This window comes from Anser cygnoides, chromosome 24, assembly GCF_040182565.1.
Source record: "Anser cygnoides isolate HZ-2024a breed goose chromosome 24, Taihu_goose_T2T_genome, whole genome shotgun sequence".
Classification (NCBI taxonomy): domain Eukaryota; kingdom Metazoa; phylum Chordata; class Aves; order Anseriformes; family Anatidae; genus Anser; species Anser cygnoides.
Genome location: NC_089896.1, coordinates 2,752,558 through 2,883,422, shown reverse-complemented (window position 1 = coordinate 2,883,422; position 130,865 = coordinate 2,752,558). Strand labels below are relative to the sequence as shown.

The 130,865-nt window shown below is 54.7% G+C and overlaps 1 protein-coding gene and 1 long non-coding RNA gene across 9 annotated transcripts; both read left to right on the top strand.

Moving 5' to 3' along the window:
* Positions 1-10,817: 10,817 nt before the first annotated feature.
* Positions 10,818-66,400, top strand: PTPRU (protein tyrosine phosphatase receptor type U). 7 transcript variants are annotated; one of them, XM_066982394.1, is made up of 32 exons: positions 10,818-10,934; positions 23,958-24,086; positions 29,595-29,866; positions 30,036-30,117; positions 31,112-31,227; positions 31,368-31,542; positions 32,132-32,425; positions 34,569-34,877; positions 38,005-38,114; positions 38,450-38,651; positions 39,551-39,653; positions 39,742-40,015; positions 41,616-41,652; positions 42,328-42,466; positions 44,699-44,728; positions 45,293-45,450; positions 46,982-47,172; positions 48,337-48,409; positions 48,967-49,043; positions 49,796-49,813; positions 50,215-50,251; positions 50,513-50,610; positions 50,701-50,817; positions 51,647-51,801; positions 52,968-53,103; positions 53,467-53,616; positions 53,728-53,901; positions 56,175-56,315; positions 58,317-58,442; positions 60,558-60,709; positions 61,293-61,428; positions 63,776-66,400. In XM_066982394.1, exons 1-32 carry the CDS (start codon positions 10,862-10,864, stop codon positions 63,836-63,838), a joined length of 4,347 nt encoding a protein of 1,448 aa, XP_066838495.1. In that variant the 5' UTR covers positions 10,818-10,861; the 3' UTR covers positions 63,839-66,400. The 7 variants fall into 7 exon arrangements, with proteins under 7 accessions (XP_066838495.1, XP_066838494.1, XP_066838497.1 ...); XM_066982393.1 differs by having other exon boundaries at positions 60,552-60,709; XM_066982396.1 differs by lacking the exon at positions 44,699-44,728.
* Positions 66,401-73,841: 7,441 nt separating this feature from the next.
* Positions 73,842-107,129, top strand: LOC106045155 (uncharacterized). 2 transcript variants are annotated; one of them, XR_007166697.2, is made up of 4 exons: positions 73,842-73,926; positions 89,865-89,985; positions 90,323-90,529; positions 102,524-107,129. It is a non-coding gene; the product is annotated as an uncharacterized lncRNA (long non-coding RNA). The 2 variants fall into 2 exon arrangements; XR_001212638.3 differs by having other exon boundaries at positions 90,189-90,529.
* The last annotated feature ends 23,736 nt before the right edge of the window (positions 107,130-130,865 follow it).

The following is a 130,865-nucleotide window of genomic DNA, read 5'->3' as shown; positions in this document are numbered from 1 at the left end:
GAGTGAGCCCTTTGCAAAGCCAAGCTCCCGCTCTGCTCATCACCCTCCTCGTCCACGTACAATTAGCACGTCCCTTCGTTAACACCAGCGTGGGAGCTTGCCCGTGGTCCCACACCAACAGCGACCAGAGCACCCAGAGCGTGCGGCTTGGTTAAAAACACAGCAGCCAGGTGGGAAATGCTCCAAAAAGCAGAAACCCAGGGCAGCTCGGTGGGTGTCAGCCTCGTGGGGAGCCTCGTGCTGGCCGCCAGCAAGTGCTGCACGCCGTACCCGCACCTGGGCACGCGGCTGCAGCCTGGGCCCAAACCAGCGGGCTGTACCGAACCCTGACCTGAAAGGCTGGCATCAACTTGCCTGACGCTTCAAGGTTGTTTTAGTAATAATAATAATAAAAGCAAGCCGGAAAATAACATTTGCGCGTGTGTGAATTCACGTGAGCTGAAAGCACGAGATGAAGAAAAGGACCGGTTTTAGAGAAGGCGCCTGTTCGAAGGTGCTGACGAGGATTTTTCCGCCCGTTTTGGTGTGAGATTTGTACAAAAAGCTGCTTCTGGAGGGGAGCGGCAGGGCTCAGCCCCGCCAACCGTTGCCGAAGGCTCTGCTAAACAGGCGAGGGGAGCAGAGAGAAAAATAACTTTTCTCGCCAGCCTCTTCCGTTATGAGACGGAGGTGTTGTTTGTAACAGGAGCGGGTGTAAACGTGCTCCGACACCCGGGGGATGTGCGAGCGGGTAGCTGCCGGCAAACACCCCCGCAAACACCCCGCACCCACGGAGCTGGTGGCCCCCATGAGCACGGACGGCGCTCGTGGCGCTGGTTCTTGCCACCAGGCTGGAGGGGCTGCGGGGACACAGCTCGGGCTGGCCCGAGGGGTGGCACAAAGGGGCAGGGGAAGAGCAGGGCTGGCTCCGGCGGGGCATCCAGGAGCCAAACCCACCATGGGAGCGGTTCGGCCAGATCCTGCCGCATGGCACTGCATCACCCCGTATCCCTGGGTCTCTCCATCGCGGGAGTTATCGGTTGCCTTTTGCAGGGTTGGCCGAGTGCTTGCAAAGGACACTGGTGACTTGGAAGTCCCAGGTGAGCCCGCAGTTTTGTATCCCCCCTCCTGCAGGTGACCCCATTCCTGCCGCCGGGAGAGGCAGTGGGAAGTTGCTGCCCTTTCCTTCCCCACCTTATTTTATTCCACGCTTTCGATAGCACTTGCTGTAGCCCAGCTTCCCATTTCCCCACCCAAACAGCGTCCCCTCCACCTCTCTACATGGCAATTAACTCAATATATGCATTTCTACTCTCCTAAATTCAACGTGGCATTCAGAAAGAGACGGGCAGGAGTGCTGGGACAAGTGAAGTCAGGCACAGCTGTGGGGGTCTCTCAGCCCATTTTCCTGCCCGAGCTGGCAGGACGCCCACAGCCCCATCTCCAGTGCCCCTGGTCCCTGTTCCCACAGAGCCACACAGGGCAAAATGGGCTTTTCCCACATCTGGTGGGATCCTGAGCACGGCCGTGTCCTTGAAGCATCCATACCGCTGGGATGCGGTGGTCCTCGGGCAGGCTGCCCAGCAGTCCCCATCCCCATCGCCTGCTTTAAATCAGCATTTTAATGCACAGCCGTAAACCGGCGGGGTTTTCACAGCACCGAAAGCTGCACCGTTCTGAGGAGGCTCACGGCTTTTCCTGGCGGGGCTGTGCGGGCGGTGGGTTTTCCTTTGCCATGGAGAAAATCGGGATTTGGGCCCAACAACTGTGCCGTGGCGCTCCTATGGCTGCAGTAACCCCGTGGCTTTGGGCACGGTGGCAGTGTGGAGGATGCTGCTGGGTTTAGGATGGAGCAACGTGGACGAGCCTGCGCACTGGGAGGCTCGGGTGCCCAAGCTCTGCACTGCATGGCAAAGGGTTAATAACTAATTACAGCAGCCAAATGAGATGCCTTTCTATAGCGTTAGAAACATATGCATTGGCAAATCAGGGCTGGCAGACTATTTATGATTATTTTGTTAATGTTTCTCCTGTAACAAGCACAATTTCCTGGTGATTAATGACTGCTTCATCTCCTGAAATTGCAATTTTTTTTAGGAGAAGCACACGGAGATTTGCATGCGAGGGCTTTGGGAGTGGGTGGGGAGAGGGGGAAGCGGGGACGGATCCTGAGGCAGAGGCACAGGCAGAGAGAGAGCTCAGGCCGGGGGAAGGAGCAATGACCCCGGCTCCCCTTTGCCTTTCCCTGCCTAAAACCCACTGCTGCCAACTGGCGAAGGTTTGTGGCAGCCATCGGCTGATTCGGGTCGGTCACATTGCTCGGGGCTGGAAAGCAAAATGCTGCCGGCCAGGGGGTGGGGTTGGTTCTGCACACCCGGGGAGCCCCTGGCCAGGAGCCCCAGGGGATGCTCACGAGAGCTGAGTGGCACCTGGGTGAGGATTGCTGTGATTTTGCGCCTAAAACCTAAAGTCTGTCTGAGGTTTTAGGGTGGGAGGAAGCTTTGAGGATGGGAGGGCTGGAGGGATCCCCTGGTCACCGAGGGGGAGCGGAGTGGCTTCGCCCCAAGCCTTGGAGCTCGTGAGTGCTGAGATACCCCCAGCTGTCATTGCTCTTCATCACCTCCATGTGGGATTATTAATTAACTGCTTACAAGATCGACACAATTTTAACTAAGGAAAATAACAATCTGTTGCCTTTTCGGTGGAGAGACTGAAGGTGGGCCTGAATAACTGAAAGCGGAGCCTGGGGGCTGGGTTTTGGAGGGTTTTTGTTTGGGGACAGGCTCGGTGTTGTGTCTCGGTGGCCTTCCTGCGGAGGGTGGGTGCAACGGAGCCATGCTGGACCTTGGAGACACCAGGACCCTTGCAGGGGTTTGGGCTTGCACAACGAGATCGGACCTGGGAAATCATCCGCAAAACAAGCCCCTGCTCCGTGCAGAGGAAGCGATGCTCTGACGAGGAGTCGAGGCCGGTGCATTGGCTGATTGCCTTTTTATTAAACATGCCTGGATCTTAAAATGCAAAATACATTGTGCTTAAAGAACCACTTTCCATAATCCTTGGCTTATCCCCGAATCCCTCATTTAACACCTCTGATGGCGCTGGACAATCCCATAGCCTCTATTGAATCCTTTACCTAAAGCCACCCTCGTGCCCCCCGCTCCCGGCTCTGCGCGGCAGCGAGGGAGGTGCGGCCGCCAGCCCGCGGATGCCCAGGATTAATTTTTTTAAGCACACCAATGGCTGATTCTTGTGCCTCCAGAACAGCCTCCAAAATTGTATTTCCTTTGAAATGTTTCATTGTCAGATAATAAAAAAAAAAGAAGAAGAAACACAGCGCTCGGCGGCTAACTGAGAATGGATGAGTTCTGATCCTCTGCCAATGAGATGAAAAAGGAGGCTCCGTCCCGAGCCAGAAATAAGGAGAGGAGCTGACAAAGGATCCAGCCGTGCCTGATAACTCTGCGGCGGGACCTCAGAAAGTCACCGCGGCGTCTCCCGAGGGAGGGCAGTGCCTGGCCCTTGGCAGGTGGGGAAACTGAGGCAGGGATGGCCGGGGTCTCACCGAGACGGTGCGACAGGTCCCTGGAAGCCGATGCACACACGGCGTGCACAGGCATCTCCACGCACACATGCCCTTGTCCATGCTCATAACAACGCATGATCGAGGAGATCTCAGGACAAATCCTTTATGGTGGGGCAAGCCAGAAAATTGGAGGGCAGGAGCCAGCCCCTTTTGGGACCATTTTTGGCATTGAGACCGATTCCATCAGAGCAGCGACCCCTCTGGGCAGGGGGGAGCTCTCAAAATAGCTTGGAAGGAAGCTCAGGTGAAGAGAGGGAACAAATAAGCACCTTTTCTGCTCTTTTTAACTGCCTTTAACTTTTCCTTCAAACTTTTTTCCTCCCTCCCCTGCTCCAGGTCCCGACATGTCTCCATTCCGCCCCCTGACCATGCAAGCTATCGATGGCAGACCTGACGCTTTTCCAGCCCCGCATTAAAGTGTGAGCACGAGCCATGCTACGTGGGACAAGAATCGATCGTTCTCTGGGTTTTGCCGCTTGTTTTAGTTCGCTCCTGTTCCGCTCAGATGCCTGACGAGCTCTTTTTGTTGCAAACTGCAGAGCGCATCCTTTCTCTGATGGCGTTTGGAAAAGCACCAAAGCGGAGCTGCGAGGAGGACAAACACAAGGGAGGAGGGCCGACACTCCCCGCATACATAAAAGCGAATAAAGCAGACTAAAACAAGCTGTAGAAGCAGTATCTCCCCCGGCATAAGGATAAATAAGAAAGGCCGGACGCGGCGATGCTCCCTCCTCTCCTCCGGGCTCGGGGCGGGCAGGAGAGGCAGCCTTACGCCCCTCGCCGTGCTCGGGCAGCACCAGAGGTGACGATGAGAAACCCGAGCGATATCCAAACCCGGGGCTGAAAACAAACAGCTCTTGTGATGCGGGATGTGATCAGGGACCCGAAGCGCCCCGGCTTATTTATGTTCCACTCCCCCTCTAAAAAAAAAAAAAAAAGCAACAAAATGGGAAAAGCGCTGAGTTTTGGTGCAGATCTGCTGGGTTTTAATGCCTTTATTCTTTTGTACCGAAGTCATTTTATTGCTGAATTTAGGGATGAGCAAATCCTTGCAGCTGGGATTGCAGCTGCTCTGTGGACCTGGGTTAAGTGCTGGCCAGCATCAGCGCGTGATGCCCTGGGATATTTCTGAGTTAGCGTGGGATGTCTGGGATATTTCTGAGTTAAATGGTTCACAAAGACCCTGGGAGATCCCGATGCAGAAGGAAGGGATGCTCCCGGGCAGCTCTGGGCTTTGGGCAGTGGGAAGGGCCCGGCGCTGCCTGCTGTGCCCTTGGTAATGGGATTTTTTAACGATTTCTGTGTTGGCAGGTGCTGGGCTGAGGACAGCAGAGAAGTGCATGGCTTCACCCCAGCCACCCTGGGGGGCTTGCCACAAGTCCAGGAGGAGAGCCAAAATAAGCGTGGCCCTAGCAGCAGCGTTGGGGTTTTGCATGTGAAAGCAGAGCTGCTGCTGGGGGCTGTTCCCTGTGGTCCTGAGGCACTGGATCCCACCAGAAGTGAGCACCCGGCTTTTTGCTCCATGAAACCCTCGAAAATGCCGCTGGGGGAATTTGTGGGGGCAGCACGGGGACAATCGCAGCTGGCTGGGGCTACCGGCATCCTGGGGAGCTGGGATGGAGCATGGGCTCTGCTGGTACTTTGGGGTGTCTGCATGCAGCTGTGCGTGGGAAATGCAGGGGTGGTTCGGGAAATCTCCTTCGGAGGTGGAGAGCAACTTTTCTCCTTGCACTCAGGAGCTGGGCTGGAAAAAGCAGCGGCTTGCTGCATGCGCCCGCTTCTCAACCTCAGCCACGCGCCGGGTTGGTGCCATCGGCTCCGAAACTGCACCGGGGCAGGATTCAGCTCTGGGGCTGGGGACGGATCCTTCCTCCTCCCAGTTCCCCACCGAGAAACCCCGGGGCCCTGGGAGCACAAAGCAGCGGGCGGGCAGGGAGTCGGGTCAGAAATAACACCACGTAGCTTGGCGTAACACCGTGTAACGCCGCGCAGCATCTTCCAGCTATTTCCTCCGGGAACTCTTGTTCACTCGTTGCCTCGAACAGGAATATGGGCGGCTCTGCGGGTTTATTTGGACGAAGACACAGAAGTTATTTCATCCTTTCAGGCGGTGATAACTCATCTAATAGCCCTATTACATCCGGCCACCGCACCGCGCCGGGCGCCTGACCGCTGGACGGGCGGGATGAGATAAGCTGTTTTGTCTGTTAAGAAAGAAAAGGATTTTTTGGCATTAGGAAAGGCAGGTGATTTGAGAAAATAGCGGAGACTTATTAGAGATAAAGAACTGGATGGTGGTGTAATAGGCGTAGATATAGAAAAAGAAAGAGGGAGGTGTGTGGGGAAGAGGGAGGGTGGCATGAAGGGAATGGAGGGGAGAAAAAAGCAGAGGGTAAAAGTTTGGGGTGTGAAGTGGCTGAAATCCCCCCGTAGCAGTGCTGATGGACATGTGGCCCCATCCTCACAGCTCTTGTGTCCTCGTGGGAAAAGTGGGAAATTATTCCACTGGCAGCAAAAAGAGGTGTTCTGAATATAAGCTAAAAACGAAAGGTTTTGGCACGGGGGCTGCGGTCACGCTCCTGCAGCCCACCCGGGTGCTGTGGCCCCGTCCCATGGGTGCTGGGGAGGGCTCGGGGCAGCCCCGCTCCATCGCTCTGCCCTTTTATGAGCAAGAGCAAGAAACCCTCCCCAAAGCGCTGCTGACTCCCAACAGGCCCCAGAGCCCCAAAACCCAGCGTTTTACCCCCAGCCTGGGGGAACCCGAGAGCGCGGACGTGCCCGCTGCGTTTCAGGCTGCTGTCACCGAACACCCTGGAGCTGAAAACATTTATCCTCCGAATGGGAGAGAGGGTTTCGGCTGAGACCATTTGCAATCACAGAGAGGCCTGTATTTTTCCTGCAAATGACTGTACTTGAAGAGTGATTACTTCATTTTAGCTCGATTGCTCCTGCAGGCGCTCGGGGGCTGATGGCAGCGGGAGACAGGGCAGGGACGGACGGGCAGGGGGCTGCGGTCCCAGGGGCTGATCCTGCGGGGTGCTGAGTGCTCGCTGAGATCGCCCCCCTGGCTCCTGCTGCCAGGAGGCGGTGGGGAGGGGTCGGGGTCACGGTTCTGCTGTGTTCTCCCCCCTTTCGGCCCTGTTATGCTGATGGGGTTTCACCTGGATGTGCTGGAGGGGAAACCCTCCTCAGCAGGGCCTGATCCTGCCACGATGGCAGCTGCGGGGCTGCCCTAATGGGCAACTCCTGCTTGTCCCCAGACCTGCTGGCAATAAAATGCATGCATGCATCCCCTCCGTCCATCCGTCCATCCATCCATCCATCCATCCATCCATCCATCCATCCATCCATCCATCCATCCATCCATCCACCCATCCATCCATCCTCACATTGCATCCCCCCCGTGCATCCCCTCCCTGCACACCCAGCCCCTCCACGCATGCCCCCACCTCAATAACCCCATAAAACCCCCATACATCCCCATACACCCCCATAAAACCCCCTATACACCCCCATACACCCCCACGACCCCCCTTGCAGCTGCCGGCCGCTGAACCCCCCCGCGGCAGGGGGGCAGCCCCCGAACACGGTGCCTTTGTGGCACCCCCGGCTCCGCTCGTGCCAAACTGGGGCTGCGTCCCCGCGGCAGCTCCCGGTGCGGGGGGCTCCCCAGCACCAGCGACGGGGACGCTGCAATTCCCCCCTCCCCGTGACCCCCAGAGTCACCCGAGGGTGCAGATTGCGAAGTGCTGGGGAGCCCGGATGAAGTTGCGCCACGCCGGCTGCAAAAGGAGCTTTTGGGACGGCTGCTCTGGTTCCCCCTTTCCGTTTTGGTTTTGAAACACAGCTTTTGGGTTTAAAAATGGGCCGTGTGGCTTAAACACTCCGTGGTCAGGTCGCTTGCCCCCAAATCCTGGCAGCATCCTGCTTCTGCTGGACCCCATCCAAATCCCCCCCATGCTGAGATGCTCGGCTGCTGGAAACAAATCCCAAATCCCGCCCCCCCCCCCCCATGCAGTGTCCCCCGCTTGTCCCCCGCACAGGCACACAGGACTCGTGTCCGCCAGGCAGGGTTTTAGCAGGATTTTAGTGCTGGGAGGGGATTTGCTCACTTTGCTCAGTGCTCGGTGCCATTTGGAGGCTGCTTTGGTTTGGAGGGAGGGAGCTGAGGTGTCCCTGGGCTCTCCTCGCCCCGTGCTCCCACCCCAAAATGTCCTCCCCTGGCTGGGGGGACACACGGGGCAGGATGCGACCGGGCCCTGTGCCCTACGGCGGCTTCGGTGCAGCCCTGCAAAGTGCCACCAGGGCCAGGAGAACGTCCTCGTCCCCGTGGCAGGGAACTGGCCTGGCCCCTGGCACCGTGCTCGCCAGGCTGGGAGCAACTGGCAGCAACTGGGGATGGAGGGAACTTGGTGCGCAGCCCCGTGGGGCCGTATCCCCGGGGCTGGGCAGTGTCCCTGGGGACTGGGCAGTGTCCCCAGTGCTGGGCATTGCCCCCAGGGCTGGGCATTGTCCCCAGGGCTGCCCGCAGGACCCTTTTTGCACCCATTGCATGCGGTGCCACGGCAGGGCCCCGCTCCCAGCCCACGCGCTGCTCCCTGGAAAGCAAGCCGGCCCGAACACCGCCACCCCCCAGCGCCTCCTCCTCCTCCTCCCAGCAGGGATGAAGGCCCCTGAACAACCCCAGCCCCAGCGCGCTGCAAGCTGCGGGCGGTGCAGGTGGATGAATCCTGCTCCACGCACGCATCCTGCACCGGGCTGAACCCCCCCGCCTGCTCCAGACCTTGGCAGTGCAGAACTGGGGGGGGGGATTTTTAGGTTTTTAGCCCCGATTTTGCTGCAGCATTCCCGGGGGGGGCTGCGCTGGGAGGGTGCCGGCGTCCGCACCTGGGCGGATTTCACCCTCCCGGGATAAAACAAAGAAGCTCGGGGTGCAGCAGCAGCAGGGGAGCCGGGCTGGGGGTGCATTGCAAAACTCACCCCCCCCCCCTCCAGCCGGAGGAAAAACATTTTCCTGCAGAGCCGGGGCCGGAGGCGGCGGGCGAACAAGGGCCCTTTCATCCCCTGGCAGCACCGCGTGTCCCCACGGGCACCCAGCGCCGCGTCCCGCGCCTGCGCCCGCCGCCCCGTGCACATTTTCCTCTTTTTGTGCCCCTTTGGTTTTGTTTTTATTTATTTTTATTTATTTATTTATTTTTTTCCCCCTTCCCTCGCTGCAAGCCACGGCTGTGCCTCGCGCTACCTGCCCCCCCCTGCTCGTCCAGGAGGGCCGGTGGCTTTGCTGAGTGTCACCCATGGGTGCCACCGCCACCCCACGCAGCGGCGCCGCGGTTTCCGTGTCACTGCCCCGCTGCAGGCAACGCCCACGCTCCCCGAGGACGTGGCCCATGGAGGGGGGGGCAGCCACGGCCCCCAGCCTCCTCCTGGCACCCTCCCTGCAGCTGGGGACCCCCCCCACCCCAAAGCTGGGGTCCCTCTAGAGGTAGGGGTGCCCCAGGGTCGCTCCAGGCTGGTGGTGGCCCCCTGCAGCTGTTCCCCCCCCCAAAAAAAAAACCACAGGGATCCTCTGTGCAGCTGGGTCCCCCCTGCAGCCACGCACCCCCCTGCAAACAGGGACCCCCCCCAAACTGCAACCGTGCCCCCCCAGCCTTGCAACCCCTCCATGAAACTGGGGACCCCCCAGTCTGCAACCATGCCTCCCAGCCTTGCAATGCCCCCTTGCAATCTTGCACCCCCCCAGCCCTGTGCCCCCCTGCACCTGGGGACCCCCCCAAATTGCAACCGTGCCCCTGAGCCTTCCCCCCCCCGCAACCTTGCTCCCCCCCAACTGAGCCCCCACCCCCAACTGCAACTGTACGCCCCCCAGCCTTGCAACCGCCTTCCAACCTTGCACGCGCTGCAGCTGGGGACCCCCCCTTTGCAACGGGTGACACCCCCTGCAACTGGGGACCCCCCAGGCTGCAACCGTGCCCCCCCCCCAGCCTTGCAACCCCTCCATGCAACTGGGGACCCCCCCTGCAATTGTCCGTGTGCTGCAACCGTGCAGCCCCAGCCTTGCAACCCCCCCCCGCGACCTCGCACCCCCTGCACCTGGGGACCCCCCAAACTGCAGCCGTGCCCCCTGAGCCTTCCCCCCCCCCCCTTGCAACCTCGCACTCCCAGCAACTGGGGACCCCCCCTTGAAACCTTGCACCCCCCCAGCCTTGCACCCCCTGCAACTGGCGACCCCCCCTTGAAACCTTGCACCCCCCCAGCCTTGCACCCCCAGCAACTGGGGACCCCCCCTTGAAACCTTGCACCCCCCCAGCCTTGCAACCCCTCCATGCAACTGGGGACCCCCCCTGCAATTGTCCGTGTGCTGCAACCGTGCAGCCCCAGCCTTGCAACACCCCCCCCCCGTGCGACCTCGCACCCCCTGCACCTGGGGACCCCCCAAACTGCAGCCGTGCCCCCTGAGCCTTCCCCCCCCCCTTGCAACCTCGCACCCCCTGCAACTGGCGACCCCCCCTTGCAACCTTGCACCCCCCCAGCCTTGCACGCCCTGCAACTGGCGACCCCCCCTTGCAACCCCCAGCCTTGCACCCCCTGCAACTGGGGACCCCCCTTGCAACCTTGCACCCCCCCAGCCTTGCACCCCCTGCAACTGGCGACCCCCCCTTGCAACCTTGCACCCCCCCAGCCTTGTGCCCCCTGCACCTGGGGACCCCCCCAAACTGCAACTCTGCACCCCCCGGCCCCTCTTCCAACCTCGCGCCCCCCGCGACCGTGACCCCCCCCTTGCAACCTTGCCCCCCCCCCCCCCCCCCAAGCCTCACACCCCCCCGCAACTCGGGACCCCCCAAACCACAACCGTGCCCCCCCCTCCCCTTTTCCCCTCCCTCCGCCCCCCCCCTTCCCCCCCCCCTTCCCCCTCCCCGCGGGGGCGGGGCCGCGCCCCCCCCTCCTGCCGCCAGGGGGCGCCCCCCCCCCTTGCCCGTAGGTCCCGGGGGCGGAACGGCGGAGCTGGGGGGGGGGGGGGGGGGAAGGCTTTGGGGGGGGGGGGGGGTGGCGAAGTGGGGGGGGCCCGCGGGTGACGTCAGCGCGGCGCGGGGCCGCCGCTATTTGAGGCGCGGGGCGGGCGCCGGGGCCCCGCTGCGCCGCCCGCAGCGACCGCGGGGCCCGCAGGCGGCGGTGGCCGCCCCCCCCCCGCCCCCACCCCCGCCCCCCCCCCTTCCCCGGGGGCCTCCCCCCCCCTTTCCTCCTCCAGCCTCCCCTTTACCCCCCCCCCTTCCCCTCCCCTTCCCCAAAGCCCGCACCATGCGCAGCGCCCGGGCGCTGCTGCTCGCCCTCGCCCTGCGGGTCTGCGCCCTGGACACCGAGACGCCCTCCGGTGAGGGGGTTTGGCGGGGGGGGGGGGGTCGCTTTCGGTCGCCCCCGGTCGCTTTCGGTCGCCCCCGGTTGTTTTCGGTCGCCCCCGGTTGCTTTCGGTCGCCCCGGGTCGCTCTCGGTTGCTTTCGCTCGCTGCCGGCTGCTTTGTGCGCGCTCCGCCGGAGCCCCGCGTTCCGCTGGGGGGTGGGAATTTGGGGGGGGGGGGGCTCCGGTCCCGGTGCACGGCTCTGTCCCCCCCCCCCCCCGGTCCCGTCCCGGTGCCCCCGCAGCCGCCGCTCCCGTCCCCGTCGGGGCTCCGCCGCGTTGCTCAGCCCGGCAGCGGGGCTCGGCGCCGCTTCGGGGACGGGGGGGGTCCCCGGGGTTTGGGGGGAGGGGGGGTCTTGGGGGGGGGGGGGTGAAGGGGTCCGGTGCTCCCCCCCCCCCTTTGTCCCCTCCGGTCCCCAGCACGGCTCCGGGAGCGGTGCGGGAACAGGTGGCGGCTGGCAGCGCGCTCCGCTCGCAGCCCGGCGCTGTGCTGCGGGGTTATCGTTAGAGCTTCCCCAAGGAAGGTGTTATTATTATTAATTTATTATTATTATTTTTTAATTTCGACATTTTCCCTCCGCCGGCTTCCCCTGCCTGGCCCCCAGCCGCTCTGCCGGGCCAGGAGCACAGCCCTGGGGTGCAGCAACCCCACTGCTCCTCCCCCCCACCACCCAAAATTGGGGTGCCCAGGGGGGTCTGTGGGTTTGGGGCCGTGCTGGGTGCGGGTCTGGGGAGGTGCGGGCACGGGGGAAACTGAGGCACGGGGCAGAAGGGACCCCGGTGCTGCAGCTGCCGGCTGCTGGGAGCCGCTCCCTGCTTCGGGGCTGGGTTTTGCCTCCTCCTTTCCTGTTTTCCTTTCACTTCGGGGCGCAGCGGCTCACCTGAGCGCAGCCCCGGCGCTGGCGCACGGAGGGGTTTGGTGGTGGCCCCGCTCCAAAAATTATAAATGGTGCCGGGGAGCTCCATGGGGCTCACCTGTGTGGCGGGTGCGATGGGGAAACTGAGGCACGGGGCTTTGCAGGGTCCACTGCTGGAGGAAAGGGGCTTCTGCCCCCACCCCTGGTGCTGGGGGGTCCGGGGCTGTGCTGCTCCCCAGCCCCGTGTGGGGTTTTTTTTCCCCTCATAGCATCCCGGTGTTGTCACATCTGGTCCGCAGCAGCCTGCGAGGGGTGGTGGTAGTGGGGTCCGTGTCCGGAGCGTCACGGCGCGTGGAGTGGGGTTTGTGCTGGGCGGTTTTGGGGGATCGTGGTGGTTTTCCCCAAAGGGGGGCTGCAGGGGACCACCCGCCCGCCTGGGGAGCGGGATGGGGCTGGGTTTGGATGGGGAAGGGGCTCGGGATGGGGTTTGCGTGCTCCCAGGCGAACCTCTTTCCTCCCGTGGGCCTCGGTGCCATGTCCACGAGCTGACATTTGCCGAGGACAGGCTCCAGCCCGAGCCATGGGCTGCTGTGAGCCGGAGCTGCGCAGCCCCAAGTGCCTCCGCTCAGCGCTTCCCCCGGTACAGGCAGCGCCCGACCTGCCTCCAGCCCGCTGGGCTCCCTCGCCCTCGCTGCAGCCGGTGCTTTTCCGTAAATCCCAGTGTAAATCCCAGTGTCTGGGGCTCGGTGGCCCGGCATCGTGAGCCGGGATGGGTGCCCGGTGCCCTGTCCCCCCGGGATGCTCCCTGCTCCGGGAGTGAACTTCAGTGATTTGTTAAAGATTTGTTAAAATTTCCCAGTGGCTGAGCTGTCGGCACCGTCTGTGTTGCGCACATCACAGCAGGGTTTTTTATAGGGGAGGGTCCCTTTGGTGGCGCCCTTGGGTGCTCCGGTGGGGGCTGCTCTCGAGGGGTGCCCCGGTTTGGGCTGCCTGTGCCCTCCAGCACCAGCTTGGGGTGCTTTCCAGCAGCACCTGGGGCGTGCGGCAGCAATTAGCAGCAATTACGCAAATAAAATATTAGGGTTTGTAGCTTTCCCTTAGGAGGAGGTTTCAGGTGGAGCCCAAATCTGAGGTTTGGGGCTCCTCTGGTGGCACCAGGATGATGGTTTCGGGGTGAGCAGTGGAGGGGTCAGCACGGGCAAACCTGGCCTCTCCCCTGACCCCGTGGCCGCGCTTTTGGGGCCGGGTGAGCGCGAGCGGCCGCATTCCCCTGGGTCAGGGATTGGGGTCGGGGAGCGGAACAAATCTGGCGGCGTCACCCCGGCCGTTAACGGCCGCGTCTTTGTCAGAGGAGGCTGTGGGGTCGCCGTGGGATGCTGGGGACAATGGGGGATGCTGGGGACAATGGGGGATGCTGCAGCTCAGCGTCCCCACGCAGGGGTCAGGACCCCAGGGGCCGGCGCAGATTTGGGGACTCGTGTCGCCAGCGTCCCCCTCGCTGGTGCTGGGCATGGGATGTTTTTTTTTCCCCTCCCTGCCTCTTCTGCTGTGTTGGGAAGAATCTTTGCTTGCTGTTTTTGCTGCATTTTGGGGCTTTTTAAGCTGTGCTCCGTGCTGCTGTCGGGCACTGGGGTGAGGGCTGGCTGTGGGGTGCCGCATCCTGCAGCACCTGGATGGTGTGGGCACGCTGTGTCCCTCCCGGGGTGCTCTGAAAAATCCTGCTCACATCAATGTCCCCGAGTGTGCCCTGGGTTGAGCTTTTCTGCTCCTGTGCTCCCTTATTTTTGGCGCTCTCGTGTGGTCCCCTCTTCCCAGGAGCAGGAGCGCGGTGGGCTTCGCTGTCCGTGGGGGTGAAGCAGAATTTGGGGATGCTCCGTGGTGTCAGAGCCCATGGACGGAGCCGGAGCTGTGGTCCCATGCCCGTGGCGGGGGGCTGCAGCGCTGCTTTTCTCCCCCAAAGGCTTGCAGTTGCGTTTGCTTTTCTTTTGCCCTTTTCTCCCCGCTCCGGAGCTGGTGCTGCTCTCCCCGGGTCGTGTTTTCCCCGGCCGCGGGCGGGTGCTTGGACCTGCCCTGGGATCCTGGTGAGTCACCTCTTGGCCCGCGCCGAGCATTTTTTCCTTTCTTATCCAAACGAAGACGAACCATCCAAATCCCAGCTTCCTGGGGAGTTTTCCCTGCATGAAGCCAGCGGGATCTGGCCCTGGAAGACAACGGCGGCCGCTCGCCGGTGGCTCCAACCCCTGCGTCCCCACTGCCAGCTGCTGGGGACGGTGTACCCCCGATTGCACTGGAAGGAAGCTTTTCTTTGCTCACAGCCACTTCTTGGCACGGTGCATGGAGCCCTGAGCCCCTCGGTGCTCTGCTCACCCTCTTCCTGCCAGGGGACGCCCCCCAAAAATCCCCTCCTGTCCGTGCCCCCCCCAGGCGTTTGCTGCTTCCCTGCCAGCAGCCGTGCAGGGGTTAAGCGTGCGGGGCTGGAGGCAGGGGCAGGTAAATCCCTTCCGCATGCTCAGAGCTGGGAGGTGGCAGGGCTCGGGAGAGCCTTATCAACAGCCCTGCCATCTGCCTGCTTAAACCTCCATAAATAAGCTTTTTAATAATCTATTATTAACATGCACTATAATTGTCTTATTAGACATGTCTGGGAACCTTTCGTTACTGCGTGATTAAATGTCACAAAGATTCCCAAACCTCCTTCTCTCCCCAATGGCAGCTGGGGGGGGGGGGTGGTGGTGCTTTGCAGCTGGCTTTGGGCACTGCTTTTATGTCCCTGGGGTCCCCACCGTGTCCCTGGGGTCCCCACCGTGTCCCTGGGGTCCCCACCGTGCCCCGTCCCCCTGGAGCAGGGGGAGCAGCAGCCTCGTGCAGGGCACGCTTCCACCCCGCGTGGATTTGGAGGGGGGACTCGTGCCGTGGCCCTTGCCCATCCCGAAGGCTCGCCGTGCCCTTCCAGGCTGCAGAGCCTGGGGAAACCGAGGTTTTTCCCTCCAGGCTGAAGCTGCGCCCCGGGGAGACCTGGGCGAGGAGGATTCCCAGCGCGTTTCCCCCCCCCCCCCACCCCGGGCTGATTGCCTCCTTGTTGGCAGCCTTAAAATAAATCCGTCCTGGAGACGGAGCGCTCTCTTTCCGCCGCAGATGGCCTCTTCAAACCCCGCTCCCTGGCTGCCTGGCAGAGGCCGCTGTTGATTTTTTAGCGTGGGGACGCATCCGGGTGGGTGCCCGGACCTGGCACGGCTGTGGGACATCCTGAGGACACCGGGACCTGCTCAGGACCTGCTCGTCCTTACTTTCACCCCCCCCACCAGGGCAGCCCTGGGGAGGAAGAGGAGGAGGAGGAGGGGTGGTGGGAGCTGGCAGGCGCCGCAGGGACTTCCCTCTCGCTGCCTGAGCTGCGCTGGGTGTTTGTCGAGCTCTTTTCCTTTCCCGGCGCTGGGAGCGGCTTCTGCTACACCCGCTGCGTGGATCCAAAGTCCAGCGCTGCTCCCGAGAGCTCAGGGACAGCCCTGTCCCCTCCCCAAGCTGGTGCTGGGGGGGGCACACAGGCCGGCTGGGGGTCCTGCAGTCACCAGCGCTGCCCTCACCTGCGTGCCGTGGGCTGCGAGGTGCTGGCAGAGCAGCCGTCGGCTGCCTCCTGTCCCCGGCAGCTCCCCGGCTTCACCCCAGGGCTGGGAGCGACGTCCTGGGGGCACCCACACAACACAGGTTTGGGGGGGGCTGCGGCTTTGCTGCGCCCCAGCTCCCCCTTCCCCAAAGCGGAGCCCGTGGGGCTGCACCCTGCTGGGGCCGTCCCCGTGCCTCTGACCCCAAATCTGGGGGTGCCCGTGGCTCTGCTGCGGCTCGGCGGCGGGGGCTGCGCCGTGCGGTGCCACCGCCGCCAGAGGGAGCGGGGACACGGAGCTGCTGCTGCATCAGCAGGGTCCCCACGTCTGGGGACACTGCGTGCACCCCTCGGTGCTGGAGGGACCCTGTCCTGGGGGGTGGGGGGGTACAGGGCTGCAGTGCTGCAGCTGGAGGGGGCCAATGTATTGTGGCCGGAGAAACACTGAGTTTATTTTAATTTTATTTTTTTTTTGTGGTTTGGCTCTAAAAATGTTGGGCAATCGCCCGTAGCAGGGTGGTTGCAGCGGTGCAAAATTCCACTGCGGGGAGCCTCTTGCTTTGGGAGCCCCCCCCAGCAACTGCTTTGATTGCTTGCCCCCCCCCACCCCGTGGATCAGCTCTCGCTTGGCTTCGTTAAGTTAACGAGGGCTGCGGCTCCCCGGACAGCACGAGGGGGCTGCGGTGACCTGATGTGCTGTAACGAGGCCGCTGTCCCCGCGGTCGTGTTCGGTGCTGGTGGCCTCGACTGGGGCAGCAGAGAGGAGCCCTGGCAGCCCCGGGGCGTCTGAGCTGTGCGTGCATCCCTGTGCATGAACAACCCCGCACAATTAGCCCAATTAGCCCAGCCGGGGAGCAAGCGTCGCTCCAGTCCAGTGCGCTTCGTCTGTGATGGCACCATGGGGACGATGGCACCGCAGGGACAAAAGGGCTGCTCCCACCCAGCTGCTCCCCGGTGAGGGGCTTTGTCTTTGGGGCACTGCCCGGGGTCTTCACGTCGTCGGGGGGAGCCAGCTTTCCTGGGATGAAGGCGGTGGAGCATCACAACTGCTTTCCTGGGGAGATGGAGGCAGGCTGGATGGACGGACGGACCACGGACAAACGGCGTTTCCTTGCTTGGATGCACCTGGAGGTGCCTGCGGAGCTGCTGCAGCTATAGGGGATGCTCTGCGGGGTGCAGCTGCCCCTGGCCATGCGCTCAGCCGCGACCTCCCTGCGTGGTGCTGGTGCCCCTGGTTGGATGTCCGAGGGTGTCCCACGTGTCTCGTGTGCCCTTACGCAGAGCTGGCAGAGCCTTTGGGGTCGCTGGGAACCTCTGAAGACTTTGCTTTGTGGGGCAATGAGCAGCCTGAGCTGTGACAGCAGGGATTCAACAGCAAACTGAAACGTGTGCCCGGTCCCGGGCTGATCCCAAGTCATGCAGAGAGCAAAGCCCCGCTCTGAGCCGGGCGGGTTGGCATCGGGTGGCACTGCGGGGCTGCGGCTATCGGTGGTGCTGCAGGGACCTGTTAGACTCATTAATGCCCCGTGTAATTAGCTGAATAAATGCTTCTCACATCATCGTCAGCTGCAATTTGCCTGATGGTGTTAGCGGAGCAGGGAGGGCTCCTGTTGACTTTGCACCGGTGGTGCTGCTGCACATGGGGGGGCTGCAGGGCTCCTGCCCAGCCCTGCCTCTTCCCAAGGACTCTCCCTGTGCTGTTCATTTTTTTTTTTGCTGTATTTTCAGCCTCGTGGTCGCTGTCTCACTCCTTGCTGAGTGATAAAGTCCCATCAATTTTTTTTTTCCTTTTTTTTTTCCACGGCCAACAACCGACCTGCTTTACTTTTGCATTAACAGCATCAAACTAAAGCAGCGCATCTCTGCACGGGGAGAAAGTATTTCTTTTTAATCACTCACTCGGTAACTTACCTGGGCTCTTGCCCGTTTGCTGCTGTTCGCCTGGAGGGGTGTGTGGGGCTGTATCCTGCCTGCTGGGTGCATCCCCAGGACACGCCAAAAACCCAGCCCCGATGAGCAGGTCCCTGCGTGGGAGAAGCTGGAGCGATGCAACGGACGGAGGAGAAAAGGGAGGAACGAAGCTGTGCAATGGCCAGGACACAGAGCAAACCCAGCACCCGATGCTGGGCTCGTGCGTTTATCCTGTTTGCAGCAGATCTTGGGGTTTTGAAAGCTCAGCGTTTTGCTTTCAAGGCACCGGGTTCACTGAACCTCGTGGTTCAGTGCAGCGAGTTGGCCAGACCTCAGCTCAGCACCCGGGCACCTCGCTGCTGTGTTTTCAGAGGGCTTGGAAACAAAGTGGGGGAGCTCCGAGGCCGGCAGAGCCCTCCCGGGAGCTTGTTTGTATTCCGGAGGAAAGGGAAATTCAATTTTTTGACAAATGACACAGGCCATTTGCAGAGCAAACCTGGCTTTGCAGACAGCGCTGCGAGCGACGGAGGGGAGGTATTAAAAGCAATAAATAAGCTGTTGAGGGAAGGCAGCGGAGGGCTCTCGCGGCTCTGGATTTACAATGTGCCGGCCCCCAGCAACGGCTGCTCTGGAGCCGACACCTGCACGGGGACCTGGAGCTGTTACCTGGTGTACGAAGGGGCACAGGGGTGTGGGGCTGGGGGCTTGCTGTCCACCCCTGGCAGCACAGAGGGGGTGTGGAGACCCCAAGAGCGCTCTGCAGGTGGATGGGGTCCTGCTGAATCCCCCCGCTGGTGTTTTTTTTTTGGCTAAGCTGTATTGTGCACCTCTTCCCAGTTTTCCCTGCCATGGGGGATTCTGCAGGGGGAGCAAGCAGGCAGGGGGCTTGCTCACATCAGCCCTGTTGCCACCTTTAAGCCTGCGCACCGCTCTCCCCTCCTTGTTTTTCACGGCTCACCCCAGCCAGGGAGGGTGATGCCGACCTGGATTTTGCAACGGGATGTGCTCCTGGTCTGCCCCGACCTTCCTCCCCTCTCCTCCTCCTCCTGCCCGCTTCACTTACAGGGGCAGGATGCTTTTTTCCCCTTTGGGGTTGCAGCACAGGGATGTTTTGGGACTGCTGCAGGGAACTGAGCTCCTCAAAGCCATCTCACGAGGGCTGTCCTCTTGCAGTCCCCGTCATGCTGCAGGTGCGCAGCTCTTCCAAACCACAGGTGGCCCCGCTCTGGGTGTTGTGAGGCCATAAATAATGGGGCTGAGCCCCCTGGCACCGCCCTATGGTCCATCACCAGAGGCTTTGCCCTCTGGCGTGCTGCTCCTTGCTGCAGCAAGGTGGTACCCAGAGGGTGAGAGGCTGCATCCCTCCCTCTAGAGGGGGATTTATTCCAGAAAACCTTTTTTTTTTTTTCCTTTATTTTCCCCGCATGTTTTCTGCAGCCCGGGCTGCTGTTGGAGCCCCGCAAGGGTGCCATGATGCTGCTGCCCCTGTGCCTGTCCCGGGGCTGCTTATTTCACTGCCCTGACCCATGCTGGTGAGCATCTCCATGTGCTGAGGGCTTTCCATGTGCTTGTTGCTTCCCTAAAATCAGCATTTTGCCCTCACGGAGCCTTCAACACAGCCATTGGCCCTTGGTGGTAATAACGGGGAGAAAAGAGACTCGAGTGCCTTTTTTTTTTTTTTTTTTTTCCATTTCCACCCCCCCCACCCCCAAGGCCAGGTGGATGAGAGCTGCCTGCACGTCAGCCCAAGGGCTGTAATTGCACCGTGAGCGATCGATAACTGCAGGACGGAGGTTTCCAAAAGCCTGCGTTTGTTTTTCTTCCGATGCTGTAGAAGAGGCAGCCCTGACTTTGTTAATTAAGCGATGGTTAATTATGAAAGCACTCGCATTGCAGCTTGGTGGCCTGCAGCCAGCCCCTTTTCTTGTTGCATTCTCCCGGCGTTGCGTTTCTCTGCGTTGCGTTTGCTCCCCGAAGGCTCCCGGTTGTCCGCAGGGGGTCCGGGTCTCCCCGTCCCCACCCGCGGCTCTGCGGGGCTCAAGAGTGGGGGCTTTGCAGGTGAAACCCGTAACGGGAGACTTCAACAGGCCCAAAAAATGGATTTATGACTTCTGTAGTTGCTGGTAGACGGATATTGTTCTCTTAGTCCTGCGCTTTCCAAACACCGAGGTTATCAGGCATAAGTGACTTATTATGCAAATCCTCTGTCTTAATATCTGGCTGTTCTCTCCCTGGAATTGCATTGGCTAAACCCCATGCGTTATTGGAGCTGCTAATGTTTACACATTAGCTTCTTTGGCTAATATACAAGGCTTCAAGTTGCAAATTGATGTTTCTTACAGCTGAGCAAATTATTTTTCTATTAAATGCAATATTTAAAATGATTTGGAGAAGCAAAACAAACTACTGGCAAGAATTTTAATGGAGCTGCTTTCCATATTCTTCTAATCAGCTTTTATCGGGTCCAGGAAATCAGTAATTTTTTTTTAAAACGTTTCTATTTCGCCGGAGTGGGGAGAGGAGGAGAGGCAGGGAGTGGGCTTGTTGTAATCTCTGGTGCGTGTAACGCAGGAGGTGACTTGCACGTGGCTGTTGTGCTTGTGTCCCAGGCCCTTCGAGCGTGCAAAATGCAGCTGGTTGGGTACTTAGCTCCCTTCTGCCTGGACTAAAGGGGCATTTAAGCTGTGGGGACTCAAATCAGCGGGATTTGGGGCTTTGAGGGGCTGTGGAGCCGTGGCGGTACGGGACGGAGGTGCCGGGATGCTGTGGCACGGCAGGTTTTTGGAGGAGCGGGGCTGCGGTGCCCAACTCCGCCGGGTGCTTGGCAGCGCCCGCGCTTGGCTGTTCGGGCAGGAGCACAGGCTGTGTCCCCCTGCCCAGGGACCGTGCCGAGGGAATCGCCTGGAAATAGTGGCAGGGGAAGGGCTGGCGTCCCATGGCCCTGCGTGTCCCTGGGGCTGGGCGTCGCTGCCTGCTGTTCCTGTCCCGGTGTGCGGCCCCATCGCTCTCGGTCCTGCTGGGGCTGGAGGGGCATCGTCCCCCAGGGGTCGGGGCTGGGCCCACGTTGTTCAACTTCTTCACCAAGGACCTGGACGAAGGAACGGGGTGCACCCTCAGCAAGGCTGCTGATGGCACGAAGCTGGGAGGAGCGGCTGGTAGCCCCGAAAGCCGCGCTGCGTTCGGAGGGGCCTCGACAGGCTGCAGGGTTGGGCCGAGAGGAGCCTCAGGAAGTTCAGCAAGGCCAAGTTGTGCCCAGGGACAGGACGAGAGGCAACGGGCACGAACCGAAGCACAGGCGGTGCCGGCTCAGCGTGAAGGGACACATCTGTGCCGTGAGGTGATGGAGCAGTGGGACAGGCTGCCCAGAGAGGCTGTGGAGTCTCCTTCTCTGGAGATATCCGAAACCCATCTGGATGCCATCCTGGGCAGCGCGCTCCAGGTGATCCTGCTCAGCAGGGGGGTTGGCCCAGATGATCTCCAGAGGTCCCAGATGATCTCCAGAGGTCCCAGATGATCTCCAGAGGTCCCAGATGATCTCCAGAGGTCCCTGCCAACCTCGGCCATCCCGGGGTTGTGTGATCGGAGCGGGGCACCCCATCGCAAGCACTCCGTGGGGATAGCAGGTTCCTGGGCCTGCAGCACCCTCGTTGGGGCTACAGGGTGGGGGGGGCTTTGCGTATGGGTGGGGATGGAAACGAGAGCATCTGGCACTTGAGAGAGGTCTTGGCCGATGGCCCGGGGTTGCTGCAGGGGTGCCTGATTCCCGTGGCTCTGGGGAGCAGTTCGGCTGCGGCCTCCCTTTTAAAGCCTCCCTTTTGAAGCCTCCCTCCCTCCAGCGGCCGAGCCCCGGAGGGCGTTGGGCGGCCCTGTTGGCGCGGGCGCCTTTTCGAGGCCGCTCCATAAAAGCGAGGGGAAGCCCGCGGAGCGCGTCCCGCGGCGCGGGAGGTTAAACAGCGAAGGTTTAAGTGTGTAATTAACTCCGAAACGAGAGCGGCACAGCCTCGGCGGATGAAAGAGCGCCGGGCAGGCTGGTGGGCAGGCGTCCACGCGGGGATTTAATGAGACGCCGTCAACTGCGCGCGCGCTTCTTCGTCCTTTCCCTCCCTCCTCTGCACGGATCTGTCGTGTCCCTGCAGTCCTCTGCTCCTTCCCTTGTGGCTTGGGGGGGGTTAGGCTAATTTGGGATGCTCGAGCATCGTCTGGGCTGCATCGAGCCGTCGGGACCAGGCAGTCACGCCCTCGGTGGTATTTTTATCCGCTCTTGCTGTTGGAACCGCTCCTCCCGTGGCGCTCGCTGCATTTAGCCCCGCACGGAGCTGCTTTTACCCTGGCGTCGAACCAAGGCAGGGGCCGGGGTGCGGGGCTCTGTGCTTCCACCTGGGGGATTTTAGGGAGCATCTGGGCCCGGAGTGACTCCTGCCAGCCACATCCCGCTGCCAGCAGGGTTGGGTAAAACCATCCCTGTGTGTGCAAAAGGGGATTTTTAGGTAGCGGGGAAGGCCTGTTTTGGTTTTAAGCATGTTGATAAAGCCTTAATTTTTGGGGAGCAGCTCAGCGTGGGAGCAGCCAGCTCTGTCCGTGCCCCGCTGGACTTGTCACAGCCGCTGGAGGATGCTTGGGACACTGGGGTGTTGGGGCTGGGTGCTCCTTTTGGGGAGGGAGAAGGGGCTGGGCAGAGCCCGGGGGTTTGCAAGCGCAGGAGGAGGCTGCCTCTGCCCCAGCGGTGGGAATGGTCCCGGGGAGCCTCGGGGAATCCTTTTTGTCTGGTACATGGGGCTCTGCAGCCCCAAATGCTTTGCAGGGTCCTGCTGCTTTCCCTCTGCTTCCTCGGGCAGGATAAAGCAACCCCATGAACGAATTTCTCCCTCCTACAATATCCCATCTCAACAGACTTTGGAAGGAAACACATGGGCTTTTTTTTTTTTTTTAACATCACTTGGCGCTTAGAAATTTCCAACACTTATTTTGCCTTTTTTTTCCCCTTTCCTTCATGGAAAATTTTGACAGATTTCTGCTTTTTTTTCCCTCCCATTAGGAAGCCAAGCCAAGCTTCAGGCTTTTTAAGCTCTGGCGGGGCTGGTGATGGGAACCAGCCGGGGCCGCATCCGCGCGTGGGCACGGCAGGCGCGGCAGCGGCAGGGTCGGCGTTGGGAGCTGAGCAGCACAAACGGCCCATTTAGAGAGGGATTTGAGAAAACCGTCAGGGCTCCGCTCCTTCGGTCCTATGAATAGGAGAGGATGTGCTTTTAGGCTTTGTGAAAGAAGTTTCCCGTTCGCGTGGTTCTGGGGAGGAAAAGAGCTCGACGCTGTAGTTGGTGCTTTAAAAAAACGAGTGTAAAAGGAGAAAAAGCCTCAAATCTGTTCTCATATATGAAAGTGTCGAGAGACATAATTTTTTTTTTAAGTCTTACAGGATTTTTTTGCAGGGGTTTGACTTGGCAACGTGGCTGTTTTGGGGCTGTTTGCAGCAAAAAGGCATCCCTAGGTCCTTGCTGTAGCCTTGTAGGGGAAGATCCCAGTCTGGTTTCATCCCATTGCCCCCAGGGGGGTGACACTGCCCCTGCCACGGTCCCACTGGTGTCCCCACCACGGGTGGCTTTGCACAAGAGATATTTGTCTGTGTGTCCCCTGCTTGCTAGGGCAGGGAGCACAACCTGCACCAGCACAAATCCCCCAGCAGCGGGGAGGATTAACCGATGTAATTTGGGGATAAAATACAAAAAAAGAGAACAAAACCCCAAAAAACACACCCTGGCCCGGGCTTTGCTTTCCTTCCGGCCCATCAGGGGATGTTTGTCTTTGTTCTTTCTGCTTGCTCAGGGCTTTCCTAACGTGCCTGCCCTCGCCAGCCTAGGGGCTCGTGTTAATTATCACTGGAGCCCCAGTGCTTGTAATCAGTGATTTTAGCAGAACAACGGGGCAGTGTTAATGAGCCGGCCTGGAGCAGCTCCCCAGAGCCCAGGGGCTGGCACACGGAGGGGAAGGATGCGGAGCCCCGCAGCCCGGGGATGCTCATCTTTCAGGTTTGCTCTTTGCAAGGGGAAAAAGCAAAAGCCCCCAGCTCACAAGTAAAGGGGCACGGGGGTGCCAGCCGCGGCTGGGGGCTCGGCAACGGGCTTGTGGGGTGGGATTGCTGCTTGGGGGTCTTGGCTGCGACCCGATGCTGGCGTGTCAGGCAGTGCAGAGCTCACAGTCTAAGGGTCAGAGAGGGATTTTTGCAGTCGCAAGTTCTGGCGCGATGGCTGCGGTGGAGCAGGGAAACCCCCGTTGCAGTACCCGGCCCCGGGTGGCAGAGTCGTGAGCTGTGTCCTGGCTCCCACGCTGCAGCTCAGCCGGGAGGGATGTAACCCCTCTGCCCCCCGAGCTGAGACCTGGCAGCTCGTTTCACTGCTGGGGGAACCCAATGGGAGGGGAGGGCAGAGGCAGCCGACGGGTCCTGTCCTCGCCCAACCCCTGGCAGCGTTTGCGGCTGCACGGGGCAGCTCTGCTCCTGCGTTGGCAGCAGTGAGAGCGGGGGGAGAGATGCCCACCACCCCCCCCTCTTTTGGGAGATGCAGCAGCATCCATCCCGGCTGGGATCTGGGGGAGGGAGCAGCTGGTTTGCGGGGGCACTGACGCGTCTGTCTGTCCGCAGCGGGCTGCACCTTCGAGGAGGACGACGACCTGACCCAGTGCGAGTACAGCCAGGGCGAGGATGACGACTTCGGGTGGGAGCTGGTCCGCAGCTACATGATGCCGCACCTGACGGCCGACCTGCCCCATGGTGAGTCCCGGCCCCGCGGGCGTCTGCCCCAAACCCATCCCCTGCCCCGGAGCCTGGGATGGGAAGCACCCCTTGGGGCGCTTGGATCGTGATTTATCCTCGGTTTTGGGGTCGGGGTGCTGCTGTGCCTGATGGCGAGGTGTGATGAGCTGTGTCGGTCCTTGGCATGGCACAAAAGGATGCTGCATGGCCCCAGGGGTGTCACAGCTTGGGGACGTGGGGCACGGGGCCCTGCTGCCGCTGCAGGGAGGTGTCCCCGCAGCCCTGGGCTCTCCCCGCTGTGGCGCTGGGATGGCAGCAGCTTGCCTGGGTCTCTGCAGCATCTCCTGCGACGTGCGCCCAAGCTCTTGGTGCCAAATTCTCCATCTGTTGTGGAGTGCTGCATCTGCAGCCCCTGCCCTGCCTTGCCAGCACGGGAACCCCAAAATCCTTCTTTGCAGGCACCTTCAGCAGCTCTCCCTGCTGGGGCACCCATCTGCTCGTTCCTTGGTGCTCGTGACAAGGTCCCATCTCCGGGAGTCGTGGCAAAGAGAGAAGTGTGTTTCTGGCTCTTGCAGTGTGGGGAGAGGCTTTTGGCTGTGAGCTGCGATTCAGTTCAATGCAAATTGAATTTCTTGTCTTTTTTAAAATCTCGTTGCTTTGGAGCCACTCTTTCTTATTTTGTGGGTCCAGCTCCTTGCTCTGATGGCCGAGCTGTCGGAGTGGATGTTTTGCTCGGGGGCTTTGTTCATCCCAGCCCCACGCTGCATCCCGGTGTGTCCCCACGGAGCTGTCCCCACGCCCAACGGCCCCGAGAGGCACCCAGAAGCCAGATCCCACCCTGAGGCTGGGCAGAAAGAGGGAAAATCCGGTTTGTAGCTGGAGAGTAAAAATGACTTGTCAGTCACTACTTCTTAGAAATCTCGTCACCGCTCCATCAGCCTGCCTCCAGCTGCTCTTGGGCTTGGCTTGCTTCTCCCCTCTGCTAATCCTCTCTTCGTTTATCTTCTCCTCTTCCCAACACCTTTTTGATCCAGGATTTCTCCCAGCATCCGTGGGGTGCATCCCCGAAGGCAGCAGCCTCCACCGGCTCGGAGGGCTGGGGATGTGCCATGGGGACCAGCACGTCCCAGGCACCGCAAACCAGCCTCGGCCACCCACCGGGGCTCTAGGGCTGCTGGCAGCTCCTCCCCGACGGTTGTCCAAATAATTGCTTTAAACCGAATTAACCTAATTTGTGCTCTGATGGGGCTCACCTGGGGGCAGCGAGATGGGGAGCGGAGCTGGGGAGGGGACGCTGGGGATGGATGATGGCGAGTCTCCAGCCCGTAATTGGGGTTTCTATTCGGTTTTCTGCTGTAATTTAAGAGCTGCGCTGAGCTGCTGCAGTTGAAAGCCTGGAGGCTTGTTGGGGGGCTGAAGGGGTCAGGTGGAGACCGCGCTTGGACACAAAGCTGGGGCTGCTTGCCTTGCTCGAGGATGTAACCGTGGATTAATGAGAAGTGGGGTCTTAAATGGAAGCAAAGAGTTGACCTGTTTATTCCGCTGAAAATCAGGGGCGCAACCGTCTGCGGTGCTGAGCTACGAGAGCGTGTGGCAGGGCAGGGTCCGGCCCTGGGAAGTGCCCCTGTCCCCGATGCTGATCAGGGAGAGACGGGTGGCACCCATGGGGGTGCTCGGCCCCTTACCAGGGGGTCCCCAAGCGCCCCCCCGGCTGTTTGCAGACAGGGGCACGAGGTGCAGGCAGCGCCGTGCCTCTCGGCCCCCTGGCAGCGCGGTAGATGAACGCTATTTCACAGCGCCGTGGCCTCTCCAGGGAGCACTTTACAAAGGAGTCTCGTGGTCCTGGATTAAAATGAGTTTTTATTGGAGATCAGCCAATTTCAAGGAGTGCAGGATTTATTTGAGCGGATGCTGGCTGCCGGCCACCCGCCTCTACCTTTTCTTCCCTCTTTCTTTTTGTTTTCTTGTTGTGTTTGTTTTTTTCCCCTCTCTTTCCGTCTTGACTCGTCTCCCTCTTTCACATAAAGAAGACGGATGGGTCTCTCCCACGTTGCAATCTTGCTTTTTCAGCTCGTTATTGTTCTTTTAAGGGAGAGCGGCGGAGAGCTGGGGCAGGCTGCGCCACCGCTGCCGTGGTGCTGCTGTGCCGGGCACGGGGGCTGCGATGTGGGTTGGAATTTGCTTAATGAGCACCCGAATAAAGCGGGTGCTTGGGTCAATCCCCGCATGAATCTGCTGGATGGGACAGGGGCAGGATGGAGCACGGGTCTGGTTTTTCGAGTGGCTTTCTTTTCTAGGTTTGCATTGCAAAACCATGAGAAAGTTTTCTGTCCACACTCAGTGATATTGGAAAAAATCCCTCCATGGACCCCTGCTTGTCTCTTTTGTATCTCCATGCATCAAACTGCTCCGTGCTCCCAACATCGTCCCCACATGCTGCCATCCCGGTGCCTCTCCTTCAGCTGCAGCCCTGCTTCCCCACCGGCTCCTGCTGCATATCTGTAAAAACCTTGGAAAAAATAACCTTGGTTTTGGCTCCTGGGCAGAGTTACTGTGACATTTCCAAGCGCCCCGTGGCGGTGGCTGGCCAGCCCTTGATGCCGGGGCTCCCTGGGGAGATGCTCGTCCTATGGCTCAGTGCAGAAATTGGGTGCTGGTGCATGCTTCACGTGCCTGCCTCGCTGCCTCTTAATGGCTCTCTCCTTTTATTTTTATTCCCCTTTCTGTGGTTTTGTACAATAAAATCTCAGTGAGATGTGAAAGTGCTGGGGGGGGGGGGGCACGGCAGCGCCTCCGACCTCCCCGCAGTTTGGAGCCAAGGCTGCCGGAGGTGCTGAGTTGTCCTTGAAGACCTGGTTTGAATCGCAAGGAAGGGATGATGTCCCCAAAATGGGAAAACAAGGCTGGGGACCTTGCACAAGGACTTTGCAGGGACAGGTCCAGGGCTTCCTGTGTGCAGCCCATGCAGGCAGAGCTGGTTTTGCAGCTCAGACCTTCAGATGCGTCTCGCCGACAACTTTAGCCTAACAAATTGATGTTTTTCCCGTTGGGAACATAGCTGGAAACTTATTTCTGTTTTCATTTGAAATATTATTTAGCGCTTTTGAGACTCCTCTGTTTCTCCACCGAGCAGTTGGACTTTTCCCTAAAAGCCCACCTGAAAACTAAATTAAATTAAATTGCCGGTGTCCTCCCAGCCGAGCAGAGGGGCTGCTTGTCTCCGGGGGGGGCTGGCTCATTACTTGCAGTGACGAAGCGGGGTGACAGCCCGCTGGGCCAGCATGTCAATTAAAACCAACCTTAGATTGGATTGAACGGCGGAGAAAGGATTTAACAAACGACGCGCGGCATCGATCGAGCCGCCTGCGTTAATGGACTCGGCGCGGCCGGGGAAAGGAGGGACACAGAGGGAAGGATGCTCGCAGGGCTGCCTCCATCCTCAGCCCAGCCACGTCCCCTTCCTGGGGCTGCTGAAGCTGCCTGTTTCGTGTGAGGTTTGCAAATAATTCCCCTACTGTGATTTTTGGAGGGGATTTTTGCTGTAATGCCGGCATATGGACAGGGCTCACGGAAACCCGGCTGCGATGCTGCGTTGTGCTCTGGCTGCTGGGAACCGTCCTGCCCGTCCCTGTGGCTCTGGGATGCTGCAGTGGCCTCTTTGCCTCCCCAGCTCTGCTGGCAGCCCTAGGATAATTCTTAATTTCAAGCCCCCCAAGGACTGCCCATAATGCTGGGACCGAGTGCTGCGGTCCCACCACCTCTTGGAGCTCCCCGCGTGCTGGTGCTGCTCCTTGGGGCACCCAGCCAGGGCCACGCTGCCTTTGTAATCGGGCTGCTTTAAAAAACAACCAGAAGCGGGCTGAAAATTGGAAAAATACCTGCAAACAAGCTCAGGGGAAGCCTCTCCTTGTTCCCTAGCATTTAAAATACCCAACCTGTATGCAGGGGCTTCAGGTGGAGGCAACACTGGGAGTCGGTGCTGGTCACTTTGGGGGAAAAGACATTGCAAGGATGCATCGTTACTGCCAGAATGAGCAGCGGCAGCCTGGTTTTTCCATTGCAGCAATACCAGGAAAGAAAATCAAGGAGGAAAATGTAGAGTGTGGGAAGCCTTGCCAGATGAGCTCTGCTGTCCTGCTGCAGTCGGAGCCAGGGGTGTCTAGTCCCAGCTGAGCTAATGGACGTTCTCTGTCTTTAAAATAACTTTTCAGGGGGTTAATTTTAGTCTCGGTCTTTTTATTATTATTTTTTTATGTCCTCTGGCTTTGTTTTGTTTGTGGGCAGGAGGAAGGGCCTCAGTTATCGATGAGAGCCCGGAAGATGGGGTGGGATGTCGGCTGTTTGTGCTGGCATCCCATGGCCTGAGTGGAGCCACTCTCATCGGTGCAGGAAGAATTTTTCAGGGGAGAAAGGAAAAAACAACCAAACAAAAACCAGAAGGAATAGCTGCGTACTGGCTTCCCCTCTGTCCATGAAACGTGTCTGTGTTATCTGAGAAAATAAATTTATTTCACACCGAGCACCTGTCTGGAGGGGCTGGGATGCCTGGTGGCAGTTTTGATCGGTGGATACGGCCCAAATTTTGCTTTTTGGTGATTTCTTTCCCCTTTTGGCCACCCCTCTGCTCCATCCCTCTGGTTCCTCGCTCTAAAGGATGTCGCGGTGTGGTGCCGGTGTTGCTTTTCCCCAGGTGAAGATGGGGCCCGTTGGGTGCTTCGGGGCCAGCCATGGGTGCAGCTCCCAAGTGCCGGGGGGGGCGGACGGATGTCCCCCGGCCTTCGTTAGGCTCTGTCGGTGCCCATGCCCGACACGGTTGAGCCTCTCGCCAGGGGTTGTTGGGAGAAAAGTGTGTGAATTCATGTAAATTAAACAGCGGTGAGAGCTATTAATAATTAAGGGGCTGCTGTCAGGAAAACAACGGTTGACTTGAATAAATGGCCTGGCTTCGTTACTTACAGCGCCTGCTGTTATTAAAGTGGAAGGAATATTAATAGTCCTGTCCTTGCTGTGGGGTGGGGGGGAGGACCAGCTGTGGGACCATGGGTGGCTCTGGGACTCCTGCAGGATTTTGGGGCATAGCCTAGGGGGCGGATGCTGCGTTTTGGGTCCCCTTTGGGCTTTTGGTCCTCATTGGGAATCCCGGGTGGCCCTGGGGCGTGCATTGGCACCTCTGGGCTCATTGCTGGTGGTTTTGGGTGCGGGGCGGAGTCTCTGGTGGCATCGAAGCCACTAAGGGGACCTGGTGTCCTGGGGGGACCAGGGCCACGAGCAGCTTGTCCTGGGGTCAGCGGGTCTGATCCTCCCCTCCTCCTCCAGCTGCTGGGTCCCATTTTGGCATCCTGCTGCTGCCTGGGGCTCCGGCATCCCTTTCTCCCTTGGGGTCCATCCTCGGGGTCCCCTCGCTCCCAGCTCCTTCCCGCGGGTGCCACCCTCCCTGTCCCCAAATCTAGGGGCGAGGCGGAGGAGAGAGGCACCGCTCCACGCTCTCTCTCCTCTCCCCCTTGCTTCCCCTCCCCACGACCACAGGCTCCTACCTGATGGTGAACGCCTCGCAGCACGCCGCGGGCCAGCGGGCTCACCTGCTCTTCCAGGCGCTGAGCGAGAACGACACCCACTGCCTGCAGTTCAGCTACTTCATGTACAGCCGCGACGGCCACAGCCCCGGCACCCTCAGCGCCTACGTGCGGGTGACGGGGGGCCCGGTGGGCAGCGCCGTCTGGAACGCCTCCGGCTCCCACGGCCGCCAGTGGCACCAAGCGGAGCTGGCAGTCAGCTTGTTCTGGCCCAACGAGTACCAGGTGAGCCCCCCCGAGACCCCCCCCGAGTGTTACAGACCCGGCTCTCCGTCACCTGCTGTCACTGTGCGTTGAAATCCCTTTGCTCAGGGGATGGGGTCTCCTCCAAAGGCTGGGTGCCGGGTTAGGGGACCCCACGGGCCAGGCGTGACCCCTCTGTTCGGTGCCGCAGGTCCTGTTCGAGGCGGTGATTTCCAGCGAGCGCCGCGGCTATCTCGGCTTGGATGACATCTTGCTCTTGAATTATCCGTGCTGTGAGTGTGGGGGTGGGATATGAGCGGGGGCTGTGGGGAGGCGGGTGGGTGGTGGGTGCTCCTGGGCTTGTGGCCTGTGGGCCAGTCCTAGGGACAGCGAGCACCAGGGTGTCCTGTTGTCACCGGGGTGGTGGGGCTCCCATCTCCTCGGGCACCTGCAGGGCTCCTTCTTCACCTCCAGCCTTGCTGGAACAGAATCACAGAGTCATTAAGGCTGGAAAAGCTCTCCAAGCTCATCTGGTCCAACCATCCCCCTACCACCACCATCACCCACTGACCATGTCCCCAGGCACCACGTCCAACCTCTCCTTGAACACCCCCAGGGACGGTGACGCCACCACCTCCCTGGGCAACCCGTCCCAACGCCTGACCGCTCCTTCTGAGGAGAAATGTCTCCTCATTTCCAGCCTGAGCCTCCCCTGGCACAACTTGAGGCCATTCCCTCTGGTCCTATCCCTGGTTACCTGTGAGAAGAGGCCGACCCCCAGCTCCCCACACCTCCCTTTCAGGCAGTTGCAGAGAGCAATGAGCTCTGCCCTGAGCCTCCTCTTCTCCAGACCAAACCCCCCCAGTTCCCTCAGCCGCTCCTCACAGGACTTGTGCTCCAGGCCCTTCTCCAGCTCTGTAGCCCTTCTCTGGACACGTTCCAGGGCCTCGATGTCCTTCTTGTAGTAAGGGGCCCAAAGTTGAACACAGCCCTTGAGGTGCAGCCTCACCAGAGCAGAGTACAGGGGGACAGTCACCTCCCTGGCCCTGCTGGCCACAAAACCCAGGCTCCTAAGGGGATGGGCACAAATCCCCAACCCCAGGCTGGAGGTCCTGCCCAGGAGATCACCGTGGGCTTACTGGGCCATGAAGATGCCCTCGAGCCCATCCAGTGCCCTCAGGAAGCTGCCTGCTCCAAGCTCGTCTCCCCCAGGCCGGGTTTGGGGGCTGCAGCAGGGATTTGGGGCAGACGAGAGCCTCCTGACTCCTCCCTTGTGTCCCTCGGCAGCCAAAGCCCCCCACTTCTCCCGCCTGGGCGACGTGGAGGTGAACGCGGGGCAGAATGCCACCTTCCAGTGCGTGGCCGCCGGCAAGGCCGCCGAGGCGGAGCGGTTCCTCATGCAGGTGAGCGGGGAGGATGCACGAGGCCGGAGGGGAGAAAGGCGGCCCCGTCCTTTCATCAGTGACATCCTTTGGGACCGCGTTCGGTGCCTCTGGGTGTCAGGCTGACTCCTCCTCACGCTTTTTGCCTCCCCGCCGGGCAGAGGCAGAGCGGCGAGGTGGTCCCCGCCGCCTCCGTGAAGCACATCAGCCACCGGCGCTTCCTGGCCACCTTCCAGCTGGACGAGGTGTCCAAGGGCGAGCAGGACCTGTACCGCTGCGTCACCCAGTCCAGCCGCGGCGCCGGCGTCTCCAACTTCGCCGAGCTCATCGTGAAAGGTGGGTGCTGCCCGCGGGCGTCCCTCTGCGTTGTGCCATGGCTCCTGATCGCCCCTGGTTGCAGAGGGGTTTTTGTCAGGGCACTGGGACTGCGTTTCTTCACTGCGACTGGCGTGAGCTAAACTGTGCTTCAGCATAAAACCTGGAAACTACCTTTCCCACTGGCCTTCATTTATTTTTCATTGCAGTCAGTGGGAATTACTTAATTCTGGTGAAACTTTGCAGTACCTTAGTGAAGGCTGGGCAGTGCATCTTCTAAAAATAGTTAAAGTTTGGTCAGGTGAAACCCTATTGCTGCCAGGACTGCTGAAGAGATGCAGGGCACATGGCACAGGCTGAAATTTAAAGATCAGCCTGTGCTTTCTGACATTTCGGTGTCAATCTCTTGTTGGCGTTTTGCTTGTCCTCTGGGCGTAAGATCAGATTTTGTCCCGTGACCTGACGGCGATGGGTTGGTTTGGGAGGAGACGTGAATGTGCTGCCTGCAGTCAGTTGTGGTGCCTGTGGCTTGGGGTGTCGGGATGGGAGATGCTCCAGCTTTGAGGAGGGATGTTCCAGCTTGGAGAGCCACTTCTCCTGTCTCTTCCAGAGCCCCCCACACCCATCGCGCCCCCCCAGCTGCTGCGGGCCGGCTCCACCTACCTCATCATCCAGCTCAACACCAACTCCATCATCGGCGACGGCCCCATCGTGCGCAAGGAGATCGAGTACCGCATGACCTCGGGGCCCTGGTCGGAGGTGCACGCCGTCAACATGCAGACCTACAAGCTGTGGCACCTGGATCCCGACACGGAGTACGAGATCAGCGTCCTGCTCACGCGCCCCGGCGAGGGGGGCACCGGCAAGCCGGGACCCCCGCTCATCAGCCGCACCAAGTGCGCAGGTGGGTTGGCGTCCGCGCAGCGTCCGTGGCCGTGAGCAGCCGATGTGGTCCAGGGGCTGTGACGTGGCTTGGAGCACTGCTCCTCTGGATGCACAGAGCTGCGTTTTGTTGACTTCTTAGGGGCAGCGCCTGGTTCCCATCCCTGGTGATGGGTGAAGGGGGCTGGGGACAGCTGCTCACCTGGGCTGCGGGGTCCCCAGGGCCACCTCTATCTCAGGGCATCCCTAAAATATCAGGACGGGAGACTTGGCCTTGGCTGGCTAGCGTCTGTCGGCCACCTTGCTGTGGTGGCCGAGGTTTGGGGATGTCCCTGTCTCCTGTTGCTGGGGCGTTGAGGCTGGTGGAGGCATCTCCACCGCCCCATGGCAGCTGTCTCTAGTGTGGGCTTCGCTGCTCTGGCTGAGCACAGGCAACAAGGTGAGGGGTTGCGATTGTCCCTGTGTTTTGGAGCACTTATCCTTTTTGGGAGCGAACTTATTTTGTTGTTTTTAATCAGCTCAGCCTTATTGCTGGTGGTGGAGGGTCCTTGTCCCTATGGATGCTCCCTTAGGGCGTGATGCAGGGATTGAGCAACTCAGGTACCAGCAGCATCCTTCCCTCAGAGCTCGAATCAGCTACCAGGGCACGGGGACGGGCTTGTCCCTATGTTGTCATCGTGCCAGTGACAGCGCTGTGAGCCGGGACCTCGTCACCCCTGGGTGCATCCTCCCCGTGCTGCTGCTGCAGGATGCAGCCCGTGGGGCTGGGACATCGTGGGGCTGGAGCACTGCAGCTCTGCCCATGCCTGTGACCCTGCGGGGTCAGCTTCTGGCATCAGTGGAGGAGAGGATCAGGAGATGCAAACCCTGACCCAGGGCCTGGCAGGAGCTTTTCTCCCAGATTAATTTTCACAAGTGTTCTGAGAAAGCCTGGCTTTCATTATTACCTTCAAGCCGATGACAGGCGCTGGTTGAAAGTGTCGGCGCCCTGTGTTGCGTTTCCGACGGTCCCTGCCTCCAGCCCAGGCTCCCTGTGCTCCTCCTCTGTGACACAGCCGTGGATTTCACTCCCGACTCAGCACGTGGTGGCTTTGCAAGGGATGAAGCAGCCGCTGCTCTTGCACCTGAAGGGCAGCAACGTGTTGGTCACCGGCCCCGCATCCTCCTTGCCGTGCCAGCCTGCGCCCCGCAGCGTCTCTGGACCAGCCCCTGGTGACAGTGGGCTTTGCAGGATCCAACCCATGAGGACTCTGGAAGAATCCACTTAAAGGATAAATGCGTCCTGCCCCGGGGCGAGGGGAGATGCCCGGTGCTGTCACCCGTGATCGACGCTGCCTGCATCCGTGCAGCTGCGTTAGTGACTGAGCGCTGGCTGCTTGTTGCTGGCACTAATTGCGTGGATATATTCGGTGGTATTGGTGCCTGTGGACGTCCTCGTTAGCTGAGCTCTTGCTGAATTGCTCTTTGGATCTGCACGTGTTGGCCCGGGGGAGGCTGCTCCCCACTGACCACTTAAGTACAGTGGAATGAGGAGGAGATGGGTTCTCCATGGGTGAAGGAGATGACGGGGAGTTTGGTGGTGGTGATGGGGGTGAAAATCATCGTTCTCCTAATGACGGTGCCAGAGCTGGGTTCCTGCCACCAGGCGTGGAGCAGACGCCAGGGCTGGGGGTGCTGGGGACACCAGCACCACCGGGTGCAGGCGGTGAGGGTGTCTTGTGAGGACATCTGGAGCTGCTGGAGCATCCACTGAGGATGGAAATGCCTCCTGCAACCCTGTGCTGCTCAAACTCCTCCGTGGTGCAAATCCCATGGGAATTTGCTCTGTGAACGCTGCTCGAGGATCTGCTGTGGGGTGAGGTGGGCAAAAGCATCTGGTCAAGCCCTGCTCCAGTAGGGCCACCCAGAGCAGGGTGCCTGTGACCATGTTCAGGTGCCTTTTGAAGATCTCCAAGGAGGAGGCTGCGCAGCCTCTCTGGGCAACCTAAGGCAGGCCTCGGGGCCACAAACTGGGACCAGTTTTGGGGCCAGGGTTGCTTTCTGTGCGCTGCTGCCTTGCTCCCACGCCATGAAAGGGCTTTCCCTCCGTGTGCTTGAAGCTAGGTGATTGAAACCTTGGTTTAAACCTTTGAGCCATGTGTTCTGACTCCTCTTTCCCCCGGCAGAGCCCATGAGGGCCCCCAAGGGCTTGGCCTTCTCCGAAATCCAGTCGAGGCAGCTGACGCTGCAGTGGGAGCCGCTGGGCTACAACCTGACCCGCTGCCACACCTACACCGTCTCGCTGTGCTACCGCTACCTGGTGGGCAGCGGCCACAACCAGACCTTCCGCGAGTGCGCCAAGATGGAGCGCAACGCCAACCGCTACACCATCAAAAACCTGCTGCCCTACAAGAACATCCACGTCAAGCTCATCCTCTCCAACCCCGAGGGCCGCAAGGAGGGCAAGGAGGTGACCTTCCAGACGGACGAGGACGGTAAGGGCACGTGGTGGGTTTGGGGAGCATCCCCGAGGCGTTCCCTTTGCTCCTCTCCGGGGGCACAATGGGAATATCTCCTGTGGGGAGGGGAGGGTGATGCAGTGATGGCAGAGGGGGGGAGAAATGCTGCGGGTGTCCCCGGGGGAGTCGGGTGGTGATGGGGCAGCACCGGTTGTTCCGGCAGAGCAATGTCCCGCATCGCCCCAGAAGCGTTGTCCTTGTGATGTTTTAGCCCGACTCGTCCCCACGTGAGGGGTCCTCCTTCACCCCTTGTTGTGGAGTTGGAGCCTCGCAGGAATAACAACTGATTAAAACAATTAATGCTTTGTGCTTCGGGAACTCCTTTCATCTGCAGAGCTCAGGCTGATCAGTTTGGCTTTGCTATGCTCCTTGGTGAGCGCCGGGAGCCAGAGGTCAGCGCGCTCCCGGCACAGCTGTGGTCGGCTTCCCCAGCACTTCTCCCTGATTAAGTTTGCTTTCGGGGGGATTTGGGTTGCACGAGCGTGCTCTCCTTGCCCAGCCGAACCATTTCTTCCTCTGGGACCCAGCACCCTGTCCGGAGGCACCGACAAGGGCTGATGTCCCCATTTTGGTGCGAGGAGCCGCGGTGTCCCTGAGTGGGTGCCAGGTGCCAAGCGTGCCCACAGCATCCCTCCCTCCACTGCCGCTGGCTCACGCCGACTCGCCCATCACGCACCATTAACTCTCCGCAGCGTGAACGGGGAATGGGCCACATAATTGGGAAGAAATTACCTGCTTGCTCCAGGGCAAAGCCTGTTTGTTCCCTATGCTTAAGCAACCCCTCGCATAGTCGTTGATCTCCGAGGCGCTTTTTACGATCAAGCATCAGAATTAAGGCAGAAGAGCTGCAAACTCAACCGGAGTCTTTGGGGTCCCACTTTAATCTCTAAGTGCTAAAATCAGAGCGATTTCTCCGTGCGTCCCATCAGCGCTTTGTGTGCCCCCAGACCTGAGCCTGCCTGCCCGTGGGCACCCAGCTCCACGCTTTATTTTCCGTCTCTAATTGCTTCAGCTGTTTGCACTGTGCTGTGACTGCTCCAGCTGCTTTCTCATTGTATATTAATACAGTAGCTCCAGATGTTTTTGTCCTACCCTGTAATCGCTCCAGCTGCTTCCCTCTATGTTGATGAGCCGGGGCTGGCTGCTTTCCCCTTGGATCGAGCACGGTGCAGCGAGCGCTTCCCGTCCCAGGAGGGATCGATACATCTCTGGGTGCATGGATATATTGCAAACATTACGCGTGGGTTTGGCCCAGCTACAGGACTCTTCAGTTTAGCTAAATTAGCTAATGACCGGGTGTGAAGCTCGGCTCCTACTACTCCCAAATTTCTGTGGCAGGCTTGCAGAGGAGCAGGGGCTGGTGCCTTGGCTGCGCTGGGGAGCCTGCAGCCACCTCGCTGTGTGACGGGAACATCCCCACCTTGTGTCCCTGAGCTCCATGGGACAGGGACATCCCCTGCTGATTTTCAAGGAGCTGAGCGGGGTGGGAATGGGCTGAATCGCTCCTCCTGTGCGCTCAGTGGCTGAGACTGGGTAATGATGATTTGAGTTGCCAGGACTGGGTAATGAGCAGCCACACGTGCAATTGTGAGAAGGTGGCGGAGGCTCGATAACAGAATCTTTGGTTGTGTTTTGCTTGGCTTTTTTGTGCTTTGTTTGTGAAGCGCTGGGGCTTTTCTTTGAGAGTCGTTGGAAAAAAAAAAGACCTGGCTGGGGAGGGCTTTGGTTCCCCTGGCTTTCCTTCTGCCCACCCTTCCCCTCACCTCTGCGCTGAGCAGAGCCGTGTGCGGGTGCTGCAGCGAGCCAGTTCTCTCCCTTGCAGGCAGGGTGCAGGCACTACAAGCCAGAATAAATACATACAAATACATAAATATAGGTGTAGGTGGGTGGCAGGGGGGTACACGCAGCTGGCAGCCGTTGTGCACCAGCGCTGGTCTCATCCCAGTGCACGCGCAAACGCGTGGTCCCCGCTGGCATGGGAACATCCCCGAGCAGTGGGATTTTCCCCAAAAAAGTAGAGAATAGTGCTGCGGGTGCGCTTAGCGCTCACGGGCACAGCAGAGCACATCAGCCAGTGCTGGAATCCGGAGTTGGGCACCTCCGTGTTGCTTTATTCCCCCTGGGGCCAAGGCTGAGGATGCAGTTTGCCGGATCTGTCCCTTTCCCCGAGCATCCCTCTGCCCTGCCCGTGTGGAGCGGAGCGGTGGCAGAGCACGGCACGCTTTGAGGCCGCAGGTGAGCGCCCCGCGTTTGTTTGCAGGAGCGATGTATATTTATACGTACACACTGCTCCTGCCCTAAAGGTTTCCGGAAATTTAATAAGCGTCTTGTGTACACGTGTAGGACATGGTGCCTGTGATTAAATTAACTTGTAAATCAAGTGGAAATTGTGTATTTGCACGGTGGGAAGCATGCGGAAGGCAATCCCTCTCCCTTGGCCGTGTAATTAGATCTGAACAAAAGCTGAAAAAGAAATAAAAATAAAGGGAAGATGGGGAGAGCTGGCACCCGGTCGGAAGGGGCTGCTTCCCCGCCTGTGAGGCTTGCGTGCCTCAACCTGCCCGCACCCGAAGCGCAGAGCTCAACAAGGCTGTGCCGAATATAAAGCCGTCGGCGATGCCTTGCCTGGAGCACATCCCACCAGGGGCTGGTCCCAAGCTGCTAACGCTGCCCTCCGTCTCTCCTGCGCCTCCAGCATCCCCGTGGAGCGTGGTATTTTTTTTGGTGAAGTGGGTTTAGTTGCTCCTGAAGCGAGGAGTTGCATTTTTCAGGCAGTGAAGCATTACTTGTGCTTGGGAATAATGGGAATACTGATCTGTGCCGAGCTCCTGTCCTCCTTAATAACCCCCCTGGGTCTGGGAAGGGGAAATGGCAGAAATCTACGGTAAATAAGGGAATATCGATCCCGGCACCTTCACGCGCTGTTATTGTCTGTGGGTGTTACTGGTGGTGATGTTAATAGTGGGGAGTGCTGGGGGGGTTATATCACGGTGGCAGCGCCAGCTCCGGCCTCAAGGATGCGTCCCTGGGGAGCACCAAAGCACCCGGAGCAGATCCCTGCAGGACTCGTCCTCACGTGGGCACCTTCCCTTTGCTTCCCCAGTGCCCGGTGGCATCGCCTCCGAGTCTCTCACCTTCACCCCGCTGGAGGACATGATATTTCTGAAGTGGGAGGAACCGGTGGAGCCCAACGGCCTCATCACGCAGTACGAGGTACGTCCCGAGCCCCGGTAGCCACGGATCTATCAGAGCTCAGCAGCTGCTGGCGGTTGCAGTGGGAGCACAGATCCAGCCTGCTGAAATCCTCCTGGCCACAGGGTTTGTGTCTCCTGGGTCAGCTTTCAGTGCCACTGTTACTATCCAGCGGTGGCTTTTCCAGTCATCTTCTGATTTACCCCAAAACGCAAACACAGACGCCTGCCTTTAGGGCTGCCCCTATGAGCAACCGCTCCTGCAGATGAATCCCTGTAATTAATCCCTGTAATTAATCCCTTTCCCCGCGCCGTCAGCCCTCACCCTCTCGGGATGCCCTGCCCTTGTCCCTCCAGATCAGCTACCAGAGCATCGAGTCCTCCGACCCGGCGGTCAATGTGCCCGGCCCGCGGCGCACGGTCTCCAAGCTGCGCAACGAGACCTACCACGTCTTCTCCAACCTGCACCCTGGCACCACCTACCTCTTCTCGGTGCGCGCCCGCACGGGCAAGGGCTTTGGGCAGACGGCGCTCACCGAGATCACCACCAACATATCGGGTACGTCCCCTGGGCTCTGGCGCCGAGTGCTGGGGCTTTGAGGAGCTTTCTGCTCTGGGCAGGTTGGTGGTGGTGGTGCCAGAGCGTCCGTAGCGGTCGCGTGGGCTTGTCTGTTGCTTTTGAAGGATGCTCGTGGTGCTGTGCCCACAGCCTGGGACTGCATTTGTGTTTCTGACCTATTGCAAGGTCAAAAAACGTCTTTGTAGTCTTTTGGCCGTCACTTCTTCTCCAAAGCAGTCCTGCTCGGCATCCTTTCTTCCTCCTCCTCCTCTTCCTCCGCCTCCCTGCTGTGGGTGCAGGGGACTGCGTAAGGGAGATGCTGGCACCGGGGCTGCTCCGCGGCGGTGGGGCTGGGCACGGGGGTGCGTGGCAGAGCTCGGTCAGACCAGGGGACACGTGGCAACCAGCAGGACAGAGGGGGCAGTCCCCTCCTGCTGGGGGTCAGGGTCACGAGCAGATCCCAAAGCAGATCCCAAGGAGATCCCATGGCTGAGATGTGTCCTGCTGGGGGGCACTGAAACTTCAAAGCAAGGCTAACGATGACCTGGGGCCCACGGGGCTGTGCTGGGCACGCGGGGGGTCCCCTCCTTGCCTTGGGGGTGCTGCTGCCCCTTGGGGCGATGCTTGTGCCATGCCAGAGGTTGTCCGTGGTGATGGGATGCGCTCAGTGTGCATGGGGGCAAAGCTGGAGCATCATCCCTGGTCGCATCCTGCTCCGTCTCCTCCCATCAGCCAGACCGGTGGTGTTACTTAACCCCCTCACCGCAACCCCCCCACGGTCCTCTCCAAAATGCAACACTCGCTCAAAACCTGGGGGGGGGAGGATTTTGCTCGTGCCTCAGTTTCCCTGTGCAGGCGGCCACGGGGCCGCAGCTCACTCCTGCCCGCTCCCTTTGCAGCTCCCACCTTCGACTACGGGGACATGCCGTCGCCGCTGGGCGAGTCGGAGAGCACGATCACGGTGCTGCTGCGGCCGGCGCAGGGCAGGGGGGCGCCCATCAGGTAGGCAGGGGGCTGCGGGGGGACGAGGGCACGGCGGGCAGGGCAGAGCCGTCCTCGCAAAGCTAACCTGCGCCCGCCGCCCGCCCAGCACCTACCAGGTCATCGTGGAAGAGGACCGGCCCAAGAAGATCAAGCGGGAGCTGGGCGGCCAGGAGTGCTTCCCGGTGCCGCTGACGTTCGATGACGCCGTGTCCCGCGGCTCTGTGCACTATTTCGGGGCCGAGCTGCCCGCCAGCAGCCTCACCGAAGCCAAACCCTTCACCGTGGGGGACAACCAGACCTACAGCGGCTACTGGAACCCGCCGCTGGAGCCCAAGAAGGCGTATCTCATCTACTTCCAGGCCATGAGCAACCTCAAAGGGGTGAGTAGCCGCGCGGCTCGCTGGGTCCCCGTGGGGACACGGGGACCACTGGTTTGCCACCAGCCCCGTGGGGTCCCAGGGGGTGTTGGAAAGCGGGGCTTGCTTTAGATCCTTTGCTTCAGGTTCTCCTGCTGGCTGCCTGCCCTCGGTTCCCGTCACTTGAGGCCACCTTGGGGTGCGTTGGGAGTGCAGCCCGGTGCTCCCCGTCCTACCCAGAGCCTGGGCACCCACTGGGGTGTGCGTGTCCCCCGCCTGGTCCTGGCCACCAGCGCTGGGCCTGGGGGGTCCAGCCTCAGCCCCGCTGCTGGGGGGCAGACCCATGTTCCCAGGGGCTGATCCTGGGGTGAGAAAGGACGATTTGGGAACCAAGAGATATCTGCACATTCCTCGGCTACCAGTTCCCTGGCTTCCCGGCAGCAGTACCCGGATCCGTCTGTCCCAAGCTCCGCTCCCCATCTGGGCTGATTTCTTCCAAGCTGCCATCAGGGCCCCTGGGAGACCTTCATCATCCTCACATGCTCCAGCAGCTCCTGGTCCACCCTGGGGACGAGCTGCCAAACGTGAAGCTGTGGCACCGTGGCAGCATCTCTGCTCCTCCGTGGCTCCGCACGCTGGCTGCAGCTCCCTTCTCGCAGGGAAGGAGCTGAATTTCGAATCCTCCTCCTCCGGGATCGTTCACACCTCGCTGGCTTGTAATTAGAGCTGAGACAGGCGGCAGCATCTCGGCTCCGGCTCGCTCAGGCACTGCTGGATGATAACTGGTGCTTCATAACCTTCCTGCTGGGAGGCAATGGGTTTGTCCTGGCTGCCGTCAGGCGTCGCAAAAAAGCTGCCTCCCAGCTTGGGTTTGTCCTGGCTCCGGGGCCAGCTGGACCACGAAGCAGGAGAAGCCAGACCTGGCACCTCCGGGAGAGCGGTGCCGTGCCAGCCACCCCGGGCACCTCGCGCGGGCAGATTTTGGCATCGGGCTGCGAGGACAGAGCGGGTTTGGCAGCGCTGGTGTCCCGAGGCGCTGGAGGAAGCTCAGAGAGGAGAGCCGCGAAAATGGTGGATTTTTTTTTTTCAACAGAAATCAGATACACGGAAAAATGGAATATTGGAGCTCAACCCGCAATGCAAATGTGAAAGTTATTGGACAGCTGAGCGTGAAGCCCTCACGGCAACGTTGGCAGCACGTGCAGAGCGCCAGGGATGGGGGTTGAAAGCTTTGATCGTAAATAAAAACCCCACAAAGCTCCAAATGGTGACTTGGGGTGTTTTAGCCATGGTTAGTGGCTTGCTGGTGACCTGGGGGTGGCTGGGACCGCTGGGGTCCCTCCAGGAGCTCGCTGGGGACCTTCACTTTGCACCTCCCTGAGCTTTGCTCGCCCTCTGTGCCAGCAGTGATGGCCTTGTTAAATCAAAGGATGTTGGTTTAGAAGATGCCGGGGATGGATAACTCAGCGGGACGGATAACTCTGTGTGCCCCACAGCTCCTAAGGCTCAGCAGCGGGTGCTTCAACACAAACCACATGGGAACTCCCCCGGTTTGGGGGGCAAAAGCATCAACAAAGCAGGTTTGCATCCAGCCAGCCTGACTCCTCATCTCTTTCCTCCGCAGGAAACCCGGCTGAACTGCATCCGCATCGCCCGCAAAGGTAAGCAAGATCCCTGCTCCAGCAGCTTGTCCTGCCGGGGCTGCAGACCCGGGGTGCTGCCGCGAGGTCGGGTGCTCGATGGCTTGGTACAGCTCAGCCCCACGCCGCTGGGAGGGTGCGCGGTTGTCGCTCGCTGTCTGGTGTATTTTGTTTTTTCCCTTGGCTGAGTTTTTTTCTAATGCTGTTATCGAGGTGGTGCTGGGGCTGGCTGTGCTGGATGCTGAGCGCAGGGGGGATTGTGTCTGGGGTGACAAAAGGTGGCCCAGAGGGACCGCATTGTCCCCCGGGGATCGAGAGGTGAAGGGATGCGCCCAAGGCACTGCGGCTCTCCAGGATTTTCCCCGCGTCTCGGCAGGGATAAAACATGCAGGGAGCTCAGAGCATCTCACGGGGAGGAACTGGGGAGAAGAGAGACTTCTGGGCTCTGTGTTGCGTCGTCCTTTGCCACCCCCTGCACGTAGAGGAGACGTTGCACAGCACATTATATGAACATCACATAGATGTTACGTAGGAGCTGGACGCAATGGTCCTCGTGGGTCACTTCCAGCTGGGGGGATTCTGTGAATTTCCTTTCCCCCCCCCCGGCCATGTGGGAGGCAGGGGACAGTGCCCGGCCCTGGCAGGGGCCAGGAGGGAGCTGAGCACTGAGCCCCCCGCCCCGCTTTCCCCTGGCAGCTGCCTGCAAAGAGAGCAAGCGGCCGCTGGAGGTGTCGCAGCACTCGGAGGAGATGGGGCTGATCCTGGGGATCTGTGCCGGCGGGCTCGTCGTCCTCATTATCCTCCTGGGAGCCATCATCGTCGTCATCCGGAAAGGGTAAGGGGAACCCGCGCCTCCCATCCGTCTGTCTGTCCTCCCCGCTCCAGCTTAAGGGGTGATGGCACTGACTGGGGGTGACTGGGGACTGGTGACCTCCTCCCAGCACAATAGAGGGGATTTTTGAGGTTTCCCGTTTGCTTCCCCTGCCCCATCCAACCTTCCCCTGCCTGCCGGGAGCCCGGGGAAGGGCTGGTGTCGATGGCTCGGTGGTGTTCAGCCCGCCTGGGTGGGAAGGAGATGCTGAGCACCTGGGGCATTGCACGGGTTGAGGACATGGAATAAACCCAGGCACAGCAGCAAAAAAAGGCTGCATCCTGCCTGCGACACGGGGGGACCAAAGGACAAAGTCCTGGGATGCCCCTTCACCCTCTGCAGCTTTGCTCCACCGCTCTCCCCCGTGTTTTCCAGTCTTTCACTGCTCCTTCTTGGCTTCGTGCTGCTCTGCCAGTTCTGTAGGGACTGAAATGCTGCAGCTCCAGGGGTCCTGGGGCAGCGCTCAGCCCCTCTGTCACCATCCCTGTGCTCGAGGGCACCAAGACGAACAGGGCTGCCCACTCCCAGGCCTGGGCAGGAGGACGTGGGTGCTCATTTTCATGCAGAAATACTGATTTTTTGAGTAGCCTCCAGTTTTTCCGGCTCTGAGACGTTCCAGTTCCTGCGCGTGCTGGAGGGGGGAGCCTCCCAGGGCTCTGCGCTCTGCTCCCTGGGGACCCCAAACTCCTCCCGGGGGGGGTCCCTGTGCTCCCCAGCTCGAGCATCCGCCTGGATGCGGCCGTGGCCGTTGCAGCCGGCCGATATTCGGGAAGCTCGGTGGGGTGGGAGGGAGGAGGACGAGGGCTTTCCAGGATACTCGTCCCCGGGAGCGCTGGGGCCGCGGCCGCTGCTTTTCGCTGGAGCGCAGCACCCTGGAAAGTGGCCTTTTAATGCGGGGGTCCTGAGGCGGCAGAGCCGGGGGGGTGGGGGGGAATTAAAAGCAGGGCTGGCACAATGGGGAGAAAAGGGCAGCAATTAAACGCCGTCCCTGTGCCGGGCTCGAGAGCAAAATAAGGGAAGTGTGCTAATGGCTGGGGGGGAGCAAAATAGCCGCAGCTGGTGCAGAGCTGCAGATCTCTTTATGGCTTTGTTCACCTGGAGGGGTTCTTGCTGATTTGTGCCAGCTTGAAAACAAGGCTGCGGTGTCCCATCGCCGCCGTGCTGCTGCGAGGCGAGCAGGATCGGCCCGTAGCTCCCTGCCTGCCTGTGCATGCGGCGTTGGACCTGTCCTGGACGGAGCAAACGCCGGTGGTGCTGCTGCATTTGAAGCCCTTTGGTTCTTACAAGCGATGCAGTTGGGTTAGCAGGTAGAAAACCGCTGCATTTCCACCGGTCTGGGGCAGGAGGAGGAGCTGCTTTGCTTCAGCATCCCGGTGTGAACCGGCGGCAGGGGCCGCAAATCAGATCCGGTGCCGAGGGCCCCGAATTGGGGGCTGTCGGGAAGCTGGGACTGGCTCGTAAATCTCCTCCGGAGCATTTTGCCGTTGGAAAAACGCTGACGTGGTGGAATGGAAATGTGCCCCCAGAATCCGCTCGTCCGTAATGAATGGCGACAGGCAGCGGAGGCTGGAAACGCGGCGCCCCCACCCCGCGTCCCCCGACGGGGGAACGAGCGGGCTGCCTCCTCAGCTCCCTGGGGAGGGCCTAAATTCATGGCGTGTTTGCTGCTCAGTCTCACGAAACGGGGAATATCCCCTCGGACACCTCTCTGCCCGCCCTGGGACCGTGGTGGCCACAAGAGCCGGTGCTTGGCCCCGCTGCCAGGATGCCCAGGCTCCTGCAGGTGCAAAATGGGAGCCAGGTTTCTGTTGGGAGCATTTAATTTCCTGAGCACCGAGGAGGGCTGAAGTCCCCAGGGCTTCGTCTGACAGCTCCGGGCTCCCCGGTAGTAACTCACAGGCTTTAGGGCACGTGCAGCCCGTTACCTGCCCTCCAAGGCTCGCTGCCAGAGGCAGGGAAGAGCCACCCTCGGCTTCCATCCCGTGGTTTGACGCTTTATGGAGCAAAAAGGGAACGGCTCCGTGGGGAAGGAGGGCTGGAGAGGAGGGAGAGCGCCCCGAGGTGCTTGGGGCTGGCTGCAGCGTGCAGATGCCCATCGCTTCCCTCCCGCACCGTGCCCCCGAGCCCCCCTTTGCTCCGCCGGAGAAAAGCTGCTTATGCAATTTCTGCCGTTCTCTTTGTTTGCACGCCTGCCAGGAGGAACTACTATTCCTATTCCTATTACCCGTAAGTAATTGTCATTCTCTCTCCTCCCTTCCTCCTGCCCCCCTTGCTCTGCCGCTCTCCACTCCAGCAAGTCCTTTTCCCTGTCAAGTACGTTTTAAGGGCCTCTTTGGCTTGGGAAAATAATGCTTCTGAGCTCGTTAGAGACCAAAGGAAGCGTAAGCAGGAAGGGCCAGAGACCCAGCACGGCTCTGCTCCTGCTGGGGTGGCCGGTGCCTGGTTGAATGCAGTGTTTTGGCAGTGTCCTGCAGGGTCCTGTCCCCACCGGGAGCTGTGAGGTCCCTCGGGTGATGTGGGTTTGGGTCTCCTGCTGCTTGTCCTCCCCCCTGGTGACAGAGGGGGACAGAGGATGGATGGTTTGGAACTGCTCCAGCCAGCGAGAGGTGCTCCATGCGGGGCTGCAGCTGGCTCGGGGCAGCAGAAAACCAAAGCAGCAGGGGAGAAAAATCCATCCTGGCGCCCAAAAGGATCCAAGCCCTGCAGCCCTGGGTCACTGGTTTGGGGACCTGGCAGCACGGCCAGTCCAGCTCTGCTCACCCCCGCTTCTCCCCTTCCATCCCTCTGCAGCAAACCCGTCAACATGACCAAAGCGACCATCAATTACCGCCACGAGAAGACGCACATGATGAGCGCCATCGACCGGAGCTTCACGGACCAGAGCACGCTGCAGGAGGACGAGAGGCTGGGGCTGTCCTTCATGGACACCCACAACTACAGCAACCGGGGTAAGGACGGGGAGCCACGGCATTCGGAGCTCTGGAGCAGCCAGCGGCGCGCCCCAGTCGGCTCCTGGGCTCCAGCAGGACGTGTTTTGTGTCGCCGTGCACAGCTGCGGGGTGTGGAGGGTTAAAGAGCCACAGCGTTCACATCAGAGGGAGACTGATAACTTCACACCCACTGGAGGATGCGTCTCGGCGCTGATTTAGTTGTAAAATAACTCGTTCAGTGCCCCAGTTTCAACCATATGCTAATAACATCTGTTACAGTAACTCCAAGATGCTGCTTACACGCGGCTCCTCTCCGCTGACTGCTGGATTAATATGATTCCTGGCATTGTCTTGCAGATAATAGAAGCCCAGAGGGCAAACTTTTCCTCCTTTTAATGCGTCCGTATAGGTGTATTATTTTTCAGTTACGCTCCTACTGGGGTTTCTCGAAACCCTCGTAACCAGGCTGCTTTGTACGGAGCTTTTCCTCCGTCTCGGAGCCGGGAGAGCACGCTGCGCTGGGTTTCTTTTGGGAAGGGGGCTGAGGGGCCAGATCCTGCTCCCAGCTGGGCTGGAGCTGCTTTTCTCCTTGTCTCCGGGCTACTCCCCATCCCTCTGCTCGGCTGAGGAGTGGAGAAGGAGATGTGGGAGGCTCAGTCTCTGCTGCAGCCACGCTGACCCCAAAACATCGCTACTTAATGGGGATAAATGCCCGGGCTGCTCCGTAACCCATTGTGGGCTGTTCCTCACCCTGCCTCAGTTTCCTTGCATTTAAACCAAGTCCCTAATGCATCTTGTAAAATACCTAGCGGGCTCCTCAGCATTTGGCTGTGCAGATCCCAGCCTGCACGGAGCTGCCGGCACATCGCAGTGCATTTCCTATTAACCCCAACGGAGAACTTCTCTGCTCGGGCTGCACGGGGAGCAGGGGAATGTCGGCACGAGCAAGGGGGCTGCACCTTGCATCCAAGCAGACCCCCAAAAAAAAGCCTGGCAGCTGTGTGAGCGAGCTGGCGCGGGCGGTTTTTAGAAGTGTTGTTAGGGAAACCGCATCCAGGGCTCACCGTCGCGGCAGAGCTGCGTGCCGGCATTGCGGGCTCCGCGCCGGCCGCCTCTCCTGGCAGCAGTGGGAAGCATCGGTTCTTGCCCAAACCCCAGTTTTGGGATTCCGTCTGCTGGCCAGGCACACGGCCGTGTGGGATGCTGGTAATTATATGGCAAAGGCACGAACTGGGTAAAACGCTGTATGAACTTGCCCATTAACCAGCAGCGAAGTCCATTGTGTCGCTGCTAGAAATAAGGCGGGGGGGTGCAGCAGCGAGGAGAATTAACCCTTAGGCTGGGCTGGAGACGTTGGCAGTGCGATTCTTCAAGGCGAGTCTTCAAGTGGATATTTGTGCACGTAGCTCCTGCTGCTCTAAGTGCTCCAGTCGATGGGAAATAAGCACGTGAGCCCCCTAAGACCTTGCCCACTGGTTTTTAAGATCTCTGCTGTGGTCCTAGAGGCGTTGCCCCCCTGACGGTCTTGTTTCTCCCTCCCTGCTTGCAGGTGACCAGCGCAGCAGCGTGGTCAACGAGTCCAGCAGCCTGCTCGGGGGCTCCCCCCGCCGCCAGTGCGGCCGCAAAGGGTCCCCGTACCACACCGGGCAGCTGCATCCCGCCGTGCGCGTGGCCGACCTCCTCCAGCACATCAACCAGATGAAGACGGCCGAAGGCTACGGCTTCAAGCAGGAGTACGAGGTGAGAGCCTCGCGTGCCGGTGTCAAGGGGGAGGGTGGGTTTTTGGATGGACATGTCCCCTGCGATGTGGCAGGGTGGCATGGGGAGGACCCACGTGCAAGAGGATGCTCCAGATCTGGAGCTGTGGTTCTCTGGAGAGGAGGAGGTGGGTCTCCGAGCTCTCTGGGCGTCCTGAATCGTTAGGTGTTGTCAGCACGTGGGGTGTCCCTGCTTTCTGGCTGGTCTTGCTTGGGTTTTTGGTGCTGACAGCTCAGGATTTAATCAGATGAGATGAGCCCAAACAGCTCTGCCAGCCATGCAGCGAGGCACCCAGCATCTCCTGCTGGGGCTAGGGATGCTTCTCCGTGCTCAGGTCCTCCCGGGCGAACACCCCTCGGTGTCACCTCCCTGCCACCTCCTCCCTCTCCACCGTGCTCTCCCCGTGACTGGGCACAGCCCGAGGACGAGCAATTCCTCCGAGCAATTCCACAGCAATCCAGCAGCTCCCGAGGCCGTGGCGAGGCTGCAGGGGATGGATGTCCCCCCAAGGGTCACCACTCGCATCGTGCCCGTCCCACCTCGTGGGGCTGCAGCTCTGGTAACGGAGCGCCGTGCTCGGTGCGGCTCTGCTGCAGCGCACCCAGCGGTGTTGATTTCCTGACTCCTCGGTGTCCCACAGATCCGGCGATTGAAATTTCCCAGGGAAATTACTGTTTAATGTTTAGTTGTTTCAAGTGCAGGAGCTTTTTTTCCCCCCTTTTCACGTATTGGACAAACCAGGGCTGGCTATAATCATTAGTGCTCCTTGAAAAGCTGCTGTATGTTCTTGGAACTAGTCATTTGAAAGCACTCAGATATTATGGGAGGGGAGAAAACATGTAATTTCCTTCCACTTTCCTCCTCTTATGCCAATCTATGAATGTTACTGTTATTACACACAAACCTGTTCTGTGCTGGGGAGAGAAAGGGTCTGGGGAGATTAAAAAAAAAAAAAAGCTGAAAAAAATAAAAAGCAGCATATAATTTGCTGGAAAATGGGGCATTTTGTGGATGCAACAGAAGCATGGAGCTGGCAGAGCTGCTATGGAGTTGGCGCGTCTGCCCCTGCTCCCTGGGGAGGGTTTTGGAACTGGGGGTGTCCCCAGAGCCCTGTCCTCGGGGTGTGACAGCCACCTCTCCTTGCAGAGTTTCTTTGAAGGCTGGGATGCTTCGAAGAAGAAAGACAAAACCAAAGGGAGACAGGACCATGTGTCGACATGTGAGTGCCTATAACAAAGGCTTGGGTACCCCAAAGGGTGTGAAAAGCCTCCTGAAGGGCTGGTTGGTTGGTTGGTTTGGGTTTTGGCAACTGTCTGGTCCGTGGCAAAGGATAAACTGATGGGGTTTGGCTGGTCGGGGGCAGCAGCAGGCTTTGCTCAGCAGGGTTTCAGCTCTGGAAGCTCCCGTTGGATCAGCACCAGCGCAAACAGGAGGGCTGGAACTGGGAGCAATTGAAAAGGGGACGTTTTGGGGTGCTTAATCAGTGGTAACACCCACAATATGGTCCTGGTGCGCCCCGGGGTGCTCCTGGTGCGGGAGTGCAGGTGGTTGGGGGTGACACAGGGGTTACACGATGCTCCCTGCACGTTGCTGCGGGGATGGGGACCCACCAGGTCCTTCAGGAGCCCTGCTGCCTTCCCCCTGCGGCGTGCTGCTCTCTGGAGCTTCGTCCCTCCCTCGCTGGCACTGCCCGGGGCCCTGTTTGACACCGAAGGTGGGCAGGTGACTCGCTGTCCCTGCCACCTCCTGATGCCACCTTCTGCCCTCGCCTTCCAGACGACCGCCACCGCGTGAAGCTCCATCCGCTGCTGGGCGATCCCAACTCGGATTACATCAACGCCAACTACATCGATGTAAGTGGGGACGGGGCCGAGGTCCCCTCCGGCGGGGGCTGAGCGTCCTGTGGGGCCGTCAGGGTCTGTGCCCTGCAGGGAGCTGAGCCAGGCTGGACTCTGACAAGCCTGGTTTATGTCCGTCAGCAATTTCTGCTCGTTTTTGTCCCTGTCCCATGCAGATGCTTCTCTCCTTCCTCCTCTGCTCCTCTCTCTCTCCTTCCTCATCCCCTTTTCTATGCTCTCCGTTCTCGCCGTGGTCCCAGGATCATTGTCTACCCAGGGTATAGGATGCAGAGGTTGGGGGGGACACGGGGACGGGCTGTTGTCTCACCCTGGGCTCGGGGGGCAGCAGTGCTTGAATTTGGGGCACCCCCAGTCACAGCAGTGCTTGAATTTGGGCGGAGCTCAGTCCCCAGAATGACATCCCAGTGCCTCCAGCAATGCCAAGCCCAGGGGAGACTGGTGTCTCTGGGCTCTGGTGGAGGCTTCGTTAGGCACTGAGTGAGGAACAGCTCAGGGGCTCTGTGGGCTCCTCACATCTTCTGGAAGCAGCAGCAGATCCCATTCTTCCCTCCTGTCCAGAGGACATCATCCAGCAAAGGGGGCCTGATGCCACTGTGATGGGCTCCCTGTGCCCGAGCGGTGTCCCTGTGCCTGTCCCCGTGTGTCCTTCCTGCCCTGTGGCTCTGTCCTGTCTCTCGAGCTCTGCCTCACTAATGTCTGTCTCTGATCTTTCTTTCTCAAACCTGTGTCCAAACGGGATTGTTCAGATTCGGATTAACCGAGAAGTAAGTAGATGGTTCCCTGCTCCCGGGCACGGGGCTGTTGCTCTGTGTAAAGGTGTGGGATAGTGCCCGTGAGTGTCAGGATTGGTTATACGTGTGGACAGAGTGGGGAAGGGGGGAGAAATGAAGTCCGGGGGGCGGCTGTGGGCTGGGCAATTCTCATCGGGCTCTCGTGATGGTGTGGCAGCGATGCTGGTGGAGCCTGGGACGTTTTGGAGGTGCTGGTGCAGAAGGAAGATGCGGGCTGGGGGGGGTCACACGAGCCTTTGCTGGGACAGGGGACGAGATCCGGGCCAGGACAGGGTGCTGGGGCAGCACTGGGCTGGTGGCAGAAGGGTTTGGTGGGGCAGCGCTCGAGTGCCCCACAGCCCCAGCTGGGCCTGACGCCTCCGCTTCCCTTGCAGGGTTACCACAGGTCCAACCACTTCATAGCCACCCAAGGTGAGTCGTCTCCCCCCCTCTTCACTCTCTGCCGGATTCAGCAGCTGGATTTTGTCCCTGGGGGATTTAACCTTGTGTTTGTGAGAAAAGGGAGGAAAGGGGCCGGTTTTTGGGCCAAATGGGGCAACAGCAAAGCCGGTCAGCTGTCCTAGCCACAGGATCCCCAGGACCACATTTTCCACCATCGGCTGTGCGGTGCTGGCCAGCTGAGGATCCCCCAGCACCCAGCCCACACAGCTGCCCCCTCCCTCCGTCCCGCAGGTCCCAAGCAGGAGATGGTGTACGACTTCTGGCGCATGGTGTGGCAGGAGCACTGTTCCAGCATCGTGATGATAACCAAGCTGGTGGAGGTGGGCCGGGTAAGGGTCTCCTTCGCTCCTTCCTACCCTGTGGCTCTGCGATCGGCTCCACAGGAGCTGAAAAGCCCATCCTGTCTCCCCTCCTTGCAGGTGAAATGCTCCAAATACTGGCCGGATGACTCCGAGATGTACGGGGACATCAAGATCACCCTGGTGCAGTCGGAGACGCTGGCGGAGTACGCCGTGCGCACCTTCGCTCTCGAGAGGGTACGCTTCCATCAGCCAGGAACCCGCCCGACCCAGCAGGCAAAGGACAGACCTCGGGCATCTTTAACCATTCTTTGTTAACATTGACCAATATCCTCTTTATTTACCCCAGCGTGGGGCTTTCTGCATCTTTGGAGGTGCCACCTCCAAGCCTGGAGACGCCGGTACCTCCTCCCTTTGTGCTTCTTGCTGTAAGCCCTGTCCTGGCCCTGCGCCCTCTGCCCGGGCGCACAGCTCAGCCCTGCTTTTGTTTCTGTGGTCAGCGGTGAGCATTGAATTTCAGGGTGAGCGCCGTGTAATTGCAAAGGAGGATGAATGATGCTTTTTCCCCTCCAGGCTGCGGCGTGCGTAATGTGGCAGTTATTTTCCAGCGTGGTACCTGGGGATGGAGCCGGTGTAATTCACCCCTTAATCTAAAGGAACATGAAATTACTGTCTAGTTAGGAGGCAGGTAGAAAAGATGCTCGTGGAACGGATCCAGATTGCCCCAGGGCTGCTGCTGCCTTCTCTGGTTGTTTTTAACCCTCTCGCAGCCGAGGAGGAGAGAGCTGTAGGGCTCCCGAAGTGACCGACCGTGGTGTGGCTGGGAAAATCCTCAGTTCCTAAGGAAATCGGGAGTTTGGGTGGCTGGGGCAGGACTGTGCCCTTCTCCGCTGTAAAGACCTTTGTAGCATCCCTGCTGCAGGGTTTTTTTCCCGAGGGTTTGCACAAAGCAGCTGAAGCAGGCTCAGGGGCTGCTTCTGCTGCTCTGCCCCGTGCAGCCCCCCCCAGCTTTGCACAGCATCCGTCTGTCCGTCCGTCCTCACGCCGTGTTGCCCTTCCCTTGCAGCGAGGTTACTCGGCCCGGCACGAGGTGAAGCAGTTCCACTTCACGTCCTGGCCCGAGCACGGCGTCCCCTACCACGCCACGGGGCTGCTGGCCTTCATCCGCCGCGTGAAGGCGTCCACGCCGCCCGACGCCGGCCCCATCGTCATCCACTGCAGGTGGGCGCGGGGACCGGCCCCATCCCACGTGGGTTTTTGGGATTTTGGGTTGCGCACGGGGCGGCGCCATGTGTCACGGGTGGGTGCTCAGCCTTTGAAAAGCTCGGAAATTGTACATTTTAGCAGAGAAATAGGAAATGTGTAACAAAAGGGAGGACTGAGGTAGGGAAGGAGCTGGGGTTTGCAGCTGGGCGTCCCCATATGAAGGCATCGAGCTGCAAGGAGTCATCCCCAGGGCTGCGGCTTGCTTGGGGTGGGTGGCAGGGAGCAGCGTGCCGTGGGTGCTGCCCCAGCTTTGTCCCCATGGGAGATGGTGGCACAGAAGGACGGGTGGCTGGGCCACCGGTGGTGGCTGTGTCGAGATGCTGGGTTTGCCCTGTGGGGCAGCGCCGTTCCCTGTCCCCACGGCGTGTCCCCGGGTCTGGCCGTGCGAAAGCAGAGCTGGGAGCAGCGGTTTTCCGTCCTCACGCTGGTGTCCCTGTGTGACAGGTTAATGGCTCTTCCTTAGCTGGGCAAACAAGGAGGAGCCGGTGAACGGGAGGGATTTTTTATTTGATTTCTCCCTGTCAATTGCCTCATCAGTATTCATTCACTGGCAAGAGCCACTGTGATTAGTTCCCATAGTCTGTAATCGCTGATAATCACGACGAATGATTCATCAGCCCCAGAAATTAGGATTTCACCGCGGAAGACTTTGTGGGAAAGGAGCAGGGGGGGGCGGCTCTGTTCTGGGGGGCTCAGCCTCAGTCGCTCTCTGTGGGGTCCGAAGCTGCCAGGATTTGGGCTGCTGCCTGCTCTGGCTGCTGGCATCGGGGCACGGTGCTGAGCATTGGGGCATGGTGCTGAGCGTCCTCCTGCAGCATCCTTTCGGGTGGGGTCCCGCAGGGCTGTCGGCACTCAGGGCTGCCGGGTTTGCTGCAAAAAGCGTAGATCGCAGCTGCGCGAAGGCGCTGATTCCCCTTTGCCGTGAGCGCCCACGCTGCCACGCACAGCCCCGGCCCTGCAGCAGCGTGTGGGTGTGCGGAGGGGGTGGATGAAGGGAAAGCCGGGCTGAGGAGGTGTGCGATGTCCTCTGGCACCGTGCAGACCTTGCTGGCACCCGGGGCTTCGTGCGGATGCCGTACAGACTGGGAACATCTCTGCTTTGTTTTCCCCTTCTTCTCCAGCGCTGGCACGGGGAGGACCGGCTGCTACATCGTCCTAGACGTCATGTTGGACATGGCCGAGTGCGAGGGCGTCGTGGACATCTACAACTGTGTGAAGACGCTGTGCTCGCGGAGGATCAACATGATACAGACGGAGGTGAGCGGGGATGGCTGGGGACCGGGGGCAGGTCGTGCTGCGGGTGCCAGCACCTCGTGGAGGGATTGCTCTCGCTCTGCTGTCCCCTTCCAGGCTGTAAAGTCCTTCCAGCCTGGTGCATCACCAAGATTGTGGCCCATGGAAAGCCAGCACCCATCTCGTTGCTTTTCAGCCTTTGCGGGGTGGTTTTTCTAGGGCTGGCAGAGCTGCAGCAGGAGTGTGAGGCTGTTTTGCTGCCCGCAAGCAGAAGCTGCCCTGGCCTTGCACAAATTCATCTGGCAGAGAAGGGGCTGGGCGATGGGGGAGGAGGAGGAGGAACCTCCTGTGTTTGCTGCCCAGCTCAGCCTCTTCCCTCCCCAAAAGGAGCAGTACGTCTTCATCCACGATGCCATCCTGGAAGCCTGCCTGTGCGGGGAGACCAGCATCCCCGCCAGCGAGTTCAAGCCCACCTACAAGGAGATGGTGAGGATAGAGCCGCAGAGCAACTCCTCGCAGCTGCGGGAGGAGTTCCAGGTGAGCGGCCCCAGAATCCCTGCCACCCCTCCCAAGCTCCAGAGGTGAGAGAGGGGATTTGGGGACCGGTCCCAGCAGGGATGGAGCTAAGGGGAGCGTGTTTGCCTGCAGACCCTGAACTCGGTCACTCCCCACCTGGACGTGGAGGAGTGCAGCATCGCCCTCCTGCCCCGCAACCGGGAGAGGAACCGCAGCATGGACGTCCTGCCGCCCGACCGATGCCTTCCTTTCCTCATCTCCGTGGACGGAGACAGCAACAACTACATCAACGCGGCCTTAACCGATGTACGTGTGCTCTGGGGGTGGGAAGGAAGGGGCTGCTTTGGGTTCAGGGTCCTCATGCCATGCCGCAAACCTCCCTGGATGGTGTGGGGGCTCGGAGGTGGGATGAGGCGAGCCTTGGTGTCCTTGTGGGTGGAAATGCTGGGTTTCTTGGGTATAACTGGTATAATTTCAAGGGTGTCCCCCTTGGATATGGGGGCCCTGGGCTTGCAGAGGGGATGTGGGGAAGCCTGGTGCGGTTTTGCAGCTCGCTGCTGATCTTGCAGAGCGGTCAGTGCCCGTGCAGCCCACAGCATGCAGCCTTGAGCCCCCCTTTCGATGCAGAAGTGGGCATGCTGTGGGTGGTGGGGTGGTCGCAGGCTGTGGGGTGGCTTTTCATGCCAAACCCTTGCTCAGTGTGCACTCACAATGCCTTGTTTCTCACAAATGCACAAAGGTGTGGGCCCGTGTCGGCCCCAGCCTGTGCAGGAAGGGCAGGAAGCAGCATAGTGGGGTCCCTCACCCCTTCTTTTGTGCGGTGGCATCTTGTTCGTCTCAGAAGAGCTTTTCATCGCTCACAAAAGAAAGTCAGGGCGTTATCTTCATTTATTTCATAGGGAAACTGGAGCATGGAAGGGAGACGGAGCTCTGGCAGGGGGTTGTTAGCACCAAGCCTCCCTGCGTGCTGCCAGCATCCCGCGGTGCGTGCTGCTTGCCCCTTCTGCTGCAGTTCAGGGGGCTCTGAAGTGGTCCCCAAGCCACCGTGCGTCCCCTTGTGCAATCAGAAAGGCCACCCGTCATGGAAAAGCTATTTCCTGCCTGCCAGCGATGGCAAAGCAGAGCAGAGAGGCTTGCTGCAAGCTCGGAGCGTGGAGTGATGGGTCATTTGTCACCGAAACCACTTTCTGGAAGCGAGCTGGGTGCTTTGGCTAAGCCTCGCAGCTCCGCGTGCCCCAGGCAGCCTCCTCTCCCCTGCCACCCCCCAACGCCTCCGAGCACCTGAGCACCAGCACCTCCTGGCTCAGCCCTGCGTTTTCTTTCCCCAGCTGCTGATTTATCACGCTGCGTCTCTGTACAGATCTTGTACCTGCATTTGCTTGCAGCAGGAGCAGTTCCCGTGCCTGTGCCGGAGGTGGCTGCTTGATGGCTCGGGAGTGGCAGCCGGCAAATGGAGGCTGTGGCTATCGTGTGCTGGCAGCTTTGTTTTCAGCTTGCTTGGGGTCTGCACATCCATTTTGTGTTTATACATCACTGAGCATCCCTTCCTTAATCGCTGCTACGGGGACTGCCCGGGTCAGAGAATACATTTCTATACAGACACAAAAAGCCCTTTGGATGAAATTCTTGCTGAAGGGCTAAAATCCATTTCCCTCTTTAGAAAACAAACAAACAAAAGTCTCATTTTCTTTTAGTGCCAAAGCCATTTGCTCAGTCAGTCTGTCCGCCTGTCAGATCCGTGGTCCGTGCTGCCCACTGCTGGTGCTGAGCACGGTGGTGGCACTGGCAGAGCCGCGGCACCGTCATTGGCATGGGTGCAAAATGACTGCGGGTGCTAGAGGCACATGTGGTTAATAGGGGAGGATGGAAACCTCATCGCTGCTCCTGTTGTGCTTGGGGAGGTTGTGATCGGGCACAGCCAGTCCTGCTGGGAGGGTGCTGGCACCCAACTGAGCTTCTCTGGGTCCCCACTGGGTTTGATGGGGAGGAAGGACCCCAGTTTCCTTTCTGGAAACCTCCGCTTTCTTTCTTTTGCCTCTTTCCCTTCCTCCGTCTTTAATTTGAGGGGCGATATTTTAAGGATCTGAAATGGTTTCTCTTGTCTCTAGAGGTCTTTCATTCTGGTTTCCTTTCCCCCCTGAAAATAAGCTGAGCCGGTTGTCTCTGCTGCTTGGGGTGCCCAAAGGTGCTGGGGCGCAGCGGTGGTGAGGCCGTGGGTGATGCGGAGGCACTTTTGCTCAGGGCTGGGGCCATCCAGCTGCGCTTGTTCTTGGATCCAGAGTGATTTTTCTTTCCTTGGATCCAGAGTGATTTCTCTTTCCTAGTTATGTGTGCAAGAAGCCTTTCCCTGCTAGAACCGAGAGCAGAAAGCTTATGCTTTCATCCTCACCAGTAGCCTGGGCCTGGTTTGATAGCATCTCCCAGCACCAAGACCGAGGTCAATGCCAGGGAGGCCAGTTATGCCCCAGCACAGAGAAAATGGCTTTACTGGCACTCAGCACTCTTTTTTTGGGTTGTGACAGCAATGGCTTCAGTGCTGCCACCGTATCCTTAATGGTGCCCATCTTCCCTCTCCGCAGAGCTACACCAAGAGCGCTGCCTTCATCGTCACCCTGCACCCGCTGCAGAACACTACGACCGACTTCTGGCGGCTGGTGTACGACTACGGCTGCACCTCCATCGTCATGCTCAACCAGCTCAACCAGTCCAACTCCGCCTGGGTGAGTGCTGCTGCTGGCCCTGCAGGCAGCCCTGTCCTGCTTGACGTTGCGTTGACGTTGCGTTGACGTTGCGTTACTGTACTCTAATCTTTGTGGATGCCCAGGGGAGATAAAGAGTTAACAGGAAACGGAAAGTTTGGGAGTAAAGAACTGATTTTATCCTCCTTTTACAAAGGGGAAACTGAGGCACGGGGGATTTGCCTGGTTCTTTGAGATGTTTTGGTTCAGCTTGGCACAAAACGGTACTCCCCTGGTTCTTCTTGCAGGGATACACCACCAGGACCTCGTTTCTCTAGCAAGGTGTGTCCTTCCCTCTCTCCCGCCATGAGAGGGTTTGTAGTTTCCTTGCACACTGTCAGCCCCTCCAGTGCTCTGCCCTGGCAGAGGTGATGTTTCGGTGCCAAGCCATCAGGTGTTTGTCTTCCGAATGAGTGGTGACTTGTGAATGCTGCTTTATAAATGAGCCTGCTGCAAAGTGGCTGTCCTGTGGCTTTACGGTGTGATGGGATGTGCAGATCTGCTGAGCTGGAGGGGAGTGTCCCCTGTCACCTGTCCCCTGTAGAGAGGGGACAGAAGCCCTCTCCCGAGGTGGCCAGGGAGCTGGAGTCACAGCCAGAGCAGATGTAAAAGTCCACTCCAGGTCTGCAACATTAAATCAGTGAGGAAACTTAGTGGATTTTACATAAAATTAGCATTATGGGCACTTAATCGATGTCTGGAGAAGACTTCATTAGCTGGCTTATTTGACGAGGTGAGATCAGATACGCGATGTAAATGACCCAGACTGGCAGTTGTACCATTCATCATGAGGACACGGATGCAGCGCTGGTCCTGAGTGGTGTAAATACAAGTGGTGTAAATACAATTACACTGGGGGTGCCATGCAGGAGCAGCGGGCAGGTCCAGCTGGGGTGGGTGCCCGGTGCGTTTTGCCCCTGGATTCACGCTTACCCTCCTGCAGGGGGGACAAAGTGCTCCTTCAAAGCCAGCCCTGTGGCTGTGCCACCATGTCACCGTCCTTCCACCGCGGCCGTGCATCACCTCTGCAGCAAAAGCATCAGCTGTTGGCTGAACCCGGCTGCAGGGAACCACGGCAAGGGATAAAAAAAGAAAAAAACACATATTTTTTCCCTGTCCACCTGTTCTTTCATCCCCCAGTTCAGAAATGCCCAGCAGGAGCTGCCTGTCCCCATCCCTGTCCCCATCCCCTGCAGGGTGGCAGGGCAGCTGCTGTCCCGCGGCGCTGTCCCGGCGGGGTCTCTGCCGTTTTTCTTCATTAGTCAGCCCTGTCTCTCTCTCTGGACATCTATTCTTCAGGGATGTCTGTGTTACAATATTTAGCTGGGTCTTAAATGTTTACCAGTTTAGGACCAACAGCTAATAAATCAGCCTTTACAGCAGGCAGCTTTGAAAGGTGACTTAGAGGGTATATCCCTCACTTGAACTATGTCTTGCCGAAGGAAGTTTTAATATCCAAATTATAGCTCTGAGTCTAGAAGGCTTAGAGATCTTGGAGATTTATAGCCCCTATTAATAACCAATTATTTCTCAAACACATTTGCCATGCAGTTAGGCCCAAGCCGTTAGATGGCCTGAAATGCTAAATGTTCTGTTAAAGTGCGGTGACAAACATCATATATTTTGTATCGCTGCTGGTTTCCCAGCTGTCAGGGTGTGAAAACAATCCCATCCATGACCCTTGGCCGGAGCCATCCATCAGTGCCCTGCAGGACACATGGGAGGGACACAACCCTCCCTGGGCTGTTGGCTGCCACCGGCGTGATTTTGGGGATGTCCTGGCCATGGGCTGAGGGTCCCTGTTGTCCCATTTGCTGCCGGTGGCAAAGCTGCTTATAAAGCCAGAGCGTCCAAGCCCTGCTCCATCCCAGCACAGGATCAGGCCTGGGGACCATCCTGCCCCCTCTGGGACCAGCTGCCCGTGGTGCGAGGTGGCCCTTGCCCGTGTCCCCGGTCACGGTGCTGTGCCTCTTCTCCCCTCAGCCCTGCCTGCAGTACTGGCCCGAGCCCGGGCTCCAGCACTACGGCCCCATGGAGGTGGAGTACGTTTCGGGAGCGGCGGATGAGGACATCGTGTCCCGACTCTTCCGAGTGCAGAACATCACGCGGGTGAGGCACGGGGTGGGTCGGGGGGCTCCACGTGTGGCTGTGCGCGACCAGGCTCCCCCGGTGCGGATCACTGGAGGAGCTTGTGGGCAGGGCTGGGTGGATCTGGGGAAGGGCTGGGGCACCTCAAAGAGCTTCTTTGTGAGAGTGAAGACCCTTGGAGAGCAGAAGGATGTACCTAGTGAGGCCACGCAGTCCTGGAGCTCAGCTGGGTAACTCACCCTGCAGACCACCCAGCCTGTAGGTGCTGCCGTGCTCTTCAGCCCAACCCGGCTCCTCCAGAGGGTGCAGCACCAGCTGCCTCCTGGCCGAGAGGGACCTTCAGTGCCGTTGGCTCCATCCAACTGTCCTCCAGTTCCCACATCCTTACAAGATCACAGAATCACAGAAATCACAGAATCACCTAGGTTGGAAGAGACCTCCAAGATCCCCTACTCCAACCTCTGACCTAACACTAACAAGTCCTCCACTAAACCATATCACTAGGCTCTACATCTAAACGTCTTTTAAAGACCTCCAGGGATGGTGACTCAACCACTTCTCTGGGCAGCCCATCCCAATGCCTAACAACCCTTTCGGTAAAGAATTTTTTCCTAATATCCAACCTAAACCTCCCCTGGCGCAACTTTAAATCTTAGACAACTCTACAGAAGACCTTTCCCATCCTCCTGGAGGTCCGTCTGTACCCTACTGTGCGTGCACCTTGGGACAGAAATGCCCCCCGTGGGTGCTGTGGGCTCTCTGGGACCCGCTGAGCAGTTTTCATTTGGGGTGAGACCTGCCCGGGGTTTCATGTCCTTGCTGCTGCGTTCACTGCAAGCCCGGCTTTCATGCTTGGTCAGTTTGGCTTGCCTTTAAATGAGGAGAAATGGAGTGAAATTGGGCAAGGACACAGATTGTGATGAGCAGCACGTGTGGGTGCAGAGTTTCATGCAGAGAAGAGCTGGTTTGACTGCAGAACCTGGCCAGGAAGAGGTGATGGCTCTGAAGGCTGTACATCTCCCAGGGGTTGCCGAAGGGCTTAGGGTGATGCTCTGATGATGGAGGTCATCGGGCAGAGGGAATCTGGGGAGAGTCTGGGCTCGGAGGAGACGGGTCCTGCCTGGTCTGGATTCAGAGGGTCTTGGTTTGTGCCCCCCATGGCAGCATCTGGTCTTTCCTGGGCGTCAGCCTGAAATCCTTCGCTGGCCGTGGCTGGTGGCAGAATATGCCCCTTGCTGAATTAAAATGCAGCGTGATCGCAGGCTCTGGATCCAAGCAGAGATCTCCCCAGGGAGCAGAGTGCCGGAGGAGCGCTGCTAAACGCAAGGAGCCGCTTCTCGCTGAGCCGTGCCCGCTGCTGGTGGCTGGAGGAGAGCCAGCTCCGTGAGCCAGAGCTTTCACCTAGAGCCACAGAACCAGAGCGTGTCCCGAGTTGGAAGGCACCCACAAGGGTCATCGAGTCCAACCCCTGGGTCCACACAGGACCACCCAAAAATCAGGAGCACTTAAGCTTCAAGATTTACCCTGCAGCTTTCTGTAGCGGGCTGTCAGAGGAGTTTCCTCCTGGTGCCCAGAGTATTTCTGAGCTAGAGCCCCACATCTGCCGGGCTGCAACCTGGCCTCGTTCAGCTCCCTGGGTGTAATCCTCCTCCCGCAGCCTGCTAACTAGATTAGGTTTCAAGGCTAACCAGCTTACCAGGGTATTAAGGCGCGCTGCCACCGCGCCCCAGTTCTGTGGGAGGCAGCTTTCGGTGAGCTCCTGGCTTCCAGCGAACACAACAAAACGCGTCCCCTGGGGATCCTCTGCCTGCGAGCTGAGGATGTGATGGAGAAGCCGTGGGGAGGCTGAGGTGGAAAGTTTTGTGAGATGCGTGGACAGCCTGAGATGCTGCTGGTTAGGGGAAACTATGTTTGTGGAGCTGCCTGGGTTGGTGGGACCGAAGGGTCGATGTGAGCAGAGAACCATCCGTCCTACTGCACCAGGAAAGGCTTTTCCTCTTTTCCTCTGCTATTAATACATGGCAAGAGCCCTCCGTGAAACCTCCAGTGGAGGAAAAGAGGGCAGCAGAAGGAAAAGAGAGAGCACATCCCATTAATGTGGGATCATGTTAATGAGGTTTACTTTTCTAGTTGCAGGAGGGGCACCTGATGGTCCGGCATTTCCAGTACCTGCGGTGGTCGGCGTACCGAGACACCCCAGACTCCAAGAAGTCCTTCCTGCACCTCCTGGCCCAAGTGGAGAGGTGGCAGAAGGAGAGTGGCGATGGCAGGACCGTGGTGCACTGCTTGTGAGTGTCTGCTGGAGAGGAGCGGGCTCTGGCATGGGGGGAGAAGCCACCAGCTCATTTGTCCTCAGTCCTGCCAGAAATTCTTCTGAAAATCCCTTTCCTGGCAATTTTTGTGCCCAAACCCCCGCACGCTCTGCTCAGATGGGACCCAGCACGTTCGCAGATTGGTAGAGACAGCAGGCGAGCCTTTAATCAAAAATTAATTACGGCCTCGTCTGTCTTCATTAGCCAAGGGATAATTTGAGAACATGCTTTATAAAACACCGGCATCATGCTCGCTCTTCCTCTCCCCAGTCCCCGTTGCAGTCAGGGATCAGACGTGACCGTGTCGGATGGTTTCACCCCAGGGTGAATGATTTTGCTGCGCCGCAGGTCTAGCCTTGATGGTCCAAAAAGGCATTTTCCTGCTCTGTTGTGGCTCTTATGAGGCCCAGTGGGGTCCAGTCTAGGTCCCCCGCTTTAGGGGGGCTCTGGGACATCTCCTGGGAGGGAGGAATGGGCAGAGAACGGGGGGAAGTGGATGGTGCAGGATGATGCTCAGGTGCCATCCTCCTGCCACCGCCACGCGTGCTTCTCCCACCAGGAACGGGGGCGGCCGGAGCGGCACCTACTGTGCCTCCACCATGATCCTGGAGATGCTCAAGTGTCACAACATGGCAGATGTCTTCTACGCTGCAAAGACCCTCCGCAACTACAAGCCAAACATGGTGGAGACCTTGGTAAGCATCAGGCACCGCCAGTGTCTGCACTGGCTGCTGCTCCCCGCGCATCTGCCTTCCTGCAAGCCTCTGGCAGAGGGGCGAGGTGCTGGGGGATGCATGCACCCCAAAACACCTCATTTCCCGTCCCAAACCCAACTAGTGTTTGGGGCATCCTGCAGGAGCATGTCTCAGTGAGTTCCCCAGCAGGCTGGGCTGGGTGGGTAGGTGAAAGCCTCTTGAAAGCCGCCTTGGTGCTGCCTTCATCTCGCTGTGCTGATGTGCCCTTGGCACTGGGCTTGCCAGAAATCCGTCCCTGGACTAATAGGGCAGGTTTGCAGGGGTGACAGAGCACTGGAGCAGGCTGCCCAGAGACGTGGTGGGGTCTTCTTGGAGATCTTCAAATGCCCTCTGGACATGGTCATGGGCACCCCGCTCTGGGTGGCCCTGCTGGAGCAGAGGTTGGACCAGATGGACCCAGAGGTCCCTTCCCACCACAGCCATCCTGTGCTGCTGTAATTGTGGCTTTTTTGAGGGTTGGGGGGCTGGGAACAGCCCTGGGTCACTTGCTGCCTGTCCGGCTCAGCCGAGCTGAGCACCCGGCAGCACCCGTGTGCCCAGGGGTGTCCCTGGGGAGGTGGCGCATGGCGCTGGCTCCCTGTCCCCACCCTCGGCCGGAGCAGGGGGTCTCCTTCCAGTGGATGTGATTTAGAGAAAACAGCCTGGAGTTAAATTCACCCAGCCAGCTCCACGGGATGGTTTCGTGCTGCCAGGAGGGGAGCTGAGGGCTGGAAGGTGAAGCCTGACAAATTCCTGTTGGAGATACAAAAGGGAACGGCATTTTGAGCAGGGTGACTTGGTGGGCAAGCTGCTGGGGGGGGCGATGGAGCCACGTTTCACGTGGGGAGGGCGAAAGTTTTGTGCCCTACTCCAGACCCCGATGGCAGGACCGGGGAAGGAGCAGGCATGTGGCTGTCCCCATGCGTCCCGTGCTGGGCGGGTGCCTCGTGGTGGTTCCAAAGCAAGCCAGCCAGAAATGTTTACCCTGCCCGGATTATAAAATCCCTAAATGGAGAAATGAAATGGTTTTGAGGGGGATGTGATTTGCATTAGGAATTAAAGTGGAGGAGAAGGTGAGGGAGGGGACCGGGGAGCGGAGGGAGAGCTGCAGCTAATGGAAAGATGATGTGACAAGCATGAGGCCACCAGCCCCGTTGGGCTAAATTGCCAAGGTATTAAAAAGGCGACATTTCGCATCGGGACACGAGCGTCCTCCAGCCTCAAATGAACCTGAAACAGCTATTCTGGGAATCCCAATCTACCGGAGCTGCTGGAGGCTGGATCCTCCTCCGGTGTAAGGAGCCGCAGCCCCGCAGAGAGCAGCCGGAGCAGAACGTTTCCCTCTGGATCCAGCTTGTGCTTTTTTCCCCCCTCTGCTCGCCTCTGGGGGGTTATTTTTCTATTAAAATAAATGGAAACAATCCCTTTTCTTAATCCAGAAGCTTTATGTGCTTTTAATCTAAGCTGCTGCAGCCTCCTCGCTTTGAAGCCCCTCTGCCCACTCCCACCTGGGGATAACGGGATTTGCACGCCGGTGCTCAAGCTGCCATCTCCATAATGCTGCCGAGGATTTGGGGAGATGAGGGGACCCAGGATGCTCCCACGCAGGGGCATCAGAAATCTTAATGGGTTTTGTTGTTTTTTTTTTTTCTCTTTCTTGTTGGATGCTTGAAGGAGCAACATCTCGTGGGGATGGACACTTCTGAGGTTCCCCGTAGTTTTGTGTGCTATAAATTGTATCAGGACAGGAGAGCACAAGAACAGGTCACATAAAGGAGGACGAGGATAGACAAAACAGCCTTCGTGAGCCCAATTTCAGTGATTTTTGCTATAAAAATAGGAGCGAGCTATGTTGGGCTTGCCCTCGTGCAGTCAGGGAGCCAGGTAATGGGAAGCAAAAAATGCCTTTGGTTTCAGGGAAGGCTCAGCCCTGGTGCAATTAATAAACCAGATCCTCACACTAAGGGGATGTTGCAGTCCTTGTTCTTCCTTCTGGGGGAGGTGAAGATGCCCTGTGCCCCCTAAATACAGGAAAATCAGTGCTGTTGGTGTGTTTGCATCCAACGGATGTTTCATCCATTTTCCCCAGCAATGGGCATTGTTTGCTAAAAGAGTTGTTTGTGGCAGTGTTGTTCTGGCAGGAGCTTTATAGGGGACAGGAGAGGGAGGAAGCCCCCAGCGAGGGTCATACTCCTGTCCCGTGGAGCTCAACAGCTTTTCCTTAGGGCTGCTGAAACTTATTTTGCCTTTAAGCTTTGGGAAACACTTAATTCGGGATCTTAACTCTCTCGTCTCTCTCCCCGAACAGGAGCAGTATCATTTCTGCTACGACATAGCACTGGAATATCTGGAGTCGCTGGAGACCAGATAGCACCTCGCCAGGAGGGCGAAGGCCGGGGGCTGCGTAGGCTTTGTGCCGAACGCGCAGTTTTGTGCTCAGACGTTGCATTAGTGCTGAAGGCAAGGAGGGGAAAAAACAGCAACGGAGCAGATGCAAACACAAATTGAGAGCAACGAAAGGATGTGGGGATGCGTTGGCCGTTCTCCATCTTCATCCTCTGCTTTCCAACTCCCCTCCCCTTGCTCCAAGCTCGTCTGGGTGGCCGTGGGTCGCTGCCACAGCTCGTCTTGTCCCGTCCCTGCGGTGGTATGGGGTTGGTGAGCATGAGAAGTTGCCCCGGAGCGCTGCCTGGTCCTGCTCGGACACATCTGGAGTAGCTGGAGAAGACCCCAAGGAGGGGAGGAAGAGGACAGAAGGATGTGAGCCTGTTTCCCAGCAGGGCAGGATAGATATTTGGGGAAGAGACATTGTTTTTAAATCGTATGTGGAGTCGAAGCTGCTCTTTGAGGAGCCCTGATGGCCACCGGTTGGTTTTGCCCTATGTGGGGACCTTTTGTGCTCTGTGCTGGAGCAAATCCCCTAAAGGCAGCTCGTGGATTTCTGCCCGCTCGCCACGAGACTGGTTTCCACTGTCGTATTTCTGTGAGCTGCGCCCCTTCGTGCATCCAGCCCTGGACAGAGCGGGGATGTGGGGTGGGAGGCAGGGGACAAAAAGTGTCCCTCTGTGGGGACCGGCCTGGAGCCTTCCCGGTGTCCTTGCAGAGCTTCAGAAGTGATGTTTCCCCCGTGGCTTGTCTGTCTCCATGCAGTTGTCTCCATCCATATCAATTATCCCCTCCTGGGGGGCTCTGAGTGCTGGTGACAAATTCCTGTTGCCACCCAGGCAAATGGCCTGGGGCTGGGGCTGAGGGCATCTGATGCTCTTTGGCTTCATCCTGCTACAGGCAGGCGTGAGATGTCATTTCTGCTGTCTGCTGTTGTAATAATTGCAGGGTTTCCTGCTTACTGGGGGAAGCCAGGTTGTCCCGGGGCTTGGGGAGCCAGCTGTGGTCAGGGTTTTCTCTCTGCATGTGGCCCCACAAAGGGGCAGTGAAGAGATACAGGTCTGGGGGCTGCCTCAGAGACTGGAGGAACTGGGGATCTTGCTTGTCTCAATGCCAGGCAAGACCCTTGACGGTCATTTTTGGTGGGTAGACAAGAGCAAATGAGAAACCGGCCTCCGTGTGCTGGAGGTTGCCCGTGGGCACCCGCATCCTTAATCCCCCTGCATCCTCCAGCCCCTCCTGCCCTGTACAGCAGGCCCTTTCCAGCCCTGGTGCATTCGCACCCCGACCATGATCCAAAGCCCAGGCAGATGCCATTTGGCTGGACCACTCCACAATATGAAGGTCTCAGAGCCAAAGGGGCTTCACCCCAGGTGAGCAAAGCCCAGAGGAACTTCCACCTGCTTTCCAAAGGCGGAGGGAGATGAGATGAATCTCTCCACCTTGGAGGATTTATGCTAGGGGAGCCAACACTTGCTACTCGGTGCTTAGCTGGGAATAAGCTGCGCTGCCCCGAGCTGGATCCTGCACCTCCTTCGAGGGGACTGCGGTGGCACCGGAGCGTGTCCGTGGGTTTGGCCCGGATCCTTGGCTTTCCCGTGCTCCCGCTGCCTAATTCGCACGGCTTGACGATACCTGATCCAAGGGCTATACAACGTGTTCCCTTTCGTTTCCATCCGTGCTGTGTGCCAGTGCTGTTTTGTGACCAAATAGTCTCCTTACCCTGACACGGGCTGGTTGTGGCAGGCCTTTGGGTAACGCCGGTACTCGCATGGAGCAAGTTGGTGGCCTCGTCCCATCGGGTGCTGCGCTGGGCGCTGCTCGCAGCTGACCTGTGGCCAGAAAAACAGGAGAAAAAAAAAAAAGAAAAAAAGGAAATTTGAACCCCCCTTTAGTCCCGATAAGGTAGAAGCTGGTGGAGTTGTATATATGTTTTAAAAGTGAGATTTTTTTCTTTCCCTTTTCTTTTTTGATATCTCCTTGCTGGATGTCTCTGGGTTTTTAGGGCATCTCTTCCAAAGGGCAGACTTTGACATCAAAATGCTATAAAAGCCGACCCATCTCCAACTCCTGCCAGGATGCTCACGTGACACAAGGCAAGGACAGCCTGTACATAGAAATATATATAGAAAAATATATATATATAAATATAAATACTGTTCTTAAGATGGATAATGTTTATTGGTATTACAGGTTGGAGTGGTGCTTTCTTTTTTCATTTCTAATAAAAAAAAAAGAAAAAAACAATGAAAAAAATTAGAACCCAAGAAAAACACCAAATTGGAATGGTTTTGACCCCGGAAAACTTTGGCAGCATCCAAGAGCTGTTGCCGAGGGGACTGGTGCCATGAAGCGGCTCCACCATGGAGGGGACGTCGGGGGCAGCGCGGTGGGGACTGAGGGGTGGCACAGGAGGGACACGTCCAATGTGGATTGTACCACACGCATCCAGCTGTTATCTGTTTAATTTTTATTTTTTTTAATTATTATTTTTGGCTTTCTTTCCTTTCAAGAAAATCAGTTGCATAAATAAATGTTCCAAATTCGTGATGGCCTCTAGGTTTCTTTTTGCTGGCCCTGGTCTGGGACCCATACTTTAGGGAGCCCTGGTGCAGCGTGTAGTTTAAAAAAAAACAACAAAAAAAAAAGGGAGAGGAAAATATAAAGACACAGCTGTATCATGCTTTGTTGAAGGATGGTATTTTGGGGGAACCCATTTGTAGGGCCAGATTCTGGGATTGCAAAACCCTCCTGGCACTGAGGACAGGGCTGCCTTGTGCTTGCAGAGCTTTAGGGGTTCCTTCTGCGAGCAGTATGGTGACATCTCAGATGAGGTCCCAAGGTTGAGAATTGCAACTCCCCCCTCCTCAGCCAGTGGAGGGTGAGTGCTCGCAACTTCATCTGGCACTTGTGATGGAGCAGTGTCCTCGTGGGTGGTAAAAGTGTCTGTCCTTGCCCGTTCCTCTGGCTGGCTGGTGAGGAGCGAGGTTTCCTTGCACGGGATGGGAAGGGGATTTCCCCTTGCCTGGTCTGTCCCGATTTCCTCCAGGAAACGTGGCCCTGGGAATTGCTGGTGGAGCCCCTGGAGGTGCAGAGAGCTCTCGGGATGGAGCAGGCAGCAGGGAGGATGCTCCCGTTTGGTGCCACCTCTGCAGCTCCTGCACGGCGTGCTTGGGAGCTGGGGCTGCAGCAGGGCTGGGGGTGGGCAATGCTCCATCCAACAGGGGCACCATCCTCTGGGATTTGATGATGGGATGTCCCCAGGGCTCTCACCCAACCTCAACCAGCTCAGCTGGGTCTGACCCAAACCTCAGCAGTGTCCCCTTCACTCAGGGCAGGGTCTGAATCTCCTGGGACAGCCCCTGGGGCGATGCTTTGGCTCCTTTTTGACTCTGGGCTGATTTTCCATCCCTCTGTTTTCCCAGAAAGCAAGCAGGGGGCTCCGTGGAGATGCTGGGAATAGCAAAGAGGGGGAGGGACCGGTCCTTGGACTCCCAGCGATGGGGTGGGCCAGTGCTGGGAAAGGTGCACAAAGCAAGAAGAAACTTCCCCTGCCCTTCCCAGCAGGGAAGTGAACAGCTATTGTAAGGAAAGCCTTCTGAAAAAGAAAGCTCCTGCATTGTCTTTGGTGATTTATTTATTGCAAAGCAGCCTTCAGTTTAATGTGTTGTGATATTAAACACTTCCAGTAACACTTGAGTCTTAATTTAATGGAGACCAAGGAAAAAAAAAAAGATCTAATTGACTTGTCAGGACTGTTTTTCATCTTTAATTAAGGTTTGTGAAGGATGTGGTAATTACATTTTACCAATAAATAATAAAAAAGGGGGCTAATGCAAATTAAAACCAAGAACCACACCTGGGAAGGGCTGGGGGTGTGCGCAGCACCCTCAGGCTTCGGGGTCTGTCCTTGGCCGGGTGTCCCCAGGAGCGGTGGCAGTGTCACCGTGCCCACCCCCTGGTCCCCTCCCTGCTGGTTTCGGGCTCTTCTCGAGCCGTATTTCAGCCACAGCTCGTTGGGCGCTCGCTGTCACCAGCCGCTAACGATGACAAAACCTTTCCCCTGGGTTTATGAAGGCCATCACTCGGTCGGCGGGTCCGTAATACAAACAGCAGCTGCTCCGCCAGGACCGACGTGTTGCCCTTCGCCGCCGTGCCCCGTGAAGGTAAAACAGGAGCTTTTCCCTGGGGACAAGGGGTGGCGGCAGGGTCTGGGTCCCAGCCTGGCCACGGGGCACAGCGGGGTGGCACTTGGTGGCCAGCTGGGGTGGGGATGGGATGGCCTCTGCGGGGTGATGGGGTGGTGGAGGAGGGCTCTTGGGGCCCGAGAAGAGCGGGGACGTGTTGCCTGCAGCTGGTGGCAGCGAGGACCTCACTTTCCTGCCTTGTTTTATCCCCACAACATCTCGAAGACGCGCCGAGAGCCCGGAGCACCAGGCGGCCCGCACCACCCTGCAGAGCCGGGGCAGGACCTGGAGTCTGGGTCCCTGTCCCGCGGAGAGGTCCCTTCTGTCCCAGCGCATCCCGGTGAGTGACGGGCTGGGGACGGGGTGGAGAGGAAAACCTCAGGCCCTGGGCACGGCCACACGTACCCGGGTCTTGTTGCCCCTGGATTAGAGCTACTTCAGTGGAGTGGTTTGGCTTTCAATACGGAATGCAAACGTGCCGCCTGATGCCCAAATTTTGGTTCCTAGGAACTGTTCCTCATCTCCTTTGTGCCTTTACCCGCAGCACAGCCGGCAGTGATTTCCCACAGCCGAAGCTGTGGTATTGCTGGAGGTGACCTGGATATTCCTGTTCCGTTCCCAGCCTCGTTCCCTAACCAGGGCTGGGTGTGCAGGAGGTGCCGACTCCATCCCCTGCTGGTGTCCAGCGGATTGCAGGCAGGGTCCCCCATGCCCCCCGTACCCCCCATGCCCCCTGTCCTCCCATCTACAGGGGCTAAAACACCCTGCAGACACTCAGCTCCATCCTCTCCATCCATGGTGAGCATCCTGCCATGGTGCCGGGGTGGCTGTTGTGGAACCACCCAGATGGCAAGGCTCCGGGCTTGCTCCTTCGTATGTGGCATTGTCGAAATTGCCTTGAGCAAGGGTGGAAGGAGGGCTGGGGGAAGGGCAAGTGTTGTGGTTTCGGCAGCTAAGCACCACACAGCCGTTCGCTCACCCTCCCCTCTCCCTCTCTGGGATGCGGGTGAGAAACGAGAAAGTGAAGCCGGTGAGTTGAGATAAAGACAGTTTATTAAGACAGGAAAATAATAATAACAACAATAATAATAATAATAATGGTAATAGTACTACTACTAATAATGTGTACGAAACAAGTGATGCACAATGCAATTGCTCACCACCCGCTGACCGATGCCCAGCCTATCCCCGAGCAGCCGGCCCCCCCCACCCCGGCCAGCCACCCCTATATATTGTTCAGCATGACGCCAGATGGTATGGAATACCCCTTTGGCCAGTTTGGGTCAGCTGTGCTGGGTCTGTCCCCTCCCAGCTCCTGCTGCACCCCCAGCCTGCTCGCTGGCAGGACAGAGCGAGAAGCCGAAAAGTCCTTGGCCTGGTGTAAGCACTGCTCTGCAACAATTAAAACATCGGCATGTTATCAGCGCTCTTCTCATCCTAATCCAAAACATAGCACCCTACCAGCTACTAAGAGAAAATTAACTCTGCCCTAACTGAAACCAGGACAGCAAGCTAACTCCCCCCTCCCCAAATTAACCTTGGCAGATTAATTCATGAAAGCGAAACCCAAATTCAATTAGCTAGAGCAGCTCATTTATCGCCTGTGATTTATCTGCTCGTGGCTCAGGTGGGGCCGTCACCTCCGTCCCCTCGCCATCGCCAGCCTCTGAGTGCTGGTGCCTTTCTGATGGGCCTGGGGGGGACAAACGTGTCACAGCTGTCCCCAGGGCAGAGCCACTCGCCCAGGACAGCCATCCCACCCGTCCTTGGAACAGGAATCCAGCTGGGAGCACGATCCTAACATCCAGGAAAGCCCCAAATCAGCCAAGGTTTCACCCCTCAGGAGACGTGAGAGGAAAGCTCCCTTCTGCTAGCGTCACTACGAGAAAAAAAAAAAGACCCCCCCACGTAATATTATTTCTGATTTAAACCCTGGGCTGTCCCCGGCCATCGGCAGCCAGGAATAGCGCCCCGTCTCCCAGATTTCAGCTTCACTGGGCAGTGGCCGCAGGAGCCAGAGCCTGCAGGAGGAGGAGGAGGAAGAGGAAGAGAGCGACACTTTGCTGTGATGTTTCCCCCTTTGGTTGTTAATTCGGGGCTGCCCTGACCCCACGCAGCCACGAGCTGGGGTTCCCCCCGGAGCAGCCCATTGCCGAAACCTCTTTGTTCACCTCTTGGCAGCTCAGAGCAGCGGAGCTTCAGACAAGCACAAAGCAGGAGCGTGCTGTGGCCACAGCTGCTTTTACAGCATCAGCTGCTGATAAAGATCCTGCAAGTCCTCCTGCTGAAATTTCCCTCACTTTTGACTTGTAAGAAAGAAAAAATTACACTTCTCAAACTGAGCCATTTCCATAAAAAAATCCAAATCCCTAGGGGAGGAAATATGAATTAGCACTGATGTTGGTCGGTTCATTTTTTTGGCGAGAGGAGTGGAGGGATGCTTGCAGCACCTCCGTGATGGGCACGGCGAGCGGAGGCTGCAGTGTCCGGCGAGCTGGCGGCGCAGGCACCGTGCACGGCTGGAGCCTTCCCATCTCCCCAGCGCTGCAAATACAGCCGGGTAATTTATTTAAGTAGCCTTAATGGTACTGCAATCTATATGCTGATGGTGTCACCTCTAAATGTGCCATCAAAAGGCTCAATGGGAAGAATTTGTATTTCGAAATAAATATTTCCTCACGGTGTGCAAAATATCTAATCATGTATTTATCCTTAAGTACTTCCAAAAGTCAACATAATTATTCTAGTCCCATTAAGTTTAATTTGCAGTAAATTATGCATTTAGCTTTAAGTTGAGGTTGCTGGTTAGAGTCAAGATAAAGCTCTTGCTATTTATAAAGCAGTATTTCAGCACGGATACCAAATACGAATGGCTGGGTGAGAAAATCCTGCCCGGGAAGTTTGGGGAGAATTTGAAACAGGGAGGCAAACACAGGTCTGCAGTGTCGAAAAGCACACGAGCTTTCTGCAGCCAGCTAGTGCGAGGTCCCAAACAGCAACAGGGGCTCCCGGGAGGATTTCACTCCAGCTAGAAAACGTGATAGTGTTCTCAGGACGTGGTTTTGCAAAAGAAATGAATCATTTACCTTTCTCCTAGTGTTGTGCCTTTGAGATTCATGGGACAGGGAAGGTGTTCCTGCTGGAACAGCTTTTATCGGGGATTTATCTGCAGTTTCTGGTCCCCTGCAGGTTAACAGCAGCGGATCATCGATCTTCCCCTCCCTGAGCAGCCTGAAGCCCTTTGAGTCCATAGAAAATCTCCCGTTCGTGGGCTCCTTGTTCCCTTCCTGATGCTATTGGAGCTGGTGCTCCAACCCACGTGTCCCTCTGCGTTTTGGGGCCAACAGCCAAGTGACATTTTTCTGTCCAGTCCCAAGAGGTGATGAAGCTTCCTGGGTGGGTTTCGGTGCCATATAGACGCGTTGGTGGTGCCGGTGGATTGAGAAACTGTCCCTTTCTGGTGGGCTGGGGGGTGGTCCCGTGGGTAAGGCAAGTGGAGGGGAGTGGGGTCGGCTGCTTGGTTTGGTCAACAGTCCTTTGGGGGACTTTCGGGACAGGATCTCTGAACGCTTCCCCTCTCCGAGGTGACCTCGTCCGAGGTGGAGCAGATGGGCAGCGACCCGGCATCGCTGGGGAAGGGCTCGGGGTGTCCCTGTGCCGGGCACAGCCTCTGAGCCTGTGCTGGCATCTCGCTGTCACCTTGGGGACAAAAACCCTGCTGTCCTCCTGCCTTCCCCCGAGCCAAAGCTCTGGGCTGAGCACTGCGCAGCGCCGAGCAAAGCGGGGCTGGCTCAGGGCACCTGGATGCTGCTGCTGCTGCCTATTAAGAAGGGCTCAGCTGGCTGGCGAAGCTGCCAGGTCTGTAAAGGGGAGGCACTCGGCCGTGGCTGAACCCCGGGCCTCCTAAGGGGAGATGAATGCACCCAAAATTCGCAGGGAGTTTGGGAAACGAGGGCTTGCAGCAGCCCCGCAGGGATGCGCGGGGCTGGAGGCAGGCCAGCAGCACGGTGAGGCTGTCCCCAGGATTTGGGAAGTGGTGATCTGCTGCGGGCCCAGCACAGCCCCCAGGGCATCTGGACATTCAGGTGACTTTGGGATTTTCTCTTCCCCTGATACTTTTCCACTGACCGGCTGCTCGTCCTCGCCGCTCGCAGCGGGGCAGCAATCCCGTAAGGAGCCAGCAGGCGAGCCCCCCCGGGCAGCCCGAGCTGGTCTCCTCTGATTGCTTTTCCCAGCCTTGCACGAAGGTGTTGGCAAGCTAATGTGCCACCTCTGGACCTGCCATCAGGCTGCCAGTCCCAGCACTGACAGGCTGCCCACCAGCCTCGCTTGTCCCCGCACGTGGGGTAAGGCTGCAGCACGCCGCGGGGGCAAACCCGTGCAGGGAGGTTTTCTTAGCAGAAGGTGCATGCCTGCAAATCTCTTTGGACCTGAATAGCACTCATGTATATTTGTTTTTCTTTTATTTCTTGCTTTTTGTTTTATTTCGTTTAATTTTTTGGAACGAGAACGTATTTTGCCACGTCAAACACTTTTGCTCAATAGACGCCAGAGACCGAACCACCTCTCGATATTTCTCCGTCCCCTGTTTCAGAGCTCCCTGGGCAGCTCTGTGCTCTGGAGCTCTCAGGGTTTGCCTCCACCCAAATCCCAGAGGTGCTGCTTAGTGCAGCCCCACCAAATCCAACAGGGAATCACTACGTTTTGGGGCGACAACACGTCTGCATCAGAGAGCAGCACCCACAGCCCAGTTTGCATCCTCAGCAGGATGCAGGGACAGAGGAGGGCTGGGGCAAAGCAGAGCTGAGGTGCTGCACCCAAGGCCAGGAGGCTGCTGAATGCAAAAGCCAAGAGCTGCACACCCAGCCCCTGGGCTTCAGGCGACCTTCAGACCCGGTCATGCCATCGTGCAATGCCGAGGCACGCGCCTGCAATCAAATTGTTCCCCTCCCTTTTTGCTTTCTCTTTCCCTAGAGCTTTTGGAGACCATCAAGGAAAACAAGAGGTGTTTGCAAGGTTAAGAGACTCAGTGTCTAAACGTGCCATAAAGGTTTGCAGTAATTTACAGCTGTAGGCAGCAGGCACTCCAGGTGGGGGGAAGGGAAATGCAATTTAAGAGAACAGAAATAAATAAGAAGCCGCAGCAGCTAACACTCTCTGATTTAATCCCCAGCCCATGAGAAAGATTTATTCTGTTATCTGACAGTTTGATCACTCCAGGAATCCCATAGGTCAGCCCATATCTGCTGTTGTTATCTCTGGGCTGTTTCCAGTGAGATGCGCAGGGAAGATTTGTTAAAGAAATGAGCCGAAGAGGGGTGCTGATAAGAGAGTTACAGATGGGACCCCCAGAGACCTTTGGCATGGAGGTTCCTCGACAAGAGAGAGCAATTTGCTCTCTGCTATGGGGCTGAGGCATCACCGGGAGAGTGTTGGTGGCTTGCATGGCTTGTGCTGGGGGAGCAAGTGAGTAGGAGCACACACAGTGCACACACGTGCAAAGAGCATCCAGGAAAGGGGAATGAGGTTGTGAGTGGAAGATGAGCCCACAATAGTGTGGAGGAACCATAGCAGACTGGCACTGGGCATACGAAGCAACCAGAAATCCTCTTGTAAGGCCGTTAGAACAAGGAAGAGCTGCCCAAGGACTTAGTGGGAGAGGAAGGTTCACGAGCAGGCTGAAGGATGGATGAAGCGCCAGTCACTGTCGTTAGTCTTCATCGGTGCTCAGGTGGTGCTCAGGTGTTCCACAGCTGACAGCGGTGAAGGTGGGCAGGACCTTGGGGCCGGGAAGGGGTCAAGTACGGACCCTGGGGAGCTGCAAAGCTTTTGGTTTGGTGGAACTTGCTGGTGGAACCTCGCCCCAGGGTGCTTGAACGGCTGCCCGGTGAGTGGTGGTGGTGCTGGGAGGTGCCGTCAAAGCAGGAGGAAGGTGCTTCTGGGCTGCAGTGTGGGTGCACCAAGGATACATCTCCTGGGGCTACTGCTGCACGTGGTGTGATGTCTTTGTCTCGTTGCAGTGCCTGCACTGCAGGGTTGGATGTTCAGCCTGTTTTTCTGGGAGGCTGCTGTGCCTGCTTGCTGCTGGGGGCTTGGAGTGCCCATCCATTGGGAAGAGCCCTGGGCTGCAATGGGGGTTACTGGTGGGACACCAGTAGCACTGGCACGGCACACCTGAGGGCCCTGCAGACGCTGCCCAGACAGGTCTGCTGCCTGTAATGCAGTGCTAAGATGTGCTCCTGTGATAAATCCTCCCTCTTGAATGCAGACACAGGCCCTAGCTTGCCTCGGCATTGCAAAAAGGCAGGGAGCACTTTTGTGGTTGAGATCTAAGGGGCTGTTGTTTTCTGCTCGTTAAAGTGGCAGTAGTCTACTGGAGATATCCCAACTTCTGCCCCTGGAGCACCCTCGAGATGTTTTATGGTCACCACCTGTCTCCTGTCCCTTTCTGGCTCGACTCTTCCAAGGTGTTAGTAGCGGTCCAAAAAGGATTTTCCATTTATTTTTTCCTTCAAATCCAGTAGGGGAAAAAAAACTTGTACAGATGCTGGGCTGGGGGGACTGGTTAGAGGAGAAGGATAAAATGGAGACCCGAGCACAAGCAGCTTTCTTGCACAGTGAGAAGGATCCAACCCCTGCTCCTGTGCGTGCCTGGGTACAGGAAAGCTTCGCTTCGGGCAGATCTTCTTTCGCATGCCAGAAAAGGTGGGTGGGAAACATCCTTTAAAACCATGAAGGAATGAGATGCAGGTTGAAAATTAACCATTTCTCAGTGCTTTCTCCCCTCTTCCATCGCTGTTTAATAATCTCCCGGCGCAATGCGTGCCTTTTGCTGTCAGAGCTGCCTGGGAATGGCACCAGAAAGCCACGGGAGCTCTCCTACGCAGTCAGGCACGTAGCCACAGAGACATATGTGGAGGGAAAGGCAGCCCGTACCAACAAACAGCCTGAGTGCAGACACACAAACAGACACAAATAAACAGGCTCACGCCCCCCAGTAAGCCTGAGGTGCGTGCACGCAGGCAGATGTGTTTGCAGCTCTCTGCAGAGCTGCTCAGGTGTGCAAAAACGCACGTGTGGGCATGGGTTTTCCCCTTCCCTGCAGCCAGAGCAGGAACGTGCACAAAAGTGGGGCACAAATGTCTTAAACGTGCACGGTTTAATAGATGCACTGTTTGGCATAGCCCTCGGTTTGAGGCTCTCTAGCCAAAATTAAACGTGTTGCCAAGACGCAGAAGCTGCAGTTTTTAGCAAGCCTGCCCTTGCCCGGTTTCGTGCCTTTCCTGGGCTTTTTTGGTTTTGTGATGTGCCGACTAATGACAGCACAAATAAAAAACCAAACCCTGTTGGTCAAGGAAAGGGTGCGAGGCCAGCCTGGGGAGCCCTAATTAACAGGAGGACTAATTGACTGGAGGAGGGGGGTGAGGGCTGTATTTTCCTGGGGATAGATGTTGGTTTTTCGGTTGATCCAAGGTTTCTCTGACATTAACCAAAGAGCCGTTGGCCTCCCAGCTGGCCTCTGTGTGCTGTGCCAGGAGGGGAAGGTGTTTGGCTTAGCTCCAGGGGCGATGGTTTCATGGGGGGAAACTTTGCCAGGGTCTTCTCCCCGGGATGCTGCCCTGGAGTGCAGCAGGTTTGGGCACTGCCCTGTCACCTGGAGCCGGGCTCTGCTCCACACTGAGACCCCAAAGCGTGACTTTGGTTCATAAGGAAAAGAGCAAAAAATGCTGAAAGTTGCCAGGAGGGAAAAAGGAAAAGCTGGGAAAGAGAAGGCAGTTTCTTTTTATTTTTTTCATTATGTAGTTTTAAATGTTTCCCTTTGAGGCGCTCGCAGAATTTCATGTTGACATTGGCTCTTCAGGCAAGAGTGAGGTTTGTGTCAGACCACAAAATATTTTTCAATAAAAACTAAAAACCAACATCAAAAGGGAAAACACACAATGCTGCAAGAGCGTTGAAACCCGATATTCTCCAGTGCTTTTCCTCGGCCTTCCCCCACCCGAAAAATACCCTTTAAAAACCCAATTGGATTTGGCAGAGCTCGGGGTGTGTTTCTAGCAGCAATGCCAGGGTTTGCAAGCTGCGCTGATCCCATATGGATGTGCTTTGCCACCGCCTTGTCCCCCAGCTGCTTGGTTTCACCCTAACTCAATATCTGTGCCATTTTCCAACAGATCCTGCAGTGGGTGCTGGGCAGGAGGCAGGTACGGGTACGCTGCGTGCCGTGCAGGGGCTCCGGCTGTTTCTGAGTGCTGAGCCGTGGCAGGAGGCCAGTACAGCCCAGAACTAGGCTGTAGCTCTGTCTGCTGGTTTTATTGCCCACTAACCCCAAACTATGGGTGACCAGCTACGGAGCCCAGACCATGTCCAGGCACGGGGCGATGGTGCAGGGATGCCTAAGGGGCTGGTCTGATCCAGCCAAGAGTGCAAAAATGGGGACAGTGCTCCAGGAGGATTATTTGTCTGCATGCATTACAGGATTTTGGCTGGGCAGCTTGGGTGTAAATGCGGATTAGTGCATGTAGGGCTTTAGGAGAAGCCCCTGAAGTTCTGAAAACCCACAGCTCCTGCTCCTGGTGGCATCTCCGAGCCCCGGCACGGGGGGCAGGCAGTGCAGGCGACGACAGAAGGGCTTAATGAGGGTTTGAAAGAAACATCTTGTAAACTTTGGAGCGAGGAAGCTCCGGTTTGATTCGAACATGTTTGCTTGGCAGGGGCTGCCTGGGCCCCTGCTGCTGCTGCTGCTTTTCCCGGCACTAATTAGGCAGGTTTCCATCCCGTCGAGCGCAGGCGCTTCTCCTAGTGGGGGCTGGAGGTGCTGAGCGCTGGGGGCAGCCCCCACCGAGCAGCCTGGGGAGGGGACGTGGCCCATGGGGAGCGCAGATCCCGGCTGGACGCGTGTCTTGGAGCAAAGCACCAGCGATGTGTGGGCTGGTGGGGTGCTCGATAGCTCCCAGACCCCCAGGACCCCCTGCTTTGCGTTGGGCACAGAGGTTTGTATGGAGGACCCAGCTGTGCACGGAGCACCCTGGGCTTCCAGCAGTGCTGTGGTGGCCCTGAGTGCTGAGCACCTGAAATCCTTTGCAATATCAGGGCTGAGCCTGCTCCCGCTGGAGCTGCCCTGCCTGCACTTCCCTTCCATTGCAACCATCTGCTGCTTTTGAAGCTTGGTAAATATTTCCTTTCCCCCGCTGCCTCTCCCTTTCACTCCTCCTGGACATCATCTTGCAACTACCCAAACATCTGCAATAACTAAAACACCTACAATAACAGCCCCCCCCCCCTTCCCCCCAAAGCCCCTTCTCTTTTCCTTTTTCTGGCACAGCCTCAGCCCCCTGGTGCCTTTTGGAGACAAGGAGGGGCAGGAGGGATGCTGGTGCCACCCTGCCCGTGCCAGGTCCATGCCGAAGCGGTGGCCGCTGCTTTCCTGTGGCCACGCCGTGCGCCAGAGATCCGCTCGCTCCCACCACTGGGGGAATCCATCTCCCTTGTTTGATGTTTGCCGTGAGACAGGCCCCTCTTAATCTATTACCGTGTCATTAAAAGGGAAAATGTTTGCTCTGTAAGGCCTCAAATGGCCTTTTTAAACTACAGGAAAAATGTAATTACTGGCTCGCTTAGGAATTTAACCGTTTCTTGATGCCCAGCTCTGTCTCCACGTGGAACTGCGGAGATGGGCCCAGTTCAGCAGCTGGGCAGGGGCAGCTCAGGTTTGGCTGCAGGGTAGGTGCTGCAATGCCCTCATGTTAGGATGCGTCGCTCAACAGGGCGGGTGAGTGTTTTGCAAAATGCTTTGGGGTCTGCAAGTGAAAACAGTGGTGTTCAAGACAACAAATACCTTATCCAGAGCTTAGAGACATTGTGGCTTTCAGAATCGGGATCCTACCCCCTTTGAGATGTTTGGGCTTCATCCAGGCTGGAAATAATCTCCCCATGCATGCATGGAGCAGCTCAGCCCCTGTGAGCAGAGGGGGCCTGGGGACAGCCTTGGTCCCTGCAGCCCCTACACCCTGCGGGTGCCTGCAGCCCCACCGTATGGGGCCCCCAGGGCTGTGTGGAGGTGTGCTCGGGGATGCATCCACTCTGCACAGCCCTTGCAGCCCTGGGGCACGTCTGTCACTGCCGTTGTGCCTCCGTTTGTCACTGCAATACGGTGTGGGACACAGCAGGGCCAGCTCGCCGGGGCTGCCAGACATTCCCGTGGGCACGTCAAACACGCTGTGGAAATGGCAGCATAAGGACATCATCCCAATAATTCCCTATTTTTGCGTCAGCCAATGCTCCTAAAGGCAAATTGCTCTGCTGGGGTTGTTTTCTTGCCTGTTTAGGCCACAGGGCAAGGTCTGTGTCTGTGTGTGCATCCCATGGGTGCTGCAAAGGGTGCAGCACCTTCCTGGGTCCTGCCGTGGAAAGGACGGCCCAAGCTTTGTCGTTGAGCAGGCTTTGCTCGCTACGGTGCTGCTGCTGAAAACGGAAGAAGAAACACCCTCAACTGGCCAAAGCCAATTATTTTTATTAGGACAAAGGCAAAAAAAAAGCACCACCTTTACTCATTCTGCGTGTGTACATGCGCGCTTTAAATTGTAGCGGTCACACCATCGAGTGGAACTTAATTATCTTCCCGGGAAGCTGGGATTACTTAGTGCGTCTCACAAAGAGAAGCACTTCATGCCGTGCCCTGAATGCGGCCGCGGCGAGGACGTTTTGTTGGAGCCAGCACCACCATCCCCATGAGCAGCCTGGACCACGGGGCGACGGGCACCCAGCTCCAGTAAGGGCTCTGTGGCCCCGAGGAAGGCTGCTGATGCTTTTCAAGGAGACGTTTGCTCTCTGTCGGTGAGGTATTTGCATGTAGTTGAGGTAGCAGGGAAAAGGCTCTTGTTTAAAGTCTTGGAGTGAGAGGAGGTGAGGAGGTCCTGGTGACCCTGCCCGTGGAGGACCTGAGAGGCTGCTATGGCTAGTAGGTGAAGAGTCGTGATGCTGAAGCCCTTTGAAGTGCTCAAACCTTGGTGTAATTTAAAATTTCATGAATTTCCCCTGAAGAACCTTCCCAAAGCAGAGTTTATCCAGAAGAAAAATTTGGTGCCTGCACGCAAAGCCTGTGAGATGAGACCAATTTTAGAGCCACCAGCTCCCACAAAGAGCCCTCGCCACGCAGCAGTAGCTTTGTGTCTTAGCAGCACAGCTCCAAAATCGGTCATTTTAAGCCAAGCCAGGCTGTTTTGTGACTCATTCTGTTTTTTCTGCATGGCCCAGAGCTTGAACAGGTAAAAAATGAGATCTGACCACCTGGAGCCCAGGAGATCTCCGTGGGGAACAGACTCAGGGCAGCTTTCCCATCCTGGGCTGAGGGTTTTGGGGCGCAGGTTTCAGGGAACCCAACCAAACCCAGGTCACTGCCAGCTGCTATGGGCTGCTGGTGGCTGCTCCGTGCTGGGACGGATCCTGCCCTGTGCTGCTGCTGGGAGCAGAGGATTCACTGCCTGGGCAAGGAGAGCACCAGCACAGAGCTGCTCCGTTCTCAGGTCCGTATTTTATTCTATGCTCCAATTTGCACGAAAAACTGAGAAACCTGTTATGCAAATGAGACTTTTTTTTTAGTTGTGTTTTTGCTGCTTTCTTAATTTTGCTTTGCCATTCTGGTGCAGTCAGGAGTCATCTTCATGGCAACAACCGAGGCCCATCTGAGGGCAGGCTTCTGTTCTGCAGGCAAACCGATGGCAATCAAGTGGGGAGCAAGAGGGGAAAGCAAACCCTTCTGTGCCCTTCCCCAGTCCCGTGAGGTGGCCACGGGGGGAGCAGCCAGGAGAGGAGAAAGGTAGGCTCCGACCCCTGGCATTTCTTGTTGATGGTGTTTGGCAAATGACTTTGTCTCTGCCCCTCCTTCTGCCTTGAAGGAGGTGGGAAGGGCTGTCGGGGCACTGTGGGAAACCCAGAGACCACCTGCCCCAAACGTGGCCGGGAGGGTTGCTGCAGGAGCATCCAGGAGGTGCACAGAAGGGTTGGCGTACAAATAATGCATCATTTTGGCTGTGGGTGACAGGAGATACGCCGTTTCAGAGGGGTGTACAGGGAAGTTTCTGCCTTGGAGATGGCCATTTTGAGCTTGAAATGGGGGGGGATTTAGCCCTGCTTCCAGCTGCAGGGTTTGTGCCAAGCAGTTCTCATAGCGAGGGATGTCCCAGGGAAGCCCATCAGCCCTGCTTGTTCTGACCTGGGGCTGAAGCAGGAGAGAGCATCTTCAACCCCCTGTGCCTGAGGGTGGGTGTGAGCCTCCATCCTCCTGGCTGCCCCTTGCAGTAAAGCTTTTCTTCGCTTCAGAGCTGCAAAATTCTTCTCTCTCCATCCCAAGGGAAGGCTGCAGAGACTGTTAGGATTTATGCTAAACAGGCAATTAGCTGCCAGCTGTGCCTGAGCAAGGCTGGTGCAGCAGCCCTGCCTGGGTGAGGCACCAAAACCCAGGTGGGTGGCTGGGGAACACTGCAGGATTACCTCGGAGAGGCTGCCCTGGCTCCTGTCCTGGTGCAGGGTGGCTTGGCCAGCACCTTCCTGCTGCACTGCAATGCCGCACGGGTTCAGCATTGCTTCAGCCAGGTCCTGCTTGGTGGGACAGGGGGGTCCCGAAGGCAGCATCCCCTGGTAGTGTCTGCAGAGGCAGCTTAATCCACCCTAAAGGCCCCCCCGTGCTTTGGGGCAGGTTTTGCACCTCTGGTGTCGTTTAAACTGGGATTGCAGAGGGAGAGGTCTGGTGTTCGTGACACGCTGGCTGACGTCCACATCTGGAGCCCTGGCGTGGCATTGGCTGCATGGCCACAACCGGACCCCGAACTTGCAGGAAGAGCCACGGCTTCATCGTGCTGTGTTAACGTGGAAACCCTCCCCAAGGCGTGAGTGCATCCCCCGGGAAGCATTTCAGCAGTCCTGTGGACTGTCTCCATCCAACGCTGCTCTGGAAGGCCACCAGTGTTCGCACGTCCCTGCTGGCACGACTCAGGCCACAGAGCTGGTGCGAGCGTGTGGTTTGCTCCCGTTCTTGCAAGCTGGCAGTAGTTCTAGCTCCAATTATTGTTGCACAGTCAGATGTGGTTGAAATTGTTATAAAACTGTGAGCAAATATCGGTGAAACCTCTCACGTCTAGCCAGGTGTGCTGCACAAGTACGCAGGTAGCCTTCCCTGATAACCCAGAGGGGATGAGTGCACGGAGGGGTGCTGGCTTTTCAGGAAAGCTTTTGTTGTTGGAGTTGAACCCTAAGCCCTGCATTCAGTCTTTCTCCCAGTCCCGCTGCTCACTCCCTGGATCCTGGCAGCCAAGGGCACGTATTTCCCTTTGGGTCAGCACTTTGAGAACCTCCTCTGGAAGGATTTCCCTGACTTTTACAGCGGAGGTGTCCCAAGTGGGCAAAAAACTGCTTGGGCTGGCTCATGCAGGGCTTATGGGTGCCCCATGGCAGAGCCCGGGGTGCATTTCCCCATCCCAGCTCGTGCCCTTCCTGCAGGCACAGCTTCGCCACCGGCTGTGCAGCATCCCCTGAGTGCCTTGCTCCCTGCTGAGAGATCTTAATTACATCTAATTACCCCTGACTTGCTCTTAATTGTTCCCCAATAACACAGCCTGATTAGGGAAGGAGGAGTGTATTCTATCACAGCGGCAACACGTTGAACCTTCTCCCCAGCCCCCGGGTTCACAACAGATTAAATTTTGGTGCAAAATGTTGTGGGTTTGTTTTCCCTATCCACCAGCGGCTGCTCAGAGCATCTCTCTGGTGCAGCCACAGCCTCCTTGGGCTGGTTGTTCCTATTCCAAGCGGTTTATGGGCAAAACAGAGGGGGATGAGGTAGATCTGATGTGCCACACCAGATGTGCCTGGGACTGTGCCAGGTCTGTGACTGCTGAGCACCATCCTGCCCGATCGCCTGTACAATCTTTGTACGATCTCGTGGTTTTTCTCATTTCCTTCCATACCTTGACATAATGGCATGAAATTAAACTACATCAAATTTCAGCTGTCAGGAAGGGGGGAAAAAAAAAAATAATTAATGGCCAAGTCTGTTAGGCCGTGGAATAATCTTCCAGGGGAAATGGTGTGAGCTTTACTTCAGCCACTTACATCTGGGCTGGACAGAAACACTAGGAAAAAGAAATACTGGGGAAAATGCTGTGAATACGAGGGTACCTGATGGAAGAAAGGGGCTTTTCTACTGGAGGATGGCTGACCTTGACTTGCTTTGTGTATATCCTGAGCAGTGAGGGCACACGCATGGCTCTGGTGTGGGGCTCTTGGCCCTGCTGCTGTGGGAAATCCTCTTCTAACAAGGGGCTTCTCTGTAATGAGGAGCTGAGATTTCCTAGGCGCTCAGGTACCACAGTGCTTAAAAAAAAGCAAACTGATTAGGTCTGTCAGCTTTCCCGCAAGTTAACTAGGCTTGGTAGGATTCAGCCTTTATTTTTATTGAAAATCAACGGTTAGAAATTGAAGCCCGTTTTTAGTGGCTGACATTTATTGCTGCAGTAATGTATAGAAGCTCTCAGCCTCTCTTGCTCTCGAGCCATGCAAATGTGGTTCTTGCGTTGCTCCGTGGAGCTGAGGTGGATGTAGCAGGGCTGGAAGAGCTTTACCCTGTTATGAGGGGCATCCAAACTCCTCCTGTGTTTTCTCTGGGGTGTTCCTGAATGTTCCTGCCCACGATGTGTCCAGTGAGACCAGCTCCTCTTCCATCTAGGCTGGGAATGATTCAGACCCAGCCAAATGCTGCTGCAGAGCAGACCAGCAGGTTTTGCTGCTGCTAAGACCCCTGCTGCCCTTCTAATCCTACTAATTTCCCAGAACTATTTCTCTGCATTTGGGTGTTTATCAGGATTTAGTGGCTATCGAGTCTTAAATATTTAAACAGCAGCACTTGTTCCCATTTCAGCAGCTTGCTCTTTGGAACGGGTATGCCCTGAGATTTGTTTTGACTCCAGGACCCCAAAATACCTGAGCGGTTCCCAAGGCATTTGAGCATCCAGATGCAGGGATCTGTGCAGAGCTCTGACCCCAGGCCAGGGATGGGCGTGGGGTTCTCGGGTCTCATTCTGCCCCGTGAGCACCTCCATGGATGTCCTCAGCCCAGGCCATGGCATTTGGGAGAAGCTCCTCTTCCATCTCCAGGTTTCCTATTGCTCTCCCTCTCTCCTCCAGACACCTCTCGCTGCTGCTTTGCAGAAAAGGACTTGAGGCTTCAGTGCCTGCGAGGCTGGGTTGCTTCGGGGACAACAGAGCAGGAAGAAATCCCTTCTGGCAAGGTTATGTTGTTTCCCAACCGAAAAAGCTCAGAGCAAAGCAAACTGATGTTTATCCAAGGTGTTGGTCTCATCCTCCTCCCTGCACCTTCATCTCCTGCTCAGGTACATGCAGTTTTGCTCCCAGTTTACACCAGTGCTCAGACACACTGCGTGTCCAGCTTTACCTGAGCAAAAAACAACTTCAACAAGCACGCGTGTGCTGCTAGGAGACCCTCATGTCGGGCCATCACGGAGGGGATGGGTGATGCTGGCAGTCAGCAACAGCAGTGCGAAACCCACTTCCAGTAAGGGTGATGAGTGTTAATAGTACCTGAAATCAATAGAAGCACCAACAGATCCATTTTTAACAAGCTGTCTGGAGAAGGTGAATGCAATATCCAGAGATTAATAAAGCACGTAAATGTGTTCTTCAAAGAAGTGGTAGTGGAAGGAAGCCGTGTTAACAAGAAAGCTGGTACAAGGCCAGTTTGGGTAGGGGGGAGAGCTTCCCAGGCGGGAAAAAAAAAAGAAAAAGGTGGTGAAACTGAGGTCAGCAAACTCCCCAAACATATCTGGGCTTAGGATCAGAAAAATCCCTTCAATATTCTTAGGAGAAAGCTTGTGAGGACTTGGGAGCTATGAGGAATGGATGACATCTGTAGCAATGTAAAGGTGATGGGAATTAAGAGCATACATCTTGCACCAGGGTGAGTAATGTGCTTTGTCCAGCCTGAGTGAGGCATGGAGCAGGTGGGTGCTAGGACATCTGCGCACTCCTGACCAGTAAGAACATCTCAGCCCTGAGATATATATATATATATATATAAAAACATATATGTTAGCTTTTGGAGCACTAGCAGCAACGGCCATCCTTGGTCTGACCTCACTGCATGTGTGCCCTGTGTTAGTTCCTGCTCTTCTGCCCCTGGGCTCCTCCAAATGCTTTGCAAATGTGCGTTTATGTTATTTTAATGTTAATGCGAGGTCTGTTCAAAATTCCAACGTGAACCCCAGGCAGGCAGCTTTGTAGATTTTAAGGTGCAATCAGGCTCCTGCTCCCTGGAGTCAGCCCAAGAGCACAGGACCCCAATGTACCTTGGTGACTACATAGATAAGAGCAGAACGTGGAGACGGAAGCCAGGAGGCACGAGGCTCTGAAGAAATGGTTGGTGCTTGGTGTTGTTTCAAGACAGCAAGGAAATTCTGCTGTCAGCTCCTTGCCCTTGGGAATCCTCTGTTATCTCCACAGTTTTCATGTATTGGTGTCATCAGGCTTGTAGGGGAGAGGGAGCTGATTTGATTAAGAGGCATCTCTTAGCCTCCCCTTGTCAGGCTCTGAGCAAATCAGGAGCTCAAATCAAGTTTATCCGGCAGTGAGGGCACAGAAAATCTTCTCCATCATAGAAGACTTCATCTGGTCTTTTTAGCATTTCCTCCTCTTTTCCCAATTCCTTTTCATTTCTTAATACTGAGAACCTTTTCTTGGTACTGATATTTAACATGCCATCCCCACCAAGGGAGAGTCAATTTTCCTTCCAGCTCCATTATAAAAGCTTGTAATAAAAACTGAAAGGGCTGGATGATAGGGCTAGTTAGTAGGGTTTAATTAATTAGATATGGGAAGATGAGTCTAGGGGCTTTCTTAATGAAGTTTAGTTTTATGGATTGTTATTGCAGGGCTTTTCTCATTGATCAGGAGAGATGCTCTTCAATGTGTGCTCCGGAGGGGCTGACACACCAGGCACTAGGGCCAGGATGCTCGTGACGGGTTTTCTGGCACTGTCTGATAAATACATGAAGGAGCAGGGCTAGCAGATCTGTGAATGCTAAATGATTGCATTACGTCTTCTGTTGTGTCTGAAGATGACGGGTGATAATGAAATTTCTGGTACTGGAAACCAAAATAATCTGAGACGGTTGTGGGCGTGAGAAAACCAGGCCTGGGGGAAAGCAAGACAGCAGAAGAAAGGAGGTGACAAATCCTGGTGTCTTAGATGAACCCTGAGCCGGTGCCTGAGATGGTAATATGTCCTGGAAAGCTACCAGAAATGAGTTAAGGAAATGAACAGCAGGAAGAAGACGTGGCTTTGTGGGAGCTTTGCCAGATCTTGCCCCAGCTGAGAGGGATCCACTGGAGCCAGCAGCGCTATGGCCGTGGGCACGGGGCGTGGGTGGACCTGGCCTGTGACATCCGCCGTGAGGGCTGGTGGCTGCGAGTGACACAGCCCCGCCGGGAAAAGGCCAAGTGGCTGCTTAAAATGCAATCAGAAATCTGTGGCTGCGGATAATAAGGGTAAAACCGCTTCTGGGCAGGTTCTGCTGCTCTGACATTGAGCAGCTCCTCCAGCAGCTCCTTGGCTGCTTCTGGTTCATGTGCTACGGGAGCCTGATCCCCCCCCAGGACCTCCTGACACCTTCCCTCAGCCCCATCCACTAATGGCTCCCAAAGACCTGCTGCAGGCAATAGCAACAAGGAGAGACGAGGCAGAGCAGCCGTGTCCCAGCATCCAGCTGCCGAGGTAGGAACTGGGACACCTTCCTTCCTGCGCAGAGATAAAGCTTTTGTTCTGTGCCGTTATTGCGGGAGATCACAGCGAAGCTGGGCGACAAGCTCTTGTGCTGATTCCTGCTCTCAGAATAACTTCAGTGCTGGCTGCTTTCATCTTGCAGAAATACATCCTGCTCTAAGGGCTCCCTCTGTCCTCCTCTGCAAGCACAGAGGTTGCAAAAGGTGCTCCTCATCCTCACAAATACTCTATAATTACTGTGTATATGCATATAATGGAGACATAGTCTCCACCATATAAACCCTTTAGCAGCCCATATGCAAAACCTTTCCCTCTGACTGCCGTGAGTCAACAAAACAGATTTTGGTCTAGGATTCAGACCACTTTCAAAGCCTCAGGGATGGTGCTGTACTGCAAAATCCTGTTTGGGAAGCCTTTTTCAACAGCCTTGATGTAATGGCCACAGGAGGACAAATATTTCCTTCAGCCTTTCAAATGGTCTCTCTAGGTCAGGGCAGAACCATGTTTGAGCTCAGAGCTCTTGTCATTCCTGTGCCTGGCTGGTTGCTCTATTATTGAAGTTTCAAGCTTTCTCGTTCAGCAGCTTTAACCAAATTTGCTCAGAAAATTAGAAAATTGCTATGTATATATCCAACCCACTTCTCTTGTCAATTCTCATTCAGTGCCAGAGATCAGAGGGATATTCAGGTAAGAGCATCTGGTAATTGCCCTCCAAGACATCCGGGTCCCAAAGGCACCCTTGAAGGGAATAGATTTTCGCTGTGGGGAAGGGGGGGTCATCAGCAAATGCGGTTGCTTGGAGGTCAGAATGGATGCTTGGGAAAGGCACGGCGCGGAGAGGCTCCAACTCGCCTCGGTGTGAGCTGCTCAGGCTGGGGGAGATGCTGCATGGTGTGAACCGCCTGCCCCTTTCCTCCAGGGGGGCTGCAAAAGCGGTGGGTGCTTGAATTAGGAGCGTGCGAATGCCGAGGTGCTGCTTGTTTCTGGGGCGGCTGCTTCTGATAGCTGCCACCTCTGGAGCACAGTGTTTGGGTTGTGCTTGATGCCTTCTTTTTGGGGTCTGCCACGGCCCTGGACCCCAAAACTGGGGACTGAAGTCTCCCGATCGCACCCTCTTGATGCACGTGCCCTAGGAGCTCCATCTGCTCCTGCACAAACCGTTTTGGGAGGTCTGTGAGGAGCAGGCTGTGGCACAGGGATCTCATCGGCTCTATTACTGGCCGTTCAGAGCAGCTGAGAACCGCAAATCTCTAATGCAAGCAGGAGTCCTGAGCTTGCTCTGCCTCTGCCCCCCATGGTTTTCTGGCAGATGGGGAGGTCGGAGGTTAGGACAGAGCTGTCTCCTAACCCCTGGCCGTCCTCATCTGCCTGTGTGACTTCTGCAGTAGTTCTGGCAGGGTGAAGCTGCAGGGATGCGCAGCTTCTGCCCACAGGAATAAATGCAGCCACAGGGGCATTTGGCTCAGGGTGACAAAAGCTTGGCCAAACTCAGCTTTTGCTTTTTTTTGGGTGATGCTGCTTGTGGTGACCCCAAAAGGCACATGGGGCCCCAGCAGACAGATGCACCAGAGCCCCATACAGGGGGCTGGGGCTGGCTCCTGGGAGCGGCCCCAAAGGCAATTGCTGCTCCTGGCTGGGGGAGACGCGAGAAAATCATTAGAAATATCCTTGTGCCACATATGCTTTATTTTGAGGAGTAGACAATAACCCTGCATCCCCAAATGAAATATTGAATTTTAAGGGAGATGCAAACAAGTGCAAATGAAAAATGTCTCTGATCATAAAGAAAGCATTTGCTAACATTAAAATGGAATGCATTACTGTCCAGGTTGGAGACAGAAATGTCAGCAGAGCTATGAAAGGGGAGGCTGACTACTTAGGTGACCAGATACATTTATTGTTTTCTTTCCATTAATGCCAGTGGCGGTATTAGAGGAAAAAAATCCAGTTGCCTGACAACAATTTAGAAGTGAATTAAATCCAGTTCTTGCAGAGATCTCCTTAGCTTGTGTTTCAGCAGGAACGGAGGCTTGAATGGACTCACATCCAGAGCGACAGGGATGGGGAGAGAGGAATTAATTTTTCTGAGCAGAAATAATATAGATAATGTCATAATAATCATTAAAAGGACAAGTGGAATTGGTCTGGCCCTTGAAGCAATCAATATGGCCCATTATCCAGTTGATTTGGCATTTGATGGGAACGGCTCGTTATTGTATTGGATGTGCCTGCGTTTCACATCATCGCCGAATTTGGAGCCAGAGGTGTATTAATATATGTGCATTTGCAAGGGGTTTGTGGCAGGCTTGTGTTTAGGAAAGCATTTACATGGTTGATCTGAAGGCACGCGTGCTTGAGCACCCTGCAGGATGCATTTCAATGCCTCTGAAGGCACCAGTGGAGACTGACCACACTGACCTCATCCACAGCCTGTTGAAGTTAATGAAAAGCATCCAGTGACTTTAGTGGGCGTTGGGCCGGCGTGTAGACAAACACACTGCTCGGTGAGATGAGCACCATCTGTAGGTACGTAAAGGCTTGCTGTGTGCTTGTTGGCTGGGGCAGGTGTTCTTGTGAAAGCTCAGGCCTGTCCGGACTGCAGAGAACTTGTTCGGGGGGAATTGCCTGCCTTGTTTTACACCTCCATGGAGCTTGGCTAGTGGGGAAGAGAGTGTGGAGAAGGGTCTGAAAGTGTGGTGTTTGTTGCGTTGACCATTAGGGCACAGCTCTCTGGCATGATCTCCCTGGGAGGTTGGGAACATGACATCAAAATGAGCTTGGTTTTGTAAGAGCTCTGTGGCAGGTTTCCATGCTGCAGCATCTAAAGCTGCGTCCATTTACCTGGCTAAGGACTCGCATCCTTTTTGCAGAACCCCTGGCGTCCTCTCTTCCAACAAGACAGCACAGCCAGAGCTGAAACACCTGGCCTGGTTTGTAAATGCTGCTGCCTGGTGAAAAGCTGGTGCCCCATGTCTTGGTGCATCCATCTCTGGGATGCAGTAGCCCTGCTGTCCGTGGTAGCATGCAAAGCACTGAGGGAGCTCAGCCCCAGATGCGATGGCAGCAGAGGTTTACACTCTTTAGAGACACCAAACTTCCCCCGAATTGCAGACCTGGATGTCAGGTATTATCTTCGGGCTGTGGATTGGACTTTGCTGTGTTCTGTCCCTTCTGCTTCTGGCGTAGATTGTGGGGGGATGTGGGGGCGTTCTGATGGAGAAAAAGGAGCTGGGGGACCTGGTCCTGGAGCAGATGGAGGGGTGCTCATGCAATAGGTTGTAGGAGCAGAGCTGGCAGCATAACACAGCTTGGAGAGGCAGGATTGAACAGCTCAGGACTTCCAGCCTCTCAAGCTGGATTTGCAGTAGAGCCCTGGCTGCTGTCGCAGCACGGCACTCTTCTGTCGGTCATGAGACAGTTAATTGCCATTTCTCTCCAAGCAGGAGAAATCACAGAGGGAAAAAATAAATAAATAAACCACTGATTTCAGTCAATTAAACTGAAGCCTACTGGGTCTGTTACTTTGGGATTTTTTATTTATTTTATTTTGTATTTTTGTAAATGAGTCTTCCAGGGTCTTCGAGCATTTACCGTGGGGAGTGACAATCACAATCCACTGCCTCGCCTCTCCCCATGCTGCCTCTCCACAGGAGCTCAAGAAATCTTAACATCCCATCAAAAGCTAATTACATTCTGACACACCAATTGGAGACATCAAGAGATGGGGGGGAGAGAGCAGCTTACATAATGGCTTTAAAATTACATGGAGCATGCTGAATATTTGGTGTTATGAAGCCTGGATAGTTTGGAGCAGTGGAGGGAAAAGGGTAATGGGAAGGAGTTATAACGCGATTTGTACTTGAAACCCAGTCCTGGTTGTTGATGCTAGAGTTGGTCCTGTGTCTTGTCTTTGTTTTTGATCACTGAATCCTTTTTGAAGGGAAAGTTGCCCCTGAATTTCCCATCTTGGGTCTCTTTCTACCCATGGGATTAAGGCCCTACATGAGCAAAGGGGTGGCTGTCATCTCCTCCAGGTCCTGAGAGACAGAGACAACCCCAAAAGGAATGAGGGGAGAGCAGTGGCAAGGCAAGATGTCCAAGAGCAACCAGGCAGAAGGATCCGTTCAGGGCCGGTCACTGCAAAGCTGCAGACAGGTAAGGGCTGGAAGGGACATTCTGGGATGTGCCCCTACGTAGTCATCCCCTTCTTGTGTCCTTTGTAGGCGCTTGCTGTTGGCCACTGTTGAGGCCTGGTTGAGGTGAAGCGGGTGGTGGTGAGCCCGGAGCTGGAGGCTGTGGTTGTGAGAAGGAGGGAAGTTGGTTTGCTTTGGGTTATGGGGCCATTTTCTGCTCCGTAGCACTGTGACATGCCGAGAGGTGACAGACTCCCATGGTTGGAGACTTCGCACATCAGCAGTTTCATGGAGCCCCTGGGATAGTGAGTCGCACTGAAGGAAACTTCCGAAATGAAAATATGGCTTGTTTTCCTCAGCCTGGTGGAGAATCCTCACTTCTGGCTCTCAAAGACCTACAAGTCACAGCCGTGGACGTGCATCGTGCCGTGGGAGAGCAGCAGTGAGTGACCCAGTGCAGAAGGCTGTGGGGCTGCATCGCTCACCCCACTTTGTCCCGGAGAAGGTGCCGTTCCCTGAATCAAGTCATCAAGACGTAGTTTTCAACCAGCTGCCCTCGTACCGATGTAATTCTTTTTTAATGTTATTGGCCGGGCTCAGGAGCATGGCAGGAGGGCTGTGGCTGACCAGGCAGCAAATTAACTGGAATTTCATTATCTGATAATTTATATGATGCCGGTTTTTTTTGGCAAGACGCTTTCATTAATAGAAGATGCCCTCTGTCCGCTGACTATTTACACTATGGTTTCTCAGGGACCCCATGTGAGGCTTCCTTTCTCAGTGACCTTCACCAAAGAGAAGAAATGATGCTCATTTCCCTTGATTTTGCTAATGAATTTTGTTCCTTTCTGCTTTGCAAGAACTTCTGAGTTTAGAACACTATAGGCTTAAATTTCCTTCTGTACCGCTGTGAATCAGGATTCACTGCCCTGATGCCACTTGCATTACAAAAGCTGCTAGGAGCCTAAGAGAAATGCCAGGGGGGCCATTTTTGGGGGGATTTGGTGGCCTCAAACTGCAGGACAAGTGCAGGGCCAGGGGTTACACACTGGCCAGGGGTTAAACACCAGCCAGGGGTTAAACACCAGCCAGCAGTGGAAGAACGAGAGGGGCAATGGCCAGCAGCTCAGCTTCTTGTGTGGCAGCCTTCATAGGTGCTGCTGGGTCCCCTGAGTGCAGGCACGGTGCCACCACTGCTGTCACCTCTCCCTGGTTCCAGCACGTGCCCTGACCCATGGCAATAGAAGGCAGAGCAGGATGTCACCTGCCGTGTCCGTCCCATGAGGAGGATGGCACCTGGCAGGGTCTGGTGAGGACAAAGCCATCCTCATGGGTGTATTGTCCTCAAGGTCTCCGGTGCCTGCTTTTGATGTCAGCTAGCCTGCTTTAGGCCATTTGGGCTATCTCTGTCCTCTGGGTGGGGACAGTGACACTTGCAGAGAGCCCTGTTGGCTCCTCGGGATGCTGGAGACTAAGCTTCTTAGAGGTTTTTCTTAGCTGAGGAAAACGCAGGCTCATTAAATCCACCTCTAAGCCCCGGTGACATGGAGAGGTGACACCAGTGACGTGACCCTCACAAGGCCAGCAGGAGAGCAGCCTCCAGGGGGACAGGCTGGTGCCTTGCTCTGTGCGAGGGGACAGCTCGCAGCCTGCTGGTGCCTGGAGGCAGGGGCTGTGCCCAGGGGACAGACACCTCTCACCCGGACAGCCCGGGGAAAAGCTTCCCTGCAGGGATGGGAGCTGGTGGGAACCCACCTGCAGCCTCCTGCCAAGGGGCTGGAAGGGGTGGCAACGTGGTGGCAGTGTGACCCCAGCAGGCTTGGGTCCATCGCCAGGTGCCAAAAATTCCCAGGCCTGCTGCAATCCCCTGCAGCACCGTGGGCACAGCACCGCTGCCTCTGGGTGTCAGCAGCTCCTTCATTTACCCAAGGCAGATGGCCAGCCTAGTCTGGAGAGGGCTTCCTGGCAAAGTTTGCAGTTTGCAGCCCTTAAGGCACAGACCATACCCCAGGTACCTCTGGAGAATATTGTCCCAGCCTTCTGTGTCCTGTTCTCCCCACCTTGGGGTACTCGTAGGCAGGGGCTCTGCCACTCAGCAGCTTCCCTGCTTCTCATCAGACGGATGCTCTGGTTTGGCTGGGAATTAATCTGCTGTCACTAGCGAAGGGCAAGGCCTCCACGGAGTGACAGCCAGGGACAAGCTGTTCCCCTTCCCGTCCTCCCCCTCTGATTGATTTGCGGAGCAGCATCAGTGAGTGGAGCATCTCCATTTCCTAGTGCTCGAGGGCTGCAATGAAAGCCTCTCCCGGAGAGATAAGGGTGCTCCAGAGCACCACGGAATCAGCGGTGCCAACTGGCATATGACATGGGAATGAGGGCTGGAGAGCCAGCCGAGCCACTTTGCTGTGCTGCTAGTGCTCCTCTGGGACCTCTCATGGTCCCAGGAGGGCCTCATCCCCTGGGGACAGTGCTGCGTGGTGTCTCAGCCCCGTTGTGCTGCAGGATGCGGCTCCCTGCTGCCAGCACAGGTTTTCTGCCCTTTTAATTTGAGCTGAGAGGAGGGAGGGTGTGAGCGGAAGGGAAAGAAGAGGCAAAGCTCAGTTTGTGGTCCTGCAATTAGTGGTCCCGGTTTCAGAGGATGGTGGGGAGCAGTTGGGGCTGTTACAGGTCCTGGTCCTATCTGATCTGCCTTGCTGCTTCGGCCTCTTTGAAGGAAGTGTCCCGAAACCAAAGATGCTGCACTGTGTTAGCTGGGTGCCAATTGTACCACGTCCCTGCATCAGCTCGGGGAAAAGCCCAGCCTGGGCAGACCGAGCTCTCCTCGGTGCCAGCACTGGGGCTGGGCTGGTATTTACTGGGAAAATCTAAACCGGGGCTCAGCTTGGTGTTCTGGAGCAGTATGAACTGGACTCAGTAAACGGATAGGGACTTTGTCTTAATCTGGGGGTCAGTAATAACTAGAATTTGTATGTATTAATATCACGTGCTCCGTGGGTCACTGACTCCATCCTGGTGCACTCTGCTTCTCTGCAGCACCCATCACTTTGAATTCAGTAACACCAACAAAAAAAGGGAGGACTAAGCCCAAGCTGAAACCCAGCAATTCATAATAATATATTTTTGCCCTGAGCAGCTGGAGAATGGTCCTAAGCAAGGGCTCTTCGGTATCTCTGGAAGGATTTGTCTCCAGGTCCTAGGCTCGGTCCCCGTCCACCAAAGCCCTTTCTGCCCCTGCTGCTCCCCGTGGTGCAGGGGGAGCTGGTGGGTGCTTCCTGGGCACACAGTGGGTTGCTTCAGTCCTGATGGGGACGGAGGGACTCCTGCAGGGTGGATGAGATGAGCTGAATTTCTATTTTAAAATATGAGGAGGCAAAGTGGAAAAGGACTGAAGAAATGGATAGAGGAGAGTGTGAGGGGGAAGGATGGATGGGTGGTTGGGACTGGGTGCTGGGAGCAAGGACCAGGAGTGGAGGGAGGGAGGGAGGGAGGGGAGGGATGGAGAGATGCTGGTGGTGCCAGGACACAGGTTTTACTCCTAAGGGAAGGATTTTCCATGGTCTCTGCAGGCAACAGTGGGGTTTTCTGTGATCTGGGTGAGCAGAGAGTGGGGTTTTTAGTGCCCCAGAGCTGGTAGGAGGGCTGGCTGGGCTCAGAAGGTGCTCGCTGCTCATCCCAACCCATGAGGCTCCCTGTGTAGCCAGCTGCCAGTAGCCCGGGTTCCAAATTGGCTTTTCATCTATGGCCAGTGATCCTGGAGGTGTGCAACGCTTTATTGTGGGCTCTGCTGGAGGGGCTGGGGTATGTGCTGTGCTCATCTATGTTCTCCAGCTAATTAAAAGAACTGGAGCTGTTTTGTAGTGTGAAAGGCCGTGGAGTAACTCCAGGGCCCCCAGTTGCAGGTCTGGGATGGGACACAGAGCTGGCACGGGGTGGCTGGGGACAGAGACAAAAGGCTCTGTAAGAGCAGAGCTTGTGGCACAGCAGAGATCCTGCAAAGAGCCGCCCTCCTCCTCCGAGCAAGGTTTGTTGCTACCTGCATCCTCTCTGCCTGCCTGCTGCATGCCTGGAATACAGATGGAGACCATCCCTCCCTGCTGCAGGGAGTCCAGGGCCAGCTGACACCAGGATTTGCAACCACGTCAAGCAAGGCCAGGAGACTTATGAGTATCTCCTGCCCCAAGCCAGGATGATTTGTCTTCTCAGGCCCAGCAGAGAGGGTGAGAGCTGTTTTTCCTGCTTTCCCATTGCAGAAGGGCTGTACCACAGCATGGGGTGTGTGGCTGTGGTGGGGATGTTGCTTGTGTTGGCATGGAAAGGTGCAGAGGTCCAGGGAATGGGCAGGGACGTCACCATGAGATTTATTTTAGGGCCCATCTGCACTGTGCACTGCAGTCTCATGCTGAGATATCGCCTTGGTTTCAGCAGCAAGGTCTGCAGCCAGGCTGAGCCCAGCACCTCCAAAAGCTGGCCCTCACCACCCTGTCACCATGGGTGGTGGCTTCTAGCGAGGTGCCCATGCAGCAGCACAGCGCAAGTCCTGATGGACTGAAAGGGCTTTAACCATCTTTGATGTCAGCAGGGGTTTAGATGTTGAGATCTGGGCTTTATCTCTTCATCCCGAAGTGTTCCTGTCTGTAAAACGGGTATTTGTGCTATTGTGTCCTGAACATTTGGAAGGAGAAGCAGCTGTATGAAGGCACTGGGAAAATGGAGATGTCAGGGCATATCCATTAATTTAATTGAAAAAAATCCTAACGAAATGGGGAATAACAACTTTTGCATCAGCCACCTGCATTTTTGCAGGCAGCACTTTGATCCCGGGTGATGCCGCAGCTCTGTGGGAGGGCAGCCCGTGTCAATGCGAGGAGCATGGCTGTGCTGTCTAGGACTAAGCATGGTAGCCTGGGTTTCACTTCTTTCTTTCTTTCTTTCTGTCTTTGAGTTTTGCATTTGTTTGGCCAGACCATAAGAGCCTAGATAGTGTTTGATGGTAAATGGCATGGCTGAAGGACTTGGATGGGATTTGGGATTTTGCAGGACACCTGGAAAGGCAGGGAAAGCTGCCCCATCCATGAGATGTGTCATTCTGCAGCTCAGGGATGCACCTCTTAAGGAGAACAAGATTGTAATGACAAGCCCATGGATGCATCCTGATCCTTCGCTAAAATACAGGCTGAGCAGGCTTGCATCAGCTGCAGGGGCTGAAGGCACGGCGTCCCTTGCAGGGTGCTTGCTTTTGGCAAGGTGTATGAGGAACCCTTGTACCTAAGGGGAAGAGGCTGTGGGCTGTCAGCCCACACAGGCACAGCCCTGCTGCAAGGCGGGCAGGAGGGAGCAGTGCACCGGAGGAGCAATTTAAAGAGGAAAGTGCCCGAAGATTTCACTGTACAAGGAGTTTTTTCCAGCTTGTTTGGGCAATTATTTCAGGCACCACAGAAGTAAAGCTTGCCCGTCTGCAGTTGTGTTTCCTTGGTGTGAAATTTGAGTCCGTGCACATTTGACTAGAGGGCTTTAGCAGCAAGGAAAGATCCTGATTTTTGCAGAAATCAGATTGCATTTATGAAGCATTGGCACTTGTGGAAAATTAGTTTGTCAACTCTGCAAACATGTATGTCTAGGACGGTGACATGAATTAATCTAAATCCAAATGCAGGGATGTGATGCGGGGAAAGCAGATGCCGAAATGGAGAAATGACCAAAGACGTTAACATCCTGACCACGACAGAGATGGAAATTCTGCTGTGACATTAATATTTTGCCATTAGCCTGAAACATTTCAATAACTGGAGAGTCAGCCCCCCAGATTTGTGTGGTTTTACAGTCTGCTTGGCCTGCACAGCACAGGTTGATTTTTCTGAGAAGATGAAGGGGAGAACTGCCAGCAATTCTCTCCCTCTGAGTTACGAGTGGCAAATTACCGACAATCAGCACAGAAAGTTTTCCAGCACAACTGATTATGTTGTGGGGCTCGGGACTGGAACCATACGGGTGATTTGGAGAGAGCTGGAAATTGCTCATGATCTCATAGTGTCAGGTGTCTCATCTACAATAAAATACACAGAAAATACACCCCAGACAATTCCTGTCAGATAGCGGGAGTCATCAGCTGGCGAGCTTCCTCAGAATTTGGTATTTTAGGTCAGCCGGGTTTAACTTATTGGAAGCTGCAGGCAGATAAATATCAAGGACTTTGAGTCAGAGCTGCGGTGTGCTGAAGACGTTCTGTTGTTCATATGGGGTTTGGGTCAGTCTGTAAATGAATAAATGAAGTGCAGAACCGAGCGAAAACCACTTCCAAAATTTCCCATGAAATTAAAAAGCAAACTGTCAGTTGTTTTCTTTCACCTCCCATGAATATCAAAGGCAGCGAGTGGTGCTGGGGAGCCCAGCGGTGGATTCGGTGCCTGTGCGCACTGTCAGGAGTGTTCCTGCGAAGGGCAGGGCTCGTTTGCAGCAGTTGAAATGGAAATGGAGAGGCTGCACTTTGTTCTGCTCGTCCTGCAGGGCTGGAGATGAGGCACACTGGCAGAAGGGCTGCTGGAAGTGCAGATGCGATCTAGCACTGCATCTCAGCAATTGCAGCTCCTGCTAATTTGTAAACATGAGTATTCGCAGCGCAAACCTGATTTGCGGAACTCTGCTCATCTAATGGGAGAGAAAATGACGATTGTCCGGCCTCAGCACTTTGCCACAGCTGAGCCCATGGCTCCGGAGCTGGAGACCAAACCCTGGTGATCAAAGGCTCGCTGCTGGCCGGTCGCCTCCAAACCACGGCTCCCGCTGGTGCTGGTTCCACTGACGTCATCACGGATGTCCCCAGCAGGGACTCTCTTCCCCAGAATTATTCCAAGCAATTGTTTAGTGAATAATTCCGGATAATGAAAATGCAGAGGGAAGGAATTGGAAAGTTGTTCGGACCAATTCACAAAAGAAAAGAAACGGAGGGATTTATCATGTCAATGGTTTGCCTATGAATTATTCACTTGCTTCACAAAAAAAAAAAAAAAAAAATCTCCTCCCAAACCCCTACCCAGTCCAAGATGAGTTCGCCGGCTTTGCTGTAATGTGCTTTTGATGTGCTGGTTGCTGGCAGTGCACCCCACCAGCTCCCGCGCGTTGCATTGCACATCGCACGCCTGACATGTGAGCCCTGCTGCTGGAGGGGAGGCTGCCCCCGAAGCAGCAAAGGAAAGGCAAGCAGCGGTGCTAAATCCAGGAACGATGCCAGCGAGGCTATAAACAAGTGGAAAGGCTATTAACGGCGTATAACCTGATGCTGCTATACCAATAATGGGAGGAGACTATGCATCAGCAAGGGACATTAGAGCAATGTTTTACTGTCTCCGTGCTCTTAAGCATCCATTTGGCAGCAGGAAGGGAGATGCCATTGAAAGGGGTTGACGGAGGGAGGTAGAAGAAATATGCTGCTGTGAAGGAAGGTGGGTGGGAAAGGATGAAGGCTTGTTTGCTGCTGCTCTCTCTGGTTCGTGTGCTCAGGTCGGGCAGAGATGAATTGAGCCTAGGGACTGGACCCTTTGGGAAGAGGAAAGGGCGGCTCCAACCAGCGATGCATGTCAGGGATGTGCCTGTGGTTGTCTTTGTGCTTCTGACCCTGCTAGGAGCTAGGAGATGGGTGAGAAGAGAGCCCTGGTGAGCTTTGCTCCAACCTTGGGGCCTGGGAATTCATCAAGGCAGAGGAGGAATGGTGGGGAGCACGTGCTTGTTTCATTCCTGTGTGATTTAAATCCCCATGGATTTGGCTGAACATGCTGTTTAATACCCCATTTAGGTTATCACAGTAAGAGTAGTCCACAGCAAGGGCTTTCAGGGCGTTTGCTAAATTGGTTTAAAACCTCGACTAGAAAGCGGCATAATTTACGGGAAGAGACAAGATCTGACATTTTCATAAAATAACAGTGCTAAAACCAAGCTAAATTCTTAAGAAACTAAGCTTATAAAGCTGAGTTTCCACTGAAGATACATTTTAGACTAAGAAATGAGACTAAAAAATAAAAGCAAAAGCAGATCATCACCTATCACCTTCATTACATTTGTAACTGCACGCCTTTCTTAAGATCTTCTCCAGGTTGGTCTCTGCACTAGCATGGAGCGAGGTGTTCCTCCTGCCTCATGCCCCATATAAAGCAATATAGGAAAAGCATAAGGGACAATAAGGCTTTGTTCCTAGGCCCTTAAGTATTCTGGCTGGGGGATTAGAGGAAGCAAAGCCACGGGATGCCCATGAACCTTGTGCCTTCCAGCTAGGATCTAGTGCTCTGTGCTTTTCCTCGGACCAGGCTGCGGAGGAGACGCTTCCCTGAATGAAGAGCAGAGGTGGCTCTGGTGCCGGGATTCCTCCTGCTGAGTGAGTGGAGAGAGACACAATCGCACCCATCATTAATTCAGTGAGCAGGGGAGAGCCACGTGTTGTTTTTGTGAATACAGCAGCCTCTCCTACGTGGTAACAAACGGTGGGAGCGGTGCTGTATTACTCCTCTGTGGCTGTTGCTGGGTGGATCAGACAGTTCACGGAAGGCGAAAATGTTCCCAGGGAAGTGTTGCTTATAAGCAGCTATTGATCTGATGAGGTGTTGCAGAAAATATGTCTGAGGTATCACAGTCATTTCTGATTTCTCTTTTGATGTTTTCCTGAATGCCCTGTGTTTAGCAGAAGGATCCTGCGCGCACGGGGGAAATGGAGGCTGGGAAATAAGGGTACATTAAAATTCTCGTCCTTTGGTAGGCAATTGAGGCAGCTCAATTTGTCAGTCCCTGGGCTGGCGAAGCTCATCCTTTCTAGTTAAGACCTAAGGGGAAAGGTAAGTGTGTGGGAGCAGCACCAGGATGAGAGGCAGGTCCGTGGAGGAGCCCTGCAGTCACAACCTGGGGTTAAGTGGGCTGGAGTCAGCTCTGCCCAGGGAAGAGGAAAAGCTGTTGGCTGTTGCCCCCATTTGCTCTGTCCTATTTAGCAGTAGCCAGGTGTGAATATTTAGAATCTGGGAACAAAACCGCACGACGCCTGCTTTCCGGAACGCTTTTGTTGTGTCACTGAAGGATTGGCCTCAGGTTTGGGTGGGAGAAGAGCTGCTGGGGTAAACCTGCAAGGTTTGTCCCCTCACCTGGGGCTGTGGCTTGGGACAGGAACACCAGAAATGTGTGTTCCCATCCACAAAGAGAGCAAATGGACCCTGAAGGTGAAGGTTGATCTTGACGAGGCTGGAATGGGGACAGAGCAGTGCAAACGAGCCAAGAGCTGCACCTGCAGACAGCTGCGTGTGACGGGGCACCTGGGTTTCGTGTGTGAGGGAGATTACAGCTCCGCTGGCAAAAGGTGCGTGGGGAGATCTTGTGCTTCGATTTCCCATGCCAGGAGAACCTGAGCAGGGTGGGATCGGTGTCAGAAGGGAAGTGAATTCAGTGGGGTAAAGACTGAAGTAATCGTGTGGAGGGTTTGTGTGCGTGCACGCACAGGCATGCCTGGAGAGACCTTACAAGGTGAGAAATAACACCACGTGTCCTTTATTTGGGATTATGTCAGGGATCGGCATGTTTGGCTCATGCAGGGGAGGGTGCTGTGCACAGGGTTACGCTCACAGCAAGGGATAAGTGCCTGAAGGGCGAGCTGGCTTCCCTGGGAGCCCCGTTCTCTCCAACTGTTTTGCCATGGCAGCCTACGCAGCCTTTTATAGGTCCTGTTAAAGCCAGCTGTTTATGAAGGGATTGATTTTAGAGGGGCACAGAGTTAATTCTTTCCCCAAATGGGAGACTGAGTGTGCATAAAGCAGACTCCATCTCTCTTCCCTCCACCCCTCCAGATAGGTGAGCCTGAGTATTTCGTGCCTTATCCTTGCAGATCTGGAAACCCTTATGGAGATTACAGTGGAGATGGAGACTATATTCTGCCTGCATGTAGATTCAAGGATAAAACGACAGATGTCTTTCATTAAACATCTCCGGAACGAGCTGTTCAGGAGGCAATATGTATTCAGATGCTATCAATATTTCATAAAGCTGTAATAGATGTTATCATAGATCCTCCATCCAATATTTATTGCTCCATAATCACTGATACATTGCACTGGGGCTCTCCATCCCTCCTTTCCTTCCTTGTCCCCCCCCCAGGACGTGCACCCAGGTACATGGCATTTAAATGAAGTGCAAACCTAGTGCCACAGTAAATTTGAAGGAGTTTGAAGTTGTTTGTTACTTCAGGCACTTTCGGGCCCGATGATAATGAAACAAATCTGTTTGCAGAAGGCGTTTTTATGGAAGGGTTTCAAAGTGAGTTGGCTCAGTGTAAATCTCTGGGTTGAGGCCATTAGAAAGCATTTAAGCTGCAGCAAGGCAGCAGGCTGTGTCTCCAAGTCTGTGGGTGTTGGAAAGCAAAGGCCTAAAATTAGCAGTGTGGAAACTATGAATGCTCTAGGAAGTTTTCTGCTAGGTCAACACTGGTAGGAGAGGTCTGAGTATGGCCAGAGCTGGACCCTGCCATCCCGACCTCACCACCATCCATCCTATTGAGCTTTCTGAGCAGCCTTGGTGCTTCCAGGGGAGTTGTGTAGGGAAAGGATTGGATCAGAAAGATTTATAGTTGGGATTTTCAAAGGAGCCTAATGGATGAAATTTTATAGCCTGTGTCACTCAGGAGGTTGGACCCTGGTCATAGTAATCCTTTCTGCCCTCAAAGCCCATCCATCTAAGGGAGGCCAGCTGTCACCTACTACGCTATTCCTAAGTTGGTCAAACTTCTAAAAAGCTTTTGGCTTTGTAACACAGGACATGCTAATGGATAAAGAGGAGCCATCCAACATCAACATGGTGCACGTTAGATGGCTGGGGTTTTTAACTGGTTTCTAAATGGAGTCCTAAAATGAGAATCCACATCAAACATCTTTGTTTCTCGTGGAGACCTTAAATGGCTGACCTTGACCCTACCCCATTCAGCGTCTCTAGCAATGATTCAGGGGAGAAAAAGAAGCCGCCATTAAATCCTCTTTGATAAACGTTGAAAGAGGCACAAAGACCCTTGCAGAGCTCCGGTTAATGATGTAGAGCCTCGGGCTTGCTTGGCAGCCCTGGGTCAAGTAAACACAGTATTTCGGTACGGTCAAATGTCAGACCATTCATCATACTTAACCCAGGCCATCTAGGAGTTAGGTATGTGGGGTCCCCTTCTAGTCCTAAGAAAGGTGGAGGATGGGGTAACTGATGACTCAGGAAAGCCCCATGGAGACAAGAGGCCATCAGACAACAACTGTGGCCAGTTTTGCGTGGGAAGGTTGTGATACCTCCATATTTGGCACAGCATCTGCAGTTCAAAAAGGGTGTGGGGATATTGGAGGGGATTCAAAGAAGAGCCAGAAAAAGACTAATGAAAAGAGAATCACACCTCTCAGAGAGCAAATCAAGGAGTGTGATCTGCTTAATTTAGCACGGAGTCGGTAATAGCTGGCTGATGGCACCATTACACCTGCAGGGAGGCGAAACGGTCGCGTCAGAGAGCTTCACAGCAGGACAGGCAGAAGCTGCACGAGCATCAGCGGCTGCATGCCTTGGCCAGGACAGCCCAACCAGAAACAGGGTGGTGGTTTTCGACAGCAAAGGAAATGAGCTGCTGGTCGTGCTGGATTTCTCATCACTCGGATGTTTTGGAAGCAATAAACTCCAAAACATCCATTTTTTTTTTTTCTGACTTATGCAATGCATAACTTACTGTGTTCCTCAGTGGGGGTTTAAACAGGGTCATGAACTGTTAGAAAATGCCTCAGAAACACCTATTTTACAGAAATTTTATCATCTCTTCAGGCTTGTGAGGCCCTGAGGGGAAGCAGACCATAAGGAATGTGTGCACGCATGTGCAGGGGGCAGGGATGATGTTTTAGGATGTGTGAAAAATACTAGCCTAAGGCTCACGTTGGTCTTGAAATTTGAAACATAAGTGAGATAAAGAGCCTTCCCTCCAAACTAAGGTGCCCATGGAGACACCGGGTGCCAGATGGGTTAGGGGACCTGGGAGAAGCTGGAGGTGCTGGAGAAGAGGAGGTCTGGGCTGCTGTCTGGTATTGGGGGCACTGGACCTCATCTCCATGTCTTTCTTCATTGCTTTCCTTTAAAACAACACCCTGAAGCCAAGCATCACATCTGCAAACAAATAGGGGTTTAGCTTTGATTCTCCATAAATCACGGGAGCAGTTTTCACTTTGGAGCTCAGCGCGAGGGTTGGGGTTTAAAGAGCTGGTTCATGGGGCAGGTGGGGAACGTTTTCATTTCTTTCTTTTGGGCCCTGGGAGCCCCCAGGATTGACTTTGAGTTTCTGTGAAACAGAAAACATTTGCTGATGATGTAAGGGAGCCTGAAATAGCTAAGAAAGCTTGGGGGCTGCTGACACTTGAATAAATCCAAATGTCCTGGTATTTGGTTAAACTTGAATCTGAATATTTGTGTACGTTTTTTACAACATTTACTTGCCTCGGGGAGCAATTTGTGGAGCTGAAATAATCCAAGAGCTTTTTTTTTTTTTCTCTTTCTTTCTTTCTGTGCTTGGTATTTCCACCCTCCAGGAAGTGAAAAGCCTTGAGAAGATTGGATCATGCATTATTTTTACCCTTGCAAATGGTTCCCAGACGCACGGAGCTCAAGCTGTGAAAAATACAGAGTGCAAGACCTCGGCGTGCACCGGCTCTTGAAATGCTGACCGGGAGGCTCAGACTGGACCATCCATCTTACGGATAACGCCTCTGTGGGGTTCCAGCTCAGGCTGCATTGCCTCACGGGGCATTGGCACAAGCACAGCCCCGTTTATCCTAAACCTCATCCCCTCTGCGCCGCTCCAGTAGGAAGAGGTACACACCTTGGTTCCTCTGAGATGAATTTCAGCTTTCTGCGGAAACCTGGCTTCCTGTCAACTTGGCTTCATCTGCTTATTATATGTAACACATAACCTCTTTAATATTACACATGGCATGTTTAACTGCTTAATTTACTTTGGGAAATATTGCCAAATGCAGCTATTCTGTTGACATATCATTTGCATGATAAACTAGTGTATTTTAAGCCACGAATAGGATGCATCTGTGAGCTATCTGTCCACACTTCTACAAGCTACCAGCATTATCTTCACACCTATAGTTGGAGAATGTAGCCCCACGTCGTGCCTGGGGAGGGATTGATCCTTTCTGCTAGGAGAGCAGAGACTGGTGGCTTGTCTACAGCAGGGAATCAGATGGCATAGTTATTCTGAAATAACTTCCTGTGTAGATGTTCTCTTTGGACTGAAAAAGACTTTTTTTTCTTTAATTCACTCAGAGCTATTTTTTTTTCATCTACTAAACTATTCTTGTTTGGATACAATCGGAAATGACGCTTTTTCCCTAGACAAAAGAGCTATTCTGGTGTGTCCCCTGCTGTGAGACCAAGACACCAAAGAGGCTCACTGCGAGGATCCTGGAGCTGGTGGCTCTCCCTGGGCAGACTGGTGGGTGGGAGCAGCCCAAACCAGCCTCTCCTCGATCCCACATCCACCCCTTGACCCCTCTCCAGACGCCTTTTGCTGGCATCCCGCATCTGCCTGCCTGTGAAAAATATATTTTTGCACCTTTCTGACGTAGCAGAGGTTGGGCTGGTGCCTGCCAGCCACTAACAAGCACGTTCTGCTCCCTCGGTGCCCTGCTCTATGGGGCAGCGTCACCTCCTCACTCTCCGTCATATTAGGCTTGCAGTCACGCAGCGCCCCGTAAAGCTTCAAGGCCTTTGAAAACCGAAGGCTGACATCTTGAAGTCTAATTTGACACGTTTCCAACAGGGGAAGCGTTTATTACATTAGACAAGTTGATGCAGCTCTCAGGTTGGGAATTGCACTTATTTGCCGTAATAATGGTGTAAAGTCCTCTTCCTTTTATTGTGTTATCTCTCTTTAATCATGCAGAGACGCTCCCCAGTAATTTTAATCAAAGGCTCAAGCATCACTTATCTGAAGACTAATGACTCAACTCAATGAGAGGAGAAACTTTGAAGAGCTTGCAATTGAGCTGGGAGGAGCGAAAAAGGAGAGTTTATTTGAAACTTTTTTTTCTTTCTTTACGTGTGTCATTATTTCACCTGAGTTTAGCTGGAGAGCCTTTGTGTGTGCAGTGAGTGGGGAAGAGCCATGGCTTGCTGCTTTTTCTGATCATGCTGCATTTAGCAACATGGATGAGAGAATGAGGTGTACTTTCACAAGAAGTCCGTTTCCATCGGAAAAAGATGATTTGGTCAAAAGTGTTCTTTTCTGTAGAGAAAAATGCCAGATTTTCTGAATCTTTTCCCTTGTTTGATGGGAACATTTGAAAGATATTTGTCTTGGAATGAATGCTTTAATCTTGAAATGCCACTTCTAACAAGAAAAGGAAGGCTCTTTTTTTTTTAATCTTTGACTCAAAACAGAAATTCCAGAAGCCCCAGAAAATTATCATAAAAAAACCAAAGAAGGTATAAAAGGATTTGTTCATGTGAGGTTTATAAACATAAACTTTCAATTTAGTGCTTATTTCAGCTATTTTCACTGAGGAAGCTCATTGTCTATGTCGGAATTCAACTGCTCTGCTTTAGATTTCTTTGTGGGCAAATCCTACGGAGCTCCTGATGCAGAGACCATCTCCTTTGGCACGGCACAAAAGCTCTGCTTGGGATTTGCTGCAGTGTTGGTCTTTGTAGGTCGAGATTATCAAAAATGGGTGCCCAGCTTGCTTGGAAGCGTGCCTCCAGCTGCCAGGGGCTGGGACCTTTCCAGCAATCAGGCCTTTTTAGGTTGCCTTGGCTACAGCAAGCAGAAGTGAATCTTCCCAAATTGCAGTGCTGTTTGAGTGACTTGCCCATGTATAATAGAGGGCTCTGTAATGGCCAGCAAACAGCATCGTCCCTGCTTTCTAGCTAGGAAAAGACATGCATGGAGTCAATGCATTGCTTGGGGATCTCAACGTTGGAAGGAAATCAAAGATTTTCAGGGCTCCTTGCAAGCCAGTGCAGAGATCCCAAAGCTTGGGGGCCAGTTTGGCCGCTTGTCCCGGCAGGACATCCTGCCTGAGGAGCCTGGATCTGCCCAGGAAGCTTCTCTGCAAGTCCCTCTTCTCTTTCCTGCAGCTCTGCACAACCATGGAACAAGCAGAAGCACTGAAAGAGAGCTTTCTTCAGTGGTGTTGGGGAGTAGATGAGAGGCAGGAGTCAACATTCAGCTTTTGGTGCAGCGTTCCCTAAGAGCTGTGTTTTTCAGACTCACTCTGTTGAGAGATCTCCTGGGAAAGACCGGGACTGAAATCCTGTTCATGGTGGTCAAGACCAAAAGTCCCCAGCCAGGATGCTGCTGCTGCAATTTCAGCTTTTTCCAACAGTTTCTTCCTGTGGGACAAGAACCAGTTTCCCTTGATGGGAGACCATGGACTAACAGCTCTTCCTTTTGTCTTCAGGACCTTGCTTTGGTGCCAGGAATGAAGAAAAAAGGGCGACACTGAACAAGATCCAATCTCTGAGTAGTTTTATCTATTTCCACTGTGCACTTGGCATACTCATGTGCAGGCACCCATAAGCAGCCACGCTTGCTACCAATTTATCACTTCTCCATTTTGGGCACGTGGATTCTGGCAGAGATGCAGGATCTGGAGTCAAACGTGGTACTGGTTGAAGAAGGAATGAACCCCCTTCACACTTCTCCTCCTGCCCTCTGTGCATTTTTCTTTCAGAGAGACTGATAGAAAGATGTGTATGGGGGGGGGGGACCTGCTCAGAAGCAGGTGACTTACAGGGTGTTTTCCAGGCATTAAATACAGCCTTGATAACAGCTTCCAGCGGGGTGCTGTTTGCCATGCGAGGACCTCCTTAGTTTGGTAACCATGGGCCCAGGAAAAAAGGAATTCCTTTCAAAGCAAGGACCACTCAAGTCCTACTGTTAAAATCAATTGAAACGAAAATGTTAGGTGCTCTGAAAGGGGCTGTGTGTTTGCAGTAACTCCTCTTTCTCCGTGGTTTTGCAGACTCCCCTCTCTGGGCCTCTTTGCGTGCCGCAGTAAGAAGCTCTCTTGCTTTCCATTTTGGTGCTCCCAACTTTTGCCTGTGGCTTCCCATCTTCCTCTCCAGGAGCCGTTTAGAGGTGATTTATGGCTGCTGGCATGTCAGAACCAGTGGGAGCTCCTGGGATGGAAACGGCTGCCTGATTTGCCATGCTGATAAGCACAAGCCAAACACACCCAGCAATGCCAGATGGCGGCAGCGTTATCTGTCACAGAGCATCTCCGAGCAGACGGATGCTATACAAACATTTCACAACTGTGGTATTATTGTTGATGCAATTACTATTAATACTATTTATAAGTGTTAAATTAACATAAATATAGCACTGTAATAATGAACACAAACCGTATTTAGCATGATTGCTGATGTAATAATTAATGACCTCTATCAGTAATGCTATCTGCTCTTGTAAGGAATGATTCAACAGCAGCTTGTCTTGATTTCTCAAAGGAAGGAGGGTTTGGGAAAAGGTTAGAGTGAGTCAGAGCCCAGGGAAAGCTGTGGGAGTTGGAGATGGTGCCCAGCTTCAGAGAAAATTGTCATGGGAATCTGAAAACCGAGGACGCTAATGAATTGTGGATTCTGGGAGAAGCAGCCAGCAGTTTGGGCTCGTGGCTCTTTTCAGGCATGATGGCTCTGTACCAGCTATTTCTGAAACGGGGTTTGCAGCTTTCTGGGCTTGGGTTTCAAGGTGGCCAGAGTATCTGAACTAGAACAATATGAAGCGTATGGTTGGTGCCTTAGTGCCAAAACAAAAGTATTCATTTGGGAATCTAAGACCCGCTACTTGCCCGTGCTCTTATTTCAACATTGCCTCTGACCTGCTGTGTGACTTTCCATAAATCTGTGCCTCCATCTGTCTTGTCTTTTCTTTTATGGCAGTCTTTTTTGGGTCCGTGTCTGTATGCAGCTCCTAGCACAATAGGGCACTGAGCACGATAGGACCTCTGGATCCCGTAACGATGCTGGTAATGAGATGACTGGGAGATTCTGGCTGGAGCTCAGGGCCTGATGGTGGTCCAGGGGCAGGGTTTGTCTGCCCTGCCTTGGAACACTGATATATGTTCAAGTCTGAGCTTGTTACCACAGCCCAGTGCTTACCTTAAGGCTTGACTGTAGCATGAGATAATATACATATATGTATATATATATATATATTTCTGCATAAGGATTATCGAGGTGTCTAACTTTAAGTGCTTAGCTCTCTTGTGCCTGAGTCAGGGTGGCTGAAACTCTAGCTTTGAGAGAAGGGCTTATATTCCCCTTGAGGTGTAAAGCTCGTACATTGAATTTTGAAGCGACTAATTCTGCTGACAGACAGAAAAACGCAAGCAGGTCTCTCAAGTACCTTCTTGCCCAGGCTGTCATGCGACGGCACGTCTTCTGGTGTGTTGAGCCCTGGGAGACGGAGAGGGCTAAACACCAGCCCTCACTAGGGGAACAGGCATCCTTTGAGTGCCCTTGCAGTGATGAGGCCCCTAAAGCTGCGTGGCACCAAAGCATCTTCCCTGCAAGGTTGTGCAGCCCCAGGAGAAGCGGTGGAGCCACCATCCCAGAGATATTCAGAAGTTGGCTGGATGAGGCCCTGAGCTAATCTGAAGCTGCCTGCAGTTCCTCTGAGAAGGAGGTCAGACTGGAGAGCTCCGGAGGTCCCTTCTACCCCCAACCTATGCTGTGATTCTCTGACATTTGTAAAAATCCCTCTTGGTATGCACATAATCTTGAGGCATTGCCTTGGAAAAATCAGTCCGAGACCTTTCTGCTCCAGTAGGCTTCTTTGGGAAACACGGGCTAGGCTATAAATGGCTTTAGAAAATATTTCCCATCTATATATGTCAAATGTAATAAAGGGAGCAGGAGGTTCCTGCCCGATAAAACAACATGAGAAAGATTCATGGTATGGGTTTTAACCTTCCCACCCCCCAAGAACTTCTTGGCTTCCCAGTGCTTTTTTAATGTGCATTGATTATGTTCTGAGGAGTTTACTGCTCTGTTAGAAAGTCATTTAGGGATTTATTGGGCTGGCCTTAAATACTGAAAGTGAGTCATTGCCCTGCCCCGCTGGTGATGTGCCTGAGCCTAATGGAGTTCAGGAGGGGGAGACGGTGGTCCAGCGGTGGGAGCTGGTGGTGAAAGCCCTCCCAGGGAGCTTTATTTGAAAGGTAAAAAATGGGTTAAGCAAAGCTCATTAAGGCACATCGCTGCTAGTCCACGAGTACATAGGAATCGCCTAATTTCCTCTTCCACCCTGCTTAATCAGAGATAATAATAGGATTGCGATAGGAATTCAGACCCGATGATGATGAGTGCCTTAGAACAAAACCAGCTGTGTAGGCAAAGCCCAGCTCTTCGTGCTGGTGACAGGGCATGAGGGATTTTTTCACTGAAGGCTTTTCACTGAAGATCAATGGGACTTGGCTGCCCGCCTCCCATCATAAAATTGAACTTCTCCCTCTCAATTCAGACGACCATTTGTGAGACGTGTTGGCAGTTCCCCTTCAAACAGAAGGGGAATACCGGAGATTTTCTTACAATTTAGGATTTGGCTCAACCTGAATCCTGGGATGGGCCATCAGCCAGGAAAACAGGAAACCCTCTCTGGAAGGACCATTTGTAGCTTTGTTATTTTGTAGTGCTTTGCTGCAGGAGGTACGCTTGGGATTTCTGGTTCATGCATTCATAATAATAATAATGATGATGATGATGATGATGATGATGATGATGATGTTAAGACACTGAGCTCCACACCTGCAGGGTGTTCCCTCCCAGCACGCAGTCCCAGCTGTGAAGTTGGGTTTCCCATCCAGTGGCTCCCAGAGATCCATGGAGTCGAACTCTGTGGCTGTGCTAAGAGCACAAGCCAACTTCATCATCTCTGTTTGCTTTTGCACTCAAGCTTTTCCTGCACTTGCAGCACTTAGAGACCCCGTTCCCCACTGGTGCACCTCTGCACCCAGGTGTGCAAGGAAATCCCGCAGACCTGGGAAGGCTGAGGTGGGCTCAGGTGAGTCCAACACTGTCAGAGGGGTTTGGATGGCTCCTCATGCCAATGCCAGCACTGTTTTGGTGGCAGGTCTGCTGTAATCAGGCAAGCTTAGGGTCTGCTCTAATTTACATCACTTAACTACCACCCCCTTTATCCACGCAGTGAGCTTGGAAGCACTCCCACTTTGCCAGTGCAAAATGCATATTTGTGCCAAGTCAGAACATCTCCAGGAAGGACTTGGTGATGCCATGTGAGCACCAGCTCTCTCTGCAGGGATTTCCTTCAGCACCTCGCTGGGATTCTGCAGCTGGGGAGGCGAGCCTGCCCTCCCTCCACACCAGAGACCTGGGCTGCATCCGAGATTGAGAGGAACCAAAGCAAACTTGTGGAGGAAGAACAAGGCAAGTCCTTTCTCAACTTTTTCAGCTGCAAAGGACAAAAATCTTAGCAGCAGGAAAAGGAAAAAAATAATATCTCAGCTTCAGTAAGGAGGGAAAATAAGTCAAGTGAAATGTGCAGTGTGAGAGGAAGCCCTGAGCCCCCTGCCTGAGAAGTTCTGGGTCCTAACACTCAGAGCAAATCCTTGTGCTCCTGTGGGATGGGCGCACATCTCAGCACAGCGCGGGGTGGTTTGGGGGTCTGCTGGAGCAGATCTGACCTGCTGAGGTTGGAAGGCAACGGCTGGTCTTACAGAAGAATTCAAGGAGAAAAAAGCATTTGCTGCTCTGGAGGGGTGAATTCAGAAGGGGGAAAGCGGCTTAATGGTGATAAATCATCCTTTCCATGGGGGAAATGTGATGCAGCACGAGAACACAAGATGTGCTCCGGGCTGGTTCTCGGTGCGGAGCACGGGGAAGGGCTGGGGGCCAGGCTCTCAGCTGTTAGGAATTAACATCACCCCATCCACATCAGGAAACACGCACTGGATTGTACCAGCTCTTGGGTTTCAGCTCCTGAGGCCCCGCTCGGGTGCTGGAGGCTGAAGGCAGCTGCTTTTGGGTTTCTGGAGCTGGGGAGTCTGCAAAAAGTTGCTCTCATTGCATTGGAAGTGCTGGTCAAAAACAGATGCTGCAGTCTGGGAATTGGATGGCAAGCTTTAGGGTACATCGAATTTGATGTTTTCCCATGAAAATGTCCTTGTTGTATTGGGTCTGTGTAGAAATAGAGATTTCTGGAACATATCCCCCCTGACCCTGTAAGCACCAATTTGATTGGAAAGCGTTCATTTCTTTTCTTCGGGAAAATATGAATGAAATGCTTCCCTCCGGGCTGAAGTTAAACTGTTTTGTCTGAGTTGCCACAAGTGGAGCTTTCTGGGTAAAAATTGTCACCTGGAACATTTCTGTCAGGAAAATCAGAATGGATATAGTCAAAGTATTTTGCAAATTCAAGTTGAATTGTGACAGCGAACAAAGAAACCTCTGCATAACACCTGGCGTTCTGCCTCTCAACATTTTTAAAATGAAATGAGCCTTAATTCAGGACTCTTTTTTTTTTGCCACTTAATTCCTTTTCACTAAAAAGCACATGCGCACACACACGGAGGTAATATATAAATACAAATGAATCTTTTCAGTCCAAAGAATACATTTTGCTCTTATCAAAATGGATTTCTCCTCGGTATTTGCTCTGCAGCCATGCCTTGAGGGAGATGACTGTGACCCCCTCTTTGGCTAAGGGACCCCTGGGACTGTTTCTCCTTCATGGTTCAGGGATGTCAGCCCCGGCTTGGTGCCTGTCCCACAGCTTGCCCAGGCTGAATGGCAGCGTGGGCAGCGGCAGGTTGATATCTTTCTGCACCAAAATGAGTTGTTTTGACATTTCTGAACAGAAACTGTACAGGATTCCATTTCTTCCATTTTTTTCCCTGTGTGTTTTGAATTTTCTGTCCTTAGTTGGGACAAGCAAATGTCAAAACATCACATTTGACTTTCTATTGCCTCTCGTCTCCCAGCCACTGGCTCAATGGGAGCACTGGGCTGAGGGTTTGTTGCCGCCGGCATCACCCAGGCTTGGCCCTCACCCTGCAGCAAGGCTAGACTCACTGCTCCGGGCTCCCGACAGCTTCAAGAAGAGCTTTTTTTTTCCACAGCAGCCAGCAAATCACCTGCTCCTTACTCCTTTTTTTGACAGCAGGTGCTCTGCAGGCTCGTTGAATTATGTTGCTTCCACCCGTCGCAGGGTGGAGGTGAAAGCCCCCAGCTCTCCATCACGGGCAGCCAACCCGTTCCATCCAAAGAAATTTTACCTCTGTCCCACTTGAAAAGGCTTGAAAAGCCCTTCAAATTCCCCAAATTCATTTATTTCCAGGCTGGCTGGAGGTGACTGTGGGCAGGGAATGGCCTGACCTGGATTTCCTCTCTCCCTGACTTGGGAGCTGTGCTCTGCTGACGCCTAATTACATCCAGGCGAGCGTAATGCACGGAGCTGGGCTCCAGTCTCAGCTTCTAAATAAAGCTGTTCGCAGGGTGTGGAGGCAGAGGAACGAGCAGCCACAGAACCATTAACACTGCCATGGGAGTTAATGGGTCCTAAACAATTCCTGCCTTTTGCTGGGCCTGCGTGCAGTGCAGCAGCCGCCTGTTGAACTGCGGCCTCTCCCTCCTCTGTTTAAAGCCACTTAATATTTTATGAACATGTGTAAAGCAAGGCACTAGCCTCCATCTCCTCACCAGACCTTGATAACTTACTTGCCATTTTTTATTGTGCATTAAATGCTTTATGGGAGTGATTGTGAAACCTTCAGAGGTGCTTCCAGTGCAGCTGGCCTCAGTGTCTTCTTTAAAATGTGACAGCCAGGAATGGGTGCTCAGCTCTTCCCTCTTCACTTTACAGGTGGCACGTAAAATGTCCCCGATGGTGGCCCCATTCAAGCACTGGGATGGGCTGAATAGGGAAGTGGTGGATGCCCCACGCCTGGAGGTGTTTAAGGGATATGTGGACGTGGCACTAAGGGACGTGGTTTAGTGGTGGGACACGGTAGGTGTGGATGATGGTTGGACTTGGTGATCCTGAAGGTCTTTTCCAACCCAGATGACTCTGTGAGTCAGCTGCACCGGTGCAAATGAAAGTCAAGTTCCTGCTCTGAAGTCTTGCCTGGGCTTGATCTAGCCCTGCCTATGGGGACACAGCGACAGACAGGGATGCTGGGGAGGATGTGCTGCTGCTTGATGTAAGCTGGAATTTGCTCAGCAAAGGTTTGGGACAGCGTTAACGGGGATGACGGATGCACAGAGCTGTGCATCCTGACGTGTCTGAAGCTGCAATAGCCAGGGGAGCACCGTGCTGGGGTACCCATGGTGTCTGTTTCCTCCTAAATGAATCCTAAACTGGCAGTGATGTAAGAGGGAGGGAGGCAGGGATTTCTGGTTATGATTTCTGCCTCAGTGAGGTTATTTCAGCTCTCTGTGGAGAGTTTTGCTACTGCTTCATCTTGGAGATGTTTATGATCCACGGGGTTGAGCTGTGAAATTGCAGATGGGGAAAAGGGCCTGTGATGGAGGAACGGACTGGGGCAAGTGCAACGTGTCCAGGGGATGTGCCAGCTGTGGGCTGCTCCTAGCCTGAACCTCATAGCTGGCCCTACTAATCTCATCTTCTTACTGTAGGCAGTGATGAGAGTTTTGGGTGCTACAGGGACCACGGGAGCTCCATCACAGTGTGGGCCTGGGCAGGGAAATGCGAGGAAGGAGAGCAGGAGCAGTTAGGCAGAAGCGAGCTGCTATTCAAGTCCACCCCACCGGTATCTGGTCACACCGCTTTGCCTTGTCTGTGTTTGCAGGGCAGTAGAAACCCTACAGCAGGAGTAAAAACTCTGTGTACTCATCTCCTGGGATTTTCTGCCAGTATCTGCCTTTGATTCTGGAAGATAGCCTGGTAGTTCGATTGTTCGTGTCTCTTTGACTTCACTTTCCAGCTGCAGAGATGCATGGCAGGCAAGAACAGCTGGGGAAAAAGAAACTCTTGGAGAATACTAAGAGAATATGCATGGGCGGAGAATGGGTTTTAAAATATATAAACACAGGTATTCACCCTCAAAATGTCATCCTAAGAGTTACTGTGCTTCTGTTTAATCACAGAGCTGGTATATTGGGACTGACATGTCCCCAGACTCCTGTCCCCTTCCCTCCACGTGTCACCTGTAAGCCCTCGCTCGCACAAGGGAGTCACAGAAGGACCAGAGCCTGCGAGGATGGGTCCCAGTGCCTGACTTCTGGGCTTTTCCTTCTTGTGCATGCTGTACCCCAAATTTGCCAGAGAGAATTAGATGCTAAAGGGTTCGTGAGCAGAGCTAGGATCCTATGAAAAGCCAATTTGCTGAGAGGGACCCCAGCTGCTTATTGTATCTGGCAAAACCTCCCACAGCACCTCAGGGGAGACACAAGCTTGAAATCTTAATTAAAAAGCAGAAACCAGGGTTTCATGCTAGGCTGATATTGTGACTCTCTTCTCTTTATGGACAATTCTTATGCAAGCTCCTACTGTGTCTGTGGAATTGCTAATTTAAAGGAAGCTACAGATTTGTGCAGAGCAGGGCCTGTGTCAGCAGTGTTTAACGTCAGGAGAACGGAGGTGTGTGCTGATCACTTTGGCTGTTAGGAACTTTCTGCTCGTTTTCCTCCCAGTCTTTCTCTTTTCCCGATATCTACTCCAGAAAGTGCCCAAAGGAACCTTGTCGTGATTTGGGGTATATGGAGAGAGCACCGATAAACCAGAACATCAATATTCAGCACTGAAACTCTGTTTATGGCCAAATAATGATAAGGTCCTTATCAGCAAAGGTATCAAATACAGGATTGCCAGCTCAGAAGTCTCCTTTGGAAATCTGCAGGTGAAGTTGTTTTTGCAGGACAGAGTTGTTTGGACAAGTACACAAGCACCTCTGATTGAGGAGGCTGAGCACAGGGTTTGAGAGACCTGTGATTTATTTTTTGATTTGATACAAGCCTGATGGAAATTTTGGGAAGCCAGGCTGACATTGTCAAATCTGGGCCAGTCTATAAGCAGCGTGATATGACAGAGCTGTCCCATCTCCAGATGAAAATGGACTGAGCATACCAGCCTCAACAAAGGGCTGGCTCTCTTTTTGTGTCTAATTAGGGATGTGCAAGCTTTTCTTTGTATGCATGACTTTGAAAAATGTAACTTCATTGCTTTAGTTCCTCCATCTCTGGAAGAAAATAAAATCTGCTGTCCCATTAGATCAGTGGGTGGAAAGGGACTGAGAAGGAACTTGGTAGTGATGAGAAAGCTTATCAGGCCTGAAAGTGCCGTTCACTGGGAAGGTCCTGAAGGACCCCACGCTAGGCCAGAACTAGAGACTTTTCAGGGATAGGTGGCACCTTACACACACAGGTGGCCCTGGGGACCCCAGTAGCTCCTTCATGAATCCCTTGGGCACCACAGGCCTTTGGCCAGGCATGACTTGCACTTCCTTGCAGAGATTCAAAGATTTGATTTCAGAGTGATGCCAACAAGAGATGAAACTCAAGATAACTTTCTCCCTCCCCTTATGGCGGAAGGGCTTGCAGATGATGCCTAATTTAATTGTGAAACTCACTTCAGGGCACGCTACAGAGACCAAAAGCAGAAATGGGTTCAAAACGTCATTAGTGAAATATGTGCAGAAAGGGGCCATCAAGGGCTCTTAAATACAGGTTACAGATGCATCAAGGCTCAGGAAGGCCCCGAGCTGCAGATGGCCAGGATCAGGAAGGGTTTATAGCCACACGCCTGTCCTGTTCCTGTGCTGGCCGTACAGCAGGCTGGCCTAGATGGACTTCTGATCTGATCCAGGAAGCTCTGCTCATGCCCTTATCGCAAATGGCCTCTGCTGCATGATTAGAGATTGATCTAACAGAGCTGGAAGGAAATTCAGACTGGACCTGACTTTGTTGCTGGTTCCTCGCAAGAAGGCAAGTCATGGCTTTGGGTTTAGGCAGTTTGTCTTTCCCCTTGTCCCAGTGATGTTCAAATTTCAGCCCCGTGATCTGGTAAGTTTGCAGAACCTATAGATCAAGGCATGGAAAAGAAACCCTCTCCTCCCACAGCAGTGGGGTACGTGGCCACGGCGCAGTGTGGTTTTCTCTGGGACTGTGGGCCTCAGGGGAGTACTTGAGCATCCTTCAAGCTGCAAAGAGTGAGAAGACAGAGCAGGCAGGCGCGAGGTGCTCGTGCTCAGTAATGCCGTTTCCAGACAGAACAGGCCAGCGGTGAAGTAGGTTGATGGATTAGTCTATCATCTCAGTGCAGCGAGGTTTGCGTCTGCCTAAGGGCATGGCTGTAAATGAGCCCCTAATGGATTCTTCTCCTAAAACTTCTCTGTAATACAGAAATAGCTGCATCCCTTAGAAGTGGAGAAGGGGGGTAGAGAGAGGCTGGGTGTCACACCGGCAGAGAAGGGTGGCAGAGCCCCGAAGTGGCAAGGATGGTGAGGAAACCTCTGCTGCTGCAGCCTGGGTGATGCTGGGACTGGTTGGAGACCATTAACCGGGAGAGTTAACAGTCCCCCTTGCTCCCAAACTGTTCCTTTAATGCTTGCTAGCTTTTCTGCTGCCACATTTAAAACCATCACAACTATTAGTCCTTCCCAAATCCCACCACTGAGAAGAACTTAAGTACCGGATGAGGACTACAGATCCCCCCGCCCTGTTCTCTGACCCCACAATTCTCCCCTCCGACCACATCCCTGCACCCAGGACCCCCGGTTTGGCTCAGACCTGGGACAGGAACAGCTGGTGGCCTCGGTGGGTGGGCCGCTCTCCTTGGGCTCCTCGTCTGCAGCCACCTCCGCCTCACCTCCCTGCTGCAGCAGCCCTTGCTGTCCCGCTGGGTTAGCAGAAGGAGACGCAGTGCTGCTATTTCTGTGCGCGCTCAGCACCGCTGAGGACTCGGAGATGCTAATAGTGCCATGTCGCTCCGTGGTGTCTGCAAACAAACAAATAAAGAGCACCTGCTCCATGACGGCTTCCGCTCCTAACAGGTTTTGTTGGCTTTTGCAGCCCCGGGATGGATGGAGGTGATCCTGATTGTGCGGGGCGACCTGGAACTGGGGATCCTACCAGGAGGATACCAGGAGGATCCTACAGAGGAGGCTGCAGGAACAGGTACGGGTGCTGGATGTGGCCATGGGGGGCAGGTCTCTGTGCCAGGGGCAGGCTCATGGTGCCTTGTGCCTTGGCACAGGGGTGACTCTCACCCACATGGTCTCCTGCCTCTCTGCACCGGCAGGGATCAAGTGTGAGCCCTCCAGAATCTGTCCCGGCTGAAATGAGAGCAGGGAAACTGAAACACGGATGGAGGTAGCTCCAGTGTGTGGCCCTGAAAAGCCCCAAGGCAGGGGTGGTGTGGGAAGAAAGGCTTTGCAGCTGCCACCTCCACCTAGCAGGGGGCTGCAAGCAGTGGACATGCAGGGAGCATAGAGCCATCGCAGCAATGCCCTCTCGTGGGGACTCCTTCGGCTGCTGAGATCCATCCCCTCTTTCAAGAAGCTGGTGCTATAGGATGCTCCAGCCGGGGGAAAATACAATTATGGAAAACTGTTTTCTTTCTTCTTTTTTTTCCTTTTTTTTTTTTTTTTCCTTTTTCCAGCATGCCTGTTAGCCAGGGTTGTGATTTTGCTTTTTTCTCCACAGTCCTCTTAAGCCTACCAATGCCAGCAGTCTTTTTCTAGTCCCCATATACATTGGAGCCTCCAGCTCTGGTGGGACTTGAGTGTCGATCCTCAAGTCCCCCACCTCCTGCCCCAAAAATGCAGCGTTGTGCGTTCCTCATGGAGCTGAGCAGTGAAGGGCTGCAGGAATTGCCCTTTGGTTGCTCAGCCAGTGACAGGATCAGTCCCGGCACTCACTACAGCCATGCTGCTCTCTCTTGAGCCAAATATGTGATTCAAGGAAAAAATATTTCTAATTGTTTGTTAAGTCGCAGTGATGATCTTGGGTCTTGTACAAAGCCTGGCAGACTCTTACCTTGCAAGGAATCTTTTTCATCTGCCAAATGATTTCCTTCCCATTTTCTTCCATCATTTTTATGGACTTGCAGCCGTGTGCAGGTCTCGTTGTGTCTCAATGGGAGGTGGGAAATCCAGCTCGCTCTTCGCAGTAAGCACCTGATTCATCACCGTTAATTCCTTTTGCCATTTGCCATAATAACAATAATCAAAATGAATTAATTTGGTGTTAGCGGAGAAAGAACATTGAAACTGCATAGGGATGGTGCTGCAATCAAATAAGATACGTGTCTGTTTAAAGTAAGATCTCTCTTTTTACTACCTGCATACCTACCAATGACTACATTTTATTCTCAAGGACAGGCTATCATATTAATACAACTTACAGTTATTCTAAAATGTTTTCCATCTTTCACTGCTTGTTCTAAATATTTTAGTAAACATAAAGTGGATTTTTCCTTTTGTCCTCCCTTAGCATGAGGCAGATGATAAAAACTGTAGTTTCCCCACAACAAGCGTACCTTTTTATAGCTTATTGGGAATCAAGCAAAATATATCAATTAGATGATCGTGTGGAGCTGCTCCTTCTTTATGGGATAATAACTCTAGGCAGATAGAAACAAACACCCTGGGTATACGGCTATAATGTTTATTAGCCAAAGATGTATTTATATGAGGCTAATAGGAAACACCATCAATTTAATATTAACACTAGATAAAGGTCAGGTCTAATAAATGATGTATACATTTAAAATGGGTGCCAGATTTAGGGACCTGTCTGAAATAAATTCTGAGGTGCTCAGTCAGCAGCTTTATACTGCAGTTAGGACTTGATGGCCTGGGCCATTCAAGCTCAGGTGGCTTTTTTTTGTGATGCTCTGGGGCATTTTTGGATAAGTCAGCTGCTGGCACCGTCCATCTCCTCTCTGCCCTTCAGGATGCCTTTTTTCCTGACTCAGGAGGATGGTGATCTCTTGGCAATGCCAACTGCCCAGCAGAGGTGGCTGAAGTAGTCCCTTGAGGCGAGGGATTTTTTCATCCTAATGTTTGCATGGAGGAGACACTGGATGGGAAAAAGTGCTCCAGCTATAGGAAGACCTCAGAGAAACGCAGCACACATGAGGAACAGCTGAGCCAGCACCTCCTGCCTTCCTTCAGGGCTGAGAAACCTCCTCCATGGTAGGCAATAGACCTGCCTGTGCTCCTGATTTGCACCAATACTGTGCAGGAACCCCATAATGATGTTTGGGTTGGGTCCCCACGATATGCCCTAGGGTGTCTCCCCTTCTGGGAAGGCTCCACAGCCCCAGACAGAGAAGCAGGAGGCAGAAAATAGGCCCACGGCGCTGTGCGTAGCCCTGGGCCATTCGAGGCTCTTGTCTCTATTTTCTTCCCATCATTCGGAGGCGAACTTCATGGGGGAAATATGAAAGAAACAAATTAGAATTGCCTCGCTGGTGTGACAGCGAGGAGAGCTCTGAGTTTGAGAAGCTGAATGGAATGATAAATCCCATCACTTAAAGCGCGTAATGAATTTTCCTGGAGATTTGTCTCAGTGTAAAGAGAGAGGGGGGGAAAAAAGGTATGAAATTCTCCTCTGATTTTGCAGCAGGGTTGCAGGCTGCTCTGACTGAAATGTGTAAATCTGAAGAGTTTGTGCTTGCAGTGCATTCAAATAAGTTCCCCATCCTTAATAGTCCTGGGTGCAATTTTCAATGAAATGTCAAATCATCTTTGCCTCCAGTGGCATTTGGTCTAATAACGTTATTTTGCCCAAGCAGCCTAGGAGAACTAACGTGTTCCAGGAGTAATTCTGCAGCTAAATATAGAAAAGAGGATTTTTTGCATTACAAGAAAACATTTTTATGCTGCGAGAACTTCAGTGGGGGGTTGGAAAATCCTTTGCTGTTGATTTGTTGGGTGACCTTGGAGAAATCACTGTCCTTAAGTCTCCTTCCCTCTCTGATCTTCTCCTGTACTCAGGTTTCAAAGTCTTTAGGGCAGGGACCAGCTTTTGTTGTGTCCTTCATAACTCCAACACCTAGTGTGCCAGGCTTATCCAGGAACCTTGCAGACCAACTGGTAGATTAGGAAATATTTCATTTTTTATGACGTGTAACATAGCTATAGATGACCAGTTGCAATGTAGGGGCCATGAATTAGATCCCTGCTGCTGCTGCAGTGTTGGATTTTCCAAAAGAGTCCAAATGAGCGCGATGCACGTGTTAGAACTAGTTCCCAGCTCAGGGAGGAAGGACATGATGACACAGAGGCTCCTCAGATCCTTTGTTTGGGGAAAATGCAATAAAACAGGCAAGAAAGAGCAGAGTCTGACCTTTCCTCAAAAGCAGACCTCAACAGCCCATAGATGAAGCCTTCTGCAGCCTCTGCTCCCAGTGCACTCCAAAGAAACGTGTTTGATGCACTGTAATCCAAAATATTCCTACTGTTTCTCTGAAATATATATTCTAAGACATGAACAAACATGTATATGTATCTTATGGTGATTGCAAACAAGAAAGTGTGGTTCGTTTCCATGAAGACTGTGCCTGGAGTAGGAGGCTGGGAAGTGAACCCAAGATCTCAAACTTTGGCAGGACGAAAACCTCAGTCTACAGCTCTCAAACTCAGAAAAGCAAAGTCTGTGTACTCTGGGCTCTCTTTCTTCCAGCAGCTCCCACTTTTCTATCCACATCTAAATAGTGAGCTACACCATGTTTTCTTAAAAAAAATAAAAAAAAATTAAAAAAATCAGTTCAGTTTAGTTTAGTTTTTTTTGAGAAACCCAAAGTAAAAGCCCTGCAAGTTGCCTCTTGTGGGAAGGAAACTTAGGGCATGAGCAAGTCTACAAATATGTGCTAGGAAAAATCCGTAAAATAAATGATATTCCCTCAGGTAAAAGACGAATGCTCCTCTGTGTTCAGACTATGTTTTTATTGCTTTACTGCTGTTTTTATCCAGAACTGTGGGTTGGCTGTCCTGGCCATGCAAAACCAGCAGATTTTAAAGGAATCCTGAGGATTCTCTTCAGAAAGCACATTTTAAACTTTAAAAAAAAAAAAAAAAAGACTGATTCGTTCAAATTTTTGCACAACTACTGATAGGACAGCTCGTGGCCATGTCTCACCAAAGGGGTTTTGAACAATTTTCTGAGCTTCAGGGCAAACATCGCTTTTAGTTCCTGGATGCGAGGATCACACCAGTGGGACACCCCCAGAGGCAAAGGCACACACTCCTGTCCCCTCTCCTGGTCATGGGGACACCTCTTGTCCCTCCAGACCCACCTGAGCAGCTCCCACCAGCGGTCATCTCCCTCCCCGTCCCCGTTTGCAGCAAATATTCCAAGCCCATTCATCTAGCCCAACGATGGACAATTAGGGATTTGCAGCACGAGGGACATTAGTCACATTGATTTGGCTTCGCAGCTCCAGCCGAGCTACCTTTAGCTTCACGCAGTACATTAATGGGAGCAATAGGCATGACAACTCTTACACACAAAGGCACCGGGCCACTTACAGCTGGTAAATGAACCTTGGAACTTACATAAAGCAGAAGGTAATGAAGAGTAATAGAAGTTTTAAGCAATTCATTTTTCTCTCTCGTTCTCCTTCCCACCTTCTCTTTTTTCCCTTTTCCTTCACCCCTTTCCTTCAAGGGCTAAGACAAGCTGACGGGTCTTGCTCAAAGGGTGTCCTAAGGGGAGGGACAATGCCCTCATTGTCATTGCTGCTACTGCAGATGGGGCTTGGGGATCAGCGTCATGAGAAGGGGAAGGAATGGAGCAGCCATCCTGCTGCTCCCAGCACTGCTGAATTAAAATTTGCAGCCTAAAAATGCTGCAAAATTTTGCAAAAAGAAGAAAAGAGTGGCAAGCACTAATTTTAGTGTAGACAACGTTCAAAATACCCTGAAATTCATAAATTTGAAAATTGGAACAACAGAATCGATTGTCTTATTTTTCTTTCTCTGTTTTTCCCTGGCAGGGCAGTGTGGAAGAAAGCTGGCTGGACATTCCTGCGACTAACAGGGTCCTAACCCCATCTCCACCTCCTAGCCTCAGATCTTGGCTTAAGGACAGTAGGGATAGGCCATGTATGTATGCACACGTGTATCTGTCCGGCTATGTGCTCCACCACGTCTCTGTTGCTTGGTTTGGGCAGGTGAACGTGGCTACGGGGTTTCAAGGATGAAGCTCAGCGTTTCGGTGGAGATCTTGGTTGACCCAAGCTTAGCAGAGCTAAGAGGTTGACCCAAGCTTAGCAGAGCTGCAATTCCGGGGACTGAATATCCCTGGGGAGACAGTTGGTTCAATTTTGGAAGGATGGTTTCCTACGCTGGATGTACCTAGCTAGAGGGATAGAGCAGAAGGGCCTGGTGCAAGGTTTTGGGTGGGCAAGGTCTCTAAAGTGCAGATGACTTTTGTAAACCAGGTGCCAGTAATGGCTTACAACTGTCTAATGTGAAAGGCAGTGACTCTGCTCACCAGCTTCAATGAGATTTAATGCAGCCTAATGTAACAATTTTTGCCTTAGCTTTGCCTGATGCACTGATGAGCTGAGAGTGGTGGTGTACTCCCCCCCACACCCAAAAAATAAAAGCCTTTCCCGGGGGGAAGGAAAAGCCGTGTCTGCAGTGAAATGTCTCAGCTGAGTGGAAATGGGAAGGCTGAAAGCCAAAGAAATAATTTAGCAAATTACCAAAAAAAAAAAAAAAAAAAGCTGGTTTAATTCATTCCTATTTCCTGAACTACTCATGGCCCTGGAAACCTCCTGACGTGGTGAAAAACAAGCATTTTGAAAACATTTCATCACACAGATAAAGTGGAAGTCTTGAATTTTTACTCTTGATTTAGAGACAGAGACAATGTAGGGAGTAAGAAAATTCCAGTGGACCCTTCCTTGCTGCAGGGGTGCACATACTCTCGCTTGAATGCCGTGGCATCGCTCACGGTTGGCAAAAGCACCCTGGTTTTGGCAGCCCACCAGCTGGCAGCTCTGCAGGGTGCAGCCTGATGGGTTAAACCCTATGTTGGAGCACTAAAACCTGGGTCTGCTCTCAACCAGCCACTGCGTGACCCTGAGCAGAGCGTGCTTTCCCATTTCCTTCTGGAAAATGGAAACCGCTGCTTTTACGTGTCTCGAGCTGTGGAGCACAAGGGTGGTTTGTTGTGAATGCAGCTGAAATTTGCTCTCCTACCCATGGCACGAAGTAGTGCAGTGCACATTACACTTTCCTTTATTTGGGCTTTAGATTACGGAACTAAAATTAAATTTAAACTCTTTGCAGAAAGGTAATTTTTCCTAATCACTCACACTGCTGCACAGATCTCTACAACTTGATTACATTCTAATTAGATTAATTGGATGGAGAATAATTTCTTTCTCCAAGAAGATCAACTACGAAAGACAAGCAATTCTATAGACTCTGCATGGGAAAAAAAAAATACAACAAAAAACCCCAACCCTCATTCAAATCTTTAAAACCAAAGCACAAAATGCGCAGTAATTAAATTGTTAAAGAATTTATGAGCATATCAGGATGAGCTAGGGTGGTTTTTTTTTCCCCTTTCCCCTCTTGCATCATTTTCCCTCATGCTCTCCCTCTTTTTCTCCTGACCATAAAATGAGATGTGGAATTCCAATTCCTTCATTGATTTTTGAGATAAAAATTTAAGAAACTCAAGTAACAAAAGGTTGCACTCTCACGTTCTGCATGCAAAATGGATTGCCTTTGTTACAGGGGCAGAAAATATTGAACTGTATAATGCTGTGAAATCTTTGCCCTGAATACTAATAGTCATTACTTACCAGAAATGAACGCAAGCCGAAGAGGTTCAGCATCTCCCAGTTGGCTTTGGCGTCTCAACTGAGACTGCGAGACTTGGGGCTCCAAAAGGGGCTCGAGGGCTTTGTTTCTCTGCCTGGCCGCATATCACTGGATGTTGGTTGGGTAGCATATGTGGCCCTTTCAGAACAGTGCTACCAGGAGGTTCCTGACGTCCTCACTGGATTTTTTTCTTTGTTATTTACTCAGGCAGCACTTGCCTTTGCTGGGCAAGTGCTCAGGCTAAGGTGGGACAATTCCCAAGTGTAGAGATAAGACAAGTGGTAACGATTTTACACAAGTAGTAGATTTAGCTTTAATATTAGGAAGAAATGTTTTACTATGAGGGTGGTGAGGAACTGGAGGAGGTTGCCCAGAGAATCTGTGGGTGCCCCATCCCTGCAAGTGCCCAAGGCCAGGCTGGATGGGGCTTTGGGCAACCTGGTCTGGTTGCCCCTATGGCAGGGGGTAGGAACTAGTGGCCTTCAGAGGCCCCTTCCAACCCAAACCACTCTATTCTATGAAATCTGTAGCTATGAATTCATCCTCCCATGGGAGGCATGGTCACTGAACAATGCACATTTGGCATGGATAGGAGATGCTGGGCTGCAAACACAGCTGCCAGCAGCTGGGGACCCGTGGGGGCTGCAGGCAAACCCATCCCTGAAGCTCCTGGTGCCGCTCAGCACCAGGCTGAGCAGCGTCAGGGCCCGTTAACTTCTGGGAAGGATGCAGCGGCACCTCAATTGCTCTCCCTTGACTCTTAAAAATCCATCTGTGATTAGAATAAAGAGGAAACTTCGCTGCTTGACCTTCAATATGCCCGAGCAGGTCAATTATAAGGGAGCCAACGGGACCAGATACGTTCCGGTGAGTCTCAGGTCAACGCTGCTCTTTCCCAGCTGGCCTACAAGACTACTGAGAAAATGTGCCTACCCGCTATTCAAGGAAGGAGCAAATTGCACCTATCTGCAGCTGCATTTAAGCTCATCGCTGCTAAATGATACAGCGTGGAGCCCTCTTCCTTTTAGCTTGCAGCCATTTGTTTCGCTGTGAGACGGGCAGCAGATTTATGCCTCGCTAGTTCGGCGGCTCTGCAAGGTGTTGGGCTGCTTTGTGCTGAATGTTAAGTGAGCTCCGGAGTTTGAAATATGAAAAGTATTTGGATAAGGCAGATAGGCCACCTTGAAGACATAATCCACAGGAATAATGACAGGGCCCAGCAAAGCCAAAGCAAGTACTTAAATTAATAGCAAGAGATCTATTAAAGGGATTAGCCACATGTTGTAACACTTACAATGCTTTATCTGACGGTGGTTATGGCAGGAACTATATATTTCCCCAAAACAAATAGCTAGGGAATGATTTATAGATTAGAGAGGGTGGAAAGAAACTTTACAGCCTTGAATTTCCAAACCTGGAGGTTTGGCGGGGGCAGAGGCACGGTGCCTTGGCTTCTGGGGACATCTCCGTTAGCGCCTTGGGACTGGGACGTAGCCACTAAGGGCTCCTCCCCGCTGTCCCCATCACCCTTTGGGTGACATCCTGGAGCCATCCCGGAGCAGACCTGGCTCATGTCCCAAGTGCCTGGCTGGGAGCATCCCAGCGTGTCCCACCACATTCAGAATATGGAGCAGGGCTGGGGCTGCTCCAAAGCACCCCCACACCCATATAATATTACCGTTAACATCGCCAGAGCCGAGGACACAAATATTGCCTTTATTTTCCAAGCGGAGCTGTGTTTTTGAGGACCTTACTTTGGAGAAACCTCTGGGGGAAGCTTGCTGCCCTCTGCAACTGCCGCACAGCCGTGCTGGGCAGGGCTGTGGCTCCACGGCTCATCCGCTCGGGCAGTCGAACACCATGAGTCATTTCTGAAAAGGTAAGGCCCTGACATTTTGTCAGCACTAAACGGGCAGCTGGAGTGTATATATGCGCATATATCTCTATATCTACAAATATTAAAATGGCAGATTTGAGCTGTCAAAGGTCTGAGTACTGGACTTTACAGCCTCACCTTTTTTTTTTTTTTTTGACAGAGCTCTGTGTGTGCCATTTGTAAGACGAAAAAAAAAAATAAAGCAGAAGATGGAAAACCTATTGTCAGAACCACACAGAAGGGATGGAGCTTGCTCCTGGATCCCCAGGTCTGTAATATTTAACGTGATTCCTCTCCAAACCTGTCTCAGGGTGATAACAGCAAAGCTCCCCAGGACTGCCGTGGGAGGAAAAGCCATCCTCTAATCCTTAACGTCTCATTGGCACGTAGCAAATTCTGGGATGTTCACAGCCTCTTGAACCTCCCGGTTCATGGTGCAGCCTGAGCAGCTCTTTTATGTTTCCTGCCTCTTGTTAGCTAGTTTTAAGAGAATGTAAAGAAAGGGAAAATCAGATTTAGTCATTTCTTTTACAATATGCCCCTAAAAGGGGCCTCATAAAATATGAATTCCACTGAATGTGCTTGTTTCTAAATTCAGAACATGTGTCCGAGTGAATTTGTAGCTCAGGAGATGAAGGACAAACTGCCTGGGACAGGAAACCTGCAACGAGGCAGCCGCCCTCTCCTTTACCCCCTGGCCCCAGCCTGCTGGGGCATTTTTTGCCATCAGCTCCCAAAATACATCACTTTTTGCCTCGTCCAGCCAGGCAGTCCCACCAAATCCCACTTAGGCTGCCATATCCATATTAGATGGGCACAGGGGAATGTGCTGATGCTCCAGCCCTGGTTCTTCCTCGGGGTCCAGCTCCCGGCCTCACTTTGCCTTCCCCCAGCTGCACGAACCGAGCCTGCCACTTCAGTTCGGGGGGTGGGGGGAATAATTTTCCTCCCCTGCTGAAACATTTTGAGCTCATCAGAGCTCCTTCACCAGCCTCACCGGGGTAGGGAGAGGAGCTCTCAGACACCGCCTGCAACGTGAGAGCTTAAATTGCTTTTGATCTGTGCAAATAATTCCCCCGGCGATTTTGGGGAGGTTTTGTTTCCATTTCTGCCGTGTTAACTTTATGTTTGTAATAATTAATTTCACGATAATCAGCTCAACATTGTGCAATGCAGAATCGTTTTAAACCAGAAATGTCTTCTGTTTTGCAGATATCAAGGCTGAAGCATGAACAAAGACGAAAATGTCCCGGGGGCAGGCAGAAGAGAGGTGCTGGGAGACAGCCTCCTCTGCTAGATTTCGCTTTTACCAAGTAAATATTTTCTAAAGTCCCAGCTTCCTCCTTGTTTCTGAGGACTTTCTTGGCTTCCAAGTCAATATTTTCCTTCTCTTCCTCCTCTAATTTTCTTTTTTTTTTTTTTTGTTTAAGGTGTGATATAGTCTCTCTGGAATCCTTTCAGCAATTGCCACCTGTTTCTCTTCAGGAGGGGAATGGTGTGCAGGGAGGGAAAGGCTCTGCAGAGCAGTAGGGAGCTCTTCCAGCAGTGGGTTGTGTGCTGCCATAAATTACCCGGCACGGTGCGAGAGCGAGAGGTGGGAGCAGGGTGTTTAATCAGAGCCACATCAAGAAGCAGCGGAACCAAATCTTCGCTCTTTAATGGCAAAATTGCCCGGTGGAGGGCTGCATTTAACAAGCGATGTATGAGCAGCGCCGTCCAAATGGATGTCACTCAGTGATGTTGGGGGGGGGGACACCCCTCAAAAAATGTTTTTTTTTTGCTGAGGGGAGGTCTGATCTTTCGGGCTGGGGTCCCTCGTGCACCCCAGCTGCGGGCACGCTGCTGCTGGCTCACCGGTGATGATTAACCAGGAGTTTAACTGGGGAGAGTGCCTGATTATTTGCTAGCTTTCAGGCTCTGCTTCTCTCTGTTAAAACTACAGGAAAAAACAAGGAGCAATGCAAGTAATTTTATGGGTAATGAAAAGGGTCAAACACATTTGCACTCTGATGAGAGAAGCTGTAGTAAATCCTTAACTGTGAGCTGGGTGGATGAGAGTTTCTGAGCACAGACAGGCAGAGAAAAAATTAGGAGGCGAGATGGGCTGCTAGGTCAGTCTAGGAGGATAGATAGATGGATAGATTAAATAAAGATCTACTTAGCCATCCATCTATCTATACTCAGTCTTCATCTAGGAGGAGAGCTCGCTTCCTATGATGGGAAATGTATCAGGGTTTAAGAAGAGAGATAGATAGGTGGAGAAACAGATGGATGGCTGGATAGCTTCCTACCGATCCATCTCCATCCACCCTTACACCTAAATCTTTATCTAATCTAGTCGATACAAGCAGATAAATAGCTGGAATCCTAAGTACAGAGACAGAGAGAGACGGGATTTAGGATAGTGTGGAGAGGGAGGGAGACGTTCTATTTACCCCCCAAAAGAAGAAGGTGGAGGATGAAAAGGAGGGAGGACACCGTGGTTTTGGAGCAGCCAGCTCCAAGGTCAGCTTGCTCCTGCAAGGCAATGGCTTTGCCTTCGTGTGCTCCTCATGTGCTCCGGCCCTGATGCAGAGGAGGAAAAAAAAAAGTAAAACTAAAAATACCTTTTTTTTTTTTTTTCCTTGTGAGTTGCTAAACTCCCCTTTCCTCAGGCCCAAGTGCAAGATCATTCAACAGAAAGTTATTGAGAAAGTCACCGTGTTGGCATTTTCTCTACAAATAACTTGGTGTTTCAGAGCATCTGAAATTGCAAAGTGAATCACAGGGGACAGCTGGAGCCTGTGCATCCGATCCTGCAGCCTGCACACACACATGACCCTGTTCATCTGTGGCCACCCCAAGGTGACATCTCCAGGAGCGGTGCCTGGGGACCAGCAGTGTCCCCCAGGTGGGACAGGGAGCTGCTGCAGAAGCATCAGGACCCCAAAGACAAGTGCTTATCCTATTGGCATCTATGACAAGAGCAGCTCGCAGACCAGCTTTGTAAGGAAGAAAACCTTGGTTCCTCTGGGGAGCAGTGATCCTGGAACTTTTAAGCAGTAGGTTCCCAATTTTTAGGGAAAGGGATGCAGCCATAGAGATGCTCAGGAGCTGAGTGCAGTGCACCTCCAGCGTGCTGTCACAGCTGGACATCCCTGCAGCTCTTGGTCCTCTCCTCTCCCAGATCCCTTCCCAAAGTGATGCAATGGAGCCTGGACCAAAATGATGGCCATTCCCCATTGCACCGGCACCTGGGGAGTCCCAGAGCATCACCCTGAGCCTTTAATTCCAGTAAGCATTATTGCTCCCCGTCCATCAATACCGAGCACTGCAGCGAAGCTGTTATTTTAACACAGATTTGCATCCCTGCCTCATGTGCCAAAATCGATAAAAGAATCGTGAGTGATATTTCAATAGTAACGATCATGATAATAAATACGGCCATGCGCTGGGTGCTGAGCTCAAGTGCAAGGGCACCATCAGTCCCTTGTATTTAAAGATCCTGACCCAAAAGGGTCTGATACCAGGAAATCTGCTTATTGCTTTAATGACCTTTGGCTGAAATTCGTGAGCAAAGAGAGGAGACAGAGGCAGGAGTTCAGGGACACAGTTTGCTTGTTGGCAATAACTTTATTCCACCTTTTTAGCCTCTTCCTCCATGTGTCCCAGTGCCAAGCTTGCCCATTCCTAGGAATAAGGACCCCTTTGTGGCCCCTTACTCATCGCCCTTGGGGTGTGTACATTGGCACAGCCCACCAACAGCATGGGCAGGCTGCAGGGCGGGCAGGTGGGTGCTGATGGAGGGGTCCGGCTGTCCCCCTGGCTGTCCCCTTGGCTGTCCCCCTGCAGCCACAGGTGATGGCCCACCTTTAGGGATGTCTGTGGGTATTTCCCCACCCATGGCTGATGCCCGATGTGCAGCTCTGGGGCTGGTGAGTGTCATCCCTTGCCGGGGCAGTGCCTTGCCGAAAACATCCCTCCTGGCGAGACACAACCCCGTGATAAGCCAGTTGCTTAGCATGGATGAAAATCGACGGGGAGCTGAGCGGGTGGAGGATTTTAATACCTATCCCTCTCTAACTGCTACGGAAAGGGAAAGTTCATTGGTTGTCGATATTATCCTGCTGTGATAAAAGCTTAAGAAGCTGCTTTGCAGATGCCCACTGTGAGGAGCATGCTATAAATGTTTCCAGCGTGAAGTGATACATCACAGCTCATGGTTGTTCCCACTGAGAAAGATCCCAGCTCCGGTTCCTTCCAGGGACACACTTATGAAATGCAATCTACTGGCACCGGCACAATCAAACACATATTGTTCCCAGGTACAAAATTGGCCACCGGTGAATTAATACCGAGAATGCCTTGCTCTTAGATAGCTCTTCCATCTGTCAGCCTCAAAATGAGTTTTGTTTTGTTGTTTCATTGTTTGTTTGGCTTTGTTTTTAAATAGGGATTAATATCATCATCCCTGTCCTGCCAGGGGGAAACTGAGGCAGGGGCTGTGCCACTCGTGTCTGCGAGCAGATTACAGACGTGGTCATCCCAGTGACATCCTACACCCAGATCTCACTTTGTATATGGTAAGACTTCTGCAGACTTTTAGTCCATTTTTCCCGAGGAAATGGAGCTCGGAAGTAACTGCACATTTTTTGTGTGTTTCTCTGCCACCTCTGTAACTTTCAGATGTGTTGAGCAAATTTGTCAGAGAAATAGAGTTCATGTTTCTGCTGTTTCCTGCCAACAGGGGCTGAGTAGGGGAGCAAATCCCTCGAAATGCCCCTGGTGAAACTCGCAGCATCAAACACTTCATCAGCCGTCAGAGCCGCAGCATGGGCTGGCTGGGGGGAGACGGAGGAGACTCGACGGGATGAAAGCTCTCAGCACGAGCTCCCAGCCACCCACGAGACACCAACCTGTGGGGAACCGGCAGCTCCGAGTCTGATACTCATGTAGCTATTTAATTTTATTTTTTTTCCCCCTGATTTTTCTGCAGTGCTCCTGGTACTGCAGCGGGATGCGGAGGGGAGCCCCCGCCGCACTGTGCCAAAGCCACCCAGAGAGGCTGAGGGAGGGCAGGGGAGGAAGCCGGGCACTGAGCACACCAAGCAAAATGCCCAAACTTCCATGAGAGCAGCTAAAAGGAGCCTTTCCTCCCATTGCCATGCCCCTGTGACTGCCCTGACATGAGTTCACTTGGAATTACATCAGTTTTTTATAGGCACGTGGATTTCCTTTGACCACTGGAGTGTACATCTGCTCAGATGTTCTGGAGCTGCACCATGAAAGCTCAGGAAAGTTATTTATTTCAGCCCATTTAAAGTGATTTTGCTAATGTATTCCACAGAGTGGGTTTAGCGTGTGAGCTCTTTACTAAAATCATTACTGTATTAATGAGACCTAACCTAAAGCCACTAAACGTGGCTTTAAAGGAATATCTCAAAGCTGCTATTGAGATGGATGGGAGCAGACAGAACGTGTTTGTAAAGTTATATTTAGTCAAATCAAACTGGAACTCATTAAATACAGCAAAATAATTCACTGAATAATTCACTCCGGTTGAATGTGAAAGATTTGGAGAACCTTGGGCTGTTTGATTGAAAAACAGCTTATTTATGCTCCCGTGTATGCGACAAAGCAGAAATACGAGTTGAAGGTGGAGAGCTCTGTCATCTTGGTGTCAAGGGCCTTCTGTGGAGAAAGGTTCATTAAAACCAGAGCTTGACAAATTCTGGCTGGAAATAAGGCCTGCACTTTTGTTAGGGAGGGTAATTAAGAGCAGCCCCACTGACTTGGGGACACGGGGAACATCTGAGCCTTTGTCATCTTCTGTGCTGGGGTGGGCTGCACCTCCTGCAGGGGTTGTGTGCGGATCCAAGGCTGGTACCAAAATGCTGGCTGTGGGTCTGGGTGGGCTGGGGTTCACTGCTCCCACCTGTGGGACCACAATCCAAGGGCAGCCGAGGCTCCCGGTGGGATACGGGCTTGTGGAGATGAGAGCTAGCTCCAGCAAGCGGCGTGCCAGCAGCGCCGTGCTGATGCGCCTTATTCCCAAGCAGGGGGGACACCTGCTCTTAAAGCAAGGAAAAAAGCTCTTCTGTGACTCTTCCATTACTCTTCTGTGCAGGTTTTAGGCCACATCTCAGGTGTGGTCCTAACTGCTCAGCCATCCCTACAGCACAGGAGGTGATCACTCTTGTTTTACACCGGAGAAAACCCTGGCGGTGGTAAGGTGACAGCTCAGCC

Bases quoted from the DNA above. Each gene is read 5' to 3' on its own strand.
- PTPRU (XM_066982391.1), top strand. From the start codon at position 10,862: ATGCGCAGCGCCCGGGCGCTGCTGCTCGCCCTCGCCCTGCGGGTCTGC. The intron at 34,878-38,004 runs GTAAGGGCACGT...TTGCTTCCCCAG, and splicing joins CTTCCAGACGGACGAGGACG to TGCCCGGTGGCATCGCCTCC. The intron at 58,443-60,551 runs GTGAGGCACGGG...TTACTTTTCTAG, and splicing joins GAGTGCAGAACATCACGCGG to TTGCAGGAGGGGCACCTGAT.